Raw genomic sequence first — 104,490 nt, 5'->3', positions numbered from 1 at the left:
ATTAAATTAAAATTATTGAAAAATAATATTTTTTATTAGATAAATAATATATATATAATGTGTTTTTGTTTGTATTGTTTATTTTTAAAGTTGAGTAAATTAGACTTCAGAATTAATTATTTTTTTATTTATTTTTTTTTTAAATAAAATTTCAGTCAAGTCAATCAGTGTCATAAAGGTTCCCTTTGAGGTTTTCTATATCTTCTCAACAAAAGGGTGAGTAACAGCTGGGCCGCAGATACAGATGAGTGGACAGGTGAATAAATCTAACCGGATGTTAGTTTTAATTTCATAACTCAAACAAATCGGAACACACAGACATGATAAATAAATATTTCTATTTTTTGATTTTTTTCATTACTTATGATGTCTGTTGCAAATAATGACTCGCGAACGCGCTTAAGAACAGAAAAACACACCATTCAGAACTTGCCTGGGAATTGTCGCGTTTTTACGTTTCCTCAAGCATCGAACTAATTCACTGACACTTCTTGCTAGACTTTAATGTCAGATGGGAAAAAGAACCGATGACAGTGAATTCGGCGTGATTAAAAGTCCAAAAATGTGACCAAATATGTGCTTTAATGTATAATTAACCTCTTCTCCATATGCACAGAAACGCCCTCTACTGAGGAGCAGTGGGGGGGCGTTACTCTGGCAACGTATTGGGTGACACACACACACACAAATACGCACGAATACACACACACAACAGAGACGGGTTCTCCGGTGACCACAGAACGGTACTCCAGTGTTTACGCTGAAAGCAGGAGCTCACTGTGGAAATGACAGAGAATAAATGAGGTAGGTGGAAGTTTGTGTTGCTGTTAATGATCCAGACCAACGTCCTGCAGCACTGCATTCACAAGAACTGATAATACACATTCAGTTGTGTGTCAGTAATAATGATAGTGTTTCCATTTTAGGCTCCTTTTACTTTTACGTGACCGTGTTTACAGACTTTTTACAGACTATTTATATTTATTTTGTATTTCTATTTTCAGTATAGTTGGATTTGTCTAAGAAGTTTATTGTTTTTCATTTTTTATTATTTTTTTTTATATTATTTTTAATTCTTTCCCGCATTTTCAGTTTGTCCTTTTTTTTTCCAACTGTGGGTCATTTTTAAGAATACTGAAATTTTATTTTTCACTTATATTTCTTCATGTTTATTATATTTTTATTTTTTTCTAATTCTTTAGTTTTATGTGTTTCTTTTTTTTCTAGTTATTAATTATTATTATTATAACCATTGGTGGATTGTGTTTTGAGTGATACTAAGGGCTCTGTGTCGTCCCTCCAGTGAAAGCGTCTGATGGAGCGTTACGAGTCTCTGGGTCCGGTCGGGGAGGGCAGTTACGGCACCGTGCTCAAGTGTCGCCACCGAGACTCGGGCCGCCTCGTCGCCATCAAGAAATTCATGGACTCCGACGATGACAAGACGGTGAAGAAGATCGCCCTCAGGGAGATCAAGCTGCTCAGGGTACATGTCAATGAGTCCATCAGAGCTGTAGCAGTGGACCAACAGCATATTAGTCATGACACTGTTTTTGCTCATCACTGCAACTAATGCAACTCTCATGTTTCCAACCCATGAAGCAACTGCGTCACGACAACCTGGTGAACCTCCTCGAGGTGTGGAAGCGTCGGCGGCGCTGGTATCTGGTGTTCGAGTTCGTGGACCGGACCCTTCTCGATGATCTGGAACAAAGCCCGGGGGGACTGGACCTGAACACCAGCCGGCAGTACCTCTACCAGATCCTGAGGGCTGCCGCCTTCTGCCACCAGCAAAACGTGAGATTAAATCAATCAATCAACAGTGTCAGTGTGAGGCCTTGGACGTGAATTTGGTATTCAAGCATTTGGTATGACAGAGATGGGGGTTGTCCTACACTTAAACTAGACACAATAGGAATATCAAGATAGTTTCGCTGAACCTCTGGTACCTGGTAGTGGGCAGACGTTGAGAGTCTTAACTGGGCAACAACCTGACGAGTTACAATTACAGATTTGATTCTTTCCCTACCCCCCCAAGATCATCCACCGTGACATCAAACCAGAAAACATCCTCATCTCTCAGGGGGGCGTGGTCAAACTCTGCGATTTTGGCTTCGCCCGTACCATGGCGTCACCCTCTGAGGGCGCCGTCTATACCGACTACGTAGCAACACGCTGGTACAGAGCCCCCGAACTGCTGGTGGGCGACATAAAGTACAGCAAGTAAGTATCGCTTCGTAAACTCAGATTCTACGTCTAGGCTGTCTGTAAATAAAAGTGTCTGTGTTTGTGCAGACCGGTAGATGTGTGGGCTGTTGGTTGTCTGCTGATTGAGATGTTAACAGGCCAGCCACTGTTTCCCGGAGACTCCGACCTTGACCAAATATATCACATCGTTAGGTGCTTTGGTAAGTACTTCACGGAACTTCAGCAGGTTGCCTTGTGTCCACACTGACTGTGCTCCCTTCGTCCCTGCTTTAGGCAACCTGACGTCTCATCACCAGGAGTTGTTCTACAGAAATCCTGTCTTTTCTGGAGTCAGACTACCTGAATGTTCGGGCAGAGTGTCACTGCAGCAGCGCTTCCCTACAATCACACCCACCGCCCTGGATCTGGCACAGGTAACTAAGCTTAATCGGCTTAAATTTCACCATAACAATATATGTTCATACACAAGTATATTATATTAGTGCATTTGTTTATTCAATTAACATATTCAATCATTTCTTCACTTCTGGGAGTTTACAAAAGTAAGTGAACCCTTGTTTTTAGTATCTCTTGTGACCTCCTTGTGCAGCAATAACATCAACTAAACAACTAAATGTTTGTGGTAACTGCTGATCAGTCGTCTACAGCAGCTTGGAAAATTTTTAGCCCATTTCTCAGAACAGAACCACTTCAGTTCTGAGATGTTGGTGGGTTTCCTCACATGAACTGCTTGCTTCAGGTCCTTCCACAACATTTCTATTGGATTAAGGTCAGGACTTTGACTTGGCCGTTCCTAAACATTCATCTTGTTCTTCTTTAACCGTTCTTTTGTAGAACCACTTGTGTTCTTGGTTCTTGTTGTCTTGCTGCATGACCCAGTTTCTCTTCACATTCAGCTCATGGACAGATGTCCTGACATTTTCTTTTAGAGTTCACTGGTAGAATTCAGAATTCATTGGTCCATCAATGATGACAAGCTGTCCTGGTCCAGATGCAGCAGAAGAGGCCCAAACCAGGACATTAGCACCCCCATGTTTGATGGAGGGATGAGGTTGTGATGCTCTTTGTTTTCAGAGTTAGGATCAAGCAACCATTAAAGGATTTTTAACACTCCCATGCTTCCATCACACTATCGTGGACATTCCACTAATTTCATTTGCATTCTTTCCCAGAGCTGTTTAGAGATGGATCCAGAAAGACGAGTTCAGTGTTCGGAGCTGTTAGAGCATCCTCTATTCACGCAAGACTCTTTCCACATCAGGTACCTCTGTTTGTTTTCACAAATTTTTCTGGTTTCTGTTCTTGGCGTATGCTCAAATGTGCATTAGCCAGACCTGTTCTGATACCAGGATTCCAACCATCAACCCTCAGCCCAAAATTTATGTTGCTGATCTTCTCTGTCTTTCTGTCAGATTTTTGGATGAGCTAAATGCTAAGATCCAAAAAGACCACAGAGAAAACTCTACCTTGCCGAAAATAACCAAAACCGAAAATAACCCAAAACAAGAAAGGGATGACGAGAAAAACCGCAGAGGCAAGGACAAGAAACATCCTGAAGACGCTGATGAGAAAGTTGGCAAGGGAAAGCTGGAGAAAACAAAAGGAAAACAACATCTGAAGGCTTCTAAAACTATTCGCAACAAATCGGAGCCCTTGATGTCCACCAAGCCAACCAAAACATTAGGGAACAAGGTTATTCATAATGCAGCACAACCTTCCACGCCGATGAAAAGTAAACCAGGAAAAGCCGCTGGTGTAGAGTTGACCAAAGAACCAGCACTGTCTAAATCAACAAAAACTCTTTATTTGTACTCATCAGAGGCCCCCAAGACTGCAGCAAGCCCGAACGACGGAAACACAGAGGAAGCAATAACTAAACATGAAAGAGTGGTATCTCTAGAACCTAGGGCCGAATATCTGGACAATACAAAAGACATAGAGTATAATGGCTCAGAAATCTGTAGACGGTCAAAATCTGAACAAAGCCAAGAGTGTGGGAACAACACAAATACAATTCTGAGTTCATCTCCAGAAGCTACTTTGAAATCAGCTGTTGATCGGACAGACCGTCAACCAAGTAATGATCACGCTGAGGTCATTACCCCGACTTTTATTTCCAAATCATGCAAGAGCAGTAACACTTCAGAGCGTCAGACCAACCGACCCGCAGCTGAGTCACAGCAGAGGACCGATGAATGTCCAAAAGTCCTACCCTCAGACCCCAAGTTATCTAAAACGGCATCAACATCACACCCCAAAACAAACAAGAGCAACTTGTCTTTGTCCACCACTCCTTCGCAGAACATATCGGCACGGTCCTCCACAGTTTGTATAGAGGTCAGTCCTGCCCACAGCACTATGACAGTTGCTGAAGAAATCTCAAATCCAAAGTTGTCCAAAGTGGACTCACCTTCAAAGGGGCTACCAGAAGACCTTCCCTCCCAAGCTTCAGGTGGACATAACAAGATGAACCTTGAATCTTCTGTGCCTCGCTGCCTGCATCAGGAAAGCCCTTCTAAGTCTAAGATCACCACAGAAGACAGAACCACTTCTATGCAGAATAAAGAAGCATCAGTAGTGAACACTAATCTGAAAACATTGAAAGTTTTGGATAAAGAGAACAGACAGGATTTAGCTCTTCTCGTGCCCATCAGCGCAGCAGCAGTGCCTTTGGTAATTCAAACCATGAAGGCTTCGGGAATGAGTTCACGTAACGAGATAAGAAACAACAGCAGTGATTTTGAATCTGAAGTCAAATCTGTGAAAGCCGTTCACCCCAAATCTTTGGCTGGAGAACTTAAATCAAAGCCGGGTTATTACCACACAAGGTCTACCAGCACCCCAAGGACTCAGAAAACAACATTTCCAAGAGATACGAGGAATAAAAGTGACAACCCAGAGAAAAATGTCACAACAAAAATATCCACGTCGACTCCAGACGACAAAGCTTCGTCAAGAAGCTCTGTTAGCGAGTTTGATTGTAGAGTACCTTCTTCCTCTCCACCTCCTCCTCCTCCGCCGCCCTCTTCCACTCCCCTCCTCATTCCTCCATCCTCCGCATCTCTCATCCATCCCTTCTCTGGTGTCGGTACCAACAGCCCAACGGCGACTGATCATCTTACCCTGGGGGCAGGTGTCCATCCTGGGACAAACAGCCTTAGGTACTACTCTGTGAAATTTTGATCCAGCTAAGATTCACTTTCCAAATGTTTCTTTCCTGACTGTTGTATGTTGCATGGCTGAAGCTATCTGGATATGTAGTCTGTTCTTTAACCTAGTTCATAGAAACCTAGAGTGAGCTTTGGGCACAGCATGGGGCTCACTGGACTTACTGAACAAATCTGAAATATGGCCTTTCATTCAGAATGTAGAAGAAGAAACTGCCATCTTAACTGTTCTAAACTGTTGGCATGGGTTTTGGCAATTGTATCCCAACAAAATAAGGATGAAACCAAGGGCAAACAGACTTATAGAGTTTCTTAAAGACGTTTTGCCACTCATCCAAGTAGCCTATTTAGTACTTGAACATTTTTAAGAGACTCTACAAGTCCACTTGCTCGTTTTACAGCCTTTTTGGATACAATTGCCAAAACAAATGCCATAGAACTAGCTATCTGGCTTATAGACGCCAGTTGCTGCTTTCAGATTCTGAATCAAAGGCCATATTTCAGATTTGCTTTTGTTTTTTGGGATATATTTTGACCTGGATGATGAAGAACCTTTACAGACTTTGCCAATGGTGTATTGGACAGTATTGTTGTAGTAGTCTTAATATTTTAGGTCCAAACCAATACAGACTATAAATATGGCAGGACTTGGCTAAGTTTGTTTGTCCCATGAGGGCTCCTTGTGTCTAGGTCAAGTTTAAGACCCCTAACTATTCACCAAAAGTCTGACATGAACCTGTTTTGACTCCAGTTATGTAACTGCTGGGTGTGTTGCAGGCATGTAGACAAACTAAGACATCACGGTGGCCTCCATAGTCAACAAGCCCGACAATTTCTTTCGAGCCACATTTCAGGACCTCTCACCTTTCAGGTAACAGAAAACAGTCTCTCTCTTGTTCACAACAGGATAGGAATGGAGAAATGACTCCTCTGTCCTTTCAGGCACCAGAGAAGAGTCCGATCCGTGAGCGCTCCTTCCTGTCGGACCACTGTAACCTCGGTAACGGCGGCAGCGTTGCGACAGACAAAAATAAATCACACATCCTTCTCCCAGATCTAAGAAGCACAGCGTTGCCGGAGCTCAGAGGAAGAGAAGGTATGGACGCATACATTTTAATATAGTGTAATGATCATGTCTCAGTTTGGGCCAATCAGAAGAGGCCGTTTTATGTAAAATAATAACAGTACCACCCCCTTCAGGTTTAAAAACACCAAACCGCAGCACTGAAAGATCTATTGGTCCAGGATAATATGACAAACATTTTTGGTGTATTTCTATTCCATCTTTATCGGTGATGCTAACTTATATATCAGAGTAAAAAGAGCAAGCTTCCTGGTTTCCTGGATGCTTGCTTTCTTTTCAGACACAATAATACTCAACTGAAAGGACTTGAAGTCGTCATCAAGAGTGATCAACAACTGCATTTAGCTGCAGAGTCTCCAGACAGTCCCATAATGGAGAGTGCTAATGCAGTTAGCACAATGGACGTCCTAGACCGCTAATTTCTACGTTTACTTTCAGTCAGAATAAAAAAAAAAAAAGAATGTCTGAAGTGACTTTGTGCAGGTCCTTGTCTGAGAGAGCAAATTTCTATGACCCATGAAATTACATTGGGACATAATGCTATTATAAACAAATACATGTTGTTATTGCGTAAAGTTAGCCACAAATTTTTAAATTTCTGTGCTTAACCGTGTTTAAACTTACTATATTTGAATCCAACGAAACACAATTATGTCCAAAATGCTATAGTTCTTTCCGGGCCATCACAATCCCAAATTTGAAAGACAAATTTCCATATTCATCTGTACTTAAAACTGCATTTTAACTGTCGGACAAGAAAACAAAGTGATAGTTCATATAATGTTTTCTCAGGCAAACACAACAAAGTCTCGACCAAGGATCAGAGGAAAGACAAACATCCAGTTTCCACCAGTCGGCCATCGGAACCACAGCAGCACAGACATAACAGTACTGATGCATACACACCAAAACAAACATGATCATGTGATTCTGATATCTTAATCTCTACTCTTTAATATTAACTTGCTGAAGTCAACACCAATGATGATGCTTAATTAAGTTCAGGCATGTAACTTTGTCTACCTCATGTTGTATATTCATTTAGCTTCAGCTACATTTTGCTAATGTAAACAATCACATTTACTCATGTATTTATCAAATGTTAAAATAAGAAATGATGTAAATAGAGCAATAAATATGATAACCAATGAGCATCATTAACCCAGCAACAGATGGACAATGTGTGTTTATTAATGACAGTTTTTTTTAAGTTTATTTCATTATGTTATGTAAAGCATCAAATAGGTAAGTAATTTGTAGAAATCAGCATATTTTTACGTTTGTTTTACTTCAGAGTGACCGTAAGTAAGCTCACAGATGTAGCTACGGCTACAGCTGTAAACTAAAACATGCATAAAGCCACAGTTTTCTCATAATCCCAATAATGTTTTAGCAATAACGAAAAGCTACAGTCATATTACAACTGTTACGGCGTGAATGACTACTGCTCTGCTAAATTTAGTAGTAAACTAAACAAAACACTTGACAAATCCCTATTTCATCCAGTTTTATTTTAAAAGTAAAGAACAAAATGTCAAAAAGAAATTGAAAAAAACCCCAAGGAAAATGATTTTAAGACTCGTCACTCGAGTCCTCTGAAGAAAACGAACCTATTTTGCGGTTGCTATTTGACGTCGCTCTGTGGCCGCCCAGATTCAGGCTACCCAATAGCTGAAAACCCATAGTGCGTCCTCTGCTTTTGGCCAGGAGGTAGTGAAGGAGGCTGGCAGCAGGGTTGACCGCTGGCTGTTTCCTGATTGGTGCTCTTGTGTCTGGTTTCTTTGGTGGTGATTGGACAGTTGGCTTTTTTGTCGTCGCAGCCACCTGCTGTAAAATGATACACATGGGATTAAATAAGTTTACATGTGTAGCAACGCAAACAAGAACCCTGCTCATCATTGTGCGACTTCTGCTAGCCGAAACAACAACAACCTTATGTTGCCTTACCTTCCTGGTGATGGGTGATTTTGTGGTTGTAGTTGTTGTGGTGCCAATGGCTGTGTCAGACGTAGGCTCTACAATAATCCTGCAGATGTCGTCCACAGCAGAACCATCAAGTTCTGGAAGCTCAAAATTCGACAGAGCGGAGGCAGGCCAAGCTACAGGAGGGAAGTGATAATGAACTGAATATGAATTTCCTCCCCTGTTAGCACAACTGCTAATTTTACTTTGACATTTTTGAAAAGCAGATTTTTTTTGTTTGTTTATTGCGCTTTGATTTCCAGACATCCAGCAGGAATGAGACTTTTACCATAAACTAGATTAGCTAGGTTAGCATACTTCCCCACTCATTTTAAACTCTATGAACACACTTGACTTATTACGGTAATAAATTAAATAACTGTGAAACTTTTTTGCTTAATATAGGAAAGTTTAATGTGTAGTTTCCTACTCTTGAACAGTAACTTTTGATGGTTTCGTTAGCCTGTCCTAGCTAAATCGTGGGTGAGGCCTGTAGTAAATCAACATTTTATAGTTGACTTTTTTTTTATTCATTCCTTAGTCATCAAAGATGTGGAGCTACAGGACAAACCTGATAAATTTGCCTTTTCCTTTTCTTGAACAGTAACTTTTGGGAATTCGCCTAGATTGTCCGAGCCTACATCTCATTGAAGTGCAACCGCAAGTTAGGGCCTAGCATTTTTCCAAATGTACAGGGACATTTGGGATGAGATCTTCTTAAACTGTAAAGTATGCTAGCTATTTTTTTCTTCAACATTTTACAGTTGACATTTTTAAGAAGCTGTAGTTTTAAGCTAGGTTAGCCAGGGTAGCTTGCTAGGTTAGCATACTTAGATACTCCCTGCTCATTCTAATCTAAACAAACACTAATAACTCTGAAATACATATTTCTCTTTTGCCCCTTGCACTAATAAATGAAATAACTGCCAGTTTTTTTGCAAAATATAGCAGTAATAGTTCTTGTACAATGATTGGAGCTTACTGTATGGTGGTTTGTTTAATTCTTCTTGCTTTGATTGCTTTTGTCTCATAACCAACACAAACACCAATATAGTCTTTATTATCTTAAACATTTCTTAGGTTTTAATGATATAACCTGACTCTGTCCCTGACAATATTTGAACTCATCTGTTTTTACTTGTTTGTTTTGGACAGATACTCCCAGAGTATAAATCTTATCTCCTGTTAAGATCCTCTGTTAAGTTAACGGTGAACCTCTTCCTTATCTCTGCCAAGGTCAACAGGCCTGTTTGTATAAAGGCGTCTGCGCTGCTATCTGATCTGTCAGGCCGCGCTGCATATTTCATGATGACAGGTCCAAGGTGTGTTTTTCTTTTGTCTTTGGCTTCTGCTTGCTGCAAAGCTGCCACGAAGACGGCAACGCTGAAGAAAACAGCGGCTCAGTTACACCTAACCGCTAACCCCTGGCACTGCACATCTTTGGCACGCACTTCACACTTCAGAATAAAGACGAACATATAAAGACGAACATTTCTGTACTCACCGCGGGCCGAGTCGATGCTCTGAACTCGGAGGAAAAAGACGAGGAAGAGGAAGGTCGGAGCTGTCAAACAGGAAGACATGACTACTGATGGAGAGAAACAAGCAAATGAAGGGGAATGGAGAGAGCTAGGAAGGTGATGAAGAGAGGGAAAGGTATAAAAAAAGGGAGGGAAGAAGTGAAGAGGAGGGAGTGAACTGAGGGAAAACATGGATAATGTCTAGACTAAAGTTTAATAAAGGGGTTTGTGGCTCTGAGTTGCAACACAGTGAAATCTTAATAATCCTTTCTGTTTTCTAAAAGGGTTTTACCTCACAAGACAAACCCTCTCCGCTTCACATGAACCCATGCTTCCAGTGACTGCAAATAGTTTTCAAGCTTTAATTTTCATCAACCCAAACAAGGCGTCTACACACTCCATTGAGTCCTAAAAAGTCAAAGAATAGACCTGGAGGCCTCTCGCCCAATAACAGCTGGGATACAAAAGACATGAAGCTACAGGAAGTCAAGGTCCAGGACTCCAGACATCCAGTCTGAATTTGAGACATTTTGCAAGCTAGGCTAGCTAGGTTAGCATACTTCCCCACTCATTTAAACTCAATGAACACTATTAAAGATGGAGACGTGGCGACATCTTGGTTCATTCTACAAGAAAAAGATGGAGGAAAAAGTTCTTCTTCTTCTGTCCTAGTTCCAGCAGATTTGACGCTCCACAGCCACCGAACCACTTCATGACAACATTGTTTGCAGATTATATTAATTTCGAAAGAGCTTTTTTCTCACCAGTTGTCTTGGAGACAGAGCCGGAGTTTCCCCGCCAGTTCTTATTACTAACAGCAGGTTGTGCAACGTTATTCCAGTCACAGTTAGTTGAGTGTTAAAGCCACTAATGCTTTGTTTGATCTGCAGAGAGAGGATTTCCAAAAACACATCTGTGTTTATTGAGTATGAAGCATGTCTAGAATCCAGTCTGGGCACCAGTCAGTTTAAACCTGCCTAAAACCACAACATCAACACAAGTTATTATTGGATTATCCCCATTTTCTGCTGCTTTAACATTCAACTCCACCGTTTAACAGCTTGACTTCCAGTTACTTTGCAGATTCCCACACAAAATACAAAACAAAAGGTTAAATTTTCAAGAAGTAGATTAAAAAATACCCGCACCCCCCCCCCCCCCCCCCAAGAAAAAACAGCTGCAACTTTAAAGCAAAGTATGTTATTGTGAAATTTGTCAGTCATGAATGAATACTTTTGCTTTTGCCTTTGCACCTCTTAAAGTGCAAAATAAAATGGTAAATTAAAGCTGCTTTCCTTTCCTTTAAAATCAACTTTGGTAAACTGTAGTATTAGCATTAGTAGTTACTCACCTAAAACCTGACACAGTCTGTAAATATGTTGTATACCTTTAATATTTTTTTATGTTTGTGTTGTTTTTCTCATCTATTTTTTATCTAACTTGTATTTTTGCACTGTTGTAACACCTTAATTTCCCCCACAGGGATCATAAGGTTTCATCTGATCTTATCTTATCTTATCTTATAGCCTCAGCTTTGGGTCTTGCTCAAGGGCACTGGATTACTCATTCACTTCCCACACAAAGATCGCCTTTTTGTTTTGCCCCTGCAGCAACACGAAGCAGCTCTCCACCTTTATCCCTTGTTTTACTTGCGTTACTCAAGTGGAACGGTAGGTTTCCTCACATCGCACATACACTCATACACACTGACTGTCTATGGCGGTGGTTACCACGGAAGCGAGGATCTGTTTACACGAACACGCCTACTCTAAAGTCGGCCGCAGAGCTCTGACCTTTACCAGATACGTCAACCCATGTCAAAATGGTCAGTGTGTTATTTTAAAATTCTTAGTTCCCAGAGGATGAAGACTACTGACTTTTGGGAGGATCACAATTCAGATTTACGCATTTGAGTGAAATGTTTGGACAATGTTTGGACAGCAACAACTCAACTGATTCCCTGGAAATTTTTACTTTGCTTTATCTTTGGCGCCACTTATCCAGTCAAACCACAGACTGTAGATGACTGATGGTTGCCAATGATAACCTAAAGATGAAGCCCATTCTACCGTGACATGTCAGTCCTAAAATGTTGTACCGCATGTTATATCTCGGCTACACCATGCTGTGAAACACTATTAAATGCTATTGACGGTGCTGGCCCATACATATATATACTGTATATATATATATGCACAGTATTGATAATGTATATATGTTAATGTTCAGCTCTGTTGTGTTCTATTAGTTGACACTGTTGCTTGTTTTTTGTCCTAGATGTCAGTGAATGCACCATACGAGAGATGGTAGTTATGGTAGTTGAGAGCGGCATATTAGAAAAGTCAGAATTTGCTGTTTTGTGTTTCTTTGGTAAAAAAAGAAAAAAAAAGAAATTGTTTGTTTTTTTTTAGTGTTTACGCTTTCTTTCATTTTCGCTGTTTTCTAAACAATTCATCTAGAAAGTAATCATAAATCTGAGTCTTACTTTTGCTTTTTGCATGTTTTTCATCAGCCACTAAATTATGCTGATGAAGGACTGTGGGACATGGTTAAAAGCTCATGAGTGGACATCGAGATTCAGGGTTCAAATGTGATATTCAGCCTCACCGAAATGTTGAAGAAATCACTGAATTAAAATATTGTATATAAAAAAATTGTATAAATTTGAAAATGAACAGAATAGACATTCAGAAAGTAAATTTTTTATTTATTGCAAAAAAAACAAAAAAAATCATGAATACAAAATTCATGTATTTATGTGGCGCTACACAGTAAAGTGCAAAAATCAGAATAGAGATTCTAGGAGTTATTACACTTGTTAACGGTTAAGTGAATAAATAATTAACAATGCCCTTAAATCTAATTTTACAAACAGATCTGAATGCCTCTTTTATATAAACCAGTCCTGAGCTGCTCATGAGCCATTTCTCAGATTATGTTACCATGGCAGTAATGATGATGACGACGACGAAGGTCTAGGTGAACTTCCTGATGAAGCGCAGTTTGAGATAAGCGATGGTGAGGAAGGAGAAGGTCATGATGGCCAGAGCCATGTGGTTCTGCCAGAGGCCCCATGTGGTGTAGTCGACGCCCTGCTCCTCCAGAAACGCCTCCCCCGTGCAACTGGAAACGCAGCACAAAGGTTCCTCAGCGACCAAACACTCAGCCACATCTCAGGATGTTAATAAGTTCAGAGTGTGGTCGCTCAACCATTCATCCATCCATAAATAATATAATGTAATGTAATGTAATGTAATATAATAATATGTATCCATGTGTAATGTGTGGTGGCGTCCACAGAGTGGCGCCGTCGCTGCAGCTGCATTAACTATGAACTCACGCTGGTCCTGAAGCAATCTTGGTGCTGTTGAAGCCTTCACAGAAATTCAGACCAATGAACTCGTTGATCTGCAGAGCCTGAGGAAATCCAGACATAACACATAGATCATAGATCACATCGATCATAGGTCAGGTTCAGGTGAAGCCTTTAACTCCAGGTGTGTACGTACACTGAGGCCGTATCTGGGTATGCTCAGGTATTTCAACCAGGCCAACCAGCTGACGATGGACGGGAGATTAACCAGTAACCCTGCGAAGATCTGAAACAGAAACAAGGAGAAGAAGGAGTTAATGAAAGGAAGAGCCAGATTTAACGAGAACATGGAGACATGTTGGTCGTCTTCTTCTACTCCATGGACTGGACACTAACATGGAGGAAACACTTCTTCTTCCTCCTCCTCCTCCTCTTTCTTCTTCTTCTCTTCCTCTTCTTCTCTTCCTCCTTTTTTTCCTCTACCTCTTCTTTCTTCTTCTCCTCCTCCTTCTCATTCTTTTCCTTCTCCTCTTTCTTCCTCCCCCTCCTCTTCCTCCTCCTTCTTCTTCTTCTGTTCTATTTCCAATAGATGTGTTGCTCATCTTCATCATTAACCTTCCACACTGGTTGATGTTTTGATGTGAACACATGAATCTGATCACAGCATTTGAAGTTCGTCTCCATGGTAACGGTTGACCTAATATTGAATCATGTGAACGTAGTCGGCCAATAAGTCATGTTTTTCTCCACCATTAGACTTCAGAGGCGGCTCCATATACTACAACACCCACAATCCATTGCTGTGGAAGATGTTGATGATTTGTGTGTGTGTGTGTATTTGTGCGTGTGTGTGCATCACCATCATGAAGACGCAGGTGATGGTCATGAAGATGTTGGCGATGGCGACCACCGTCTGGTCGGCTGAGATGGCCAGAGCCATGGAGGTGGCGGTGTAGGCGACCAGAGCCACGGTGAACATGAAGAGGAAGAAGGCCTCCGGCGTGGCCTTAAAACCTGATGAGAGAGACGGAGGAGTCATTTCACCCGTTTAACTCCACGGCCGCTTGGCGTTTATTAAGGATAAAGAAAAAAGACGCCACCGATCATGAAGTACGCCACGCAGCTGAAGACGATGGCGGGGATGGTCCTCAGCGTGATGATGTCAGACAGCATCTTAGACAGGAAGTAAACGGACAGCCGGTAGTAACCACTGATGTACTCATGACTGTAGGTAGAAAAGAAAAGTACAGTTATTGCTTTATCTATCTATCATCCATCCATCTAACCATCCATCTTTCTATCTAACCATCTAACCATTCATCCATCCATCCATCCATCCATCTATCCATCGAACCATCCATCTTTCTATCTAACCATCCATCCAAAAACATTTCCCGAAGCATTAAACTACTTCATTAAGTTGAGTTATAGTTTTAGGAAACAACAAGATGTCCTTATAGGAGTATATGAGTTTGAGCGTTCAACCCACATGAAGAGTTTCCTTTCCGTGATGAAGAGCTCAGCGGACGACAAGGAGCTGAAACACTGATTCACGACGACGAAGAAGAGAGCGCCAACCCTGCAAACGCCAACCACAACATGAACATATCTGCAAGCTGCATTATCAAGTTAAATCGGCATGCGGCGCCGCGACTGAACTCAAACAGAAAAGTAAAAAAAAGATACCTGTTCTGCATTCCGCTCTGATCCTGTTTGACGTCAAAGAAAATGGCTCCTACAACCAGAGCGAGGAAGAGCGTCACTGCTACCTACACAAAGACAAGACGTACTCATAGTTGCTGTAGTGACTTTGACCAGTGTGACTAAAATTAGCCGGCACTGAATTTTTCCCAAAATGCTTCTCCGGTTCCTCTTATGGCCACTAGAGGCTGCTCCGAATTCAAACTTTTATCTGAAAATATGACAGTCAAAATATTCACCAGCGACCATTTTTGATGTTGACGAGTTAAAACTAATATCCAATGATTAAAACTATGAAGAAATGTTAACGACATGGGGAAATTTGATATGTTTTACGAAATACGGTCTTTCAACATACATGATCTCTTCGTACGGGTTGTCTTTCAAAATGTGTGTCATGTGATTGGATAAGGGCCTATCTGATCTCAGTTAGCGTTAGCTTTCAAAACTAGCAAGATGCTACAAACCCCGTGGCTACAAACTAGGTGGAAGAATATTTGAAGGAGCATCATTCTGATATTTATGCAGCCTCCATCCATTAGCAAGTAAGCTAACTATTAAGTTAAATGAGTCTCATCTCATCTAAGTACTTTAAAAGTTGCAGTTTTCGACTACATGACGTTATTGCCTAATTTAAACAGTGTACAGTAGAGTGTATAATGGTTTATCATTTAGCATTTTACTAAAGTTGTCCATAAATGTGTTCCTGCAATGAATCCTTCTTTAGTATGAGTCCAAATACAAAGTAATACAGTAAACTATTCAAGCTGCAAGCCTGCAATTTGTTTAAGATTTGAAATGTTGTTTTTGCTTCTCAATGCGTTCACCCTTAAAGGTTTCACCTCTTTATGTTTGTACTTGAATAACCACAACAACGTGAGTAATGAGCACCGTCCTCTGGAATGCACTGGCAGACAAGTTATCTCAGGAATACGTGTCCAGACGTCGTACCGCTTCTGAGCGTCTGTGCTTATGGCACTTTAACTTGAAGTTTCAGAAAATCTATTTTGTCAAAAGACGACATATAAAATATCTGCCAAAATTAATCTGTTTATTTGCAGTTTGACTAAATGTGATGATTAAAAGTTGAGAAAAATGTAGACGACTAAAACTATGAAAGATAAAAAAGACCAAAATGTGACTAAGACTAAAAAGCATTAGACTGAATCAAAAATGGCCATCAACATTAACACTGTTTTATATATTTATATATATACAGTATGATATATATATTGTGCTCCTACCTGAGCGATGGAGGTCTGAGGGTTGAGCAGGAGGTTGCGGAACGTTCTCTTGAGAACCCATCTGAACTGCGTTAGGAAACTGGTGTTGTAGGTGATCGTTCTGGTCCGAGGCGAGGAGGTCACCTGCTTTCCCTGAACTATCCTCTCTGAGAAAAGACAGCATTTCAAAGGTTCAAATGAAATGTAAGTATTTCTGTTTTGTTGAGTCTTCCGTTCATGTTGCCTGCTGCAAATGCCAGTGGTGGAAACTTGTGAACTCTACAAAGCTTATATCGCTGACATAGCCATGATGTTTTTGTTGCATTGTACTGTTGAAGCTTTGCACCAAAGACAGAGAAAGAGTGGCTTCGTCATGGCGATGTGATTTTATGGTAATTTAGACTCTTTGTTTTTGTTTATGGCCTGGAAGCCATAGCAACATCACCTGCTTTCGAATTTTTTGTGTTAGAAAGTTGATCTCCATTGGGAATTGATTAACCTCCAGCAAAGGGCCAATGAACATAGAGGTAGGGTCCTTGAAAGTCATAGCTAAACTTCGAAGGTTGAGTCGGTAATTCAATGCAACCTTCAAGGATCTCTTTGAGAAGGAGCATCAGGAGTTGTTGTACTCACCCAGCTCTGCTTTGGTCTCTTTGTAATAGTGGCAGTTTCTGTACTCCTCCACCAGTTTGTCCTCGATCCCTCTCCTGGACATCGACACTGTGTCTGAATCTGGAACTGAATCTGGACAAAAGAAGAGGCATTCAGACTCATTCAACCGGGTCCACATTCAAGGCCTGAATAGGTATAGTGTATGTGCTCTTCTGCTCTTAACACAAAGCATCTCATAACCCCCTCCCTCTACATGCTGCTACACTATATTACCAAAAGTATTCGCTCACCTGCCTTTACTCATTCTATGAACTGAAGTGCCATCCCATTCCTAACTCATAGAATTCAATATGATGTCGGTCCACCTTTTGCAGCTATTACAGCTTCAACTCTTCTGGGAAGACTGTCCACAAGGTTGAGGAGAGTGTTTATAGGAATTTTTGACCATTCTTCCAAAAGCGCATTGGTGAGGTCACACACTGATGTTGGTCGAGAAGGCCTGGCTCTCAGTCTCCGCTCTAATTCATCCCAAAGGTGTTCTATCGGGTTCAGGTCAGGACTCTGTGCAGGCCAGTCAAGTTCATCCACACCAGACTCTGTCATCCACGTCTTTATGGACCTTGCTTTGTGCACTGGTGCACAGTCATGTTGGAAGAGGAAGGGGCCCGCTCCAAACTGTTCCCACAAGGTTGGGAGCATGGAATTGTCCAAAATGTTTTGGTATCCTGAAGCATTCAATGTTCCTTTCACTGGAACTAAGGGGCCAAGCCCAGCTCCTGAAAAACAACCCCATACCATAATTCCTCCTACACCAAATTTCACAGTTGGCACAATGCAATCTGAAATGTACCGTTCTCCTGGCAACCTCCAAACCCAGACTCGTCCATCAGATTGCCAGATGGAAAAGCGTGATTCATCACTCCAGAGAACGCGTCTCCACTGCTCTAGAGGCCAGTGGCGGCGTGCTTTACACCATTGCATCCGACGCCTTGCATTGCACTTGGTGATGTGTGGCTTGGCTGCAGCTGCTCGGCCATGGAAACCCATTCCATGAAGCTCTCTGCGTACTGTACTTGGGCTAATCTGAAGGTCACATGAAGTTTGTAGCTCTGTAGCAATTGACTGTGCAGAAAGTCGGCAACCTCTTTGCACTATGCGCTTCAGCATCCGCTGACCCCTCTCCGTCACTTTACGTGGCCTACCACTTCGTGGCTGAGTTGCTGTTTTTCCCAAACGCTTCCATTTTGTTATAATAGAGCTGACAGTTGACTGTGGAATATTTAGGAGCGAGGAAATTTCACGACTGGATTTGTTGCACAAGTGGCATCCTATGACAGTTCCACGCTGGAATTCACTGAGCTCCTGAGAGCGGCCCATTCTTTCACAAATGTCTTGTTTCACAGTCTGCATGCCTGAGTGCTTGAATTTATACACCTGGGGCCAGGCCAAGTGATTAGAACACCTGATTCTGATCATTTGAATGGGTGAGCGAATACTTTTGGTAATATAGTGTATGAACCCAACACATGTTGTTTAGAACCTGTCGACAACCAAACAGAAATTCACATTGAGAGGTGAAATGGTCTACGGTGCTACTTAGGTTTATGTGCCCGGCAGAGTTTTTTTTCTGCTTGAAACATCAGTAAATTTTCACACAAGTATATTACATTTGTGCATCTGTTTATTCAATTAACTTTTTCAATTTAACTTTCATTATCTGTGAGTTGCAAAAGTCAGTGAACCCTTGTTTTCAGTATCTGCTGTGACCTCCTTGTAACTAAATGTTTCTGGTAACTGCTGATCAGTCGTCTACAGCAGCTTGGAGAAGTTTTAGCCTATTCCTCAGAACAGAGCCACTTCAGTTCTGAGATGTTGGTGGGTTTCCTCACATCAACTGCTTGCTTCAGGTCCTTCCACAACATTTCTGTTGGATTAAGGTCAGGACTTTGACTTGGCCGTTCCTAAACATTCATCTTGTTCTTCTTTAACCGTTCTTTTGTAGAACCACTTGTGTTCTTGGGCTCGTTGTCTTGCTGCATGACCCAGTTTCTCTTCACATTCAGCTCATGGACAGATGTCCTGACATTTTCTTTTAGAGTTCACTGGTAGAATTCAGAATTCATTGGTCCATCAATGTGCCTACCTTTCGTGGATTGTTACTTGCACCTACAAACTGAGGTAATCAGTGTTTTTAAATGTGCTCTTCTGTAAAAAGGGTTCAACACAAAGTGAGTGTTTCAAATTGCTTCTCCTCTAGGAACAAGTCAAAGCCTGATAACCACTCCCTCTTCCTGGAGCAGCTCCACTCATATTTCCTCATGTTTCCTTGTTCCCTCCCCTTTAGGTCTCTACATTGAAGATGGATGTAATCAGTATGTGGTGAAGTGTGAGAGCTGACAGGCTCCATTCACTGTAGAATCACATCTTGTTCAGATCAGAGCTCAGACTAGTTTCACTTCTAGCAAACAGAAATTCACACAGTCGTCGACACAGAGGTGAAATGGAGCAGAAAGGAGTTCAGCTGGACAGAGAAACCTTCTCTTGTTCCATCTTTCTCGATCTACTGAAGAATCCTGTGACTACTTCCTGTGGACACAGCTACTGCATGAACTGTATTAAAAGCCACTGGGATGAAGAAGACCAGAAGGGAATCTACAGCTGCCCTCAGTGCAGGAAGACTTTCATACCGAGGCCTGTCCTGGAGAAAAACACCATGTTAGCAGAGTTAGTGGAGCAGCTGAAGAAGACTGGAGTCCAAGCTGCTCCAGCTGATCACTGCTATGCTGGACCTGAAGATGTGGCCTGTGATGTCTGCACTGGGAGGAAGCTGAAAGCCTTCAAGTCCTGTCTGGTCTGTCTGGCCTCTTACTGTGAGAAACACCTCCAACCTCACTATGATGCAGCTCCATTAAAGAAGCACAAGCTGGTGGAGCCCTCCAAGAAGCTCCAGGAGAACATCTGCTCTCGTCATGATGAGGTGATGAAGATTTTCTGTCGTACTGATCAGCAGAGTATCTGTTATCTCTGCACAATGGATGAACATAAAGGCCATGAAACAGTCTCAGCTGCAGCAGAAAGGAGAGAGAAGCAGAAGGAGGTGGAGGTGATGCTACAAAAAATCCTGCAGGGAATCCAGGAGAGAAAGAAAGATGTGGAGCTGCTTGGACAGGAGCTGAAGGCCATCAATGGCTCTGCTGATAAAACAGTGGAGGACAGTCAGGAGATCTTCAATGAGATGATCCGTCTCATCCAGAAAACAAGCTCTGATGTGACGCAGCTGGTCAGATCCCAGCAGCAAACTGAAAAGAGTCAAGTCAAAGATCTTCAGGAGAAGCTGGAGCAGGAGATGACTGAGCTGGAGAGGAAAGGCTCCGAGCTGAAGCAGCTCTTAAACACAGAGGATCACAACCAGTTTCTACACAACTACCCCTCACTGCCACCACCCAGTGAGTCTACACACTCATCCAGCATCAAGATTCGTCCTCTGAGGAACTTTGATGACGTGAAAGCAGCTGTGACAGAGACCAGAGAGAAACTACAGGACATTCTGAGAGAGACAAGGACAAACATCTCACTGACAGTGACTGAAGTGGATGTTTTACTGCCACAACCAGAGCCAAAGACCAGAGATGAATTCTTGAAATATTCACGTGAAATCACACTGGATCCAAACACAGCAAATACATGTCTGTTATTATCTGAGGGGAACAGAAATGTAACATTTATGGAAGAAGAACAGTCTTATTCTGATCATCCAGACAGATTCACTGATTATTGTCAGGTCCTGAGTAGAGAGAGTCTGACTGGATGTTGTTACTGGGAGGTGGAGAGGAGAGGAGGAGGAGTTGAAGTAGCAGTCGCATACAAGAATATCAGCAGAGCAGGGTGGTCACTTGAATGTTTATTTGGATACAATGACAAATCTTGGTCATTACGTTGTTACACAAACAGTTATGAATTTTATTTCAACAAAGTCTCAACTGATGTCTCAGGTCCTGGTTCCTCCAGAGTAGGAGTGTACCTGGATCACAGAGCAGGTATTCTGTCTTTCTACAGCGTCTCTGAAACCATGACTCTCCTCCACAGAGTCCAGACCACATTCACTCTGCCTCTCTATGCTGGACTTTGGTTACTTGAGTCTGGAGACACTGCTGAGTTGATTAAAGTCAAATAGACAGAAGTCACTTCAGGGACAGTTGGTTAAAATGTGTCTTTTAGTGTCCAGGTGATTTGGTCTCCATCGTTGTAGCTGAGAGCTCATTGTTGTGTCATGTCTTCACAGAGATCAGCTGTCAATCACACTTTCTGGGCGGTACATTGACGTCTCCTTGTTTGTTGTTTGCTTGATGTTGGATTTTGTTTGGGTGGCGCTCCTTCCTGTGTCTGTTTAGCCACAGAGGCTCTCACTGCTCACCATGTCTTTGATTCAGCTATGCTGACATTTGTCCACATGAGAATCTAAACTTGTCCGTGCTCTGAACATCTCATGAATATTTGTGTTGATGTGTTTGTATGTTGTTGTTTCTCTTCTGCTGCATGGGCCTCAACAGAGAAATCAGCAGACCTTCCTTTATCACAGAGATTTAGTTCTGACTTTGGAAATAAATAAATCTACAATTACATCTCCTTTGATTGGTTTGGATTATGGTTATGTTTGGTTTCGTTACCAATCAGTCATTATTTGATGTTTATTTGCTGATATTGTGAGCCAAACTCACTGATTGTGTGGATAAGGTGAATCTGTCCATCATATGTATTATGTTATTATTTTTATGTTTTTCACTAAAATTGTGTATGGCAGTATCTAATAGGGAATATTCTGTCAATAAAAGCATGCTGGATGAAAATTACAGAGGGCATTGTTGTAATTTCCATCTGGAACTGAAGGTGGCAGTGTTGTCTCACTGTTAAAGCTCTTAAACCCAGTCGCATGGAGGTGCAGCACCTGGCCGTCATGTTAACATACCGCTTAGAATCAAGGCCAAAAAGTTCAATCTTGGTCTCATCAGACCAGAGAGTCTTATTTGTCATAGTCTGGGAGTCCTTCTTGTGTATTTTGGCAAACTCTATGCAGGCTTTCATGTGTCTTGCACTGAGGAGAGGCTTCCGTCAGGCCTCTCTGCTATAAAGCCCCAATTGGTGGAGGGCTGCAGCGATGGTTGACTTTCTAGAACTTTCTCCCATCTCCCCACTGCATCTCTGGAGCTCAGCCACAGTGATCTTTGGGTTCTTCTTTACCTCTCTCACCAAGGGTCTTCTCCCTCGATTGCTCAGTTTGCACAGCACAGCTCTAGGAAGAGTTCTGGTCGTCCCAAATATCTTCCATTTAAGGATTATGGAGGCCACTGTGCTCTTAGGAACCCTCAGTGCAGCAGAAATAATTTTGTAACCTTGGCCAGATCTGTGCCTTGCCACAATTCTGTCTCTGAGCTCTACGGGAAGTTTCTTCGCCCTCATGATTCTCATGTGAGCTGTAAGGTCTTATATAGACAAGTGTGATCCAAATCAAGTCCAATGAATTTAATTATACACAGCTGGACTCCAATGAAGGTGTAGAACCATCTCAAGGATGATCAGAAGAAATGCACAGCACCTGAGTTAAATATACGAGTGTCACGGCAAAGGGTCTGAATACTTATGGCCATGTGATATTTCAGTTTTTTTGATGAATACGTACACTGATGAGGAAAAAAAATCAACTAAAATGATTCTAGCAAATTGGCTGCAATTTAAGTAAGGGTGAACATTTTAAGGGGGTCTGAATACTTTCGGTACCCACTGTATCATAAACCACACATATTCTACAAAGGTTCTAGTAAATATAGAACCAGGCCCAAACTCAATTTGGACATTTGGTTGAAACCGAAGTGCCCAAAGTGTGCCACATTTTAAGCTTTTGAAAGGGAATCTGTCAACAATATGCTACTGATTGCCACGACAGGAGGCAATGTACACACAATTTAACCATTGGACATTTTATTTAGCCTGGACATCATCAAATTCTACCATTGTGCATTATAGAATCCATACGAATATTTGAACGAATCACCATGGGATATTACACACTGTTGGCAAAAAAGTCTTGTTCACTGCAAGATGCCTATGTTGCGTTTGCTAACAATAGTACCACCATAAACCCACCAGATGGAGGCAAAGGACCAGGTATGACATTGAGGAACAGGGATCAGATTCCATCGCAACGTGATGCATAGTTGACGGAGAATCGAGTGGCTAGGCTCAAAATAACCACAAAAGGTGAAATACAAAGACAAAATAAGAAAAGGAAACTTCTCTAGTTTCAAATAACAGTGGAGCAGAGTGGACTGTCTGTTCTGTTGCTTCACATTTTGACTGTCCTTCATATTTACGTCAGGTAGAATGGGTTAATAAAGTAAGCAAAACAAAACATGTATTTAAGGGTTAGTGCAGCGGTAAGATTGCTCCATTACTAGTAACATAAAACTGATAAGAAACATATTCCATATTCATAGTTTTTATAGTGTGGTATTTCTACTTTTACTTTTACTACTTATAAAAAACAAATTCACACACCTTCTACATCCAGGCTGCTGAGGGCGACGGCGGTCGAGTCTCCGTTAATGACGTCAAGGAAAAAGTCTGCAGGATTGTTGTGGGCCTCACAGGTGTATCCTGGACAACAGGTTCCAAACTAAGTTACAAGTCGTCTTTACATCATGTTCTATCATGTTGGACTGTAGTTAAACTCATGTTCCTACCGATGTCTGAGAAGTACTCAAGTGCTGTCTGTGCTGGACCGTGGTAAACCTGATGAATTTTGTTACAGCAACAACAAGAGTTAATATGATAAGCACATTTTGCTTTTCCCAGATTTCTGAACATTATGTCTGGTGAAAATGTTCAATAAGCAGCAGTGGGAATTGACCTGTTTGCCGTTGACAAGCAGGGTGAGGCTGTCGAACAGGCGGTAGATGGAGTAGCGAGGCTGGTGGATGGAGAGGATGATGGTGCGACCATGGTTTGCCATCCTGCAGAAACAAAGAAAAAAACACAAAACATTCTCGTTTTTGAGTACAAAATGAATCTTTGGGAAACAAGCATAAACTCCAGACTAATATTACCTTGGAAAACAAACAATTCTTCAAATAAGATAATAATTCTTAAACCTCTTCACATTTAATAACAACGATGAATTATTCTTCCACATACACCGAAGTTAGTTTATGGAGTTCCACAGGGTTCTGTGCTAGTACCACTACTTTTCAAAACATCAATGCATCCCTTAAGCAGTATAATTAGGAAACACTGAATAAATATCCAACACTGCGCATATGACACCCAGCTATATTTATCTGAGAACACTGCACCTTTCCTGAAAATGTTAGCAATCATGTCACAGCTTATTAACTTGGAAATACAAGATTGTGAGGATCTCAAGGTGGGAAATTCATGTGGACTCACTCTCGTGAACACGGTAAACACAACCGCATTTCAAGGCAGCAATATAAACAACAAGACTGTGACATTATTAAACTTTCTTTTTCAGTAATAAAGTGCATTTTAGAAAATATCCAGTTTCAGCTGAAGCTGAGGCAAAAATCAGACAAAAGCAGTACAAACCAGCTTCGTCTTTTTCTCATTTTGTCCATTTCCTATTTTGTTTCCGAATTTCTAGAGCAAAATCTGATCTGATAAGTTAAGCCAACTATTCAGTGAAGAAAATCAGGTGTTTTCTATGTTGACAGGCATATTTTACCAAGTTTAAAATCAGCTCAGCTGTGTAGGAATCCCCATCATTTGCTCAGAAATGCTGACTTATGTTGTGGAAGTGAGGACGTTTTGGCTGAATGTGTGTGTTCACCTCTTGAGCAGCAGCAGCACAGAGTTGGCGGTGCTGGCGTCGAGTCCAGTGGTTGGTTCGTCCAGGAAGAGGACGGGCGGGTCGATGATCAGCTCCATGCCAATGTTTGTCCTCTTCCTCTCGCCGCCAGAGACTCCACGAATCAGCTGAGTGCCCACCTACACAAACACAACGTTCAGCTTTTCTGTCCTTTCTTATAGCTTTAGTCCTGCTTTATTTGTTGTTGCTTTTTCTTTCTTCCTCACTCTGGAGTCGGCCACTCGGCCCAGTCCCAGCTCCTGAATCAGTTTGTTGACTTTCTGTTCTTTCTCCTGCTGAGAGATGGTCGACGGGAGACGCAGCGCTGCAGAGAAGGTGAAGTTTTCTCTGACCGTCAAAGTTCCCATCACCACGTCATCCTGCCAACAACAAAGCTCCTTGAAACCACTAAAACAACAAAACTCAGTTTCATTCATGCCTTATGGGTGATTTTTTTGACCTCAGTATTTCTAAAACAACATGTCAAACATGTGGCCTAAGAAGCTGGTCTCATTGTCGCAGACAGTCTCTTCCAGGAAATAACCCAGAGTCATTTCTGAGTTGGTTTCTGCTCATTTCACCTACCTGCACCACGTATCCTGATAGACACTTAAAGTTTGGAGGCTGATGGGCTCCATCGATCAGGACTTCTCCGGACAGACCTGCAGGGTCCTTCCTGGCTGCCAAAACATCCAGGAACCTGAACGAAAAGCAGCACCCAGTTACAAATCTGGCTTCAGTGCAGGTGAAATAGTCTGCTGTCAAGTTTCACTTTGTCCTAACAGGAGCTTTCTTATAAAGTATTTACTCAAAGCACAATTTTCTTTCAGTAGTGAGTGGATTTTTTTATATTTTTTTTCTGGAAACCAAATTAGCAGATCTCTGCCTGAAACCTTCAGAACAGGCGCTAAGGCAACAGCATCAAAAGAAAATTTTAACAGGTAGATATTTGCATACACACAAGATTACATGACGTCAGGTTAGGTAGGAATGGATTTCTGTAAACAATGGATGCAGGGCAGGTTGGTGATGCCAGGACCACAGATCAGAAACATTAAGCTTCACCGATCAGAAACATGTAGCTATAAAGATCGGAAACATGAAGCTTTACGGAGCTAGTGACATGCCATCTACTGAAGAGACTAAAGTGTTCATCTGGACAGAAAACCGTCTGCTGTTTTCTGGGGACGCTGGTTAAAACTGTAGCTAACTATGAATGGAAACCTGATTTATATTTTCACGCCTCTTTCTTTCTTTCTTTCTTTCCATGCACACATCTGCAGCACTCACGATGACTTGCCGCTCCCTGTTGCTCCCATGATGGCGTTCAGACCAGGCTTCATGATCCCACTGAGAAAAACAGAGAAAATTCTAATGTTTGTTTCAGTGTCACACATAGCGCCAGTCATATCTCTCATATATATCTATACACTGTAAATGCAAACAATGTCCTGACTTATGATGAATTAGTGCATTTAACTTAATTCATACTAGTTTTTTAAGTTTACTTTCTCTCACCGAGTTTTCTGCACTTTTTACCCGCATACTTGTTTCTTTAAGTTATATGAACTTGGTTTTTCTGAGTGTGTAGCATGGTTTGTGGTATGAGACTAAAGTTACAGAGCTGTGCAGCCCAGTGCTCATGTCCATTTTCGGTTAGCGCGCATCTACCGCTAGCGCCAAACTCATTCAAACGCGAGAGGTCAAAGCCGTGAACCTGGCCCCAGTACTCTCACCGATGGCTGGCTCTAACGTTGATTTCGGTAACTTTAAAGCTTTTGTTTGTAATCTTGTCAATATAGTTTAATGTTTGGAGTGAGAGTTGTTCGAAAAAAGCCGACATCTCTGACTTTCCGACTTTCTGTTAGCATGTTAGCTTGTGTGTGTGTCTGTGCGGGTTCAGAGCAGACGTTAGCAGCAGTTCAACATTAATCTGATTAAAAGTGCTTTGACTCTGTCTAGATGAGCCCCAGTGTAGTGTTAATATTTAACATGTCTCCGCCGGTTCCTGTCTGTTAGCTGCTGGATTACGACGTGCTGCTAATTTAGCTGTATGAGCTAACCAATTAGCTTAACAGGCTATGGGCGGCGGCTCCAGCTCCTGCTTCAGCTCCAGGCAGCAGAATTTATAAGTGTGTCAGGGTGCAGTCATGCTCGTAGCAGTCCAGACGGTGTGTGTGTAACGTCAGTTAAGGTTTGTTCGTTACAGTTTGGAGACACAACATTCAACCTGAGCGCTTTCTTCTTCTCGGGCTCAGTACACGCCCGCTGCTCCAGACAGGTCATAACTGACCCAGTAGAGAAAGGTAATACAGTCCGAGTGAGGCGCTGGAGCAGCGGGCCAGTCCACGCAGTAAACACGGAAAATATCATGTTATCATAGCCGTCATTTTTTCATCATTTTTACACTTCTTTATAACTACAGTATTTTGATAAATGCTGACGCCTGGCACAGATTGGTGACTTTACCCAGTTTGGTTTATTTCATGCAGGTGGTATGACCCTAAATACTAAAACCAACAAACCAACGCAGAAGATTTCATTTAGACATTCAAAAATGCAGGTCAGATTAATTAGTGATGCTTATCCTTAAGTAATACATTTTGTCTGAATAAGTTTTTCATAGACACTGCTGTCTGTTTTAATACACTAATCTGGAAACATTATTCAAACAATATTAATCAGTTCATCATTTAATCTTGCTTAGATGTGAAGGACATGAGGATGTGGTAACACATGGCTGTCAAAATTGTTCTGATTTAATACATTTTTTATGTTTATTTTTTTTCCCATATAGCCTTCCTTAGGTGGTGTCCGTGACAGTGAAGTTGGTGGCAGTTAGAAAAGAGGTACCCTCTGTCACCAGGACTGTACTGGCCACCAGGGTACCAGATAACTATCACAGCCGACAGTTATCTGGAGCGCAGATAACTGTCTGGTACCGCAGCTTTTCGTCCCACTACACCTCCTCCCTCACTGCTGCTTCGTTGATAAGAAGCTTTCTCAGTAGACTGGACCAGAATCCTTCTGAGACGGTACTGTCACTCTTAGTAATTTTTATTTCATGTTTATTTTTGTGTCTTAGTTTGATTCACCATTGCAAAATTATTACATTAAAAACCTTTGTAAAAAAAATGATGATAAATGTGACAAATGTTTTTTGGTATTGTCTTATAGATTATAGACAACTGATTCAGACTGTACAAAAAGATTTAAAGACTGTACAATATAGGTGACTAAACAGCCTTAATATAATACATTTTACACTTGTTTTTATTTCTATCACTGGATTTAAATATAAAATATGACCAATAATAACAATGATAAATAATTAGTAACATCTCAATGGGCAGGTTGCTAATCCCAAATACTTCAACATTAGACATTACAATAGGTGGTCACTGTCTCTTTTAGTCTAATTTATTGTTCTGTTTTTTTTTTTTAAGTGTCTACTGGAAGAGGGATGCAGTGGACGTGTAAGTTCTGCACTTTTGTCTCTCCAAAACGAGGCCAGCTATTAAAGCATCATAGATTAAAGCATGGTGGCTTCACAAGAACCTCCCCAGTACCATGTCTTCATGTATTTGCACATTCAAATCTGGTAAACCCCATTAAACTAAGTATATGTGGTGCTAAAAAGATATTCTGACCTTTTATTTATCTAAACCCCCCCCCCAGTTGTTCAGCCAAACTCGACCTTTGATGATCTCTTTATCGACAAGTTTCCGAATGAACAGCATGTTGATTATTATTATTGTTGTTTACAGATACTGAAATAAAAAAACATGTTTGTAATGCCATTTTGTGAATTCTTATTTTTAAGTTAGCTAAACTAAGATATGTTAAGTGCATTTATTTAAAGTACTGCTCTCTTACTTTGGCACAGTATATTAAGTTAATGTGACTTATCTTTGAGTTTCGGTCAAGTTCAGTTTACTTAAAGAAATTTAGGAAACCGATTACCTCGGGAAAAGTAAGTATACAAACTTAATTGTGTGAAGTAGTGTGAAATTATTATATTTAAGTGAGCTGTACTTGTTTTTGAAGTTGTAAGAACTTAATGTATTTCAGTACAATTAAATTAAAATCAAGTTGATGCAACTCAAATACTTTGTGTCACCTTAACTTAATATATTCTGCCAAAACAAGCGGACATCACTTGAAATTTGTAGTATACTTCACTTGAGGTATCTTAGTGTAATTCACTTCAAACAAGTACAGCTCACTGAAATGTAATAATTTCACACTACTTCACACAATTAAGTTTGTTTACTTACTTTTCCCGAGGTAATCAGGTTCCTAAATTTCTTTAAGTAAACTTAACTTGTTAGAATTTACAGTGTATATATCTATATCTATATATCTATATATATATCTATCTATCTATATATATATATATATATATAAACACATATACCATATATATGAAGCTGCTAACAGCAACAAGTTAAACAAAAATTTTCACAGAGGACTGGATTAAAATGATGCAGCAGTTTCAGTTCTGAGTTCAGGTCTCCATGTTGTCGGATTTTTCAGGAACAGAAACTTTGTCCCGTTCCTTTCCGTGACCTCAGAACGCTGTGACAGTTTATAGTTTTTAGGGCTTTTTCGCAACGGCTTGAGTCAAGTCTTTCTGCTTTTGCTGACAAATGTCAAACACTACAACCATGACCCGGCAGTTTTGTCCATCTTTCTGTCAGTCCTTCATTTTTGGTTTTACGAAAATGAGATGAGAATCCAAAGAGATGACGTCTCCCTGTCCAACATCTGTCTGGTGATCAGTTAGCCAATCTTGGTTTTGCAATCTAACGTAGTTTGATTCATCTTTGAGTTATTTCATGAAGACGCCCTCTCCCTGTCCAAATTCAGTGACTCAGCAGATCTCGTAAAACATGACGCTGCGGATTTGTTCAGCTTTCAACGCGGATTTCCTTAATCTTTTCATGACTTCAACTGTTTTCCTTTATTTTGACTTTCATTTTCATCTCCTTTCTATAATTTGTCTCTTTCATTCCATGTATTTCCATCTTTTCTTTCTTTTATGTCTTTTTTCATTCTGCATATTTGCATTTTTTTCCATCTCTCTTTTTATTTTTCTCTCATCCTTTATCATCATTGTTTAGGTCTTTTGCCAACTTTTATTTCCCGTTTCTTTTTTCTCTGCTTGTCTTTTTACGCCTTTCTGTCTTGAAATCCCTTTTTTTTCCAAATACAGTATTTCTTTCTTTTCTTTTTCATGTCTTTTGCTGTTTCCAGGTTTTGGTTTGCCTTTTCTTTCTCTTCTTGTATTTTAAAAATTTAGTTACTTAACATTTTAAAGCTTAACACAACGTCTTTATTTGATCATAGTTTATTTAACACGTAATATGTAACTGAAAACTATATTTGCACCATACCATTAGTAGTTAAAAATTAACACTATGAGACAGTTGGTTAGTGTCGGGAGGTGTTAAATTTTAACTATTAGAAGAGTCAATAATGACACATTTGGAAGGTTAACTCTTGATTTGTGTATACTGACTCTGATTTTGTGTCTGCTTATAAAAAGTTATTTATAGGCTCAATAACAAAATGCCACTAATTATCCCCCGTCTCGTATTTAATAATAGTCTTCCGGCCTCTTTGCGATAACACAGAGACGGGCTCAGGCAGTTTGTGACGTTTCAGCTTCGGCCGCAATAACATCGTTATAGAACTTTATTTACACCCAGCTTTCTAAAGTCACGTATAAAGTCATTCCAGGAATCGCTGACCATAAGGGTGCAGACTCCTCTCTTATGTGGACTAATCCCAGGCTCTCAACTTTGTCAATGATTACACACACTGAATTAGTGGAGATACCAGACGCTATAAACTCAGACAAACAGACACACATGCTGCTCTTTGACCGACTGCAGTTTTCATAACATAATGTGTAATGATGGACTTTGACCATTTTCATAACAGATCATATTGACAGACTTTGATCGTTTGTAGTCAGGTGCTGCTGTTACAGAATCTCAATAACCCATGTGAACTCTTGAACTTGGGAATTGTTTTGCTCTTCGATAATTTTCCTTTTGATTTGAACGCAACAGAAACAAGTCACACACCATGAGCTGGTATAACTAAAGAAAGCAAAAGTCTTAAAAACTTTGGCATGGATTAAAACTTTTTAGTTTAGAGTGTTAGAATGCTAATGTTGCTAATGTTTAACAACTCTGGAAAAGGTTTATGGTCAATAAATGGCACCTCGACAGATCACCATGGTTAAGTGATGTGCATCTTCAGGAAGGAATGAACATCTGTAGCAAACTTTACGGCCATTCATCTGATAGTTGCTGATACGTATCAGTCTCTAAAATCTAACCTCACAATTAAGATAGCTGTAAAGTCATACGGCCTTCCATAAATTCATCCTCTCTGAAACATGAATATCTCTAGCAAACTTAATGGCAATTTGTTCAACAGATGCGGAGTCATACTTGAACTAGATCAAAAGTTAAAGGGTCGCTAAAGGTACAGCCATTCACCCTCTGGGAACCATGAATATCTGAAGCAAACTTTATAGCAATTTAAAGCAATTTCACAAAAAAAAGCCCAAAGTTTAACCTCACAGTTGAGTTAGTTGAAAAGTCAAAGGGTCGCCAAAGTTACAGGCGTTCATCCCCTGGAAACCATGAATACCTATAGCAAACTTCTTGGCAATTCATTTGTCAGTTGCTGAGACAAAACACTCAAAACCTCAAAGTTTAACCTCACAATTGAAATAGCTGTAAAGCCAAAGGGCTGAAAATATTACAGAAACTCATCTTCTGGGAGCCATGAATATCTGTAGCAAATTAATAGCAATTTAACTCAAAATCTCAAGGGTTTAGCCTCAAAAGTGAGCTGGCTGAAATGTGAAAGGGTATCCAGTGTTACATGAAACAATCCTCTGGGAATCATGAATATCGTTGACAAACGTCATGGCAATTCATCCGACAGTTGATTTGACAATTCACTCAAAGTTTAACCTCACAGTTGAGATAGCTGTAACGCCAAAGGACTGCAAATGTTGCAGAAACTCATCTTCTGGGAACCAGGAATATCTGACACCAACTTCATGGCAATGCTTCCGACAACTGGTGAGATATTTCACTAAAAACCTCAAAGTTTAACCTCACAATTGAGCTGGTTGAAATGTCAAAGGGTCGCCAGAGTTACATGCAACCATCCTCTGGGAACCATGAATATCTGACGCAAACTAAATTAATTCTTGAGATTTATTAAAGTTACTAGTTTATTACCTTAAATTTTCTCACAAAGTCAAGCCTCAAAGTAATTGAGGGAGTCTAGTATCCTGCCACCGCGCCTGTTTGTTGGTTTAAGCCGAAACTCATTGTCCTCTCACAGGCCTCTGTACAGAGGAAAAGTGGAAGCTAGTCTCCTGGACAAAGCAAACTTCCTTCCTTTGCCTCCAAACATTCAGGACTGTTTGATCCAAGCAGGCCTTGATCGGATCACGTTTGCCTCCCAGGTGGGCTCCTGGGGCACGTAGACAAACAAACGCACAATGAATGTAGATTGAACCGAATTCAAGTTTTCAGCCGTCTGAGGGCTAAGGCATCTTTGTGTTTGGGAACGACGAGAGGGGATTTCTGGAATTGAATGTGCAGATGTTACACCAGCATTTAAAAGGATGAAATTCTTCTGAAATGGAATTTCAAGATTTATTTAGTAGAATGAAATGAATACAAGCTAATATCTTGCGTTGACGTTAACTGGTGAACTTAGGCACAATTCATAATTGGCGCATAATGTGTCCTGGGTGATCTGATCAGAATTTGGCAAGTCGGAGTAAGCGTGTCCTTCACATTTGTTTCGAGTGACCACTTGTGATCAGATCTCAGCTCCACGCTCTATATCTAAACAAATAGCTACATTATTACAAACCTCTGACCAACTACGGAGACAGTTGAGTAGAGAAACAAGAAATTACCGCCTGCCAGGCAGGCTGCAGTTTACTTCTACGTCTTTCCAGGCAAAGACATTTGTGCAGAATTATGTCTCTTTTAGTCAGAAATGTGTCAGACACTTAAAGATAAACGAAAGGAAAACAGTTGATCACTCAAAACCTCAAAGTTTTACCTCATGATTGAGCTAGCTTAAAAGTCAAAACATCAGCCAAAGTTACAGGCATTCATCCTCTGCGAAGCGGGAATATCTGAAGCAAATAAATATCACATATATAAACAACTTTGTTATGTGGGGAGCAAAGCAATCGTATCGCTGTTTCAGAACCATGCACTTGGGCACTTCTGACCAACTACAGGAAATGCTGAGTTTCCACCAAACACCATCTACCAACCAGTCGCAGTTGACTTCCATGCCTTTCCAGACTCAAAGACTTTGAAGAAATTTAACGAAAGTGTTGCTCAGTGTTGTGCTAATACTTTTGTCATTGTTAGCATATTTACTCTTGAAGTTTGGTCAGAAACATCATGTGCAACACAAACATTTATCCTAGAACTACACACAGTGTTGTACTCACTTGAGGTCGATGAGAATGTCCTTGGTCGTAGCCTTTTTACAGCAAAGAAAACTTCCTCCCTGCTTCACTTTGTAGTGAATATTGTGGAAACTGACGGTGGCGCCATGCGAGCTACGTGAACCTGTTGACTGAAAAGAAGTTAAACACCAGAATCAGACAAACATATCACCAAAACATGCAATGTTCGCATCAAGAAAGGAAGGTACCTTGTGTTTGGACGCTCCGTTGCGCCCAGCGTCCATCATCTCATGACTGTTTGACATCCTTTACCTCGTTCCTCCTAAATGCACAACACTGAACAAACATTTTACGCTGATTAATATCAATTTAGAAATCAAAAATGGACTAATTTTTTAAAATAACACACAACTTAGCGTGATGAGCTAACTAGCCACAACTAGCAGCAACTAAAATTGAGAAACCTAATAAAATAACTTTCTTCAAAACATCTGAGGCCTGCATTTGTTTAAATCACCTCTCAAACAGTTTAACAGTTAAAGGACTAAATTACAATGTAGCTTAGTCTTCTTTAATCAATGCATAGTTACTATTAGCATACCCAGCTAACTAGCTTAATAAGATTTAAGGGTAACTTTGTCTGTTTGGATGTTAGCATATGTTATCGTTAGCACGCCAGACTAACTAACTGTGGTTTTGTCTGTCCTAATGTTAACTTATGTTACAGTTAGCATACCCAGCTACCTAGCCTAATAAGATTAAACTGTAACTTTGTCTGCTTTAAAGTTTGCATATTACTGTTAGCACACTCAATAAACCAGCCTATAAGATTAGACTGTGGTTTTGTTAGCACACTCTAGTTAGCATATGTTTAGCATATGTTTATGAGACAATCTGGACCAGAAGTCTTAAATGTTTGACAGTGACACAGAGGCTGATCATGTCGTATGACCAAAAGCTTCAGAGCAGCTAATAAATAGTCTGTGTGGTTCAATTTAGTTTTTCAACAAAACTAGTTTTTCCAATTTTCCCCGCCGCTTTTGGCAAGAATACGTTGCAATCATCTAACAAATGTCATATCATCATCAGGTTCAGGCAAAAAAACTCTTGACGTTTGAAAAGCTTGCGGACAAGTTTGACAATAACCCAACTTCAGGCGTAGGATTTCTGCTTTTGTCTCTTAGTTTTCTGGAACCAAAAGGTTTTAAACGTTGACTGTTTGCTTACAATTTGCACCAACAAGTCTCAGTTTGCAGTTAATCAAATTAAAATGTCCCAAACTCATGTGACAGTACTTTATATATAATGTGCGTGGTCAGCAGGGCCAAGTTCCCTGCATCTGACCAACTCAGAAGCAGCTAAATCAAATTATTTTTTTCCTTTTCTGCAGCTAAAAATAAAGCTGTAAACTCACTTTATGTGAACAGAACAGAAGCAACAGCCGACTCTAGATTCTTCTTTATACAAAAAAAAAAGACGCAGACGACAACAAGAGATCTCACCTGCTGAAGTCAAAAAAATTGAATGAAATCTGCAGCCGCTGACGGACGTCCAGTCCACAGGACGCTGACCGGGAGGGATTTAGATCTGTGTTTGACAGAGCACAGCAGTTTGTTTAGTCCAGTGTGTGTGGTGAACCCAGTTTTATGACTGAAGGCGTGATAAGGGAAGTAGGCAGAAGGGCAGCAGTTTATATGACTCTCTCTACTCTGGTGGTGAAATCCTTCGATGTGTCAAAGTGACAAAAAAAAAAAAAAAGAGGTAGTGCCATTTAAAAAAAGATACAGTGTCATATATTAGAGGCTTACTATGACTCAGCACTTTGTCAAACTTTGTGTACTGTATTTATTTAGCAATTTAAAACAAAAATATTTTTTGTGTGTTTTCTGCAGCGTACAGATGGGTCTGTTTTTTAATTGTGGTATTGCCATTAACATTTTAAGAATCCTCTTGGGTTACTGTACATAATATGTCGGCAAGCTAACCAAAGCTAACAAACCCGATGCACCCAGACAGGCTGTCACATTGCCATGGCGAAGCAGAACACACTTGATGATCCCCAATTAAGACATAAAGACATAAAACTATTTATTATGTTCTCTTTGTTTTGTAAGAAATGACAGTTATAAAAAAACTATTGGCAAAAACTGCAGTTCTTCAACTGTCCACTAGATGCTGGCTTCAAAACATGAGCCAATCCTCATAGACCTCCATATTAAAATGTCCATCTCTACAGCAGAAATAAACATGTCTACAGCCTGGTACAATGAAAACTGCGCGGGAGAATGTTTTTTTTTTTTTTTTTTTATCAAACTCAACTCTCAGTTTCTACATGAAGTAAACATCCTGACCTAAGGCCGTTACAGACTCCGCAAGAAGCGAGAAATTTGTTCTCCCACATTTGGGTGATAAATCAACCAAGCAGAACTTGTTTTCTAGTATTCTGTGATTGGTCAGAAAATGGAAGCAGGCGTGGTTAATGCGGAAAAGCGAAAATGCTAGCGTCCACCCTGTGAGCTCCCAGATGCTAATATTCGCAGTGTGACCGCTAATTTCTCCTAGGTAGAGATCGTCATACTGTGTGTGGGTGGATGCTGAATGAACAGTTGTCAAAACGACTGGCCGATATTCGAAAACAATAAGGAAAGTGCCTCTCGTCGTCTATCTCCCACATCACCCACAATGCTTAGCACGTGTGACGTATGCTGCAGTGGGAGGGGCCTATGAGGACTTCCCTGGAGTTCGGCACGTGAGCTTCTCGTGAAGTATAAATTACTTGGCCAAAACAAACTTTTTTCTTGTTCTCGCAGGTCTAGGAGCGAGAACAAATTTCTCCATTTAGTTTTATAGAACTCACCTGTTTAACCTTTATCTGTGTGGCTACATTGCTTGACAGGTAGGTGTCCTCACAGGGTGCTAGCTGTCTTTAGCTTTAGCTCCAGTCATGCTCCACCCAATTTGACCAGGAGTCAGGCACTGCCAAGATGGCGACCACTGTAGACACCACAGTGAGCATCAAAACAGAGGGATTTTACTTTTTTTTGTCTGTATCAGTTGAAACATGCCCCATAATAAAGTCTAAATGCTACCAGACCCATATTTTAATAAGAACTGATTCAGGCTATGGTGTCAGCATAGCTTGTTTTGGATTAAACATTTTCATCTTAAACTTTCAGTCAAAGTGTAAAACTTGAGGAAATGCACTTTGTATGCGGCACCCTCTCTTTAAGAGAAATTTTATTTTAAAGCCAAGTAAAAAGGGATTCAAGCAGATGTTTTAAATGATAAGATGACTCAGCCTCCAAGAATGAAACGCTGCCTTCAGTGCACTTCCTCAAAGAAAGTGATATATGATATCTAAAAGGAAACAGAAAGCTCTCACCGTCTCTGTCTGGAGTCCTCCCTGAAGATCATACCAGTAGACAATTAAATAGTTAACACAGAGCCCTGCAGCCTGGAAACACAACGTCGACTGGTGATAAAACATGAGGAAACGCTTAGGTGGTCTAGAAGAGGATGTGATTTTGCTCAGGCAATTGTGAAGACAGCCTGGTTCTGTGTTTGGGTCCTTTCAGTGAAGCATTTATTTATAGTACCACTTATTCACAGATATTTTTGCAGAGAAATGCTGCTTTTTCTTTTAACTAATTTTTTTTTTTTTTACCATCTGTTTTTGAGAATTTTGATCTTTAGATTTCCTTTTTCTTGATATACCCAGACGGTGTCATAATTCTGATGGTTCAACTGACTCATTTGTGGAAATTATTATTAGATTAATCTGCAGGAAAATATTTTGAGGCTTTTACAATTCAACTTTTACTTGCAATGGAACAGTTTTTTACAGTCTGATGTAAATATTTTGGCTCAATGGAAGGATCAAAACATGAATAACAAATATAAACTGATTTAAAGTTTTGGCAAGCCTCAATTTTCTACATTTCTACATAAAAATGACACAAAACACAAGTCCTGACAGTAGATGAAGAGAACCCTATCAAACAAATGAAACTGAAACATTATACTTGTGTATTTATCTATTCAAGAAAGAGTTGTAAAAGTCAGTGAAGCCTTGTTTCCAGTATCTGCTGTGACCTTCTTGTAACTACACTTTCTGGTATCTGCTGATCAGTGGTCTACAGCAGCTTGGAGGAATTTTACCCCATTCCTCAGAACAGAACCACTTTAGTTCTGAGGTGTTGGTGGGTTTCTGCTTGCTTCAGGTCCTTCCACAACATTTCTATTGGATTAAGATCAGAACTTTGACTTTCCCATTCCTAAACATTCATCTTGTTCTTCTTAAATCTCCTCCATTTGTTCTCAATCTGTCTGACTTTGGATTTGTGAATTCCAAACTCCATGCATTATTTGTTCAGTATCAAACATTCAATACATAATACGGCCATGAAGGTGCTGAGAAGTCTTAGAAAGGATTCAGTTTCCAAAAAGGTGCAAAAACTAGAGTTATTGTGACATTTGATTATTCTGCACGAGTCTCAGCAGCAGTGCAAAGCAAAAAGAGAATAAATTGTGCAGCAGCTTCTTCTGCTGGTCAAACTTAGCTACTGCATGCCTAAGATCAGAAGCTTTGGCTTATAAAAACAACACTGGGAGAAACAAACAAGGACAGAGTTTGGAGGTCAGATGTGACACTGGACAGCCTCAAGTGTTCAATACACAAACTGCAGCTTTTGGCACTCCAAAACTCAACCTTGGAGATGGTCATCCTGTCTGTAAACAGACCCTCTAACAGTGACCTATAACTGGGTTGTTGATATGAGATGGCATTTTTGCTTTCGCACAAGATAAAAAAAAAAAAAAAAACAGAAATCACAATACAAACCACAATAGATATTAAAACTTTTTCAGCCAAATACCCAAATTTTCCTATCAAGTTACTGCGTCGAACAGGGTCTAAAACCTTTGATAAATACCACTGGCACTTTAAGTATTTCTTTTAGCAGAAGGCAATTAGTTGTCTTGTACTGTCACACCATGAATATTTACGCTATCAAACAGTAATAGTTTCATTATGACAAAATTTCTCGTCCTTGTTTGATGTCGCTTGAATGAAATTAAACTCTAGCTTTTGACGAAAGAAGTTAAAAACTAAAAATAAAAAGCTTCCTCTTTAATGAAGTAACTATCTAATCACTAACAGTTATTAAAAATATATGTAATACATTTACAGTGCAGTTCAGTAAAAATATTTTTTTAAAAACAGTGAAAGAATTGACAAAGTTAGTGACTCCCTTATATGAGATTTTTCTTTTTTTGTAAATGTGCTTTAGAGGAATTGATTATTATTATTTATTTTTTTTTTTTTATCAACTACCCAATTATTTTATTGCCCCAAGAAAAAAAAGAGTCAGCAGTAGTATAGTGACGCTTGTTGTTATAAACCCTGGGCTCAAAAGACCCTATAAAATCTTTAAATTGAGTGTAAATCGGTTTATTTCGTAATATTTCCAGTTACGTCCCTGCAGTAAAGTAGTCTTCCCACGTGTGGTCCTCACAGTGATAGCCATACAAGTACAAACACACACACACAAACACACACACAGCCCCTGACATGACAACATTTTCTGAAGGCCAACACACACACACCGTCCGTCACGAGGTTTTGTAGGTCAAGTTCTAGTCGGTGTTCAGTGTCACTGAAACACAACACACTTCATGATGCTTAGTGTTTTTTCTGCACAGCTGAATGAATTTAAGCAATTCCTGTGACTTCTATATTTGCCCGCTGACGCCCGAACGCCTCGTCACAGGCTCGAAGGGCGGGAGATTCCTGCAACGCTATTGGTCGGAAGCAGTAACTTTCCACACTCGCTGGCCAGTTCATTAGGTACACTAGTGAATGCATTCTTCTATAACACTTCTGCTCTACATCTTTACTTTATAGAGGTTCTGGTGTTCAGCTCTAGTTTCAAATAACTGAGAGTTGTCTCTTTTGTTTTGTTGTAGTACTGTTAAATTGTATTTTGTTGTACTGACACATGTTCCTAATATATTGGCATTTTAATCAGTGGGCTAGGCTAAATAAGAAAAACACTTTTGTGTATAAAATTCAATCCAGTTTAACAGCAGCACAAACCACTACTCATCCAAAGTGATCATCCAGTTAAATAAAGATATTCCACATCACAAAACCACCCAATCCTTGACTTAACGCAAATCTTTTGAGATCAAACTATTTCCAAAACTTTTGCGTTTGAGTTCTTAAGAACTTTTGCGAGATCTCATACAAACGTTTACAAGATTTTAAGTTTTTCATTTGGGTTTATTTACTTCCAGGTCAGTAAGGCACCATGGAAATACCTACACTGGATTTCACACACCAGAGTTGCGTCAGATGTCATGGCGAGCCGCCCATTAATGTTTTTAGCATGGGTTTAGACACTGCCAAGATGCCAACAACCCGAGACAACACACTTGAGCTTCGAATCCTGTGGGCAGCTTTATTAAATGTCCTACATACTTAGAGCACAATAAAGGACGTTCAGATCAAAACAAAACAAAACAAAACGTTGAATAAAGTCTGACTAAGAAAGGATGTAGAAGAACAGAGCAAGACAAGACAGGTTCCGGTTCAACACGTCAAACTTTATTCTTCCCTCTTCCCAGAGGTCAAAGGTCAGAGCTCTCAAGCTTGAATTCCATGAGTGTTGTTGTGGAGGTTTTTCACCAAAAACTCTGCTATCAGTTTGAAAAAAAAAAATACATTATGCGCCTTAAAGCACAATTTTACTAACGGGACGTACTGCACAAACACTGCAATAAATGCCTCTCTATGTACATATTTTTATACACTCTATGTACACATATGTGTAGCCAGCTGGGAGATGGAACTAGAATATTCTCTGCTGGGCCACAGTGTCTTCAGATGAATTGAAGTGTGGGGTAAAGTTTGTGACCTTCAAGTTCATCCTTCTTACGTCTTAAGTTTTCGTCTATGCCCATCTTCCACTCGACGTAAAGTTCCTGCTCATGCTGTAGACGGCAGTGGAGCTCTGATGCCTCCCCCATGCTCCAAACGGGATGATGATGATGGTAGCGTTGTCCTCTGAGCCGTACTGCAGCGCCTGAAAAGGACATCACAAAAAACAGCAGCTGTTCATTGGTATTACATTCCTAAATATTTAATGCTTCAGCACTGTTTCGGTAACTTGATTTGGTAACTCGGTTACTCAATTTAATAATCTTCATTAAAATATGGGACATACATACGGAGCTCCGGAAGGATCAAAATTCACTTCAGTGGCAAATAGGCCACATTGATCCACATCACAAAACCAGCACACACTTGGTTTCTCTGGAGTTAACTGGTAACTGGTCCAGAGAAAGATCTCGAGAAACGTTTTTGACTTTTCCAGGTACTTTTGTGAGATTTCAAGAAAGTTTTGAGACAACCTTAGAAGATCCAACAAAATTTTTTAACGATGTCTCAACAAACTTTTCAAACTTTTCCTACACAATTTACAGACTGGACATACTTTCTGGCATCCCAAGAACCTTTTGCAAGGTGTTGAGAAATGTTTGCAGGATCCCAAAAAACTTTATAACATCCCCAAAAAGTATTAACAATGTCCTTTTCAGGGCTTCACTCATACAGAACATTCATTTAAAACCGATTTAGGAACATTTTATTGCCACATATTTTGGTTTTAGTAAAATTAGGAGGTTTTGGAAAAACTTAAATACTATCTCATATGTACATCATATTAAAGTTAAAACTGATTTACTTCAACTTGTAGTAAATTCAATGACCTTTTTTTTGGAAAAGACTAGTGCTTATTTTTTGTTGTTGTTTTACAGTGTCTGAGAGGATACCAAATCATTTAGGTCATGGGATGTAAGGTCAGGGGTAAAGGATCCTATTGCCGTCGTCAGGAATAGTAATCAAACTCAACGACCCTGCCAGAGTTTAACAAGCCTGTTAGTCCCTCCAGTCTGTTCATGACCGAAGAAGACCTTTGAAAGCAACGTCTTTGAGAAATTCTAGCAAAACCACTAGCTATGTTTTAATTAAACATAAGTTTTGAAACATTTTTTGGTTCTTACACTTGGCGCCCACCAAGTTTACCAGAATTCGGTTTACCGGCTGATTTTTATTTTTTTTTATCAGTCAGACTAAAATAAGAGTTGAATTTGTCAATTAAAATGAGAAAGAAACTGTATGTACCTGCTGAGCGATGACATCAGCAGCCTCTGTAGGGTCTTGGCACTGGTTGATGACATCACAGATCTCCTGGTCACTCAGCAGGAAGTTGATGCCGTCAGTGGTCAATGCAAGGAAGGAGTCGCTGGCGTGCTGGACCTGCAGAGAGAGATTAATCAGATGGTGTGGGTTTGTTGTGTTTCTTTAAGATGTTACATCCAAGCCTTCAGTTACGTGAGCCTGGGGGGATACGTCAACTTAAGAACCTACTAGTGATGAAGCATTTTTAAGAAAACAAGTCCAGTTTTTAGATACTCCATCACAAGTAAAAGTCTTGCATTCAAAATCATGTGTTGACTTAACGGGCCTAAGTCAGTTGTAGTGTAGTTGTAGGACTCACGGTAAGCCGCTGTGTATCCGGCTCTGCAATGACGCCACTGGTTTTCAGGTGGAAGTCTCCAATGCTGCGCGTCATTGCTAGCCGCCCGTTAACGTTAGCCTGACCCACGCTGTTCCACGTCACAAAACCACCGAACCTCTGGATCCTGAGCACAAAGGAAACCCCAAGGGTTTAGTTACCGTCTGCCTTCAAGGAATTTTTGCAACATCTCCAGAAACATTTGTGACATCTCAACAAACTTTTCTGATAACTCAAGACACCTTTAGGACATTTTAGAGACATCCCGAGAACCATTTCCAAATATTGAGAAAGCTTTGTTATATCTTAATAAACTGTCTGGTGAGAGCCTGGTAACATACCTACAAACAACCTTTTTGTACCAGGCTGTAGACCAGTTTATTTTCCGATGTAAAGTTGGACAGTTCTGTGGAGCCAGCCTCTAGTGGACATCTGAGAAACTGCATTTTTTGTATTCCTTTTAAAGCTCCTGGGGGCAGCTGCTTGGTTTTTAACCCCAGCTTTTGTGAGAAGCTTTTACAACATCTCCACACCTTTTTACAAGATCCCCAAAAACTTTGTCAAGATCTTGACAAATCTGACAAGTTTTCAGCATACGTTTTGACATCCCGGGAACCTTTTTGCAAACTCTCAACACTTCTGCTGTAAAGTTAGGTATCATCCACTTAAACCTAATTTCTTAATGGCTGTTACATACTCCGCAAGAAGCGAGAAATTTGTTCTCGCAGCCCTTGTTTGGGAGTTCTCACATCTTGTTCTTGACACATCAACCAGGCAGAACGTTTTTCTTGTGTGGTCAACTATTCTGTGATGTGGGCGTGGTTAATGCAGATAAGCAGAAATGCTGCCTCTGTTAGCTCCCAGATGCTAATATTCATAGTGTGATCGCTAATCTCTCCTGGGTAGAGATCATCATACAGTGTGTGGGTGCATGCTGAATGAACGCTGTGATCCGACGGACACGATCATCAAAACGACTGGCGGACATCCGAAAATAATAGGAAAAGTGCCTATCGTAGTCCATCTCCAGTATCTCCCACAATGTTTAGTACATGTGACATATGCTGCAGTGGGAGTTGCCTATGAGGACTTCCCAGGAGTTTGGAACTTGAGTATAAATGACCTGGCTATAACAAACCTTTTTCTTGTTCTCGCAGCCCTAGCAGCGAGAATACATTTCTTGCTTCGTTTGTATCACACATATAAATAAGCATAGCCTGGCTCTGCTGTTACATAACACCAGATATGAGCTGAAGAGAATCCCAGACCTGCCCTCCTGCAGCTCTGCTCTCATTGGAGCTGCTGGATGAACCGAATCTCGTTGTGGCTGCCAGCTGAATGCTGTTCAACATGCTGTACAGTCTATTTATACCAAGCAACCTGACCGGCAAACACGAACCCTACTGCTGAACTTAACTCTGGACCTCCATTTGATGATATTTGAGATTAAATATTAAATATTAAAATAAAACAGTTGTGTAACTGTAATATTAGCCATGGCGAGAAGGGGGGATCACAGTAGCAGTGATAGGGATAGTATACCGGTGTCTCTCGTCCTTGCGGTCAGGTGTGTGGTCTTTGGTGAGCTTGTGGGCTCGTCCTTTCCTGCACAGTAACGCCCGACTATCACCGACGCTACCAACCACCAGCTCCACACCGTCACGTAGCATAGCAACCGTCGCTGTGGTGCCAGCTGTCAGGAAGGAAGCTAGAGTAGAAGAAAGGAATGAAATATTGGTGTATTTAGGACTTTAAGTACAAAATACAAGACACCAAGTACTATTGTTTCACACAGTTAAACAATCAGTCTGTCTATTTTGACCATTTAGCCCACAGTTAAGTAGTTAGTGGCCTGGAAACCAGATCAACTCCTTCCACATTTTTTGGTGTTGGTCTGGAGTCTCTTCATTGGGAACTGATCTTGCTCCAGCAACGACATGCCAGGCCAATGAAATAGTTTGGCTGGGGCTTAATGTGGTGATAGACAGAATAGTAACAGTATGACTACTGTAAGTCATCTGAACGACAAAATGGCTGCCGTTGGAGAAGAGAGATGTTTATAGTCGGCTATTGCGTCTGTTGTAAAAGATGCTGACAGCAAATAACTTTAAAGGACCAACTGTGAAGAGCCATGAAGGCACCTGTAGAGAATGCTTTAATTGCTTGCGTCACATACTTTGTCGCTATGATTCGTTGTAAAACCAATTGACCAGGCTAGGGAGTTAGCTCAGTAGATACATATTTAACTCCAAACATTTTATCTGGAACAGATTTTGTTAACGTTAAGCAGCTTTAATTGGGTTTGTTTATCTTCTTAGGATTATTTACCATGTATTTATAAAAATCTAACATTTGACCAGAACTGCAGATAATACCGAATTTTGTCACAAAATGTAGTTTTTGTATGTGTCTCACCATTGTTGAAGTATCTTAGATGTGTGTGTAAAGCCTTGTCAACATCCAGAAAGGCTTTCTTTAAAACTTTCTCCAGATCTTCGTCCTCTTCCAAAGCGTCTCTGCACCAAAAGTGCAGCATGTTTAACGACTTCATTCAGAGTTAAATTATTACTACCATTACATTTAGAGGTGCCCTGACCTGATGAACTTCTCCATGAAGGTGTAGCAGTAGTCGGCTGCGTGCGGACCACCGTGGCCGTCGAACACTGCAAAGTACAGCAAGTTGTCATGGATACGGGCGAAACGGAGACGGTCCTCGTTCTGCTTCCTGAGACCCAAAACCGATGCACTGCCAACCCGAGACAGACTGACCTAAGAGAGGGTCATCTGTTCGTTACTTCACTGAGCTGTTCATCCATTTATCATTTATTCTAAATTCATTCTTTCACCCATTATCATGTCTCTAAAAGGTCAAACTTTAAACCTATAAAGTGTCCAAGTGTACTTTATTCACAAAATGTCTTTTACTCAAAAAAAATTAGGGATTCACTGAAAATTTTCGTCTGAAAAAACGAAAATGCACTTTTGGGCCATTTTCAGCCGAAAATTGGTGCGGTTGTTGCTTGCATCATCACAACATCCTGTTTCGGCCATGTTGTTTTGGCAATAAATTTTCAGGACGAAAATTTTCGGACTTTTATTGCCGAAACAACACGTGCAAGCAACAACCACAGCAATTTTTGGCCTTGGCATTTTCGGTTTTCAGACGAAAATTTTCGGTGCATCTCTAAAAACAATAAAAGCACTGTAAATATGCAGAACGGTAAAAATGGACACAACAGTACAACTCTGCTAACCAGCTAGCTAGAATTTCTTACTTTGTCTCAATATTTTATCAAATCTAAAAACAGTGGAGTTCAAATTACTTACAACAAAACAATACAACCATCTTGTACTGAAGGTTAGCTTTGCAAAAATATGTAGCATGCCTGATTTCCCTGATGAGTTACATCTGTGCACAACACCCATATGTTGGACATTTTCTCAAGACCTAGCAAAAGCACATATTTTTTCCAGTCCTTTCCAGGGCTACATGAACAATAATAAGAATATTAAATGCTTTAATTATATGGCACTTTTCAAATTAAAGTTGTAGAACAATTACAAAACAATACATCTAAAACAAAAAGATGTAAGGGTTTATAGTAGATTAAGATGCCACTCTAGTATGAAACCTCAAAAAGACATCTGTCCATCCAACCTGTGGAATGGGTTTTCCATATCGGATACTGGAGGGCAGAAGAATTGGTTCTTCTATCCGGTTGTCCCAAATACCGAATGAGTCCCAGGTTACTGGCTGGCCGCTGCCATCACTGTCAAAGCGGGCCGAACCACTGGCCTTACGTACGCCCACCACCCCAAGTGATGCTCCACCCACCTGCAGGGCGACCATACAGACATTTCTTAATCAACTCTCCAAAACAATAATCTAATATTTATCTACAGCAGGGTCTGTTTCTGAACCTTTTACTAAAGTATGTTATCATGCACACCTGCCCAAACGCTGTGCAGGTTTCTGGCGAGGATTGTACGGCGAGGAAGGTTTGCCTGGAGACGGCGGAGCGAGCACAACGCACGAGACTTAGCAGCACCGGAGACGACATGGCTGACCGTCCTTAACAGCTGTGGAGATCTTAAAAATGGAAGATTTCTGAAATGAAACAGACAGTACAAAATACATGCTAAGTTTCCTGAGTGAATGATCTCTAACAAACTTTTGATCAAACGATTTCAATCGCTTTTGTCCAACCAGCAAAGTAAAACTCAGAATTTTCAATTTACAAGAGAAAATACTTTTAGGAAGCTGGAAAAAGGTAATGTTTATATTTTTGCCTTGATAAATGCCAATAGATTGCCTATCAATACCTTTGTACATTGTTTTGGCAGGACTTAAGAAGTAAGGCGACCCAATTATATGAAGTAAAAGTAGAAATTATGTAAAAATCCAAAAAAATTAAAAAAATATCCAAAAAACAAAGCTAGGACAAGGACAACTGGACATGTGGAGTTTCTTGAAGACTTTTTAGCCAAGTACGTTCTTCAGTTCTTAAAGACTGGTGTATCTAGTTGTTAACAGACACCTAGCTTAAATTAGCTAGAGAGTGAAAAGTGATGATGTTACGATCTGAATGGCAAACATGTTAGGTTTGTGATGTTCCTGTGTAGTAACCACAAGCTTACGAGTTCCACTTGAAGAGGCAGCAAGAGATTGGATGTGGAAGAGGAGGGACGAGGTCAGGTGTTCGCTGTGGTTGTGAGTTTAGTCCTTGAGGTTTAATAATGTTGATAAGGATCATGTTCCTCATTCTCTCTCGACTTTCCTGTCATCACTGCTTTCATATACGTGTGTGTGTATTCCAGAAATAACACTTTATCTCCTATCCATTACCAACAGATCCCACCAGGCTTAAAATACAACTCTACTTTTAGCTCCTAGAGCTTTTATTTTGAAGCATAGCCACTAACAATTTGTGCGTTATTTAAAACCAAACACAAAAGTGCTGCATGACAAGTAACCCTGTCAACTTTCCCCTATTTCCTTATGACACATTTGGCACCAGCGTAAATAAAGCTGTGTTTGAGATCAATACTAAACACATACTGCTGATACGTTCGGAGTAAAACTCACCGTGCAGCCTTGTCAGTTACGCTTAACTTGACCTTTACGGTGTGTACACACAACAACACATGTGACCTCTGGTTGGACGTACGTAATGCAGGTATGAAAGTTCAGTAAAACAGCAAACAATCATTATTGATTATTGATCTGCTTGTTTTTTCATTTGTTCTTAATTTAAAAAAACAAAAACTTATAAAATATTACAGATTTTTAACATATTTTTCCAGTGCTCTTGCCAACAAACTCTCTACTTCAAATCCAATTGCTCACTTATCAAAACAGGTGCATTGTTTTTAGTGTTGTTAATAAACTGAACAACTGAATACTTGTTTTGATTTGTAGTGATTTATCAATGAAAGACCTCGCTGGAATTAAACCAAAATAGAAGATAAGATTGAAAAAAACACTGCTTAGTAAAATAACATTAATTTTAGAGCAAGGAATCATCCAACGAGTAAAAATATGATTGTGCACAAAAAGTCAAACTGTTATGTAAGCCTGTCATTAGTTTAAGGCTGTTAAGTTGCAACAAACCCAACAAAACAAAACACAATCAAAATGGCGGCCGCAAAAAAAAAAACTCACTTTTCTGTTGCCTTTTATTGGGATTTTTTTTTTTCTTCCCGCCGCAGCTGTTTCCGTGGCAACCGGTGTCCAGGATTCCAGCAGCTGCCTCGAGCCGTCAGTCGTACCTCGCGCTGTGGCGCTTGAGGGGTGTGGGCGCGGCTCGAGGAGCTTTAAACTGAGACGCAGCCGTCCAATCAGAGCAAGAGGCCTGGCCCTGGCGTCAGAGCTGAGCGCGTGTGGAGGAGGTGGGTGTGACTGTTTCTTTTTTTCTTTTTTTCTTTTTTTTTGGCGCCAAACCAGTTCTTCATTCCTCTCTTTATGGGTTTGTTATTGAAATCAATCCAACTTTATTTGCGCCTTCTGTTCTAGACTGTTCTAAGGAGAATCAATAAATCAATTTGAGACAACAAAAAAACATAAATATTGAATCCAATAAAATAATAGTTTTAGGATCAAATAAAATGAATCTACGTGATGGAATAATAACTAGAAAATGACAAGTTTATGATTTTGGTAAAACAAACCCAACGATATGGTAGTAGGGCAGTGTCGACTACTTAAAAACGGTGTACAGTTTACTTAATAAACATCCATCTCACCACATTTTACATGTTATTGTGAATATATTGAATCTTTGGTTTGATTCCATCTGAAAAAGTGGATATAAATTACAAACACACAAAACAATACACCAGTATGAATAAAACGGAGGGATGACACAGGAAATTATTCAATTATGCATTCAAAAACAATATGTGCAATGTTTAGAAGTAATAATTTTCATCCTCATTTACTAAAATTAAATATCCAGTTGAACTCGTTGAAGCACTGGCTGCACAGTAATGTTCACTGTGATCCTACAGCTCCCTCTACTGACTGACTGACTGACAACACTGCACACATGAAGTCGACTCAGGACGTTTTCAGACTTCTTGTTTTGTACATATGTCACCATACACTTCCACAAACATGTATTGTGTAGATCGGACTCAGACAAATCCCAGATTTTTTAAAATATAATTTTGAAATTAACTTTTAACCTTAGAGGTGGAGTTACTTTTGCAGTTCACTGATATGTAATATTGGCTTTGAAATACTTCTCGGCAGCTTGGTTTCCACTGGTTGGTGATATGAACGAGAAATCTTAAGATATCTTACTGAATTTGACATGTCACAGCAAGGAACGCTTCTCTTAAGCTAATACAAACTAATAAAATCTGACCGTCTGTGCTACTCGAAGTTAAGCCAATATGTAAAAAAAAATTACAGAAAGAGGAAGCAGAATACTGCGTAAATATAAGTTATGGTTGTGTTAATTCTGTGTGCCAAGAAGCCATGAGGTCATTCTGTTTATATTTTTGATGACTTCATATTTTCTTTTCGCCTATATGTTTTTAGCTAGTTGACATTTAGTATGGAGTCACAGGAGTGCCACAAAGATGAAAAATACAAACAGTATAAGAATAAGAATATAAATGTGGAAATGTAAAGCCAAAATAAATGAAAGTAACATAAATCATTTTACACTTCCTTGTATACGTCTTAAGTCCCTTGTTCTCTCTCTGTCCGTGTACTTTTAGCATGGAGTCACAGGAGTGCCACAAAAAAGTCTGTTAAAGAATAAGAAAATAACAAATTAAAATAATAACATTAATAATTGAATAATACCTATTTCTTTTTGCTTTTCACCCCCAACCAAAGGCCATTTGACTACAGTTTGGTTCTTCAAGGAAAAGTTAAAAACAAAAGGCAATATTATCTTTTTTGTTGTTGTTGTTGCATGTAACCGCATAATTTTACATAACTTACTAAAAATGGCCATAGCCTCAAAATGAGCTAATAATAATAATTTTTAGCTTGTTAGCGGGATAATACATAGTAGAATCTACTCTTAGTGTAGTTAGTTCGTGTGACCTGGATTGTTTCAGTTTACATTTCTATAGCTACATTATCCTACATCGTTATTAATCTTTAAGAAAAAGTGAATAATTTAGGAGCGTTTCTTTCTCTGCAAACGGGATCTAAAGCACTTACCTCCTACAAAACTCCTGACTGCGGACTGAATAAAACATGGAGGAGAGACTCTGTTGTTAACATGAGCGTGACTTTAATGTTTCTGAATAATTCATTGACGACACAACTCCACCACAGGAGGAGAAGAGGGAGTTATTAAGGAAGGCGGAGGGGGTCGGCAGAGAGGAGGAACATTTGTAAAGCCAAAAAGTAAATAAATAATGTTTATGTGCTGCCCCCTGTCAGAACAGGCCTGCAACTGCAACAAGTAATGATAACAGACTAAAGACTGGTGACCAAGAAAGAAAGAAAGAAAGTGAAGGAAGTTGATGTCGACAAAGGAAGTAAACATGCTTTCCATCTAAGACATCTGCAAGAAACAATTTGCTGTCTTTCTCGGGGTCTTCTGCAGCTTGAGTGCTTTGTGCAGCATCTGTTAAAAAAGAAAGTGGATGAAATATTTACCAGCAGTGAAGCTGCTGTCCTCTTTGATACACGTCAACAACCACCTCTGTTTAAACCCCAAACCCTGGATTAAGTACAGTTCCACTGACTCCTGCTACTACTGCTGCTGTTTGATAAAAAAAAAAAAAACAGCTTGAGAATGCAAAACAAAAACATATTGATTATAACAAGTAGACAAAAACACAACTTATACATCTTCAAAACTTCACATCAATCAAGTTTCTATCCTGTGACCCCTCACCCTGAGAAATGTCATTTATGCGGGCAGTCCTTATCGCATTCTTCGTGACACAAGCTAGCTGTGCTAATTTGTTATTAGCTACAGTTTAGCTGGAAGGCTAGGGAGCTAGGAAAAGCTACTATTAGCTGGGAGGCTAGGAAACTAGGAAGAGCTTCTATTGACTAAGCGGCTAGGATGCTAGGAGAAGTTACTATTAGCTGGGAGGGTAGGAAGATCTACTATTAGCTGGGAGGCTGTGAGGCTAGGAAGAGCTACTATTAGCTGGGAGGCTAGGAAGCAAGGAACAGCGACTATTAGCTGGGAGGCTAGGAAGCAAGGAACAGCGACTATTAGCTGGGAGGTTGTGAAGCAAGGAAGAGCTTCTATTGACTGGGCGGCTAGGATGCTAGGAGGAATTACTATTAGCTGGGAGGCTAGGAAAAGCTACCATTAACTGGGAGGCTAGGAAGAGCTGCAAACCATTGCACAGAGCCGGCCTCTCCTGAATCGTGCTGATCAGTTGCGCTACAGTTTGATTCTAGATTATCAAGTTGTTGAGGAAATATGAGCCCTCTGTGTGACCTTTGAACTTTTGTGTGTGCTTCCTGTTTCTCTTCTCATGCTCTGGTTCTCTAAACTGAACAGCCAATCAGAGTGGTCTCTCTGAATCAGATAACCTAGGGCCACAGATGTTCAAAAAAAGTTTAAAAGGCTTTTCAGTTTGATGCCAGAGTGCACATCAAATAGTGAAGCTAATTATCCAGCTACTGACTCCTTTCTCTCTGATTTCTAATTATTTAACTAGTTTAAGATAAATTCCCTTCCACTGGATTGTTACTTACAGTCCGTATACATCAAGTGTCTAAGCCACCTGAAATATGCTACTTGAAGAAATGCCACAGCAGCTACTGAGACCTGCTAAGCTAACTACCTTCAACGGCAATATCACAGAACTCATTACTTGACCTGGTGTAGCAGCACAGGCGAAGGTGTTAGTGAAGGTTAGCCCTCTGATGCTACTACCAGAACTTGAGACCAGAGAACGAAAATTGCTCAATGCAAATTAGCGAAAAAAAGCAAAAAAGATTTCTTGCCTCTACATAGATGAGTAATTCAATCACATATTAAAAATACTTGCACAAATTCTTTGTCACTTGAAGCCACAGAGCAGGATGGAAGATAAAAGGCTCTATAACTTCGCTTTCATTGAGACTTTAAGGTTAAATATTAACAAAAACCCTTTCCTTCTCATTGACCTTGCTAAACAAGCGTCCATCCAGGCGGGCAGCCATCAACCCTGACCGCCTCCCTGTAATTTATCGATAAACATAATTTCCTGGCGACACGGTTGCATAAGGTGTTATATTCCAAACTACAGCAGGAACATGAGGAGGTAAGTGCAGTAAAGACGTTCGGTGTAGACTTTGTGTGTTGGAGGGATTTGAACTCTCTGGACTGGTCAGTCTGCTACTGCCGGCGATTTGCCACAGCATCCCAGAATTCCCCCTCTCCTCTTCCTCATCTTCTTCACGTCATAGCCTCTGGAACTGCCGTTGGAGCAGATGGACTTCCTCAGGGTCCTGATGTGTTTCTCCTGCTCCCGAATCTTTGACTCCAGGTGGGACTGGATCGCCGTGCCCAGGGATTCTAGGTCCACCGAGGCGCCGTACACCTCCCACGTCATCCCCTGCTCGTCCCAAGCCACCTCCTGTGGCTTCGCCGTCTCCTCTTCCTCTTCTTCCTCCACCTCCTCCTGGTGTTCCCCGTTCTCGTCCTCCTCCTCTTCTTCCCAGATGCTCTCAGCGCTAACATTTTGGTTTTGGCGTGGTCGCAACATGAGGCCGGGGCTCTGCTGGAAGCTGTACAGACGTAGCGAGGCGGGGAGGGAGCTAGCCTTGTCCGTCATGGCGGAAGGAGGCAGCGACTGGCTGCACAGCTCAATGTCGATTGTGCAGACATGCTGGAAGGGCGGCTGAGCGGCAGGGATGCTGCACAGCGACGGGGCTGTTGGTGAGGTCCAACTTCCTGACTGACACCCAGGCGAGTCAACCCTGACGCGGTGGAGACTCGGGCTGGTGGAAGCTGAGCGTTCGACAACCTCCACCTTCGCCTGGATGCCCACTTCCCTCCGCTCCCCTGCCCTAATTTGGACCTCCTCACTTTGCTCAGTCATGGTCGCCGTCTCCCTGACCTTCTTAACATTTGCTGGATCAAAAAGAGGGCGTACGGGCGAGGAAGAAGTCCCCAAAGCATCTCTTTGTTTGCCCTTCTCATCCTTCTCTTTCTTACCCTCCACACTGGTTGCCAATGACAACAATACATAGCTACCAGCAGTGGCGGCATTTGCATCTCCCCGGTGACTCGGTTCGCTCAGTGGTGTGCCCGGTACCCTCCTGGTATCTCCTGGCGACCACCCTGCATTGTCAGTCACGGCTCCCCGGGAAGCCGCCGGTCCTCCTCCTCCTCCTCCTCCTCCTCCTCCTCCTTCTACAGCTGTCATTTCGCTCTCAGGCACGGAAGCATCTGTTTTCACCATTGTCTTGGTGATGGAGTCAAAGGTGAGGCCCCGAGTCAGACCGGCACTGGGTGGTGCGCTGGTGGGGTTTGTTTCCGTTCCCCTCATCATCAAGGCAACAGCGGTTCTGGTTTTAGGACTGGAGGTGGCCAGGGGGCCTGAGATCACAGGAATACCTGGAAGTGAGAAAACAAATATAACCATTAAGCTAACAGCATGATTAGCTATTCTGAGTTGGTAAAACTAATCTTGTGCTCATTGCTTTGTTTTTGACCAGCAATGTGGTGGCGCCAACCTATTGACCTTACTGAGGCCTACACATCCCAATATGTTAAACGTATTACCTGCACATCTTTAAAGCTTTACACTACACTATAATATATTTTTATACAATATGACACATTTAATAACCTATATAGCTTACATATCTTAAATATATCAGTATTTTTGTTTTACCTTCATATCTTCATATCCATATTTATTGCAATATATATACCTTTGTATATTCTACCTTACTATACCACTATACCTTGATTTTTTACCTTTTAGGTTCAGAAAGAACAACTCTTCCTAGTATTAGATTCTGAAACATGTCTTCAATCCTCTAAGACTTTCTTCAGGTCTTTTCTTATTTGAGACATATCTGGTAACATGTGCTGTTTGCTTTGGAAAGAAAGTATTTAGCATAAAAAATGTGTAGAACACTGGTACCCCGGAATAAATGAAAAGACTTTGGTCTCAAGTGTCAGGCTCTCGCTTACTTTTGAGGACAAACGTTGGATTTAAGAGATTATAATTAATTTCTGATCGTTTTTTTCAACACAGATTGTTAGATGTCAACTACCTGGAGTAGAGCCAGGACTCCTCAAGACCTCCTTCTTTAGTCCAGTTGGACTGGAACCAAGACTTTTCCCAGAACGAGACCCCGGACTCCTACTTGCGGAGCACGTCAAGGAGGAAGACAAATCAGTCAGAGAAGACTTTGAACTAGACCGGACTGGCCCATACTTGGAAGTAAGTGATCCAGACTTTGGGTCTGGACTGGGCTCCTTGAGCTTGTCATGTTTGGACCCAAAAGGAGCGTTTTTTGATGGGGAAATCAATCCGACGAGGTCCATCTTAGAGTCAGAGGCTGTCAGACTGTGTTTTGATGATGAATGGGTCGGTCCAAGTTTGAGAGTCACCTCTGATCCAGGTGCTACAATTGAAAAGAAACTGACTTCAGAGCCTGGCAGAGGTCTAGGATCCAGGTCGTGGTTTGACTTCGTGCCAGTTTTAGAAACCACAACAGACTTAGAATCTAGACTGGTTTTATATGCCTTAAATTCAGAAATATTTTTACAGTCAAGACTCTCTTGGGAACTAATCCTGGATTTAGGATTCGGACTAACTTTGGAGTTGGGGTCTAGTCTAGCCTTGGCATTCCAACTAGTTTTGGAGTCTGAATCCAGACTGTCCTTAGACACTGTTGTTGCTTTAGAGTGTGAAATGGATTTGGAAATGGTCTGGGTTTGGGAATGGCTTCCAGAAGCAGAACTCAAATCTCTACTATCAAGATGCTCCTTGGATCCTGATGCTTCAGTGTTTCTAGTCCCGGCGGCTTTTCTCTGTGTGGATGGTTTAGGACTCAGAGAAGTTGGTTGAGGTATCTTGGTACTAAGCAGTGCTGATTCTGCACCCTGACTTGGGGATTGTGTTTTATTTATGTGGGACGTGTCAGAACCATGAGGTCTTGAGTCATGCCCAGCTAGTTGCTTTGACTTGGTGATCACGCTTGCTTGGTCTGGTTTTTGAGTTTTGGCTGCCACTGTAGTGGTCCGACTGGCCAGTTTTGGACTGATGGCATTTGTAGTTTCTTTCTGATTGTGGACTTTAGGAATGACGGGGAGGTGCAGTGTCTCTTTTCCGCCATCTTCTTTCCTGCTTGACCCCACTTTTAAGCTTAGTGTTGTTTTGTTTGAAGTCTTTGCCACCAGCTCGGTTGTCAGTGAAGTTTGTGGTTTTGCCGATTCTGTTTTCAGTAGATGTGTTTTAACTCTTTCTGTAGCTCCGGGGCTATTAGCCACTGTTGTTTGCTCGAGTCGACGAGGTTTCGGACTTGCCGCTGTGTTATTGTCCATGTGCATATTGGGGCCGAGTGTTGGGGTATGTTTGATATTTGGAGATTTCAGCCTTTGCTCATCTCTGCGGTTTGTGTTGGCTGTTGGCGAGCATGACAAAGCTGGAATTTTGCTTCTTTGCTGCAACAGGTCAGTATCTCTCGGCCCCGGTGACATGGCAGTGGTTGCTAAGGTGTTTGCCGACTTGTCCGTTTCCATAGCGAATGTCCCTTTCCCCTTAAGTTTCCCGAATACTTTATTGCCATTGTCTTTTTTGTTCCCTCCATGGAGCTTCGTGGCCTCTGTGGCTGGGCGAGGGTTGCTCGGCGAAGTCAGACTGAGGTTGAGGTTGAAGTTTGGTTCTGGTCCCCAGTTGGCGTTGGAATCTGTGTCGCCGAGCGAGTCGGTTAACCCCGCCTCCTTTGGAATCGGGCACTCTGATTGGATGACATCTTTCCTGGATTTGGAAACATTTGAGGAGCTTTCCATGGCGATGGAGACCACTTGTCCAAACGAATTTTGTTTGTTTGAAGGTCAGAACCTGATGGGACGGGGGGAGAAACAAATCAGTAGGACGAGACAAGGTCAAATGTTATACAACGACATATGAAGGCCACTCTGTCAGATTAGGTGATTATAACAAGAAACATGACAGATGACATATCACACGCAATTGGGAAATTATTATTTTATTGGTTATGCTATCAGGAAATAATAGTTCAGTTTGGTTTTGTCTTTTGTTTTTAAATTGAAGTCCTTATTGGACCTCATGATGATCATTTCCACATATAATTATTGTAATTGTAATTGGTAAAAGTATATTATATGGTATTATATCCATATTATATGGATTTATTTTTTATAAGGACGTCACATATCCAAAAGTGTCAATTTAAAAAAACTTAATTTGCATTTTCTTTTGAGATAAATATCCATTGATCTATTAAAACATTGTGATGACACTGTTAACGTGAGAATATCAAGATAATTAAAATGATTGAGAATATGATAAAATATCAAATAGGAGGCAAAACAAGACCAGCAAGGAAGCAGTTCTGTAATCTCCTGACTGGATGTTAAAAAAAATCACAACAGTAATATTACAGCACATTACAGCAAACTTTAAGTTCATTTCAGTCGTACCTACAGAGGTGTCGTCGACGGTGGTAATCCCATCATGACCGCCTGCCGAGGACGAGAGGAAATCTTTGACTGCTCCTTCGCTTCTTCTTCCAACACCAATGAATAAATTAAACGAGGAGGGAGAGAGGGAGGAGGAGGAAACAGGACTCTTACTCTCCTCCTCTTTTTTTACACTGCAAAAACTGAAATATCTCAAATCAAAGCAAAATATGCTTGATAATTCTTCTTACTAGGACGTTTTGTGTGTGTGTGTGTGTGTGTGTGTGTTGGAGGAGGATTATTAATGGTTCTTTTCTCTGTAGGTTCAAGTGTACTGAACATTATTTCTATAATATTATTAAGCACTGGGTGCCAAGTAAATTATTTCTGAATCTTTCCTAGCTAGACAAATGTGGGCTCTCAGCCTCTCAGCCTAGCCGCTAGCCACTACATACCTCATTTTAATATTTTTATAGCTTCCTCCTCAGTTGTTCTCCTCCATCTTCTCCTGTCTTTTCTTTGTATCAGTCTTAGTCTCCTTCTTTTTCTTCAGTTGTTATTTTTCCCTCCCTTATGCCTTTTCGTATCTTTGCACTATTTTTCACAAATCTTCTGAAGTCTTGCATCTCAAAAAAACCAAAAATGGTCAGAATGTGACCTCTGCTGCTTATCAAGTAATGCTCCATTAATGCCATTTTGTGTCTCCATGTAGCTCTATGTTTTATGTCTTCTTATAGTCAGTGTGTGTCTCTTTTGTTGACATTTTGTAGGTGAAGCTCATGGGGCCCTCTGACTCTTTGGGCCCCTGGGCCTGGGTCCCTGTGGACCCAGCTTTACCTTGACTTAAAAACACAGAGCTGTCCAGAAATAAGGTTAGAAATCTTCACCAAGGTACAAAAGCTGAAAACAGAGAGAGAACGCAAGATTGTTGCCAGTGGGCAGGGACGTGATAGAGACATGAAAACCACATATTGTGCACTTGGGCGCACCACAAAGACTACAGCTAACAACCAGCTTGTACATACATTTTGGAGGAAATAACTCTCCATACCAGCAGGTGCAGTAGTCTGTATAGGGGAAACAACTATTAGCAGGGAGGGTAGGATGCTAGGATTAGCATCACTGTTAGCTGGGAGGCTAGGAACAGCTACTATTAGCTTGAGGCTAGAAAGTTAGGAAAAGCTGCTATCAGCTGGGAAATTTGAACATCTCCATAATCAGCTAACTGTAAATTTCTAAAAGTTTCTTTGCAAAGCACGCAACTTCTGAGTGTTCCAAGCTGATCCAAAATGCTGGACAGTAAATGGTGCAAACAAAAATCTTGAGGAGTTAACACTTTAAGTGTAGTAAAGTCACAGCTACACTGTCATATAGCAGAAGCACTTGGACTGTTACTTCCTTTGCTTCTTGTTATTATCACACATTCTTGTATTTGCGCGTTTGTCACACGTCTGAGCTGTTACTAGTGATAGTTTGCGAGTTAAATGATGCATTTCACTTCATTCCTGCAGATGTAGAGGCAGTGGAAGAGAGTGGTAAGTCCACTTCAACAAAACTTTACAGAGAATTTTTTTTTTAATACTAAATAAAAAACAGTATTGTCGTTGTCGTTGAAAGGAAGTAAGGAAGTAATGTCTGTTTAAAGTGTATAAAATGCTCCATCACTGTGACATTTACCACTTTCAGACTCTTTAAGCAGTCTTATCAATAAAATGCACAAAAAGTAAAATATTTATCATTGTATTATTGGATTGTTATACCTATTGATGTATTTATATCTAGGATGCGTTTAAAGCTGTGGTACCCTAGAGTTTTACTGTAAGGCATTTTGTGAAATACTTTTTGTGAGATTTTTCCAAATATTTATGCAGAAAATCAAGATTAATGAATTCACCATATATTTGGCTCCTTGTCCTTAAGTGGTAAACAAACAACCAGTAGAACTTCTTCCTGGTACCTTATAAAGTAGTTACGCTCAGCGGTCATGCAGAGGTGGACCCTAACCACATTTGACTCTGATTTGACCTGAGAATGTTGCTGTGATCTTCTCTGATTGGCTGAGTGAAAACCATATTCTTCTAAACCTCACTGAAATGCACAGGGACGCAATTTAATATGTGTGCTGAAGTTACCAAATATGGTTCCTTGCCCTATAAAGGGTTAACATATTGATGCAGGTGTTTGATTGCGTGAAACCTCAACGGGAAAAGTCAGAGGATCACCAAAGTCTCTACAATTTTTCCTGAGGGCGATATTAATGTGTGTACCAAATTTCAGAACTATGCATTGAACAGTCTGGCTTAGAAATACAAATGCCAACCACATGTTGGGGCTACAAGGAAAGTCAGAGGATTCCCAGTGAAGAGGCTTGAACCAAACTTTGTCACGGTGCACTGGATGATGAGTATGAACTTCTAGGTGGACTCACCTTTGAATCACCTTTGATTTTCATCCAACAGTAGCCACCAAAATCTAATTGTGTCAACTTCCTGGTAGCAGGCGGCTAAAGGCTAATCCTGCTGAAATGTTTTAGGAATACAGTTGGATGCTAAAATCAGACTAACACCTCAAGTCTTGACTTCTTTTATTCTCCTCAGATTTGTTCAACACAACTAGCTGCAGCCGTCGTTCAACATGCGGGCATCAGGAAGTTGGCCTCTGCTGCTTATTTTACTTCCCCATTTCTTGCTTCACCACGCCCCCTCGTCTGCCTTTTCGCTTAAACACTGCGTAATCCTCTACTCTGAAAATGCCGATAATGTGTGCGTCACATGCGAAGGCCGTGACCTCACTGCTATTCCGGATGACATTCCCAGAAACACGACATCGCTAGATCTTACCACGAACAGTATTTCTAGCATCACCAGGACTGATTTAACGGGTTTACGGAAACTTAAATCGGCACAACTTCAATTTAATATGATTTTGCACATTGATGATGGAGCTTTTGCAGACTTGGTGGAGTTAAATTATCTAGTCTTGGATCGGAATAAACTCACAAATCTGACAGACAACATGTTTTACGGTCTGTCCAAATTAAGAGCGCTGTCTGTGTCCGAAAACCAGATCTCATTTATCTCCCCTATGGCCTTTCAGTCCCTGGTCAGCTTGAAACAGCTGACACTGGTGTGTAACCACTTACATCAAGTCACTGATATTGCTCCGATCTTAAATCTACCATCTTTACACTTTTTAAATCTTGGTTATAACAGGTTCACCTCTTTTCAATCAGATGACTTGCTTTTAAATGTGTCAAACCTCAGATTCCTGGGGCTAAATCTGAATCCACTGAGAATGTTCAGGATTACAAGAGACATCTTTCCTTATCTGAATTCTCTGGACTTCTCAAAGTGCAGCAGTGACATTGAGTGGGATGTAGCAAACAAGACCTCTCTGAGGAGTCTAACTACTTTGTACTTAAGCGGAAGTTACATAAGCTTTGAGTCGTACGTAGCGATGCTGCAGACCGCGGACTCGCTACAAGAACTTTATCTGTACTCCATGAAAAAAAGAATAGATGAGGGTCTCTTGGACGTCGCCTGCCAAATTCCTTCCCTAAGAACCCTTGAGTTACTGTCTAGTAAAATCGTGACCATAGACGACAACATGCTGCGGCGTTGTTCTCAGCTCGCCAAGCTAACTCTATCCGGCAGTGAACTGTCAGGGATGTCGGAACACGCGCTCCTATCGATGACAAAGCTCACGTCCCTAGACCTGAGCACGAATCATCTGACTAAACTGCCGCTTACACTCAGAGGACTCTCCACTCTGGAGGTTCTGGACGCGAGGTCTAACTTCATCAACGAGCTCGACTGCCTCGACTTCCAGAATCTGACAAGACTGACGAACCTCAGTCTGAACCACAATCACATCTCCAGCCTTCAAGCGTGTGTCTTCCAGAATCTCGACGTCTTGAAAGGCCTCGATGTTGGACAGAATAACATTTTTACTTTAGAAGATGCCTTCAGTGTTAATTTACGGCAACTGCAATCTTTGAATTTGAACAGTAACGGTGGCTTGAACCTCAAGCAAGGAGTTTTCGGGAGTCTGTCTTCACTTCGTGTTTTGGATTTAGAAGCAGACACGTATTATATTGTTTACGATGGGGCTTTTGAAGGACTCGATAATCTCCAAACCCTTAGTGTGTCACTTGATAAATACACGAAAGAGACTTTTAGAGGGCTACGACGTTTAGAGGATCTGAACATACGTCTTACCTATAAATGGAGCCAGAAGAGTTCCCGACAAGACTCCGAGCCGCCTTTCTCAGATTTACCCAACCTGAAGAGGCTGATGCTCAGAGTTTATGACAAACCTCACAGTGATATTCCACCAGATCTGCTCAGCGGTCTGAAGTCTTTAGAGTATTTAATGACTCAGAAATTCTTCAAGGGGTCCCTGCACCCGGACACATTCAAATACACCCCACGCCTGAAAGGCCTCCAGATAATCAACAGCGAACTGTCCAATTTACCCCCCGAGCTGTTCCGGCCAATCCCAAACCTGAAGGCGCTCGACCTGTCCGACAATAAACTCAAGTCTTTGGATTTCCTGGCTGGGACCACGTTGCTAGCACTCAGCTGGCTGAAACTCAGCGAAAATAAGCTGTCAATCATCAATGAGAAGGTCTTTCAGTCCCTCCCTGCCTTGACATACCTGGACCTGACTGACAACCCTTTAGCATGTGAATGCTCTAATTCTGGCTTTAACCAGTGGGTTCAGAGCAGCAAACAAACTCAGGCTGTCAATGGTCACCAGTATGCTTGTGCTTTTCCTGTGAGCCAACAGGGAGTCGAGTTCCTAGACTTTGACATTGACTTTTGTTGGATTGACACCAGCTTCTTATGCTTCATTGCCAACACTTGTCTGATTGTGGTCACTCTCCTCACGTCCTTCACCTATCACTTTCTGAGGTGGCACTTAACCTACGCCTACTACCTCTTCCTGGCGTTTGTCTACGATAGCAAGAGGAGGAAGGCGAGCACCCCACTGCGCTACGATGCCTTTGTCTCCTACAACGTTCACGATGAGGCCTGGGTCTATGAGGAGCTGGTCCCGGTGCTGGAGGGTCAGCAGGGCTGGAGACTCTGTCTGCATCACAGAGACTTTGAACCAGGTACCTCTTTGTCTCTGACTTCCTCTGTTGCTTATTCAGAGTGTGTGCTTACTTCAAAGTGTTTTAAACAGCACCACCGATAAAAGTGAGAAGTGCTGCACTGGTGTGACAGTGTGTTGATGAACTGCAATGCAGAAAAGCCAATTTGAGTAAATGATGCATGAGTCTGAAGGCTGACCAGATCAGATGCCCTTAAAAAACTACACTCGGGTCAATAAAATTATAAAAGGTGACTTCACAACTTCGTCAGAAGTCACCGCCATGTGTTTACTGGCATAATTACAGAACAATGACGACACGCTAGCGCACATCTGTAAATACTTTCACCGTCATCACCCCTCATAGGCTCCACGTTGACTAGTTGCAGGCGTAAAATCGACAAATCCATGCTACCGTCCTAGCCGCCCAGCTAATAGCAGCTCTTCCTAGGTTCCTAGTCTTCCAACTAATGGTAGATCTTCCTAGCCTCATAGCCTCCCAGCTAATAGTAGCTCTCCCTAGCCTCCCAGCTAAGAGTAGAAGTTCCTAAATCCACAGTCTCCAAGCTAATAGTATCCCTTAAACCAGGCTTAACTTTATTTTAACATCGCCACATCCATCCCTTTCCTTCCATTCGGTGCATAACATGTTTTACCTTCATAGCATTAATGAAGTGACTTGAAAGAAGCTGTTGTTTGCACAGGAAGGCCAATCGTAGAAAACATCACAGAGGCCATCTACAACAGCAGGAAGACCATCTCAGTGATCAGCCGACACTACCTGCAGAGCGAGTGGTGCTCCAGGGAGATCCAGATGGCCAGGTGGGGGCGCTGCCTCTCCATTATCACGCCATCTTTACACGTCCCCCGAACTGATTCAGATGTCCTGTGTGTGTTGTCTGCAGCTTCCGTCTTTTCAGTGAGCACAAGGATGTGCTGATCATGCTGTTTCTGGAGGACATCCCGTCCCGGCATCTGTCCACGTACTACCAAATGAGACGTTTGGTGAAGAGGTGCACCTACCTGAGCTGGCCACTGGCTGGTGGTCACCGTGGAGTTTTCTGGCAGAACGTTCGTCGGGCTCTGGAGAGAGATGAAAACCCCAACGAGAACACACCCCTGCTCAGTGCACACCAAAGCTTCATTTAGTGAGGCTGAATTCAAGTTAGACCACACAGATGTAATGTACATGTAAACATCGTGATCTAGAAGAAATAAAGTGTAGAGCAACTGATCAGCATGATTCAGGAAAGGACAGTTCTGCGCGATGGTTTGTAGTTCTTCCTAGGCTCCCAACTGATAGTAGCCCTTCCTAAATTTGTAGCCTCCCAGCTAATAGTAGCTCTTCCTGTTTCCTCTTTGTGGTGCCTTCAAGTGCAACTTCTTGCCCCAGACGCAAGAGTAGTGAGGTTTGCCTTCATCACCGGTAGTTCTTTGATGTTGGGATCCAGTTATTTGACAATTAACTTGACAACTAGTCGTGACATTTTTCCTGTTAAATAAATCTGTCTGTATAAAACTGAAAAGAACAAAAGGATGACAATGTCCTTTATTGTTATATAGGATAAAAATATTATTTTAATTAATCAGATTAATAGATAATCATTTTTAATCCAGTGCTGCAAGAAGTGTGAAATGTACAGTATGTTTTTTCTTTAGACGTGTGCATTAAACTAACAACACATGCCATTTGTTGAATGACATTTATTCTCTTCAGCTCACTGGTTACCTGGATACTTGTCTGTCAACAACACCTGAGCCCAGAGACAAAGACACAAGCTTTGATTTGCTGACACTCTTCTCAACTAAGGCTAAAATGATGAATCATTCCTATTTGAGAATGTTAGATATAAAAGAGTTATGGTAGGGAAAAAACAGAAAGAAATGTTCTTCTTTCTGTCGTACCAGATACGGGGTTATTAACTGCTTTGCTTCAGCTTGCTCACTAGATAAGATGCACCACACTCATATTTCACCTTGAAGATACCAGTTAGAGCCGGCCTCGGCCACACATTGAAAACCACTGATACACGAAAGGCCGCGCTCCTCCTATTATACTCGGGTGGAGCCCAGATAGAATAAAACCTGTGTGTACACTTAGTTGGGGGCTTCTCTTTTCCTACCCTTAAGGTGGTTAAGTTGAAGTCTTAGCGCTGACTCTGTATCTATTCTCTGCGTGCCAAATAAACTGTTGATTGGAGAGAAGTTGTCGGGTGATCTATTCATAGTCGGACTAACCTTTCCAATAGGTATAAAGAACCTGGGCTGAAGGAGAGGAATATATTCCTCCTTCGACAAGAATGAAAACCTGAAAAAAATACTGACTGGAAAAGAAAACACTGCTTATTCTGTGAGATGATTTACTTTTAATCGACTTCCTCTCCTTTAAATGAAGGATTTTGTGGTTGGTTACCTGAAACAGGAGCATCTGGACTTGAAGGGGTTCAATCCTCCAAGTCCGGTTGTAGGACTGAAATACGGCAATGCGACTCATAGGACTAACACCTTTTCAAGTCCAGTTGCTCTTGTTTCAGTTCGTTGATTGAACCCTCAGAAATCAAGTCTCCAGAGTCTGAGCTATGACCCAACCACAAACTACCAGAATCTACCAGAACCGCCACTAATCGACGCTGCCAGAAGAATTAGTGACAGAAAAAGGTTTTGACCCTTGACCCTCCGTTTACCTGTTCCATCCTCTTTAGCCGTCTCGGCCAATGAGATGCAGCATCGGTGACGCTACCTGACAACAGCAGCTGACTTGGTATTGTCCTGTAGTGTGAGTGTGTGTGTCCTTATTCTGGCCATCGACCAGCTGCCCTTCTTATTTGGTCGATGGACGGAGGACGTGGACGAGCGGCACTTCCTGCAGATTAACGCTTGTTGGGGAAAACTTGTTTCATCGCCTCAGACAGAAACACAACTACAAACACATAACACACCGTGACGTGTCTTCCTGCTGAGTCGCAGCATGTGGGAGGAGAACTTCGACACCGAACAGTAAGTCACCTCTCTGAAATATGATTTCACTGGGTGAAAATGTATTTTTTGGCTTGCAAACTACTTTTCAATACATTCCTCCTCCCATGGAAATGGTCAGTCTTTGGTTCAAACTGAATCTAAATGTCATTATGACTTTAGTAAATTGCTTCCAGTAACTGACGTTGAATTGAAAAGGGCTTAGTTACATTAGTAAACCTAGTTTCTCAACCAAAGGGAAGGAATATACTTCTGGTTTCTGCAGGGTTTTAATGGAACAGATGTCTTTCACTACAGCTTCAAGAGAATTCTTTGAGCGTTTCAAGTTGCGTCACTGAGGAATTTATTCTTCTTTATTACATACTATAAAAATCTAGTTTTGCCTGCTACCTATTGCTGCTAGCTAAGCACGCGTAGGAGCACCGCATTTAAGCTAGCCATTGTAGCATAGCTAAGAAATACAGCAAGGCGAATTACTTTTGTTTATATTTCTAGCTAGCTAGCGCACCATGGGCTGCAGTCGCGTCACAAGCTCTGCCACCGAGAACTGATTATTGGAGGTGTCAGTTTGTGTGGGTAGTATACGGTGTTTGTGTTTCTGTGTGTCTACATGTCGACCAGTGAGGTTGGCCGCAAACTGGACTACTCACCGGTGTCGTGGCGGGAGTATTTTGACCAAATGGAGGACGTGAGCGTGGGGCCGGCCGACAGCAGGGACGTCTTCAGGATCTACAAAGCAGGAAGTGATGGACCGCTGTTGGTCCTACTGCATGGGGGAGGACACTCTGCGCTGTCCTGGGCCGTCTTCACAGTAAACATCAGTTGTCCGGTTGGTTGTATTGGTTGCCGCAACATGCTGACAGTAGTCTCTTGTTTTTTGTTCTTGTTTAGACTGCCATTGCCAGCAGAGTGACCTGCAGGGTACTCGCCATGGACCTCAGGGGCCACGGTGAGGCTATTAAGAACATTTTTGTTTGCTAATCTTTGAAGATGATTTTTTTTTTTGTATCAACATCAAAACTTAAACTTCGCCAAAACATCTTTGAGACATCCAAGTTTTCTGCAAATAATTAAAGTGGAGCCAGTTGGAGAACCTCTAAAGCTACAGTGCAGAACATTTGCTATGCTAGGAGAAGCCAAAATGCTAATTAGTGTAAGACAAGAGCATCAAAAACTATTCTTGCAAACGTCTTAAATTACATTTTAATTCTTCCTGACCTTAATTCAAAAGGCCTTAGTTACATTAGTGACACTAGTTTCTCAACCATAGGGAAGGGCTATATTCCTAGTTTCTGTAGGTAACCCCATCTCTGTCATTGTTGGTTGATGTAAAACATAGCTCTACCAGTGCACCGTCCTGGCAATGTCACCGCCAGCTTTAAAACAACAGAGATTTACCTGTTGCTAACGTTGCTAAACTTGTTTGGAAATGGCTCTAATGGAACAGATTCTTTGAGCGCTTTGAGTTGCATCTCTGCTAATTTATTTTTATTTAAGGTGGCACCCTGGTCCGCCAATCAGATGACTTTTCAACGCAAACTATGTCAAGGTAACAGCACAAGACAAAAGCACGAATCCTCCACTGAAAATCTCGAACAACAAACGCCACTAATTCCAATTCTCTTTGAATTGTTATCGTCAACTTTCAGCGATGTGGCCAACGTGATTCGAACCTGCTACGGTGAGACCCCGCCCCCCATCGTCCTGATTGGCCACGGCGTTGGAGGGGCAATAGCAGTGCATACAGCCAGCAACATGCTTGTACCAACCACTGTGGGCCTGGTGGCTATAGATGTTGTGGAAGGTAATCAAGTGCACTGAGCATTTAACCAGAAAATAAAAGAAATATCTTCCCATAGAGTCGTGGGCAAGGCACAACAGCAACAAGCATGTTTTTAGTTATTTTTATATACGTAACAATGAAGTGTTCTTGTAGGTAGTGCAACGGATGCCCTCCACAGCATACAGAACTTCCTGAAAGGAAGACCCAAGTCTTTTAAGTCCATGGACCACGCAATAGAATGGAGGTGAGAATATGAGGCGCCATGCACAATGGTCATGTTATTGAATAGTTTTGTTTACACTTAGCTAATTTAAAAACATCTAAGTTACTGAAAACTTCCACTACAACAAACATGAGCTAACGTTAGCTACTGTAGCAAGTCTATTTTTCAAAGGAGAAACAAACAAACTCGCAGCAGCCGATGCTTTGCTCTCATTCACTAGATGCTAGTTCACAGTAGCAAAGTTTCCAAACCACTGTGAGGATAGCTAACAAGCAAGCAAAGCAACGTTGCACTGTAAGCAAAAAGAAGGTGATATTTAAGCTAGCCATTGTAGCATAGCTAAGGAATACAGCAAGTCAAATGATTAGTATCAGATGTTGCATCTTGATGCAAAGCTTTGTACACAGGGTGCGCAAAAATGAACTGAAGTGGCTAACAAGTTATTTTTCCTCTTTGTTCTACTTCAGCGTAAAGAGTGGACAAATAAGGAACTTGGAATCTGCCAGAGTCTCAATGGTTGGCCAGATAAAACGGTAGACAACCAACATAATACCTCATCATTGACTGACTTTAACCTTTATTGTGCTGATTAGAAGTATTTGTACCCCTCAGAGTTTTCTACATTTCTGCATAAAAATGACTCAAAACACCAGTGGATGTTCAAGAGAACTAAGATCAAACTAATGAAACAGAAATATGTTACTTCTTTGTTCATTCAGGAAAATTAGCCAATATTACATATCTGTGAGGTTTCCATCAATGTGATGAGACTCAGGTGTGGTTCAGTTCCTGGTTTAGTTGAAATAAATCAGGGATTTGTCTCAGTCTGATCTTCACAACAAATGTTTGTGGAAGTGTATGATGGCAATGGACAAAGGAGCTTTCTGAGGAGCTCAGAAAAAGAGTTGTTGTTGCTCATCAGGCTGGAAAAGGTTCCAAAACCATCTCTAAAGAGTTTGGAACCCACAAATAATCCACAGTCAGATAGATTGATGACGACTGTTCCCCTCCACAGGAGTGGTCCACCAACAAAGATCACTCCTTAATAGTCTGAGAGGTCCCAAAGGAACCCAGGGGAACTTCTAAGCAGCTAAAGGCTTCTCTCATATTTTATGCATTTAAATGTAGTAAATTCTGAGTTCTGCAAATACTTTTAAGCGCCTCTGTAGCTTTCTATGTGTACCAAGGTCTGAATCCAGACCAAAACCATCCTGACTCGGCATTCTAGCTTCACCAGTACTCTATCCTCTCTTAGATGTGAGATGGAGGAGGCGGACACCCGGGAGCAGGCCAGCCCGGACACCGATGTGGTGGTGGAGTGCAATGAAGAGTTTTATGATCAAAGCTACGTCACCGACAAAGAAAACGCCGCCTCAGAAGTGAGCCTCAGCGAAGGCCAGGTATGAAACTGCGACTGCCCAGATGGTAACATAGTATTTCATTGACTTCCACCCCAAAGCAACCAATCAATCATCAGTTTGCACTGTATTCATGTATTTAATGGTTTCAATGGCACATTTGTTCTTGAATCGCTTGTTTTATTAAAATGTTCCCAGCTTTAATTTGTGTTACTTCCACTGAGAAGACTTGCCAATGAATATCTCAAAAGGCCTCCAGTGTTTTAACACGTCTCCCGTTTGACTACTAACAAAACGAGGCCATAACATGTTTATTTGACCAGTTTTTTCCGTTTATCACTGGATTCTCTTATTGTCATTATTGTAAATATCATGAACCAGCTGTTACATGTCTCGATGTGCATGTGTGCTAGAGCGTGTACAAGTGGCGTATCGACCTCTCAAAGTCAGAAAAGTACTGGGACGGCTGGTTTCGGGGAACCTCCAACCTCTTCTTGGCTTGCAACCTGCCCAAACTCCTGCTGTTGGCCGGTAGGTACTTCAAGACCAACGTTTATTATCCATCAACAAGACATCTGCGATCTGGCTTTGAGTGTTTTGACCATAGAGTGTATATAAAGACAGATGAGCTCCCTCTAGTGGCTGGCTGCAGGATTGATCCTAAAGCCCAGAGTCCCACAAACATCAAAGTAATCTTCCTACAAATTTTCATTTTACGTCAACATGTCATTTCCATTTTCAGGCATCGACCGGCTGGATAGAGATCTGACAATCGGCCAGATGCAAGGTGAGACATTGATTCAACAACGGATAACAGCAATCATTCAGTTTTGCATTTAAAACTTTAAGTTCCATGTCTTTGTTGCTGTGCTGTTGCACGGTTGCTTGACAGGGCTTGGGCCCACACCAGTAACACAACAGGATAATAACCTCTAAATGACGACAACTCCAGATTTGTTCATTTTGTTTTTAGTGCAGTTACATTATAAAAGTGTTTACATTTAATGAACTATGCTTTTACGAAACATTTTATGAAATTTTTGGAGAAAAATAAGAACAATTTCGGCACATCGCTGCCATCTGCTGTTTAGCTCTGGGTCTAAATGTTGTGGTGAGTCCACAGCTCTGAGTACGACACCTAGTGAAAATATTAGGAACCGGTGCAAATTTTATTGAAAAACTGCAGTTAATAGTTGTTTTTTCACTAGATTGGACCCTCTGGCGGACAGTTTGGGGCCACGGGATGTATGTTTGACACCCCTGCTAAAGAATTCCTCTGTTTACAGGAACATTTTAATTGCGAAGGCGCCGTCTTGACCACATAACGGCCATATTTTTCCACATAAGGAGCATTGATTTGCAGAAACTAGACGAGTTTGGGTGGAGGTACCAAATCGTCCCTCCACCACCAGTACACCGTGTACAAATATCAGGGAGGGAGAAGAGGCTGATGGGAAATGCAGTCCTTACTTTGAGAAATAAAATGCCACATGTATGTGGAGAAACTCTATATTGGGAATAGCTGACATTCTTATCGCACTAACTGCGAGGGAAAAGGTGACGGACGCCTTCACCGCGTCTCTTGGGACGGACTCTCACATCCACACTAACACACCTTGAGGCGGCAGCTTCCTCTCCAGAGACAGCTGGTCGTGTCAGTCAACAGCCGTGCTGGAAGTGACAGCCCTGGAAGTGTGTTTGTGTGACAAAATAGCATCTAAGACGAATATACACTGCCTGGCCAAGAAAAAAAAAAAAAAAAAAAAGGTCAAACACTAATATGTCGTTGGACCACATTCTCTGTGGCATTGTTTCAGTAAGCTTCTGCAATGTCACCAGATTTATTTCCATCCAGTGTTGCATTCATTTTTCACCAAGATCTTGTATTGATGATGGGAGAGTCTGACCACTGCACAAAGCCTTCTCCAGCACATCCCAAAGATTCTCAATGGGGTTAAGGTCTGGACTCTGTGGTGGCCAATCCATGTGTGAAGATGATGTCTCATGCTCCCTGAACCACTCTTTCACAATCTGAGCCCCATGAATCCTGACATTGTCATCTTGGAATATGCCCGTGAACGTCAGGGAAGAAACAATCCATTGATGGAATAACCTGGTCATTCAGTATATTCAGGTAGTCAGCTGACCTCATTCTTTGGGCAACATAATGTTGCTGAACCTAGACCTGAGCAACTGCAGCAACCCCAGATCATAGCACTGCCCCCACAGGCTTGTACAGTAGACACTAGGCATGATGGGTGCATCACTTCATCTGCCTCTCTTCTTACCCTGATGCCCCCATCACTCTGGAACAGGGTAGATCTGGACTCATCAGACCACATGACCTTCTTCCATTGCTCCAGAGTCCAATCTTTATGCTCCCTAGCAAACTGAAGCCTTTTTTCCCAGTTAGCCTCACTGATTAGTGGTTTTCTTAAGGCTACACAGCTGTTCAGTCCCAGTCCCTTGAGTTTCCTTCACATTGTACGTGTGGAAATGTTCTTACTTTCACTATTAAACATAGCCCTGAGTTCTACTGTGGTTTTTATCCATTTGATTTCACCAAACGTTTATAAGTGATCACAGATCACCATCAATCAGGATTTTTTTCCGACCACATTTCTTCCTGGAAGATGATGGTTCTCCACTATCCTTCCAGTTTCTAATAATGCGTTGGACAGTTCTTAACCCAGTTTTAGTAGTTTCTTCAGTCTCCTTAGATGTTTTCTGTGCTTGATGCATGCCAATGATTTGACCCTTCTCAAACAGACTAACATCTTTTCCACGACCACAGGATGTGTCTTTAGACATGGTTGTTGAAGAAATGAGAAGCTACTCATTGCATCAGTTGGGGTTAAATAACTTGTTGCCAGCTGAAAGATAATCACCCATGCAGTAATTATCCAATAGGAGGCTCCTACCTATTTGCTTAGTTAAATCCAGGTGGTGACTTTTTTTTTAAATTTTTTTTGGCCAGGCAGTGCACATGGACCAGAACCATGAAGGAACACGTGTGGAGTTATTATGTCACAAAGAAAGTGTTGCGCAAACCAGAATGTGTTTTATGAGTGTGTGCCTTGCTCTTCTCCTCCAGGTAAATTCATGATGCAGGTGCTTCCCCCTTGTGGCCACGCGGTGCAGGAAGACAAACCAGAGAAAGTAAGAGAACGAGTTTCGTGCCGATCTTCGTTTTATAAAATCAATTTTTTGTGGAGGCTGACGAAAAATACTGATGGTCGTATTAATGGATTCATTTATGGAAATACTTGAGATTTTGATTCTTGTTTCGTTCTACGGAAAACTGTCCAAAAAGTCAAAAAACGAAACAAAAGTAATGAGAGTCTATCCACCACAATGAAACCAAAGGCAAAGGTTGCTAATGAATTTAAGTTGAGACAAATGCTGCTCGAGTAAATGGTTGTGTTTGTGTTTAGGTGGCTGAAGCTGTTGCATCCTTCCTGTTGAGACACAAGTTTGCTGAAGCCATAAGAGAAACCAGGAGGTGAGTTAAATCAGGCCGGTATTGTTTTCCTTTTGACTCAAGATAACGGGGAAAAAAACACACACATAATTGCGCATGTAATTCTGAAAAAAAAAAAAATGTTCCTTCTGCTTTCAGCTCCAACTCTTTCACTCGATGAAGGTCTGAAGGTTTATCCCCATCTCGAGGATATCCAGATACGAGTTGACTGCTTGCTCATATTTCCTGGAAAACACTAGAATCTTTTTTTTTTTTCCCCCAACATTTTTGTCTTTCAGCTTCTTGAGAGCTTAGACTGACTCCAGCAACGGCCGTGAAGCAAGTCGTGGCCGACGACTCAACTGTTTGTTTCCCACTACCATTATTAATTATCACGAACCGCTGAAGAAACATTAAGATTTTAATGTTCTTACCAGTTATTGCATCTGTTGCCGCATGTGTGTGAACCACTAAAGGCTATACTGCCCAGACAACACTTTTAAAAATGTATTGGAATTACTTGAATACGATGTTAAATATAGAGTCCATACGAACTTCTTGTCTTATTAACGTAGCCAGACTCAGTTTATGAGTCTGGTAACATCTGGATTTCATTATGGGGCGTGTTTCAACCAACACATAGCAACAAAAAAATACCTCTGCTGTAAACAAATTCAACTCCGCGGCGCTCAGATGACAGATGAAGATAACAATCGATCATTCTGAAAGAACAGTAAATGCACTATATCGCCAAAAGTATTTGCTCATCTGCCTTTACGTGCATATGAACTTAAGTGACATCCCATTCTTAATCCATAGCGTTTAATATGAGGTCGGCCCACGCTTTGCAGCTATAACAGCTTCAACTCTTCTGGGAAGGCTTTCCACAAGGTTTAGGCGTGTGTTTATGAGAATTTATAACCATTCTTCCAGAAGCATTTGTGAGGTGACATTCACAGACTTCACTCTAATTCATCCCAAAGGTGTTCTATCAGGTTGAGGTCAGGACTCTGTGCAGGCCAGTCAAGTTCTTCCACACCAAACTCTCTCATCCATGTCTTTATGGACTTTGCTTTGTGCACTGGTGCTCAGTCATGTTGGATCAGGAAGTGGCCATCCCCAAACTGTTCCCACAAAGTTGGGAGCATGGAATTGTCCAAAATCTCTTGGTCTGCTGAAGCATTCAGAGTTCCTTTCACTGGAACTAAGGGGCCAAGCCCAGCTCCTGAAGAACAACCCCACACCATAACCCCCCTCCACCAAACTTCACACTTGGCACAATGCAGTCAGACAAGTACCGTTCTCCTGGCAACCGCCAATCCCAGATTCATCCATCAGATTGCCAGATGGAGTACTGCAATTCATCACTCCAGAGAACACGTCTCCACTGCTCTAGAGTCCAGTGGCACCGTGCTTTACACCACTGCATCTGATGCTTTGCATTGCACTTGGTGATGTATGGCTTGGATGCAGCTGCTCGGCCATGGAAACCCATTCCATCAAGCTGTCTACGCACTGTTCTTGAGCTAATCTGAAGACCACATGAAGTTTGGAGGTCTATAGAGATTGACTCTGCAGAAAGCTGACGACTTCTACGTGGCCTGCCGCTTCATGGCTGAGTTGCTGTCGCTTCCACTTTGTTATACTACCACTGACAGTTGACTGTGGAATATTTAGTTTAATATTTAAAAGGAGATTTCACGACTGGACTTGTTGCACAGGTGGCATCATATCACAGTACCACGCTGGAATTCACTGAGCTCATGAGTGCAACCCATTCTTTCACAAATGTTTTGTAGAAGCAGTCTGCATGCCTAGGTGCTTTATTTTATACACCTGTGGCCATGGAAGTGATTGGAACACCTGAATTCAATTATGTGGATGGGTGAGTGAATACTTTTGGCGACATAGTGTATGTTCTGAAACAACGGTACATAATGATCCATAGTTCTGAAATTACGATAAACTGTGATATATAATTCTGAAACAACGGTAGATAGTGATTAATTAGAGATAGCCATAGATAGATTGTACTACGTCCCCCAAATGGTGTAGGTGTTTATTTACAAAGCGCAAAAATGTGATTGGATCTGACGTGTTACCAACATTAGTCATCTTCCATCATATTTCCTCAAGTAGACAGTGAACGTGACCCTTTGTGAAAGTGAGAATGAGCCTAGGCTGCCAAGTCCTGGTTGTACATCTGTCCTGTTACTAGTAGATGGTGAAATAAAATACATTTGTATCTGCTGTAACTGTTTGTATTAGCCTTTCTGGATGTGTTACATACATTGTGAAGCATTAGCACCCACTCAGCAGCATCAATGAATAAATGTGCTTGTTGTTCGGTGTAAAGCGACTTATTTTGCGTTCTTTCTGTGTCCTCAGACTGTAGCTCTTGATATTTTCTTTGGTGTAGCCATAATCACAGTGCAATGTGTGTCCGTAGAACGTGTTGCTAAATTAAAAACCATCTTTCTTCAGTTTAAGACTCCTAGAGATGTCGGTGAGTAATAGGATGACTGTATTAGTTCTGAAACAACGGCAGATAGTGATCCTTCATTCTGTAACAGCGCTAGATAGCGATCCATGGTTCTGAAACAGCGGTAGATAGCGATACTCGTTCTGTAACAGTGGTAGATAGTGATCCATGGTTCTGAAACAACGGTATATAGCGATCCTTCGTTCTGTAACAATGGCAGATAGCGATCCATGGTTCTGAAACAACGGTAGATAGTGATCCTTTGTTCTGTAACAATGGTAGATAGCGATCCATGGTTCTGAAACAACGGCAGATAGCGATCCTTCGTTCTGTAACAGTGGTAGATAGTGATCCATGGTTCTGAAACAACGGTAGGTAGTGATCTATATTTCAGAAACGATAGAGACAAAACCTGGTTCTGAAACAACAGTCGATAGCGAGAGCAATCTATCATTCTGAGTAGATAGTTCTGAAATAACAGTGGATAGCAATCCATCATAATATAATAATGATCCATGATTCTGAAATGGTAAATAGTGATTCATGGTTCTGAAACAGCGGTAGACAGAATCATTGCTGGTGAAACAATGGTAGATAGTGATTTATGGTTTATATAAATAACGGTAGATAATGATCTACAGCGATCCATCATTCAGAAGCGGTGGTAGGTAGTAATCTATAGTCTTGAAACGACGATTCTGAAATGGTAGTTCTCAAATTAACTGTGATCTATAGTTCTGAAACAACAGTAGACGGTGATTAATTAGAGACAGTTGCTGTTTCAGTATTGTACTACGTTCCAAAGAGCAAAAATGTGATTGGATCTGAAGTGGAGGGTCAGGACACCATTAATGATACGAGACGATGATGAGCCTGTGTTCAGTTTTCGATGCAAAGACGACACACAAACAACCGGCTGGAGTAAAAACAAAAACTTGCAGTAAAACTTTATTTAAACTCTGTCCCGAATAAGGACACGTGCAACAACTGAAACACAGAAACAAAATGGCGTCACACCGGCCTATATTTACACGTGTGTTTGTTTTATGTTTGCGTGCACAGGACAATCTCACTGGTGTTCTTGGAGCGGAAACAAACAAACAAACAAAAAAAAAGTAAGTCCACATTAGAATTGCAGAAACGCACTCAACAGGCGCTGAGGGTTTAACCACGGCTACTTTAAAATGTCTCTCAGCTGTCAAGCGTCTCTCTGGAAGGATCGGAAAGTTTTGTGTTCTCTTTCTTGGTTCTTGATGTCCTCTTGACGCTCAATTAAAACTTGAAATGAGATTTAAATTCATGCGCTCTTATTGGTTAAGCACCAATTTCCTCACGCATTTCCGACATGGAAACCTTGAGTAACCTTGGATAAAAATCCACAAACGAGAAAAGCAAATATTTTTTCCAGAAATTTCCAGAGAAACAGAGTTAAAGTGCATCAACAACAAAAACAAAAAACAAAAAACAAAAATACGCTTCCAGAGGCGGGATGGGGATAAACAAAGCACCAATCAGACGTCATTACTGGCAGTGACACGAGGCCCCATTTCGACTTCTTGAAAGATCCTGGAAGGGATTTAAAAGTGTTAGCGTTAGCGTCGATAGAGCAACAAGCCACAAACCGATTTTTTTAACTGAAGCCGGCGTCAAACCGACACTTCAATGACGTGGCGGCGCCTCAACCAATCAGTGGAGGGCGTCACCAACGACGCAGACGAACACACGAATGTAGCTAATCCTGTTGTAGCTTTTGTTGCTAACGGTGCGAACGCATAATTAAAGCTTCATTCTTAGACTACTCATGAAAATTTTTCCACATAGTAAACTAAATAAAATCGGTTTCCCTTTGAATTTGAGTTTGAAAATTACAGAATTATGGATTTGTGATAATAAAACATTTTAGGGCTGGTTATCGTTTGGAATATTTCGTGCCAACACCAAAACGGACCATCACCCTTAATTTCAAAAATCGGAATTTAAAAATCTATATTTACTTTAACACGAGCAGGCGTACGTAAAACTACCCCAAAAAAATAAGGCAAATTTTTGATTTTTTATGAATAATCCGTGGCAGGTTTCTCGACACCTTTTAGTCAGAAACCAACAACTATAGGTTCAATACCCAGCCCTGAAGGGTCCAGCATGCCAACAGCAGCCTCAGTCTCTACAAGTAGAAAATAAATGTAATGAATGTGCAGTTAAATTTCTCAAAGCAAGCAACTTTAAAATCCTCCTCTGGCTGCAACAAGCCACACAGATCCATCATGAACAAAAACAAAACAAACAAAAAAAAAAGCCTTCCACCATTTTTATTGGTGTTTCAATTATAGCTAGTGTTTACAACGTAAGTCCAGAAACCGAACCAGGAGGAGACCGAAGAGATGAATCTAACGACACAAAGAGGGAAGATCTTCCTAAAATTGTCCGGACTAGAAACGGCGACACTAGCAAGTCCAGTTCTCCCAAAACCAAACTCATTATGTTCAGTTACATTTCCTGTTAAACGGTAAAGGAAACACTTCTGGAAGCCAATACTTCAACAATTAATGAATTAAATCTTTCTTATTTGATCGTTTCTCAGATCAAAAACCTCAACAGGCAAGTTTACAACAAGTCCAGGTTCGTATCATTAACTTACGTCTGTACAAATTGCACAAATAATCAACAATAATCCGACCGACGCTCAATCACATTGAGAATCCACCGGGGCGTGGGTGGGTGACGAGGGGGTGGGAGTCAGTCTCTGCTGCTGGGGGTGTCTTCTTCGTTACAAAAATAAACGTCTCCTCTGGTATCAAAATAGACGACGATCTTTTTATTTTATCTTATCTTATTTTTTTTAATCTTTCTCTGTTTCCGGAAGCCACCGCCGACGCCACGGCGCAAAACCGACGCCGATGTGGTGAAGTGAACTTGTGTCAAGTACATTTTCTATTTACAAAGACGTGAACAAAAGCCGGGAGGTGGTTCTCTGCCAAGTAATAATAAGAATAAGAGGAATAAATTAAACAAAAAACGTTCTGTAAGTTGGGTTCTTTTATTCACAGCTTGTGTTGTTTACCTAACCCTAGTAACACGTAGCTAACACTTACCGGTAGGGATGTCCCGATCAAGTCCTTTTCCCCCCCTGATCCCATACCGATCTTTTAAAACTGAGTCACGATCCGATCTTAAACGTCCCAAACAAACTGAACTATTCACAAATTCACAAAGTTTTTGACGCGAGCCAGCTAAAAGGAAAAATATGTTTTGACGCTACGGGCCCAGTACCGATCGGGACATCCAAACGTGCTGTAGTGTACAGATCTGAGTGCACTTCTTACGGTTCGCCAACAGTCAGAGAGAGCGCCTCTGAGCAGCAAGTAAAAGCTCCACGATTGTCAGGATTAAAAGATAAAAACAAAAAGGCAGCATGAGGCCATGGTAAGAAACGTATGGTTGGACACCAAAAACACTAAAACACACACGGGGGTTCCTAGGCGGCGATTCAACCGACAGTTTGGCGGTCACGACGGAAGACTGACGAGAAAAGACCTCCCGTTGTTCGTCACGTTTGTCGGCCAGATTGATTGGTTCAGTTCAAGGTCACAACGTCGACGCTCTTCTTGAATTATCAACGATGCGGCTTTCGGACGCTCGGGTCGGACATTTCCACATCCGACTTCTCAGCTGGCCGCTACCAAAAGAGTCAAAAGAGGACAAAACCAACCCTTGCTTCCATCGTCCCGTATGAACTGATCGCTACGCTGCGAGATTAAAGTCCGAAGTACAAGTTTGACGGAAAAGCAATAGTGTTTGCTCGGTGTTCCGGAACATTTTTAGACGTTACTTTATCGGGCGTTTTGTGCAGTTGAAAGCGTTCCACCTTTTACCGCGCCGACCATTTCCTTCAAACAATTCGTACATGCCGCGATCCGAACCGCCCCGATTTGTACGTCTGTATATCAGAAAACTTTATTTGTTGTAGTGAGATTTAACACTTTTGTCTTCCTTTCTTTTCTAACGTGCAGCCCCGGAAACCGTCGAGAGCATTTCTCAAGCGTCGTCACTTTTTTTTTTTCCAACCAACTAACCTAGAGAAACCCCCTGCGCGGGAAACACCCGGAAGTCGTCCAAAGCAAATATCGTGAAGATAACGAAGTCTAAAAGTTTACGGACGAGCAAAGAAAACAAAAAAACAACAACAACCAGAAGAACAATACTGCGGGTTATCACGCTTCAATACTGCAGTCAAACTGTTGAAGTTAATACTGCCAGCGAGAGAACAAAACAACAAAGAAGTCACTGCTCAGTCGTGTCCCTCTCAAATAAAAGATGTGTCCTTCTAAAATATTAGCATTTCAGCCAAAGTTACATCCAAGAATCCAGACCAGGGGAAAGACGTGGCCTTGACTCGACGTTTGCCTGCTCGGGAAAACCAGGAAACAGAATATTCCACAAAAAAAAAAAAAGAGGTCCAGAGAAAAGGTGCAACATGGACCGAACCACGACCAGTCGCACCTCAACAGTCCCTCGTGTCAAGGAGACAAACGCGATTCGACAAAGTTCAGCAATGTTTGAAATGAAGGACTTGAGTTTTATTGCTTCCCTCTGCTGCTCTGGAAGCTTAGCGGGATCAAAGACAACGTGGGTAAGACCTAGAGAGGAGTTGTCTGCACGAGCCGACCACAGGCAGTTTAGGAATCGTTAAACCAAACCGAGGACAGTCGACGTTAAGACCGAGTTAAACACAGCTATGTTGAGTCCGAGGGGGAAAAACAAAAACACAAAATCACGTCGGTCATCTTCCTTCTAGCCCAAAATATCACAGGTCCGTTTTAAAAGTAGTCAAACTGTGGTTATTTAACTTGGGTCCGCTCCCAAAAACCCATCCAGGTCTAGAAGCTGGTTCTGGCGAGGCTTTGAGTCCAGACAGGTTTGGTTTGGCAAGTTTAACTGAACAGGACTTAAACCGTAAAGTGGAACGCTGGTGCTGGTTCTGGTTCTGGGTTTAGCTTCAGTCAAAACCAGAAGCAGGTCCTGGTTCTGGCACAGGTTTGGTTCTCTGGACCTTCAGGCTCATTGCGGACTTTTTTTAAAAAAAACAAAAAACAAAAAAAATCAGATTATGATGTTTTGGCCCAGTTCGTTCTTTTTTTTTTTTTTTTTTTTTTTTGGTTCTGTTGTGCAGCCTTCAGGACTTGTCCCCCAGGTGAGTCTGTTCCATCGACCCCTCTTCGTCCGACAGACCCGTTTCTACGGCGATGACAAACGACGCCACCGACGCGCTGCTCGCCATTGGCTGGAGCTCACCTGGAAGAGAGAGGAGAATCTTGACGTTAACAGGTTACAGGTAAGAACTTCCTGTCCACGTCCCATTAGTGAGACTCTTCTCGCATCAAAGGTGTTGCAAGGTCTGCGGTGTGTTACCTGTGAGGGTGTCGGTGGTGGCCGTCACCGGGCTGTCTCTCAGGGTGTCGGGGTCCTGGTAGTCCTGCGGGAGCCCCACCCGTCGCACGCCGGGATCCAACACCACGGAGGAGCCGCCCTCGCTCAACGTGCCGTCACTGGACGCCCCGGACACCACAGCCTCCAGGGCTAGGGCCCCGACTCCGCCGACGCCACCTACGCCACCCAGGGCCAGGTCATAGTCCAGAGGCAGGTCGTCCAGGCAGTCGGCATTTAACTGGAGCAGAGAGGGGAAAGAAACAAACGGGTAACTGACACCAACCAAAAGCAGTGATTGTTGCTGTGTCCGGGTGACAGAAAGATCTCAGGACAGGACTCGATATGGATGTTTTCACCAACATAAACACTAAAAACAAACATGATTCAGACTCACGGCTATGCCCAGGGCTTTCAGGATGTTCATCTTGCACATGGGGCATGTGCGATGGTCCAGAAGCCACGGATCAACACAGCTCTTATGGAACAAATGTCTGCAAACAAGGAAAATATTGAAATCATTATCTTATAAAGTTCAGTTCACAGAAAATACACAAGCCCAACTTCTTCATTCCTAATTTCTGGAAAAAGCTTTAGCCGGTACTTGTATCGGTTTGTTTCTCAGCCTTGTGCTCAGGTGTGAGCAGTTACCTGCAGGGTAGGATGCGCACCACGTCGTTGGGCTTGTAGCCCTCGATGCAGACGGCGCAGTTGTCGAAGTCGGCCTCCGTCTCCTGGTCGCCCTTCCTGATGGTGCGAACCTGTAGCTTACTGATCGCCTTCTTCGCCGCGTCGCCAAGTCGACGCTGGAGAGACAGAGGAAGGAGGGAGAGCAAACTTTGTTTTATTCCAGATCAGGCTTGGCTGAAGCCTTGACAAGAAATGCCTACATCCAGACTGAAACCTTCAGGTAGAAGGTCATGTAAATTTGGATGACCATGGTTTCTAATTGACCTTTTATGAAGAGACATAAGTCAGAAGACAAACTAAGTCTCCCATCATCACATTGGACCATCTTCTTCTTATACTACCAGCCAACGATGAATCTTTGTACTTATTAATCCGTTAAAGGTTGTACTGAACCTGGTTCCTGTCCCGCGCGTTGGCGTATCTGAACCTCTGGATGTAGTAGAAGACGAGCCAGGCGAGGGAGATGATCATCAAGACGATGAAGGAGATGGACACGAACACCACCGACGTCCTGCTGACGTACTTCTGCAGGTTCCTCGTCCCGATGGTGATCGTCAGGGTGACCGTCACGTTGCGCTCCAGCAGCGAGACGACCTCGCGGCCCTTTGGCTCGGGGATCATGATGGCGACCACATCGCCCGTTCCTGGAGACGAACACAAGGAACATTTAGATCTTAAACGTTTGAACGAGTACCATCGCAAGTACATGAACCAGACTTTGGTGGTACGACAACTCACCAGTCAGTTGGTCAGTAAACATAATACTTTTAGTTGCTGTAGTAAAAACTTAGTAGAAATTTAGCAGAAACCCCATAATTAGTTCTATTTTAGCTCCATATTTGGTTTCCACCAGTGCTGGAGGAAAATATTTGACTCTATCAAAAAACTAAAACTAAAACAAGGGCAACTGGACTTATTTGAGTTTTCTTGAAGTTCTTTTGATCCAAGTAGGACTAGATCGAGGCTTATTGAGAATTGCAGGCGAGTGTTGGGTTGACGCTGACCGGTCAGTTAGACCCAACGCTTTCAAGAAACCCAACAAGTCTAGTTGCCTTTGTTTTAACTTTTTCTTGGGGATAAACCACGACCTGGATGACTGATAACTTTCCCTGAAATAGATTTCCCAGCTAAACCCTCGACTAGCTTCCCCGGTTCGCGTTTGCCACCGAGAGTGATGCCTTCATTAGCTTTTCAGAGACATTCTTTTAAAAACAGGCGCCTTCTGTAGCTACAAATGACCAACGAGAGCAATGAGAGTGAAGCGAAACTCTTTGGTGCAACATTATTAGAAAAATATTGGTAAGACAAGCTGAAACAAGAGGAACACGACATTTAACTCTTATACCTTCAATAAAATCATACTGTTTGATCAAGTACCACCATAAGTACATAAACCAGACTTTGATGGTACTGCAACAACTCTGTTTGGTCATTAAAAATATCATTGTTTTAGTAGATGAGGTTAACTCGCTTAACACAACGGGTTTAAGCCTCAACTTTAAGCTCCATGTTTGGTCTCCACCGGTATTTGTAAAGTAAAAATCTCAGCGTAAATTACCGACCATGTTTCTCTTTTCATTCAAGAATTATAAAAGCGGTTTGATCAATCAAAGCTTGGACCAACGTTTGGGTGAAAAGCATTCAGACTGACTCACGGATTAAAAGCTCTGAACCGTCAGAAGAACTGAACGATGCACGGCAGCAGATTTTATTTAGTGGTGCGCCAACGTGTTCACCACATCGGTAAAGGTGGCGCCGATTTAAATACTGACGCCAGTGTTTTCCACAAGATTTCATGAGGCCTCGGGGTTCCACCTTCTTAATAAAAGCCCCTAATTATTATCCTGTCCCAACTATTAAAACTATTTATACAGTATATGAACCGTCTGCACATAAAGTAAGATTATGTGCGTTATCAATCCGTATTTAAATTGCCGCAATAACGCTGATATTGGTTTAAGCGACAAACAGCAGCAGCAGTTACGTCTGTAGTCGTTTCCTCCGGGTTTTGCCCAAACAATCATAAATCTCCATGGTCTAAAAAAAAAAAAATCAAGAGCACAAACATCAGGTTTTAAAAAGTGGCTGTAACGTCAACATTCATTAGCGAACAACACAAATAGCTTCACGTGCCGCGTTTTAGTTGCGCTTTAATTTTTTCCGAGCCAGGTTCTTCTCCGTCAAGTTAAATTCAGGACGTTATGAGACCACGGTGGAGTAAACTAGACCCTTAGGGGCCTCCATAGTATTAACATTGTATGGGGAAACCCTGCTAACACATGAACCTGCAAAGTGGAGCGAAAGCAGGAAGTAGCAGAGACTTGATAACCGGAGAGAGAATAAAACACAGGCTAAAAACAAAATAATGTGAATTATTGTTGTTTTGCCGGTTTATAAAAGTAATAAAATCAGCGAGGGGGCGCAGAAATTTTAAAAATTTAAACAGAAATCCACCAAATGTAGGTAGAAGAACCCATTAGATCAGAGTGCCAGACTCATTTTAGTTCAGGGGGCCACAAACAGCCCAGTTTGACCTCAAGGGGCCCGGACCAGTAACACAACGGCGTATTAACCTATAAATAACGACAACTCCAAATGCTTCCCTTTGTTTTAGTGCAAACGAGTACTTATAATTTACTGTACTACTACAAAAAATGTAATAAACAACACAGTGAGTGCAATATCTGTTTAGTTCTAGGTCTCAGTGTTGTGTTATGTCCACAACTCTTACTTCATCTACGTGAAACCAAGGAATAACAGTCACTTTTATTGGAAACATTGCAGTTAATGTCTTCAATGTAACTTCTACACTTTGCAAATTCATCCCAGGGGCCAGATTAGACGCCCCGGCGGGTCGGTTGTGGCCCGCCGGGGCGTTTGTTCGTCACCTGCGCGTTTGATGATCTGCTTTGCGGTTTATTAATGGAGGCACAGAGACGACAAAACGCTCCTGAATCAGGTTTTATTCCCCCGCTACTGGTTTATCCCCCGCTACCAGACAATGGCTGCGTTTTAATCTGAGGTTCTCCTTGTGACCGAGGCCTGACTCAGAACAAACTGGCGTAACCTCCCGCCGACAACCGCAGAGACAAACATCCCGGAGGAAGGTCTGAACTTGGCCCGCCGCCGGCAAAACCTTTCAGGCGGCGTCCGAGCTCGACAGGGACGGGGAAACGTGTCGACGCGAGTTCACCGCAAAATTAGCCACACATGCAGAGAGAGAGAGGGCGACTAAAGAAGAGACGAGTTGGACGTGTTGTGACGTAACAGTTGGTTCGGTGGACTTTAGAAACTAGGACATAACCCAGCGCCTTGTTGTTGTTGGACCCCCCCCCCCCCAGGACAACTCTGAACCCTGATCAACCCCAACCAGCTCAAACATTATCGATTAGTCTCGTCTAAAAATAATCCTCTGGGATCAATGTCTCTCTACAGGACATTTGTCCCGAGCTTTAAATCAGGTCAAATGGGTCTGATCTTCTTCTTCTTCTTCTACTCAAATAATAAGAACAGTTCCTCCTTGTATCAGGTCAGTCTGGTGGTAACCGTGGTAACCTTTACTAGTCATCCCCTAATAAACGATGGAGGCAGAAAAACAAAGATGAACCAAGGTGGAACCCACGTGGACGGAGACGTTGGAGACATCTTGGTTCCTCTTAAAAACAAAAGACGACGACGACTCCTCCGTCTTTTTCTTCTTCTACACCTTCTTCGCCTCCTCTCCGTCCTTCTTTTTCTTCCTCTTTGCCTCCTGTTGCTCCTTCTCCACCTTCTTCACCTCCTCCTCCTCCCGCACTCTCTTTTCCTTCTTCTTCTTCTCTTTCCCGTTTTCTTCTTTCTTCGTCCTCCTCTTCCTACATGCTACTCTTCTCCTCCTGCTTTCTCGTCCTTCCTCTTCTCCATCCCGTTTTTTCCGTCTTTTGATTCTTCTTCTTCTTTCTTCCTCCTCACCACTTTCTTCTCCTCCACCTCCTGCTTTCTTTTCTTTCCCCCTTTTCTGTCTTTTCATTCTTCTTTGTCCTCTTCTTCATCATCTCCTTGTTCCTCCTCCTACTCCTTCCTTTCCTCTTTCATCTCCTCCTCCACTTCCTTCTTCTCCTCCATCTCCATCTTTTTCTTCTCCTCCTCCTCCATCATCTCCTTGTTCCTCCTCCTACTCCTTCATTTCCTCCTCCTCCTCTTCCTCCTCCTCATGCTATCTTATCCTCTACTTCTTCCCGTCTCCCTTCTTTTCATTCTTCTCCTCCTCATCACTCCGTGGCCCTGAGTTCGGTGATTCTCCCTTTTTCTAAATTTAAACTAACAAACTTTTAAAACCTTTAGAAGCTGTGAAGCGGCAACGATTAACAGAGCGGTGAAAGATTTATCGACAGTTTCAGCTGCAGAGGGAAGAGATCAGATACTAATTCGCACCGTGTGGGCGTCATGGGAATAAATGTTATGTTTTTTTTTGCTTAAAAAATTAAAATAAAGCAAAATAAAAAATGTAGTCACCAGCTGAAACTACCCGATCATGCAGAGGACAGGTGATTTACACCGCGGGATATTTATTTAATCCTTGAGCAACGACTGTTTTACCCCGTTAATAATTTACAAGGTTCAAACGTTTGCTCTTCATGTTGTGTAACGTTGGTTCAACGTTTAACCAAAGCAACCTGTTTAAAAACGAGAGTGTCGCGCAGCAACGTCAAAACCAAGGATATAAAAACAACAATCTGCAGTTCCACTAACGTCCACTAGAGGCTGAATCCGAAGAAAATAACTCCGTCCCCATTGACATCCGTGTTAAAAACATAAACTGTGTAAAGACGGACGGTTTAACAAAGCAAGTAGAGCTCCCCCTGGTGTCTGGCTGCAGTATAGGTCATAAGCTCCACCCCTTTTATGTTAGTGGGCGGGGCTTGGGTCAAACTAAAACACAAAAAAAAAAACACGTCAAATGTTTTCAAGGATGGTTTCTGTCATTTCAGTTAGTTAACATAACGTTGATGAATGTTCGAGAAGTGTCAAGTTTTTTGTATAAGTTTCGTTTTAGTTATTTGACGCTACAGAAACAGGATGTGACATAATGGCGGCCATCAGTTGCCATGCCAACCGCTCCATGACAGTTACAAAAACAAATTAAATAGTAAATTCAGTGTATAATCCAACACTTCCTTGTAACTGGTGGAGGCAGAGCAGAGCGCGGTGTTAATTAAACGAAAACGCGATTAAGTCTGGAGGAAATGTGGGCGGGGCATCGATATCGTGGCTCCACCCTCCGACCGTACTGATGAAACTCTGGCTCCGAAGTCGCAAGATGGCGCCGCCCGTAACCCCCGGGGAACATGGCGTCAGTTTGGACCAATGCAAGGAAGTGGAGACGTGTTGTCCATGTTTATATACAGTCTGTGCTAAACGTCCGACTTTACGGCAGAAATAAAGATGTTAGCCGTGTAGTTCAAAAACATATATATATATTTTGGTGTCTGAAGCTTTAGTTAGCACCGACCAATCGCTGCTAAATGTTGCTAACACCCAATCAGAGCAGAACGTTCACCTGGAAAGCAGCGCTGACATGTTAGCCGTTAGCATCACCATTAGCATATGCCAGTTCTTTTCTACAAAAGACAACTGATGAGGACACAACAGCGACTCCCAGGCTCCAACCACCAACCAACCAACCAAGACTAAACCTTCTTCTTCTTCTTCTCTTTTAGACGACGTAACCTACGTACGTAGCCTACGTCGGCGCTAGCCATTTATACATGCGTTCACGTCAGTCTGGCTCGCTCTGAAACAACTACCACCCAAAACACTAGTCGACTTTTTTTTATTTTACCAGTCGGGTTAATTTTTTTGTTTCTACTTCCTGATTCACTTTCGCCGAAATTTCGAAATCGATCCGAAACAAATCCGAGTAGAAAACTGCGAAGACGGAGAAGCAGTCGGAAACACGCCGCTACCAAGCCGACCAATCACAGCTCTTGACGTCAGGAGGAGGAGGAGGATGGCGACGAAAGAAGGAAGAAGATGAGGAGACGGAGGAGAAGACGACGAAGTAAGTAGAGTAGAAGAAGAAAATGAGGACGACCAGAAGAAGATGAACCAAGATGTCTCCACGTGGTTTCCATCTTGGTTCATCTTGTTTTCCTACCTCCATGTTTCTGTCCCTATATGATTAGATTAGATTAGATTAGAGATTATTAAAGGTCACCACCAGACCCTCTACACCTCCACCAGCCATCGTCCATCAGGAGGTTTGCCACGTTTCATTCATTAAACCAGACTTTATGTTTATAAAGTTGTGTTTTTCTTCTGTTTTTATATTATAATTCCCATTTTTAATCCCGTGCAAAGAGCAGCGGGGGTTTAAAATGGTAGCCCGGGATCAAGGCGGGCCCCCCCTCGTACCTGGATGGGGCATGGTGATGGTGTCGTTGGCGTTGGCCGAGCCCACGTTGAAGATGACCACGGCCGAGGCGTTGTGGGCCGCGGCGTGGCGGATCTTGTCCTTGTAGGTGCAGTTGCCCCGGGCTATCAGCGCCACCCAGGCCCCGGCCTGAGCGGGCACCGCGAAGCGCGTGTTGGGGTCGCAGGCCTGTCGGTCGAGCGGGGCCGCGGGCAGCACCGCCACCCCCTTGGCGTCCCGCTTCGGGGAGTGCTCCCCGTAGCGGCCGCACTCCGTCTTCTCGGTGCGCTGCTCCGACGTGGCCGGGTCCACGTAGGTGATGTTGACGAAGGCGGTGTACCACTCCTCCCGCTCGGCCACGGTGAAGTCCAGGCAGAGCAGGTGGACGAAGCAGAAGGAGAGCAGCCAGGTGGAGAGGGCCAGGCTGCGGCAGGCCGCCACCAGCGAGCCCGGGGCCATGACGACGGTCCCCCGGTGAGAGAGCGGAGCCGGCCGCGGGTAGCTCGGACGGGCCCGATGTCTTCCACCACAGAGCCGCTTACTCCACCATACTAACCAGCCGACTAGCCCGGCGCTTAATTAACCTGTTTATCGGTTCTTGTTTAATTAAAATGATTATTTCCTCCTTTTGTTTGTCAGCCGCTCCCCTCCGCCGCTCCTCGGCTTGCTAGCAGCCCGTTAGCCCGTCTCCATTTCCAACCGAAACAAAACAACAACAACCACCAGCGGAGCCCCAAGCACACACAGGCGGGGACACAGCTAGCCGTTGGGGGGGTGGTGGGGGGACGAGACCGAACCCCGCCGAGGCAAAACCCACAGCTCGTTAACTTGGGAGAAAAACTGTTAAGTTATTTAAAAACGTTAAAATGTTCGGAGCTAAAGCTAAACCGCTGCAGCGAGCTAGCTAAGCTGCATTGTTTTGACTGGGCCAGGGTCCGCGGTCAAGTTAGCGCGAGTACAAAGCAGCACTTCCGGTCATATATATTTAAATAAAAGCCCTTTTTTAATCATTTTAATTACGCCTATACATTTACTTTTAAACGCTAATCACGTGTCATAATTTCATTTTATAGCTTAAAAAAACAAACAAAAAAACAGTTTGATTCAAAACCTAACTGATTACTTCACGACTAACGGGCATGTCTTTTATTTTGAAAAACGACAGCACGCTATTTCCGTCACGGATTGGTCTCATTGAGTTTAACTTGACGCCTAGTTCTTCGTTCCACCTGGCGGCCTCATGTGGAACTGCAGCTTCAAATAAATAAATAAATAAATAAAATCAAAACAAATCCGCCATTTTTAAAATTTCGTTTAAGTTTAATTAAACAAAATCTACAATTTTGACATATTAAATATAAATAAAATAAAATTTGATAAATAAATAACCGTTTAATATTCAACAACTGTATTAATTAGTTCTTTCATCGGTGCCGGATTAAGAGAATTAAAATTACACCACCGATCAACAGGTGGCGACAGTGTGTCAAACGTCACCAACACAGATGTTTAATATTAAGATGTAAATACACTATATTACCAAAAGTATTCGCTCACCTGCCTTTACTCATTCTATGAACTGAAGTGCCATCCCATTCCTAACTCATAGAATTCAATATGATGTCGGTCCACCTTTTGCAGCTATTACAGCTTCAACTCTTCTGGGAAGACTGTCCACAAGGTTGAGGAGAGTGTTTATAGGAATTTTTGACCATTCTTCCAAAAGCGCATTGGTGAGGTCACACACTGATGTTGGTCGAGAAGGCCTGGCTCTCAGTCTCCCCTCTAATTCATCCCAAAGGTGTTCTATCGGGTTCAGGTCAGGACTCTGTGCAGGCCAGTCAAGTTCATCCACACCAGACTCTGTCATCCACGTCTTTATGGACCTTGCTTTGTGCACTGGTGCACAGTCATGTTGGAAGAGGAAGGGGCCCGCTCCAAACTGTTCCCACAAGGTTGGGAGCATGGAATTGTCCAAAATGTTTTGGTATCCTGAAGCATTCAATGTTCCTTTCACTGGAACTAAGGGGCCAAGCCCAGCTCCTGAAAAACAACCCCATACCATAATTCCTCCTCCACCAAATTTCACAGTTGGCACAATGCAATCTGAAATGTACCGTTCTCCTGGCAACCTCCAAACCCAGACTCGTCCATCAGATTGCCAGATGGTAAAGCGTGATTCATCACTCCAGAGAACGCGTCTCCACTGCTCTAGAGGCCAGTGGCGGCGTGCTTTACACCATTGCATCCGACGCCTTGCATTGCACTTGGTGATGTGTGGCTTGGCTGCAGCTGCTCGGCCATGGAAACCCATTCCATGAAGCTCTCTGCGTACTGTACTTGGGCTAATCTGAAGGTCACATGAAGTTTGTAGCTCTGTAGCAATTGACTGTGCAGAAAGTCGGCGACCTCTTTGCACTATGCGCTTCAGCATCCGCTGACCCCTCTCCGTCACTTTACGTGGCCTACCACTTCGTGGCTGAGTTGCTGTTTTTCCCAAACGCTTCAATTTTGTTATAATAGAGCTGACAGTTGACTGTGGAATATTTAGGAGCGAGGAAATTTCACGACTGGATTTGTTGCACAAGTGGCATCCTATGACAGTTCCACGCTGGAATTCACTGAGCTCCTGAGAGCGGCCCATTCTTTCACAAATGTCTTGTTTCACAGTCTGCATGCCTGAGTGCTTGAATTTATACACCTGGGGCCAGGCCAAGTGATTAGAACACCTGATTCTGATCATTTGAATGGGTGAGCGAATACTTTTGGTAATATAGTGTATATATATTTAGTTTAAAAGTTGAACTGGAAGCGATTTGTTTAATGACGAGCTAAACAAACCCGGATAAACGATCTATTTGAGACGAGGAGGAGGAGAAGAAGAGGTCGGAAAAGAAGGGGGAGGAGGAGGAGAACGGGAAGAGGAAGGAGGAGGTGGAGAAAAAGAAGTGTTTGGAAAAGGAGGAGTTGGTAGAAAAGAAGAAGAAGAAGAAGAAGAGGGTGGAAGACGAGGACGAGGAGGCTGAAAGAGAAGGAGAAGACGAAGAAGAGGAGGAAAGAGACAAAAAAGGAGGTGAAGTTGTTTATCTACCTCCTCATGTTTCTGTTCCCCCTGGAAACTCCTCACCTTACGTCTCATTATATTCATATTTATAATAAATGCGTTCAAACCTTTAATCTCGTATCACTAGCCTTAAAGCTGCAGTTCCTCGTCAGGCCACCAGGTGACACTGTTCACGCTGTATTAGTGATGAGTAAATATGAATTAAGGTTTCATACTTAGCAGCTTCGTCTGTATTTTAACCTGATTTTATATTTCAGCAGTCGTCCTTCTTGAGCTGAGATTCTGTTCATTTACTGGACGGACACAGAGACTTTCTTATAAAATAATATATTTCAACAAAAAACATTCAACATTTAGATTAAAGTTTGCAATAAAAAGCTGTACAGTGTGTCAGTGCGTATGTGTGTCTATCCATAGCTGCCGTCCGGAGGCCTGTAGAGTTTGGGGAAGGTGAGGAGCTGAACGCCGCTGAAGGCGAACTTCCTGCTTCCCACGTTTTTCTGGACGTTGTCCATCCTGCAGCCGTCCCTGGAAAAATGAACGAGGAGGCGTCTAATGACACAAACGCAGACCAGAAACATGATAAACACTGACCTACGTGATAAATACAACTGTGAAAATAAAGTGTCTGCCAGTTTATTAGGTACATGAGTGAAAACCTTGGTGTTTCTGTACCGGTCATAAAGTGTAGAAGCAAGTGGAGCTCCCCCTGGTGGCTGGCTGCAGTCTAGGTCATAAGCCCCGCTCCCCCCCATATATATGTGGGCGGGACTTAAGCTTAAAACTAAAACACTAAAATACATGTCAAATAAATTTTTTCTCAAAGACGGTTTCTGTCATTTTTGGTAGTTAATGTTACGCCCTGAGACCCGAGCTTCTGTTTGGTATGTATTTTTAATTTCTCCAAGGTAGTATAAAAACTAAGCATCATCTCTAAACAGGAAGTAGAAAAAAAATGATGTCCTCATATGTGGACACGGGGATTATTTCACTGTATATTATAATATAGTCAACAATGTGTAACAAAATATAAAACTGTTTATTTTAATACCTGAACGTTGCTGTGCAAAACCAGAATTGCAAACAATTAAATCCCAATGTCCTCAAACGAGTACTTGCTAATTACTGACACTGTAGTGTGTTACTATAGTGTGTCAGATCAAAATAGTAAAGCTAATAAGCACAAATAACAATAACAAGTTTCAACCGTAGAATTTGAGGAGGTTTTGTACCTCGTCCACTTTTGTCCCGTGTTCAGCTGCAGAATGAATCCACTGAAATGAGCGCTATCATGTTTTTACACCAACTAGTGTATTGACCCTTTACTACCACTAGATGGCAGACAAAGGTGTCTACTTATGATGACAACTGGTCTAAAATGAAGCAGAGTGCAGAATAAACTGCCACTAACCTAAAGCTTAATGTCCACATATGAGGACGCAGGGTCTCAGGGGGATAATGCTGATATATGTTCAAAAGTGTTTGTTATCTGATGCTATAGAAACAGGACGTAAACCGTACTGACCGACGTTTTTTCGTTGAGTTACAGTTTAGTTTTGTTAGTTAATGTAATCAAGTAGCTAGCTAAAACAACACCCCAACATTAGCTCTGTGGGGGGAAAAGTCGGCAATCGGTAGTTAGCATTAAAAAAGTCGTAGTAGCGTAATATTAATTAAATGAAAAGACAAGTGAGTCTAGAGGAAATGTGGGCGGGGCATCGATATCGTGGCTCTACGTGGCTCCAGTCTCGGACCGCATTGATCAGACTCTGGCTCCAAAGTCGCAAGATGGCGCCGCCTGTATCCCCGGGAAAGCAGCGTCAGTTTGGCCAATGCGAGAAAGTGGCGACACATTGTCCATATTTATATACAGTCTATGCTCCAAACTCACAAGATGGCGGCGCCTGTATCCCCGGGATACTAGTGTCAGTTTGACCAATGGGAAGAAGTGGAGACGCGTCGTGCATTTACGCTTTTTCTACAGTTCATGGTATCGTTCGGAACACGCCCCATGATTAAATCCAGATGTTCCCAGACGTGTCAGAACAAACTAAGACTAATAGCAGGATCATGAAGTCTACTGGTATTTAACCAGCAGTATAACCAGGCTGAGGATGAGCCAAAGAACCAGCAGGTGAGAGGACACCAGGAGGAAGGCCACCGGGTAAAGGTGCCGTCTGGGAGCCTCGGGGGCCAAACGCTGTGAAAGAGTACCCAAGGGACTTTCGCCCGGATCTAACCCAGAGACGGCGAACCCTGACTGGGCGTAACACCCCAGGATCTGCCCCCAGGACAGACGAGATCTGGAGGACGGACGGGCGGGAGAGGGGGGGAGTGTAGAGGAGTGTGTGGAGGAGAAAGGGTGAAATAAACGAGGGTGATGGAGTGACGTGAAAAAAGAAAAGAGAGAAAACGATTAAAAAAACGAAACTTAAGGAGGTGGGAAAGAACAGAAAGGACTAGGACTCACCTCCTCATGTGGTCCAGTGCAATGCTGAAGTGTTGCCGGCTGAGTGTGTGCCGCTCTCGCAGTAACAAACACTGCTCCAGCGTCACCGACATCGCCGTCCGGTCCTTGGCGCTCTTACAGCTCGTCAGCCGCACGCCGTTCACCTGTCGACACACCTGGACCACAAAACCAAACACACCCGTCCTGGCTCCAGGTTTCCATCACAAAACAGAAAGAGCTTTTTTTTTTTAAAAAAACGCCGCCACGGGCGCCTCACCGTAGCAGCGATCCATAGAACCTCCACGTTCTTCCTCTTCTTGGACTCCACGCTGCGATCCAGAGACGACAGCAGGTCTGGCAGCGACTGGACTCCAGCTGAGAAAACAAGAAGCTCAGGTTCAGGTCAGCGTTTCTGTTGGTCATGTGGTGATCAACAAATCTGGGAACAGAGACTGTGACTGTGTCTCTTGTGTCTGGACCAAAAAGTTGGACTTGAACGCACCACAAAGACTAAAGCCAACGACCAGCTGGATATAACCCTTCATACCAGCAGGTGGTAGTAGTCTATATTCATCATTCAAATGGAGAAATAGAAAGAGCTACTATTAGCTAGGAGGCTAAAAAGAGCTAGTTTGGAGGCTAGGAAACTATTAGCTGAGAGGCTTTGAAGCTAGGAAGAACTACTATTAGCTGTCAAGCTAAGAAGCTGGAAGAGCTACTATTAGCGTTGAAGCTAGGAAGAACTACTATTAACCGGGAAGCTAAGAAGCTGGGAAGAGCTGCTGTTAGCGTTGAAGCTAGGTAGAACTACCATTAGCTTTCAAGCTAAGAAGCTGGGAAGCGCTGCTATTCGCTAGGAGGCTAGGACGTTAGGTAGAGCTACAAACTGGTCAGTTTGTCTAAACTTTATTCATTCTAGATGAATCACAACGAGGTTTGCTGACAGTCACGTCTGCAGATACTGTAAGAAATAAAATCTTTTAACAAAGCAGACAGTCAGAGAGTCTTACCCATGTCAGGCAGCCTCTCTCTCAGTGAGCTACAATAAGCCTTGAGTCTCTCACAGCTCTGTTGATTCACTCTCTCCTGCAGGGAGCTGTCACCAAACCTGAAAACAACAACAACAACAACAACAGTTTAAAACGCTCAATCCTAAAGTTTAACGTTTGGGATTCGTCCTCACAACGGTACCTCTCAGCCAGACTCTGGTGTTGGTTGATTCCAATGTTGAACAGAACCGGGTCGACTCGTATCAAATTGCCATCTTTTAGTTCCTGTGGCAATAATCTGAAGGTCTCCGGGGGCAAAGGGACCTCGACAACAAAACCGGCCCTGGTTGGAGGAGAACGGAAGCCATGATGGAGCTGTACTGTGTGTGTGTGTGTATTCTTGTTTGTATAAGGTTGTGGGGGCCAAACCTATGGAAATGCTAACGATGGGGGGCCTTGTTGTCCTTTTCAGTGTTAAAACTTGAGATGCTAACTAAATACAAAAGCTAAGCTAGCAAACAAAGCTAACTGGATAAAAGATGACTAGGAAGCAAAGTTAACTAGATCCAAAATAACTAGCAAACAAAGCTAACTAGATCCAAGATAACTAGCAAACAAAGCTAACTGGATACAAGATAACTAGCAAACAAAGCTAACTAGATCCAAGATAACTAGCAAACAAAGCTAACTAGATCCAAGATAACTAGCAAACAAAGCTAACTGGATACAAGATAACTAGCAAACAAAGCTAACTGGATCCAAGATAACTAGCAAACAAAGCTAACTAGATACAAGATAACTAGCAAACAAAGCTAACTGGATCCAAGATAACTAGCAAACAAAGCTAACTGGAGCTCTACTTGCTATGGCTTCAGTTCCGACGTCCGTCTTTATACAGTCTATGGTTAAAACCTGTTAAGACCCGGTTTAAGGTCAAAGGTTATCGTTACATCAGGAAATGAATTATGTGAAGACAGAAGCGAGTCTGTGTGAGTGGTCCCACCACGTTCCACTGAGCGTCGGCAGCAGGTCGTCAGGTTCCTCCGTTTTGGCCTCGGTGATGGCGAACGCGACCCTGCTCAGGTCGGCCACACCCACCTCCATGTCCTCCAGCATCCCCACCTCATCACCTGAAACACATTAACACATTTAAACTACACCCTCTGGTATGTTTAGTGCAGAGTGTAGACATGTTTGTACCATAGGTGCTGAGCAGGCCTTCGAACTGAGCCAAGACGCCGACAGTATGAAGCTGCTGCAGGAACTCAGGATCCTCCAGACCGCCGTACAGCTTCAGCGTGAAGCCGCAAACCACCGCTGACAGCTGGGAGACCGACACGTCGTTACAACAAACCAGAAACGTCGCCTCGACTCAGCTTAGACATAAGAAAAACAGTTTCTTCACTTTCTCACCGCCTGGCTGAAGACGGCGTGGCGTCTCTGGACGATCCGTGCAGGCCCCTGAGAGACGGTTGACGCCAGCGCCCCCTGCAGGACCACGAACGTCATGGCGGCCCGGGCCTTCCCCACTGCCTCGCGCACGCAGTCCCTCAGAGTGACCACCAGGGGGAGGAGCTGCTCCTGCCAGGAGCACGCAGAGGAGGAGCAGAAGGAGGATCTAGAGGCTGGAGGGGGGAAAAAGGAGAAGGGACGATCAATATCATTTATAATACTACCAATCAGCCACAACATTATGACCACTGACAGGAGGAGGCCCATGTCCATTCTCTGATGAGTCACCACAAGGGAGACCTGCACAATATTAGGAAAGTGGTCATAATGTTGTGGCTGATCGGTGCGAAAGACAAAGCATTTAAATTCCAGATATGCGTCAGAAACTTGAGATCTTTTCCCACCAGTGTTCTCAGAGGTGGTGTCACCGGTGGATTCCTGCTCCGGTGCCGTCAGCTCCCGAGCTCGCTCCTCCCGCCCCTGCAGTCGGTCGACCATGGCGACGATGCAGTTGAGGCTCTTGGCCACGTTCGCCCAGGTCGTGTCCTGCACAAACACACACAAACACACACACATGTAAACGCCATAATCGTATAAAGTTGCTCAAAGCCCGCCGGCATCACACGAACTCCCACTTGCCCACTCCTCCTCGTCGTACTCCGCGTCACGCCGGACGCCGTCCTGCTGCCACACCGACGCCTGGCCTTCCAGATCGGAATCGGAGATCTCGCAGAGCAACCCGTTGCTGTGGACGTGGCTGCCGTTGCAGTTGGCGACGTGCTGGCGGTGGATCGCCAACAGGGCGCTTTTCACGAGCTCGTCTTTGAGAGCGTGAACGAACTGCTCGGTCTGTTCGGGTGAAAGGCTTGTGTCAGAATCCAAAAGCCTTCTTCTTTACCTGTCTTTTTATTTCCTCCTTCCTCACCTGTTGGCTCAGGCTGTTCAGGACGTGCCGCAGTCGGGCAACGTTCAGTTCCAGGGAGACGGAGAGCAGCTCCTCGGCTAGCCCGAAGACTAAAGGCTGCAGCTGGGCCACGTTGGCCAGCAGCTCCCTGGCTCTGGAGCTCTCGTCCTGGGAGTAGGTGACAGAGCTGTAAAGGGAAGGAGGCTTCAGTGTACGACAAAAAAAAACACGACCGCTATCAGCCAATAGCATCAGGCCAAAATCTATTTGGTGTGGATTGGCATTTTTAATCCACTGACTCTGTATCCAGACCAATCTTCAGCTCATCGTCTGCTGGGATTAATACATTTTAAACCACTGACATTCATCTATAAATCCAATCAGGTTTGTTTAGGCTGCACATCCTTCCTGATCTGATCCTAAATGTGCTAGAGTTGGTCTCCTGTAGCGTCCTAAAGTCTGTCCTTGTCTTCTCCTACAGTCGACTGGATTCAGTCCAATAAATCTTTCTGTCAGATTTAATGTCGTGTTGAGAAGGTAGTGGTGTTCTCTACTCCAGAAATGTTCTGGTCATCCAACGCTGCCGTAAACTCCCTAACCCTCTCTGGAAGATGTTTCTCCTTGACGCTGTCTCCAGGAAAATTTTCTCATCCTTTCTTCTTTTCTCGCAGCTAATAGTAGCTCCTCCTAGCCTCCAAGCTAATGTCTTCCCAGCTTCCTAGCCTCCCAGCTAATAGTAGCTCATCCTAGCCTCCAAGCTAATGTCTTCCTAGCTTCCTAGCCTCCCAGCTAATAGTAGCTCATCCTAGCCTCCAAGCTAATGTCTTCCTAGCTTCCTAGCCTCCCAGCTAATAGTAGCTCTTCCTCTTTTCCAAGCTAATGTCTTCCCAGCTTCCTAGCCTCCCAGCTAATAGTAGCTCATCCTAGCCTCCAAGCTAATGTCTTCCTAGCTTCCTAGCCTCCCAGCTAATAGTAGCTCCTCCTAGCCTCCAAGCTAATGTCTTCCCAGCTTCCTAGCCTCCCAGCTAATGGTAGCTCATCCTAGCCTCCAAGCTAATGTCTTCCTAGCTTCCTATATTCCTTTTATATAGCACTTTTCTACCTATTGGTACTCAAAGCGCTTTACAGTCATAGACACATCTACCCATTCGCTCACACAAGCACACACACATTCACACACCAGTGACACGCACTGGGAGCAACTGGGGGTTCAGTGTCTTGCTCAAGGACACTTCGGCATGTGGCACATTCTGGGGATCGAACCGCTAACCCTCTGGTTCGTGGACAACCCGCTTTACCTACTGAGCCTAGCCTCCCAGCTAATAGTAGCTCTTCCTACCTTCCTGGCCTCCCAGCTAATAGTAGCTCTTCCTCTTTTCCAAGCTAATCTCTTCCTAGCTTCCTAGCGTCCCAGCTAATAGTAGCTCTTCCTAGCTTCCTGGCCTCCCAGCTAATAGTAGCTCATCCTAGCCTCCAAGCTAATGTCTTCCTAGCTTCCTAGCCTCCCAGCTAATAGTAGCTCTTCCTACCTTCCTAGCCTCCCAGCTAATAGTAGCTCTTCCTCTTTTCCAAGATAATCTCTTCCTAGCTTCCTAGCCTCCCAGCTAATAGTAGCTCATCCTAGCCTCCAAGCTAATCTCTTCCTAGCTTCCTAGCCTCCCAGCTTATAGTAGCTCTTCCTAGCTTCCAAGCTAATGTCTCCTTAGCTTCCTGGCCTCCCAGCTAATAGTAGCTCTTCCTTGTCTCCAAGCTAATTTCTTTCTAGCTTCCTAGCGTCCCAGCTAATAATAGCTCTTCCTAGCATCCCAGCTAATAGTAGCTCCTCCTAGCCTCCCAGTTAATCTCTTCCTAGTTTTATTTCCTCCCAGCTAATAGTAGCTCTTCCTAGCTTCTTTGCCTCCCAGCTAATAGTAGCTCTTCCTAGCCTCCCAGCTAATAGTAGCTCTTCCTAGCCTCCCAGCTAATAGTAGCTCTTCCTAGCTTCTTTGCCTCCTAGCTAATAGTAGCTCTTCCTGGCCTCCCAGCTAATAGTGGCTCTTCCTAGCTTCTTTGACTCCTAGCTAATAGTAGCTCTTCCTGGCCTCCCTGCTAATAGTAGCTCTTCCTAGCTTCTTTGCCTCCCAGCTAATAGTAGCTCTTCCTAGCCTCCCAGCTAATAGTAGCTCTTCCTAGCTTCTTTGCCTCCCAGCTAATAGTAGCTCTTCCTAGCTTCTTTGCCTCCTAGCTAATAGTAGCTCTTCCTGGCCTCCCAGCTAATAGTAGCTCTTCCTAGCTTCTTTGCCTCCCAGCTAATAGTAGCTCTTCCTAGCCTCCCTGCTAATAATAGCTCTTCCTAGCTTCTTTGCCTCCTAGCTAACAGTAGCTCTTCCTAGCCTCCCAGCTAATAGTAGCTCTTCCTAACCTCCCAGCAAAAAGTATATATATAACACACACATTACACTGTTTGAATGATTAGTCATGTTAGTCTCTCCTCTTCCCCTTTTCCTCCCCCCACTATTGCAATTTCCCCATTGCGGGACTAATAAAGGTTTTTTCAGTTCAATTCAATCCAATTCAATTCAGTTCAATTCAGTGTTATTTTGGTTTTTCATCTTTGATTTTTGGCAGCTTTGATGCCATCCAACCTCCATTAAAACAGAAGAAGAAGTAGTTTTTATGCTGTGACAATGATGTGGTTTTGGTTTATGGCAGGCCTACAATAATAACTACAATAAATCAGGCCTGTATACGGGTTCTTTAGTATTAAAATAGTAATTATGACAGTATAAATGCCTGGAAAGCAAAAAGAGTTAGAGTATGTCGTGTGAGGACCCTGACAAGTCCAAATAATGTCACGAAATGATAAGTATTTGTTCGCAGCATCACTAATCCTGAGAGATCGGAGATTATAGGGATTAACGGAAAACAGGAAACATTACAGAGGGAAGGTTGTTCTGGAAAGCGGAGGTTACCTGTCACTGTGGTTGGCGTGTTTGTTGAGGAGTCTTTTCAGTCCTCCATGTTTGAAGGCCTGGTGGTGATCGGCCGGAGCGCCGAACGTTATGACCTCGTACCACATGCCTGAACACAAAGACAGCGACTGTGATAAGAGTCAAGGAGGAGGTTGAATAAAAAGGTGTGAGGAAGCTGTACCTGTGCTTCCTGGACTGGTGACCTCCATCCTCTGTGAATGTAGGTTGGTTGAAACAAACTGAAGGTGTCGGTCTGACTTACTGGTGCTCGCCTTAAAGCAGGACGAGGCTGTTTGGAGCAGGAAAAATTATTATTTTAAATAATATCAACTGTACCTTTCAGGGATACCATGTGACCCTTTGACTGATGTCACCTGAGAGCTTGTCGAGCTCAGCGAGCACTTCCTGATAGCAACCAATCAGGTGGTTACAGCGGTTGATGACATCATGGCGGAGCCCATCCCAGTGAGGTGAAAGGTCAGCGAGCGCCTTCACTTCCTGCACCCTGACAAAGAAGAGAGACCGTCTCTGTTTTAGTCCAAACAAACTGGTCAGGACTGAAAGAACTTCAGTAGCCCGCCAACTAATAGCAGCTCTTCCTAGCTCTTCCTAGCTTACTAGACACCCAGCTAATAGTAGCTCTTCCTAGCTTACTAAACACGTAGCTAATAGTAGCTCTTTCTAGCTTATTAGCCTCATAGCTAATAGTAGCTCTTTCTAGCTTACTAGCCTCATAGCTAATAGTAGCTCTTCCTAGCTTCATAGCATCCCAGCTAATAGCAGCTCTTCCTAGCTTACGAAACATGTTGCTAATAGTAGCTCTTTCTAGCTTACTAGCCTCATAGCTAATGGTAGCTCTTCCTAGCTTCATAGCATCCCTGCTAATAGCAGCTCGTCCTAGCTTACTAAACACATAGCTAATAGTAGCTCTTCCTAGCTTACTAGCCTCATAGTTAATAGTAGCTCTTCCTAGCTTCCAAGCTAATAAAGCTACATTGCTGTTACATTGCTGGCCTTTCCGTAGTCATGCTGATTAGTTGGTCAACACTTTATTCATTCTACTTCATCAGGTTGTTTCGTCACTTCTCTGCCAGTCGCAGTGATCTCTCTGACCAACTCCACCGCTAACTTGACATTTTGAGTTGGCTGAACAGCCGGCGACAGAGCTCAAACTATTGCCACACTGCAGGACACACTACATCGCACTCAGAACATACCTGTCCTCGTGCTCCTGTATGAGCGCGCTCAGTAGCTGTTTGGGTAAAGAGAAAGACAGTGGCGTCTCAGACATCTGCTCCCTGACCAGCATCCACCTCTGATCCTCCGTCTGGAACCTGTACAACTTCGACACCTGAGCACACAACACTGCACACATGCACAGGTCAAGAAGAAGTCACATTAGATGAAACACAGAAAACACTGCAGGAACCTATTAGAGTGAACTGTGTCTCACCAGCTCTCATCATCGGACTGTTTTCTTTGTCGTGGACAGAGCCGTGAAGACGGTCACACAGCGCAGGACACTGAAAGAAGCAACAAAGACAAAGACATGACCTAGAGGATGTGTTGTTGCCAGTCGTTGTCTTCTTTGCCCTTCTTTCGGCGTTTCCGCTATATATGACTCATTAACCAAAACCTATGCCTTGGAGGAAACCACAGTGTCAAACTGTGATCTCTCTGAACTGTTTATCAGAAACACAAAGCGTTTCATCTTCTTATTCTTCTCCTTCTTCTTTTACCTTGTGTCCAGGAGGAGTTTTGTCCTCACTCTCTCCCTCCATCTCCAGATGGGACACCTTCACCTCTCCCACCTCGTTCACTCCATCCATCGTCCTGATAAAGACATAAACAAAAAAGAGTGGATGGATGAAAGAAAAACTGTTGTAAAAAACTTTCACTTCCGCTCCCTATCTATCGGGTATTTATTTTAAGCAAGAGGAAGACAGGTCACATATTTAGATATTTAGATAACCTAAAGATAACTTACAAGACCGTGCTAACTAGGAACAAGATAACTAGCGACACAAAGCTAACCAGAAACAAGCTAACTCTTAAGACAATGCTAACTAGGAACAAGATAACTAGCAATTTAAGGTTAACCTGTAAGAAGATAACTAGCAAAACCAGTTACACAATAACTAGCGACACAAAGCTAACCAGAAACAAGCCAACTCAGGAGACAATGCTAACTAGGAACAAGATAACTAGCAAAATCCAGAAACAACATAACAACCTAAACAAAGCTAATCAGAAACAAAATGAGCTAAACCTTTTAGCTATCTCAAGAGAAGTTATCTCAAGAGAAACAATTAAAGCTCAGCAACTCACAACTAATAACAAGACAGAGCTAAGTAGAGACAAGTTAGCATGCTAACTAAATGATGCAGAAAACTTTACCAGAAAAGACAACTAGCAGAGGTCAAAGGTTAACTAAACACAACCAATAAGAAGTGCTACATGTGAACATAAGTAGCAGACCAAGCATGCTACAATTAAGACAAAGCTAACAGGACAGCAAAACTAGCATGTCTATGCTACTGCACTGTGTAAAACTGACCTGGTCATGTGATATTATCAGAAACAACAAGGAAAAGTTAATATTAACTTGTCTCTCTGTGAAAGGCACAAAGTAGCGGCATGAAAATCTCCAGCAACCTCTGCCAAGGTAGAGTTAGTAATCAGACACACCTGGACGCAACACGCGAGCACAGACACAACAACTGTATTCACTACCTGCTCACACCTGTCTCAGCCTCTCCCCCACTCTCTGCCTATGTCTGCCCTTCTTCATTGTTTCAGTCCTCTCTCTCTCTCTGTCTCTGTCTCTTTGCCCCACACTGCTCTCGTCTGAGAAGACTGTGATGCCGAAACAGGAAGCGACTGTCTTTTTTTCTACTCTCAGTGGAGGTGGAGCTCCTCTCACTTCCTCTTCTGGTCGCAGGTATCCAGGCAACAGCCAGTCAGGTGGCAGGTAACGGCCGGACCTCTGTCAAGACTTTATGACACGTGATGTATGTGTGGTGGGGGGGTTAGTGTGTGCAAAGTTTACAAGTGCAAAGGAGTTTGGGATGCATTTCTAACACAAGGGGGGATTTTAATACAGTTATGAACACTAAAGTGAGTTTACCTGAGGTTAAAGGAGATGTGAGGCTCCTTGGACCGGAGCAGGTGTCTGATGGAGAAGGAGGTGAAACCCAGGAATGTCCTCTAAAAGAAAAAAGAGAGAGTTGTTTTTATCTAAAGTCAAACACGACCATGATCTTCGACTGCACCAACAGCTGCACGTCGAGCAAAGTTTTCATCACTTGCGGTCGGAGAAGCTCGGTTCTCGGGATGCAAAGTCAAAGTTGGGATCAACACCTCCTTCACTGATAAGAGCTCATCGTTAGGGACGACTTAGCTGACCGTGAAACATCTAATAGTTGAGGTGCTGAGGAGCATGTTTCTGGTCTGTGAAGTTTCATGTTTCTGATTTTTAAAGTTGCATGTTTCTAAACTTTAGAGTTGCATGTTTCTGGTCTGTAAAGTTGCATGTTTCTAATCTTTAAAGTTACATGTTATGATCTGTGAGGTTGCATGTTTCTGATTTTTAAAGTTGCATGTTTCTGGTCTGTGAAGTTGCATGTTTCTAATCTTTAAAGTTGCATGTTATGATCTGTGAGGTTGCATGTTTCTGATCTGTGAGGTTGCATGTTTCTGATTTTTAAAGTTGCATGTTATGATCTGTGAGGTTGCATGTTTCTGATCTGTGAAGTTGCATGTTTCTAATCTTTAAAGTTGCATGTTTCTGATCTGTGAAGTTGCATGTTTCTAATCTTTAAAGTTGCATGTTTCTGATCTGTGAAGTTGCATGTTTCTGATCCGTGAAGTTGCAAGTTTCTGATCCGTGAAGTTGCATGTTTCTGATTTTTAAAGTTGCATGTTTTTGATCTTTAAAGTTGCATGTTTCTGATTTTTAAAGTTGCATGTTTCTGATCTGTGAAGTTGCATGTTTCTAATCTTTAAAGTTGCATGTTTCTAATCTGTGAAGTTGCATGTTTCTAATCCTTAAAGTTGCATGTTTCTGGTATTTAAAGTTGCATGTTTTAAATCTTTAAAGTTGCATGTTTCTGATTTTTAAAGTTGCATGTTTCTGATCTTTAAAGTTGCATGTTTCTGATTTTTAAAGTTGCATGTCTCTGATCTTTGAAGTTTCATGTTTCTAATCTTTAAAGTTGCATGTTTCTGATCTGTGAGGCTGCATGTCTCTAATCTTTAAAGTTGCATGTTTCTGATTTTTAAAGTTGCATGTTTCTGATTTTTAAAGTTGCATGTTTCTGGTCTTTAAAGTTGCATGTTTCTGGTATTTAAAGCTGCATGTTTCTGATCTGTGAGGTTGCATGTTTTTGATTTTTAAAGTTGCAAGTTTCTGGTATTTAAAGTTGCATGTTTTTGATCTGTGATCCGTAAATGATATGATTGAGAAAAGATCAAACCAGTGGTTGACTAATTTCCCGCTACGTTCTTGTTCCTGGATAAAGACCAGACCTGGTCTGAAGTCGATAAAGCACGCTCCTTAAAAAAAACAGAACTGCCAGGCAACAGAAGTAAAACAGGATGTTGAGACGTAAAGCGGCACACAATAACCGTTGCCTCATTTCCTTGCTTGCCGCTGAAGGGTTTGGGCAACAAAAGGCCAACGTGCCAACACAACACGGAGCTAATCTGTTTCTTTGAGTTCTTGAGCAAAACAGGTGGATTTTAAGATTACACACTAATCCCCATCAAACCAAGACACACAGTCTACGCCAGGACCAACAACGGCTGGGTGATGATAGAAAACAGATTCCTTTAATAACGATTATGAACTAGTGCTGGGACGTCGCTGAGTTTTGGAGGTGTGTCTTGATTCTCCTTTTTAGCTCCTCCTAGCTACATAGCCTTCCAGCTAAGAGTTGCTCTTTGTAGCCTTCCAAGCCTCAAAGCTAATAGTAGCTCTTTGTAGCCTTCGAGCTAATAGTAGCTTTTTGTAGCCTCTCAGCTCATAGTAGCTACTCTTAGCTACCTGGCCTTCCAGCTAATGTTAGCACTTCAAACCTTCCCAGTTAATAGTAGCTCTTAGTAGCCTCCCAGGCAATAGTAGCTCTTCCTAGCTTCCTAGCTTCCAAGCTAATAGTAGCTCTTTGTAGCCTTTGAGCTAATAGTATCTCTTCCTCGCCTCCCAGCTAATAGTAGCTCTTTGTAGCCTTTGAGCTAATAGTATCTCTTCCTAGTCTCACAGCTAATAGTAGCTTTTTGTAGCCTCCCAGCTAACAGTAGCTCTTCCTAGCTACCTAGCCTTCCAGCTAGTAGAAGCTCTTCCTAGCTTCCCAGCTAATAGTACAAGCAATACTTTAAGCATCGTTGAGGCGTAATATTTTGGACAGCAAACTTGCTTAATAATGGTATTGAACGTATTCTGTTTACTATTTTAATCGCACATTATTGTTGAAGCTCTTACCTGTGTGTGCTCCCCTACCTGTCCAGCGGAGGCGCTGTCGTCTCCTGGTGGACGGAAACACTCGGTGCACGGCATCATCTTTCGTTTTTATATTGAAATTACTATCAGAGTTTATCAGTAGTGCCTCCAAAAACAGTGCTGTAGTTTTAGCTGTAATACAGTCACATCACTTTTCTGCACAACAACTTATGAAGATAAAAACATCCAGAAGAAAGGATGCTACGACATCATTTTAGGTCTGAACCTGAAGCTTCCCACAGCACCGGATGCTCCACCTGCACCTGAACGCACCGTTGAAAAAAAAAAAAAGTATTATTGGAAGTCTTTATGTTGCACAGGAGCCTCCAGTAACCTCAGATCAAAACACGTCCACTAGAAATAATCCATCAAGAATGAAACTCAGCGTCCATCTTCGTCTGATCTGTCTCTAACAAACACCGGCCGCTCTATCACTTTTCCCTCCTCCTCCACCTCCTCCTCCTCCTCCTCTTTCATCATGGCCGACAGGATTAAAGTCGTAGGCCCGCGTGCATCATGGGAAATATGCAGATTAGCGCCTGGCGAGCTGCTGCTGCTGCTGCTGCTGGAGTTTTGCAGGAATCGTTGGAGAGAAATAAAACGGAAACATCTATTTATCCAGAAACCTCATTTTATCTGTGTGTGACGTGTTACCCTCCATCCAGCAGTGTGTGTGTGTGTGTGTGTGTTAGTGTGTGTTAGTGTGTGACAGAGATTAACTGAATGGAGAGAGAGAGGTCAAGTGTGTGTGTTGAAAAGCAGCGCTGCTATTACACATCATCAGAACTAATCCTCTTATCTACACATTTTTTCACAAGACACACAAACTCGACTTCCTGTCCTAGTGAGGACGTTCCTCTGACATTAATGCATCCCTGAACCTCAACTTTAGGCCAACTGTACCCGAAACGTTATAAGTTTTTACCTAATTAAGGTTTCCTAGCCTCCCAGCTAATGGTAGTTCTTCCTAGCTTCCCAGTAGCTCCTCCAAGCTTCATAGCGCCCAAGCTAATAGTAGTTCTTCCTATCATCACAGCTAATAGTAGTTCTTCCTATCATCACAGCTAATAGTAGCTCTTCCTAGCGTCCAAGCCTCCCACCTTTTTCTAACTTCCCAGCTAATAGTATCTCGCTTCCTAGCTTTGTAGCCTCCCAGCTAACGGTTGCTCATCCTAGCTTCCTAGCCTCCAAGCTAACAGTAGTTCTTCCTAGCACCCTAGCCTCCCGCGTCCTTCCAACCTCTTGGCTAATGGTACCTCTTTCTAATTTCCCAGCTAATAGTATCTCTTCCTAGCTTCCCAGCCTACTAGCTAACGATTGCTCATCCTAGCTTCCTAGCCTACTTGCTAATAGCAGTTCTTTTTAGCTTAGTTCTTCTTACCCTCCCAGGTCTTTCTAACCTCCAAGCTAACTGTACCTCTTTCTAACTTCCCAGCAAATAGTAGCTCTTCCTAGCGCCCCAGCTAATAGTAGCTGTTTTTAGCATCCCAGCTAGTAGTAGCTTTTCCTAGCTTCCAGGCCTCCTAGTAAATAG

The 104,490-nt window shown here is 42.3% G+C and overlaps 9 protein-coding genes across 16 annotated transcripts; 4 read left to right on the top strand and 5 right to left on the bottom strand.

The window, feature by feature from the left end:
* Window positions 1–1,315: 1,315 nt before the first annotated feature.
* LOC311492124 (uncharacterized protein) lies at window positions 1,316–5,388 on the top strand (the record flags this gene model as incomplete). Its single annotated transcript, XM_084550296.1, has 7 exons — window positions 1,316–1,483; window positions 1,600–1,794; window positions 2,036–2,220; window positions 2,293–2,405; window positions 2,479–2,618; window positions 3,378–3,466; window positions 3,618–5,388. The coding sequence occupies 7 exons, from the start codon at window positions 1,316–1,318 to the stop codon at window positions 5,386–5,388; spliced, it is 2,661 nt and encodes an 886-aa protein (XP_084406422.1).
* Window positions 5,389–7,697: 2,309 nt separating this feature from the next.
* Window positions 7,698–10,052, bottom strand: LOC311487293 (uncharacterized protein). The gene is made up of 3 exons (XM_084543514.1): window positions 9,923–10,052; window positions 8,404–8,555; window positions 7,698–8,283 (listed from the first exon to the last, which is right to left on the bottom strand). Exons 1-3 carry the CDS (start codon window positions 9,999–10,001, stop codon window positions 8,029–8,031), a joined length of 486 nt encoding a protein of 161 aa, XP_084399640.1. The 5' UTR covers window positions 10,002–10,052; the 3' UTR covers window positions 7,698–8,028.
* Window positions 10,053–12,620: 2,568 nt separating this feature from the next.
* On the bottom strand, window positions 12,621–37,142 carry LOC311504116 (broad substrate specificity ATP-binding cassette transporter ABCG2-like). Of its 3 annotated transcripts, XM_084567105.1 has the most exons (21): window positions 36,498–37,142; window positions 35,973–36,109; window positions 34,618–34,702; window positions 33,364–33,451; window positions 33,158–33,285; window positions 25,936–25,995; window positions 25,231–25,345; window positions 24,873–25,025; window positions 24,628–24,785; window positions 23,692–23,794; window positions 23,525–23,573; window positions 23,340–23,438; window positions 16,809–16,919; window positions 16,197–16,342; window positions 14,938–15,020; window positions 14,741–14,830; window positions 14,352–14,476; window positions 14,111–14,265; window positions 13,448–13,537; window positions 13,279–13,355; window positions 12,621–13,061 (listed from the first exon to the last, which is right to left on the bottom strand). In XM_084567105.1, exons 4-21 carry the CDS (start codon window positions 33,418–33,420, stop codon window positions 12,914–12,916), a joined length of 1,947 nt encoding a protein of 648 aa, XP_084423231.1. In that variant the 5' UTR covers window positions 33,421–33,451; window positions 34,618–34,702; window positions 35,973–36,109; window positions 36,498–37,142; the 3' UTR covers window positions 12,621–12,913. The 3 variants fall into 3 exon arrangements, with proteins under 3 accessions (XP_084423231.1, XP_084423232.1, XP_084423233.1); XM_084567106.1 differs by having other exon boundaries at window positions 35,973–37,142; XM_084567107.1 differs by lacking the exon at window positions 35,973–36,109.
* LOC311504990 (tripartite motif-containing protein 16-like) lies at window positions 19,196–21,816 on the top strand. The gene has a single exon (XM_084568362.1). It carries the CDS (start codon window positions 19,288–19,290, stop codon window positions 20,959–20,961), a length of 1,674 nt encoding a protein of 557 aa, XP_084424488.1. The 5' UTR covers window positions 19,196–19,287; the 3' UTR covers window positions 20,962–21,816.
* A 2,533-nt stretch (window positions 37,143–39,675) lies between the features above and the next one.
* ppm1ka (protein phosphatase, Mg2+/Mn2+ dependent 1Ka) lies at window positions 39,676–47,710 on the bottom strand. Of its 2 annotated transcripts, XM_084570647.1 has the most exons (9): window positions 47,354–47,710; window positions 45,642–45,799; window positions 45,350–45,526; window positions 44,288–44,460; window positions 44,107–44,207; window positions 43,234–43,399; window positions 41,674–41,818; window positions 41,298–41,432; window positions 39,676–40,197 (listed from the first exon to the last, which is right to left on the bottom strand). In XM_084570647.1, exons 2-9 carry the CDS (start codon window positions 45,750–45,752, stop codon window positions 40,066–40,068), a joined length of 1,140 nt encoding a protein of 379 aa, XP_084426773.1. In that variant the 5' UTR covers window positions 45,753–45,799; window positions 47,354–47,710; the 3' UTR covers window positions 39,676–40,065. The 2 variants fall into 2 exon arrangements, with proteins under 2 accessions (XP_084426773.1, XP_084426774.1); XM_084570648.1 differs by lacking the exon at window positions 47,354–47,710 and having other exon boundaries at window positions 45,642–46,040.
* Window positions 47,711–58,403: 10,693 nt separating this feature from the next.
* On the top strand, window positions 58,404–62,343 carry LOC311503466 (uncharacterized protein; the record flags this gene model as incomplete). The annotated part of the gene is made up of 3 exons (XM_084566195.1): window positions 58,404–60,885; window positions 61,568–61,685; window positions 61,769–62,343. The coding sequence occupies 3 exons, from the start codon at window positions 58,404–58,406 to the stop codon at window positions 62,010–62,012; spliced, it is 2,844 nt and encodes a 947-aa protein (XP_084422321.1). The 3' UTR covers window positions 62,013–62,343.
* Window positions 62,344–63,831: 1,488 nt separating this feature from the next.
* LOC311508035 (protein phosphatase methylesterase 1-like) lies at window positions 63,832–70,899 on the top strand (the record flags this gene model as incomplete). The annotated part of the gene is made up of 13 exons (XM_084572650.1): window positions 63,832–63,860; window positions 64,461–64,650; window positions 64,731–64,788; window positions 65,337–65,388; window positions 65,489–65,643; window positions 65,776–65,866; window positions 66,313–66,378; window positions 67,101–67,245; window positions 67,617–67,734; window positions 67,946–67,990; window positions 70,298–70,362; window positions 70,638–70,705; window positions 70,823–70,899. The coding sequence occupies 13 exons, from the start codon at window positions 63,832–63,834 to the stop codon at window positions 70,842–70,844; spliced, it is 1,104 nt and encodes a 367-aa protein (XP_084428776.1). The 3' UTR covers window positions 70,845–70,899.
* Window positions 70,900–74,062: 3,163 nt separating this feature from the next.
* On the bottom strand, window positions 74,063–86,568 carry rnf150b (ring finger protein 150b). The gene is made up of 6 exons (XM_084569840.1): window positions 85,653–86,568; window positions 79,653–79,903; window positions 79,221–79,375; window positions 78,967–79,063; window positions 78,555–78,810; window positions 74,063–78,437 (listed from the first exon to the last, which is right to left on the bottom strand). The coding sequence occupies exons 1-6, from the start codon at window positions 86,107–86,109 to the stop codon at window positions 78,319–78,321; spliced, it is 1,335 nt and encodes a 444-aa protein (XP_084425966.1). The 5' UTR covers window positions 86,110–86,568; the 3' UTR covers window positions 74,063–78,318.
* A 2,228-nt stretch (window positions 86,569–88,796) lies between these two features.
* On the bottom strand, window positions 88,797–100,662 carry LOC311503541 (type II inositol 3,4-bisphosphate 4-phosphatase-like; the record flags this gene model as incomplete). 5 transcript variants are annotated; one of them, XM_084566322.1, is made up of 18 exons in its annotated part: window positions 100,017–100,367; window positions 99,199–99,292; window positions 98,913–98,982; window positions 98,677–98,824; window positions 97,834–97,964; window positions 97,641–97,748; window positions 97,460–97,568; window positions 94,530–94,695; window positions 94,244–94,453; window positions 94,009–94,150; window positions 93,566–93,777; window positions 93,353–93,476; window positions 93,156–93,282; window positions 92,355–92,495; window positions 92,174–92,271; window positions 91,441–91,538; window positions 91,185–91,339; window positions 88,797–89,242 (listed from the first exon to the last, which is right to left on the bottom strand). In XM_084566322.1, the coding sequence occupies exons 1-18, from the start codon at window positions 100,022–100,024 to the stop codon at window positions 89,122–89,124; spliced, it is 2,262 nt and encodes a 753-aa protein (XP_084422448.1). In that variant the 5' UTR covers window positions 100,025–100,367. The 5 variants fall into 5 exon arrangements, with proteins under 5 accessions (XP_084422448.1, XP_084422446.1, XP_084422444.1 ...); XM_084566320.1 differs by lacking the exons at window positions 88,797–89,242; window positions 100,017–100,367 and adding exons at window positions 90,792–91,017; window positions 100,587–100,662; XM_084566318.1 differs by lacking the exon at window positions 88,797–89,242 and adding an exon at window positions 90,792–91,017.
* Window positions 100,663–104,490: the final 3,828 nt, after the last annotated feature.

The sequence above is a fragment of the Chelon labrosus genome, assembly GCF_963514085.1.
Source record: "Chelon labrosus genome assembly, chromosome: 1".
Classification (NCBI taxonomy): Eukaryota; Metazoa; Chordata; class Actinopteri; order Mugiliformes; family Mugilidae; genus Chelon; species Chelon labrosus.
Note: the sequence above shows the minus strand (reverse complement) of the source record. Positions and strands in the feature narration are given on the sequence as shown.

Bases quoted from the DNA above. Each gene is read 5' to 3' on its own strand.
- LOC311504116 (XM_084567106.1), bottom strand. From the start codon at position 33,420: ATGTCAAACAGTCATGAGATGATGGACGCTGGGCGCAACGGAGCGTCC. The intron at 25,996-33,157 runs GTGAGTACAACA...TGTTTTTCTCAG, and splicing joins GACATTCTCATCGACCTCAA to TGGGATCATGAAGCCTGGTC. The intron at 16,920-23,339 runs GTGTGTGAATTT...TCTTTTGTCCAG, and splicing joins CAGCAGCCTGGATGTAGAAG to ATTCAGTTCCAGATTCAGAC.
- LOC311504990 (XM_084568362.1), top strand. From the start codon at position 19,288: ATGGAGCAGAAAGGAGTTCAGCTGGACAGAGAAACCTTCTCTTGTTCC.
- LOC311487293 (XM_084543514.1), bottom strand. From the start codon at position 10,001: ATGTCTTCCTGTTTGACAGCTCCGACCTTCCTCTTCCTCGTCTTTTTC. The intron at 8,556-9,922 runs GTGAGTACAGAA...TCCCTCCTGTAG, and splicing joins GAGCATCGACTCGGCCCGCG to CTTGGCCTGCCTCCGCTCTG. The intron at 8,284-8,403 runs GTAAGGCAACAT...ATCATTTTACAG, and splicing joins AATCACCCATCACCAGGAAG to CAGGTGGCTGCGACGACAAA.
- ppm1ka (XM_084570647.1), bottom strand. From the start codon at position 45,752: ATGTCGTCTCCGGTGCTGCTAAGTCTCGTGCGTTGTGCTCGCTCCGCC. The intron at 45,527-45,641 runs GTGTGCATGATA...GTCGCCCTGCAG, and splicing joins CCTGCACAGCGTTTGGGCAG to GTGGGTGGAGCATCACTTGG. The intron at 41,433-41,673 runs GTGAGTCCTACA...CTCTCTCTGCAG, and splicing joins CGGATACACAGCGGCTTACC to GTCCAGCACGCCAGCGACTC.
- rnf150b (XM_084569840.1), bottom strand. From the start codon at position 86,109: ATGGCCCCGGGCTCGCTGGTGGCGGCCTGCCGCAGCCTGGCCCTCTCC. The intron at 79,904-85,652 runs GTACGAGGGGGG...GTTCGTCTCCAG, and splicing joins CATCACCATGCCCCATCCAG to GAACGGGCGATGTGGTCGCC. The intron at 79,064-79,220 runs GTAACTGCTCAC...CCTTGTTTGCAG, and splicing joins GTGCGCATCCTACCCTGCAG to ACATTTGTTCCATAAGAGCT.